The following is a 118,476-nucleotide window of genomic DNA, read 5'->3' on the forward strand; positions in this document are numbered from 1 at the left end:
AATAAATGAATGTTTTTTAAAAAACAAAATTACCAAATGGTTCACATGTTGTTGTGCCGATTAGAAGTGTGTGACATTTTTAGCAGAAAAAAAGTTTCTGGATAAAAAAAAGTAAAAAAAATAAATAAAAAAATCTCATCTCACACTTACACCCTTTTCCATTTTTTTTTCATCTTAAATGCTAAATAAATATTTAGGCAAATCACAAGGTAAACATTTTAGAATATAACCTTTTCCCATTTCTTTATATGCAAAATGATAACAAAATCTGCACATTACTGTTGAAGATAAATATTTATTAAAAAATGATATCAGCCTTTTTTAATTAATTAATGATATGTTATTCATGTTATTTTATCTTAAACACACACACACACACACACACACACACACACACACACACTTGACATGGAGAGGACTGATGATGTACAGGTCAAAGTTTATCATTCATGTTGTTAGCTTTTAATGCAGTATCATGTTAACAATGTTTTAATATGTTTGAAATAATTTGAATGCATTATCCACTTATTTTAGGCTGGAATCACACAAGGGACTTAGTTTAAGTTGTATAATAGAAGCAAACCAAGATAATAAATTATTAAATGGCTCTTTAATTAGGACAATGAACCTTATTAGTCTTTATTAGGGGAAAAACATGATGTTGATTCATTCATGCCAAATTGCAGGCTTTATTTAATCAGCTACAGGAAGGATTTTATTCTTAAATGAACCCTTTTTGCATTTATCAACATGTTTGTGCCACTGGAGCACAGCCGAAGAGACAGCCTGCAATCACACCCCCTCTCGCCACTGCTACACTGTGTTTGCACACACTGCGACCAAACTGTCCAGCTCTATCAGCGCCTGCTGCGTTTGCTCACTAGCGCTTTAGTCCTCTAGAGAACAACGGCACCTTTGGAGCTTCATTCATCCTTGGCTTACAGTATGTATTTATTTATATATGATGCATGCATAATGTGTCTCACATGCATATTAGTGTGTGCAATGAAATGCCTTGGATGGAACCATCCAACAGTGCACATGAATTAGAAGATCATTTCAACAGCTACTTGATCTCCATCATCAGAACATATGTGACCAGGAAACCATGGCAACCATCTCAGGTGCTCTGGCAAGCTGGAAACAAGGCCAGAGGAATGTGTTTCACAAGTCTGCATTAGTGTTAAATGTGGTTACACCTCGCATCAAAGGCAAACACGTGGAGAAGATAGGCTACTAAGGCCATTTACAGTATAAGTGTTGAAGTGCTATGTGCCATTTTCTCACCCATAAGTAATTTGAATAATACAAATTGTTTTAAAGTAGCTTTACAGATCTACTGTTATGTCTAAAATGCCTTAGTGCTTTATTTGAATTGAGTGATTATCCGGCTCTAGATCTAGCTAGCCTAGCACGTATATCAATGCCGCAGTGACTTGGACACAGATATGATCATTTAAAAGTACTTAAGAGATTTAAATATTGGTCTCTGCTGTTCTTTGGGATTTAAATCATTGTTTTTGTCCTAAGAGTAAGCAATTCTCAAAAATTATTAATGTCCCTGATGCTCGTGTACTCGCCATGGCATTTAGACTTTCATTCTGAGTGAGATTAAACGATTCTCAAAAAGCTTTGTTACGACTCGTGTCATTGTGGTAGTGTTGCTGTTTGATCTTGAATGTGTCTCTGTTGAGAATAGACCATTTTGCAAGATGTAAACAACACTGGTCCAGAAGCACTTCCTGTTTCAGTTTTTTAACGCTACATAAAAGCTGGGATAAAATACAACCAACAGAACATATATAAATCAAAAAGTTAAACAAACATCTTTAAGATGTTTTCTTTACATGTGAAATAAAGAAAACAGTTACAAACTGAAACAGGAAGTGTTTCTGGACCAGTGTTGTTTACATCTTGCAAAATGGTTTGAGTGGGTAGTCATCGGCGATTCCGATTGGTCCTGGCTACTGTTACACCCAAGCAACCTGCAAACTGCTACAGCAAACACTGATCAACTTTTAAATGTTGAGCAACAATCTCATTGGCTACAAATGCAACAGGAACCAATCAGCTTGTCCCATGTAGTTAACGATGTAATTGTCAGCAGGTTGTATTATGGACCCATCAGTCTACGCCATCGTTTAATGACAGATTTTCCCTAATTGTGTCGTATATGAGAGTGAAACGGCTTCGCAAACAAGAAAACATGTATGGATGAGGTTTGATTTTGTCCATCGGGAATTGATTGGATGGTTATGGTTGGCTATTGCAGTGATGTCATGCGAGTGACGACGCCCTCACGGCAGTAAACATGTCATCAGAGAAAATAAGAAACATTCAAGTGGGAGGGTAAGTCAGAATGAATGCACACATAAATCATTTATGACAAAATAGTCAACTGCAATATTCCATTAAAAAAAATTAAATGTCAAATTAGATTTCATTTTGACTTTAAATGAAACTATACATCAAGGTCTCTTTTGTCAATAAAGTTCATTTGTTAACTACCAAACTAACAATTAGCAATACAGTCATTCATTGTTTGTTCATGTTAGTTCACAATGCATTAACTAATGTTAACAAAAAAACTTTGGATTTTAATCATGTATTAGTAAATGTTGAAATGAACAGGAACTTAATAAATGCTAGAAGTATTGGTCATTCGTAGTTCATGCTAGTGTTACAATAAAAAAATCCTATAACAACAAGACTTCATTACTCTTTCACTCCAGCTTAAGTTTCCAAAATCATATGCCGGTTGCTTTAGAGTGGACCTTCTGAGCATGTCTGGACAGCACTACCGTAGCTGGCTTATTATGAGACACATCATTACAGGATAAAGTGGATTAGAGATTTAGTCGTGGGTATTTTTTCTTCTTTCTATCCCTATATGGAAAGATTTTTACAGTGGACAGAAGTACACAAATACCACACAAATGGGCATTGTGTCTAGCTTTTACATTTGTATCTAATGTATAAAAAATGTATATAAGCTTCATCTAATGTCATGTCATTAGGCCTCCTCCATCAAACTACAATTACATTAGGCCGTTCACACACCTTCCTGACAGCACGTTTCTTATGTTTTATGGTGTGTTTGGTTGCTTGGTAACAGTGGATTTTCGCCAAGGCTCAATTTATGGCGCTCTCTTTGATTGTAGGATACGCAGCAGTTTCCATTTGAGTGCAATCTCTGACATTATTAGTAAGAAGTACTCTGATAATTACGTAATAATCAGCAATCAGACAGCATAAAGTTTGCAACATAATGTTCAAAAGTACAAGATCAATATTTTCATCTGTTTTTGAGGAAAAAAAAACTATAATATAATTTGATAAATTCATGAGATATAGCATATCACTTTATTCTATAAAATCTATTTAGTTTGGATTATTTTTTTGTACATTTAAATAATACATATTATTTTATATTTTAATGTCAGGTGGTTAAAAATGGTTGTTGATAACAGAAACCAAATTTGCCCTGAAATGTGTATATTCTCAAATGTCAGGGTGGCACAAATGCAAACATGCATGCTTTTATGAATTGGCAAGGTAATAACAGTAAACTTAATGGATAATATAGCATCCAGAGTAGCCCAACTGATCCTTGTGGCAGAGAGAAAAGGTTTGTCTCTCTCAAATGGTATAATGGCACATTTATGTGATTGTATACAGTAAGTATATGCAGCACCCTGATAGTTCAACATGTCAAAGATACAGCTGAAGGAGGTTCGAGAGGTTGTCGGGAAAGCATGAGCAAGCTCTGCTCCAGGAGTAAGTGCCACTTCATACAAAGTGTACAAGAACTTCATACAAAGTGTCCTAAACTCCTGCTACGTCTGTGGAAGATCCTGTGTGTCATCTGGAGGAGGGGTAGGATTCCTGAACAGTGGAGAGTTGCTGGGTCTGGATTCCGAAAGTCCAAGAAAATAGACCAGTTCCGCATCATCTCCCTGTTGTGGATTGAAGCCAAGATCTTCTTCAGTGCTGTCTCCAACCGGCTGAGCACCTTCCTCTCAAAGAACAAGTTTATCGACACATCAGTCCAGACATATATCCTTATAAGGTATCACCAAGTCACTGTTTTTGGTTTCACTGTGATATCAGAAACAAATACACTGTTAAAAGCTTCAGTGATTTCCAGCACAGCATGTGGAATAAATCAAGATGAACTAGTTTGAGATGCAGCACTTTCAGGAGCTTAAAAATTCACAGCAAAGTTAATGTAAAACCTTTTAACAGCTACATGTCTGAAATCATGCATATTTGTCTGACAAAACAGCCATATCATTGCAATTTCATGCCTGAACTGGGAGCATGAAAACACGCTCTCTTGCCACATTAGTGGAAGTACACCATGCACAGTTCACGCTTACATACTTACACCCACTCTTTTAAATGGACAAATGAAGTTGAAGGAAAATAGCTGTTCTGCATAGAATCAGTAACAGGGGACATAACACAGCTGCAGTTGCCAAGAGTTAGTCTTTTCTTACTTGGATACCTCACATCCCTATAGAAACTGAGAATGTGTCAAGGGCACAAGCCTCAACAATAAATACACTAGGGTTAAAATACTAAGCCATTTTTGCAGACATTAAGGACAAAATGACATTCCCATTATGTATTTTCCAAAAATGGATTGATAATGAAACCATGTCATATGACAACATATTAAAGTAAAAAGTAATAAATATAACAAATATATTTATTATATATTTATATTTTTTCACCTTCATTTAGAACACTCTATAAATAAATAAAATTAATATGAATTATTCATATTTTTAACTTTATTTTTTTAATGGGGAAATTTTCTCAACAATCTGACCATTAAATATTCTGATACACTCTTTAAAAATGCAACAATGCCAAAGAAGAAAACATTTTTGGTTCCCCAAAGAACCTGAAATGAAAATTATATCATCTCACTCAAGTTGTTCCAAACCTGCATGAATTTCTTTCTTCTGCTGAACACAAAAGAAGATATTTTGAAGAATATGGTAACCAAACAATTCATGGACCCCATTGACAGTAGGTAAAAAAAAATTAAATAAAAATAAAAAACGGAATAAATGGGGCCCATCAACTGCTTGGCTATCGACATTCTTCAGAATATCTTGTTTTGTGCAAGATCCAAGGTTTGTGTAAGGTTAAATAAATTGCTATTTTTTCTTCTTTTCTGAGTGTAAAGAACCTTTTAAAAATCTGAAGAACCTTTTTCCACCGCAAATAACCTTTTGTGTACTGAAAACGTTCCATTGATGTCAAAGGTTCTTCATGGAACAAGAACCTTTTATAACGGTCACCAGGTGGAGTGCCGTTGAGAGTCACTAGAGGGCACTCCGCACCAGACGATCATGGTTCTCTCATAAACTACATTTCCCATAACTCACTGCCCGGACTCGTCAGCACTCATCTAATTCACCTTTTCTCATTATCTTGTTTAGTTCACATGTGTTCACATTCACTGTTTGCGAAGTCACGTTTTTCTGTTAGTAGCATTTCTGAGCGTTATTCTCCTTTGTTTGCTTCCTGTATTTTGACCTTTGATTGTTTATCGTTGCTGACCCTTTTGTGCCTGCCCTGACCCTGGACTGTTTCACTGGACTCTGATTCTCGCTGCAAGCCTCGACCCTCTGCTTGTATCTGGTTTGTCTCTGCATTGTCTCCATTGGCCTGTTTGCTGTTGTTTAATTCCTGCCTGTTTGACTTCTAATGAATGCTGCATTTATAGTTCTACAGCTGTCATAACACCTTTTCTGATTGAATGCCAATATTTTTTTCCAGATTGTACACTTGTTTGGAACATAAACCTACAACAGTCATCTAAATGGTAAGTGACTTTGAAAACAGACACATTTTCTATTTTAGGATTAAGAATTATCCTTATTTTTAAATTATGAGAATCAGGGATGATTGGTTTACAAAATTGACAATAATCTTTTTTAATCTATATAGATACATGTATGTTATGATGGATTTTCTACAAATGGTTACTTGTTTGTGGCAGATATAATCTTGGCATATAAATAAAGGAATAAACCTCAGCAATTAGGAGTTATTAATCTGATGGGTAGTTAAGGCTCACATGTATATGTGTGGTGCCTCCAAGCAGAACGATCGTCAAACACAAGCACAGAGAGGGCAGTTTATAGTCTGTATTTTCTGGTTCAAAGCATTCATTATCCTAGATAATTGCTTTCTCATGGGACAATTTTGTTTCCTTGTTAGACCACAAAGGACAACTGTCTCTGAAAATAAAAGTTTACATTCTGTCTGTAAATAAAGTTTAGGTTCAGCTTAAAAATGGTAAGTGGGTTGTTAACTCTCTCCCATGCAGTCGGTGTCCCCTGACAATAGAAAACTTGACATTGGCAAGGACACGACTGAGATCAAAACTAAAATCTGGGTCCTGATGATTAATGATACCATGATTTGATGACTGGCATGAATTAGAATTCTAGCATTGTTTAATAATGTAGTCATAAAGCATTAAAAGCATCTGTCTCTCTGTTTTTTTTTCTTTCTTTTGTGAGACCTAGTAGATTGATAAAATATTATCATAAAATGAACATTTAGTTTTTTATTTTTTAAAATAATGAACATTTGTTTCCCCAGCTTTAGCGTTTTTAAGCAGCATTTTTGACAGCCAAGAAATAACATTATTTAAACTTTTTCAATGGGTGCATGGTGGGAAAACAGATAAATAATATCAACACATTTTTGTGTTTGTCTTAGCATTGATTGCACAATATATGTAAAAAAATGGCACAATCACTCAAACATAGGGTTGCACAAGCATCATATCAAACGAATAGTAAACAAAAAAGGTCAGATTCAAATAATAAAAAGGTCTGACCTTCTTATGTGGCCAACAAACAGAAAAATTAAAAATAAACATATTTTTTAGAGACTTTTGAGGACTTTTATTTCCCTATTAGTGAAAGTATAGAGAGAATCTGTGAACAGAAAAAAATAATGATGTAATAATCCAACACATCTAAACTAAAGGCTGATGATATTGGTTGCCACACCCTTTGCTTTAGTGTGTGTAATGTTGATGCACCCATTCCATCACAATCAAAATGTCACGCCTGAGAGGAAATGTGCATGCACAAGTGAAGTTCGCAGGCGCATTTCAGGCTGAATATAAAACTACAAGGGTCAAAGCTCAAACACACACGCACTATAGGTTACAGTCTCATCCGTATCCGCATAGACCCAGAACAACATACTGTATATGCCATTCAAAAAGACACACAATAGAGAAGATCCAAAGAGGTGCGGACTTTGGTTTCTGTTAATGCGCATGATACTGCAGCAGTTGTACTATACACCAGCACACTCCAACTCACCTTGAATAAGAGCATCTGCCATGCCATTTTACTACCAGGGGGCGGATGATTAACCAATACACGCCCCAGAGCGCCTGGCGCTGGCCAATCAGAGTGCAGCGGGGGCGGACCCAATGGCTACATTCCCACACTTGGTTTCACTTTGCACTTCGGAACATCTCCGTCTTCCATAAAGGCGCTGGTGCGGGTGCTCTGTCTCTTCGGGGGAGGATGCCATAGGAAGGACGGGCAGGGGAAAAAATGAAGGAAAAAGCTGAGAGAGGAGAGCACAGGATATGTTAAGCAGGGTATCAGACTGGAAACGGAGGAAATTAAATATGAAAGATTTATTGAAAGGGGCACTTTGAGCTATTATTCCTGGTCGGCAATAGTACTATGATTTGGTATGTGGCCACTTTGATAGCAAGTGTTTTCAGCACCCGAGGAACGGCAGCTCAAGGTGAGTTGAAGTGCGGTATTTTTATTCTGCATCATTTAAGGAAATGCACATAGGCGTTGTATTTTAACAGATGCGTTAAATTGCACATTCATTTATGCTTTTATATATATCAAGCCATGCTTTATATTTTATCGGAATAGGCTATGTGCGTTTTCTGGGATCGAACCCGTATGGTGCCATGCTCTACCAGCTGAGCAACATATGACAATTAATGGGGGGGGGGGGGATCATCAAATATATCCATTCAATTGGGATAAAACTCTGCTATTCAACCGCTCATGATTTCTCATAGTAGGCTATCTGCATAATTTCATATTAGAGCAATGAGCGAGACAAATGAAGGCGTGTAGGTCGCTGTTTCAATCGATTGATTCTCCTTTGATTACAAATGCTTTTGTGTGTGTGAGTGTGTGCCATAAAGAGCGTTGTGTGCATTGATCATCCATGATTTATTGTGAGATTCGAGACGTTAATACACAATCTCACAGATGAAATGCGGTTCAGAATTGCAGTTAGTGTTGGTTGAAAAGGGGCGTGCAGCACTGAATGGAGACATGCTGCGATTGTCTGGGCTACTACAGTCTGTCGTGCCTGTTTACACAGGATTGGATGTATATGCTCAGTTTTGTGTGTTACGATAATAAAATCTCAATCGCAGACTCAAAACACATGCGTGTATATTTTGGGAAAAAAACTGAGTCCATGATATTTTCGTTAGCTTTACCGCCTTTTTCAATGATATTATAAAATGTATCGTATATTTTTCTTACTTGAAGCCCTTATTTGTTGACTAAATGGACTGACTTAATCTTGCATTTCCATCTTTGGTCAATGGGAGGGGCTATTTCCTCCTTTAATTGAAGGAAACTGGTGAGCTACAGTGATTGACTTATTAACATACAGTAGGCTAATTTAAATTATGAAGTTAAATTTGTAATTCACATTTGCATAAGCAGAATAAAAATACATTTCTTTAGGCTATCTTTTCTTTAGCTTTATGCTGCGAATGTAATCAGTTATTGGTTGTTGTGGGTTGCAACATAAAAAATAACTGGGAAAACCCACAGGCCTTGATGCATGTTTGAGAGCTTTCTGTCTACAATTTTATGTACTCTGAAATAGTAGTCATAGTCTGTTTCCTGTCTCGCAAATCCAACATTCAGCCATTTTGAAGCTGATCATCTGTCGAATTGCTTTGCTAGCTTCAAGACAAAAAAAAAAAAAAAAAAAAATCAGTTTCAGATTTGAGACTGAGTCACAAAAAGTAAAAGACAAAGGTTTATTTGAGAGAGCGAGAAACCCATTTGAGACTCATGAGATGTTGGAAGAGATTATGTGCTTCAACAAAAGCTTAGGCAGTCAAGGAAGAAATGATCTAATCAGACCAAAGAAGTTCTTGAGGTTCCTGTGAGGAAATGTAATGGCAAAAGTTACCATTTCATCAATTTTGTTTGTCTGAACAATATACAGTATGTAGTACTAAACTAGATACTATACTTCAAAAAGTATCTGAATTTACAATTTAGCCTAGTGATCCTAAATATTTTTGTGAGTAATTTAAACATCTTTAGAACATTTAGAAGAGTGTTAAACCATACAAAAAATAATTATACCATAATTATACATTTAAAGTGCCCCTAGTGTGCTATTTTGGAGGTCTCCTACAATAGGTTTATATGCATCCAAGGATATTTTTATTTTCCCCTCATAATATACATTGTACATCACTCAAAGAGTCTGAAAATCGTTTGTTCAGAGATTCAGTCTCTCTAAGGCCGTCCTTCCTTTAAGCCTACTCTGCTCTGATTGGTCATATGGCACAGTCTGTTGTGATTGGTCTACCGCTTACAGCGTGTGTCAGAAGCAAAACTGAAAAAGCACCAAAAAAAAAAAAAAGCACCTATTACCTGAATTTCAGCTCCGGAAGCTTCCACAGCACTTGATACACAGTGTGTGATACGAATAATGGCATTGGTCTTTCTGTATCAATTCCAGTGTGAATCCTTATCCTTTTGAATTGCCTGAAAAGTGTCATGCAAAGTGGATTCTTAGTGCTGAAAACAGACTCTTCTCATATTGACAACACGAACCAAACTCTTCCAGGCCTCAGCAAGTGTTTGAGGGCGGGTTAAAGTAGACATTGTTCGCGGGTAGCCAATGAAGATAATACTGGCATTAGGCAAATTTGTTAGATTGTGACGTAGATAACAGAAAGTGAGACTGGAATATCTGACTAGTCATTTCAGCAGTTCAGAATCGATTCCTTGTTTTAGAGACAATAACTTTATTTGTTGTACATTCACAAACAGCTATATTACACATGCATTTAAGGTAATATAAGAAATTAGCAATATCAGATATTATATCAGATAATGGTAAAAAAAAAAAGAAGCCAACTCATCCCATTCAGCTGGATTCTCAACTCAGTTTTAACAGTTTATCTGAAAAGGGGCGTATTGGTGGTGAGCAAAGAGAATGTTTTCCCCACCAAGCATCATCCTCTGCATTGAAGCCACATAGAATTACAATAAGCAAGGCCATGCAGCGACAGTCTCCGTCTTAATAAAGCTGTGAAGAGCAGCTCTTGGCACAGTTTGCAGATTGTCGGTAATGGACACCTCTGGCAAAGCTCCCTTCCCCCTTACCTTGCCAAGCAGTATTTGTCTGACCTGCACCGCAGCCTTCTGACCGTTGAGTGCAACCACTTGCCCCAGTTCAGAGAGAATGAAAACTGACGACTTACTGAGATCCTGGGTTGCGTCTTCACACGCCTAATGTGTTTTAGTGATTCTAGGGAGGATAACATGGCCTGGAATGACTCAAGAGGATGGATGGTGACATCTTTATTTTCATTTAGTATAATTTATATAATATACTCTTTTTTTCCCCCCCAAATGTTATGTCATTACTAACTCGCGTTTTGCGTGTGATGCGGCCATACTAAGTCCCGAGGACTTTTCTATCCCTTCAGAGGTGTGTGTGTGTCTAATATGTAACCCTGACCGTTTTACTTGCCTTAGCTTTGTTAAAGGAACACTCCGACTTTTTGGGACTTTAACTTATTCAACATATCCCCAGGGATAAGTCATACATACCTTTTTCATCTCCGTGCATACTGTGTAAATCTGTCTGACGCACCCACCGATAGCCTAGCTTAGCACAAAGACTGGATGTAAATGGCTACAGCTAGCATACTAATTCCATATACGTAAAAAAAATAATGCAAACATTTTCCTATTTACATGTTGTGATTTGTATAGTCATATAGTGTACAAATAACAAGGTCATATCATATGAGACGCAGCTCTCTTTTAACCGTATAAATAGGGACTTTAAGCAACAGCTGCTGATAGAACGGCGACGGCAGCCGGAAATAAACAGTTAACTGCCGTAGCTAAAGAGCGCAAAAATCACTAAGCAACAGTAAAGAGGACGGCATAGGGAATAATTTAATCATCAGACAAAATACAAAAAGAAAGTGATTTTAAAAAGAAAGAGAAGGGTTGATTTTAGCACTTAATGATATACAGAAACGATTTCAATGCCACATAACCTAAAACATAACATTAACTGTCTTAATCTGTCACGTAGTAACGACTACTGCAAATCAGCTGTTCTCCCGTAGTAGACGGTTACAGTAGAACGTCAAGAAGTAGCAGTTAATGTCGCAAATGCGCAATAGAACGCCAGAATGCCGTTGCCGTTCCACCAGAGGCTGTTGCTTAAAGTCCCTAACATTGGGCATATTGTCGCAATACATGGCATTTTACTAAACTTGCTTTATCACAAAAAATGTCAAATTATCTTAGCCTCTATTTTAAGAGACTTATTGACCTTGACAGCCATGAGAGGGTCCAGCAAGGGGTCCTTCTTGACATAATTTCCTCATATATATATATATATATACAGTGTTGTGCAAGTTACTTCCAAACTGTAATACATTAGGTATTACTTGTTACTGTTATTTAAAAGTAATTCATTACCTTACAATATTACTGTCGCAGAATTGTAATGCGTTACATTACTCATGTATTACTTTTGAGTTACTTTCACCGAAATAACTAAGTAGAACTTAACTTTGGGGCTGTAACAATATGCAATATGAAACCGAAATCGCCATTCGCCACACGACTCAGATCCACGAACCTACAGAATCGAGACACACCTCTTCCAACTCCAGCGTTATTCTCCTTACCGTCCAGATCCAATGCTGCCTTATCTTTAAATTAGGCTATTAGTATTATTTGAAGTTAACATTATAAAATACGTGGACCTACACCACAAAACTAGTTGAGGATAAATTATTTAAAATTGGGGAAGTCCAGCATTATGGACATGACATTTGCAGTCAAAACTTGAAATAAAAATTCTCAGAAAATACATGTATTGAAAATAGGCTACTTCCTTAAAGGACTCCAGACATTAGATAAATATCAGTCTATGTTTTATTTTTAATATTAGGGAAAAGACACACATTCATGCGTGACAAAAAAAAAATAGGAGGCAAAATATATTTGTAATTCTGTTAATTACACTGCGCAAATCGGATGAGGAAGGGTTGGCTCTCCAGTCTCCATAGAACTTAAAATATTCATTTTATTTTAGTTTTCGTGTTCGCATTTATGAGGGAAAAACAATGTTACAGACGCGACTGCTCTGAACTGGCACTAAAAGACTGCTTTAAAACTTTCACATAGTCTGTTGCCTTTAAGAAGTAAAAGCAGACAACACACTGTAATACAACTGTAATACAAGCCTCACTGAACATGTAACGAGTAAAATATTACTGAAAATTGATTAGTAATGCCTTACACTACTGCGTTACAGCAAAAAGTAATATGTTACTGTAATGTATTACTTTTGTAATGCGTTACTCCCAACACTGTATATATATATATATAAATGCAACCGATGACTAAACATTTACAATGTTGAAAAAGATACAGTGAGGCATCCACTCTCAACTGTACGGGTCAATCAGTAAAGGCACAGTGCTGCTGTCAGCCCTTGTGAGATGTAGTGTTGTTTTAGGCCGAGCTGAGACAGTAGCTCCTGCTAAAGTTGGGCACACTGCCACGGCACTGCCTACATCCTCTCCCAGTTTCACCTTACAGTCTGTACAGTCTGTCTCCTTCCAGTCCTCCATCAGCTGGGGCTCCGTCGGTACGACTCGTGCCCTTTCCCTCACCGCCATGAAATATTCAACAGTCCGCTCAGACACACTGGACTTCACAATGCACTACTTCAGAAGATCCCTTTGTACTGCACACTGCTATGGAGAATCTCCTCATTAAAACGAACTCTCATATACTGATGCATTAGCTAGCTATTTGTTGCACTCTGTAGCGAGATGCGTTGGGCTAATTTTCCACCACATCTCTTCGAATTGTTCCTGTGAAATATTACTCTCATGGCTTTGTGTTTGGGAGATAGCAAGCACAAAAATCTCCGCTCCTCCCTCAGGGACACTTAACTATCTTCTTCAGCTCTCCCTTTCCCTCAGGCGTAGCTACTTTATAGCGGAGAACTCCACTGTGGAGGTGCCGTATTGTGCGGCGAATCGGCCGGCTTCATTATTCATCGTATTTTAGATGACGTCTTATTAAGATACCTCTCGCATTGTACTGTGTGGTGGGTGTGTCGTCATGCTTTCTGATCTTATCATACCTCAGTGTAATGTGGGAAAAGATGCTGATGCTTTGCTTTTGTTTTCCTCAAGATTTCCTGCTGAGAATGTGCATTTCTTCCTCTGCTGTCATCAGTTTTAAGCGTAACTGTAATCAAATGCCATTTCAACATTCCAGGCATCTCCACGTCTGGTGCGGTAAACTGTACGTCCTTAAACTCTGTGTACCTGCGTTATTCCTGTATTTGAGCTCTTTATTGATTTACTGAGACTGTATGTCTAAATAAGGATGGCCTAGTGACTTCAGGTACAGTTTTAGAGAATTTAGGCCTGGTTAAAGGGACTGTTATTTGGGTAATTGTTGTGTTTCACATCTTGCGCATGCTTTTTAATAATTTCATTTAATTATATTCATTTTAAAAAATGTTACTGGGCCAGTAGGAAAAATTCCTACTCAAGCATTGTTATTCATGATCAAAGTATTTCTAAACCAGGACCTAGTTGGAGATCTTTACAATGCGTCGCCATCAACTCCATGTGAAGGCTAGGAACAGATTGGTAAGTTCAAAGACACCATCCTCCAGATGGGCCACAGCAATGAGTTTGCGATGCACTCCGTCAGATAGACACCTACGACCCTGTTACAGTTATGGCGGCTTGTGTTTCCATTGAGCAAAGCGGCCATCTGGTGTCCCAGAGGTCTCTTATTTCATCTGCTAACTTTTTCTTTTGTGCTAGAGTCATGGAGAGGGCACTATTACTTTTATCATGTAATACTAGTCTATATGATTCAATTCAACCATAACATCACCTCAAAATGCTCTTCTTGACTGTTCAATATTCCCTTAAAGGGATACTCCACTTTTTTTTGGAAATAGGCTCATTTTACAACTCCCCCAGAGTTAAACAGTTGGGTTTTACCGTTTTTGAATGTATTCAGCCGATTTGTTTATATATTTAGAAGAATATCAGTAACCAGACAGTTTCTGGTCTCATTGACTTCCATAGTATATTTTTTCCTACTATGGAAGTCAATGAAACCAGAAACTGTCTGGTTACTGATCTTCTTCTAATTATCAGAAAATCAACTGAATGGATTTGAAAACGGTAAAACTCAACTGTTTAACTCTGGGGGAGTTGTAAAATGAGCCTTTTCCAAAAAAAGTGGAGTATCCCTTTAATGTTTAGTTTGCCTGATTCACATATATGAGCCGCATTGCATTATAGGCTAGTGACAAATGGTCAAAAAGTGCTTTAGTTTTTGAGATACCCCTACCGGAGGTAGAACTAAACCCAACAATGTTTTTCCTCATCTCTAAGGTCTCCCATATATGAAATGGATTCTTGGCTCAAAATATTTTACTGTTAAGATTGTTAAATTAACAGATATTGTTATACACCCAAAACCCAAAAAAGGACTAAAATATAGCCTTTCCGTATAGGGGTTAAGGCATATAAACTAGTGCAGATCAATCACACAAGCTCTGAGAGCTTTGAAACTTGGCATGTTTGTTGTCAGGAAGTTGCTTTAACTACTAGAAAAGACTGGATGTGAATATCTTGATGTATGGAATAAATAGAGACATATAAACACATACCTAAAATAAGCGGACAAGCACAAATTGAACATCTGTGCAAAATGTTTTAATTTATTTGTGGTTGCTTTGCCAGAGATTGTCATAGAAACACATATGATGGCTTATTGGAAAGGTGGGGTTGTGCTGAATCCAGCAATACCAAATATGTAAATATAGCATGACAAATCAGGGTGTTTTGTCACTAAATTGATGAGGTGTCTAAAATTAAAGAAAATGGAACACTGAAATAGTTTAGTCCAAAGCCCATTATCAGTGGTGAAGAATGTTGAGAAATTCAAATATAAGATGGATTTAATAATTAAACATTTCAAATGGCACCTTGTTCTATGGAAACAAAGATTGAAATCGAAAGATAACACCTTACCATAGCACAAACAGGAGACTAGGAGTTAGGATTACAGTTTGACCTTAATGGGCCTTTTAATACAACTATAACTTAACTTCACACAATACAAATTAAATTACTGTCTTAAATCAAACAAATGGCAATCTAACATAACAAACACTCTGAGGGGGAATGAGCCCTCTCTTCTCAGGCTGTTTTTTTTCTAGCAGCAACCATTTGGAACATGAACTGCTTTTGGTAGCCATTCTGAGGTCAGCCCCCAATTATGTTACAACTGCAACACACCACTGTCACTCATTCACATTGCCATCAGTGACAAAGTGGGTCATATTTGGACAGTCTGGGAAAGGGCAAGAGCTAGAATTTGGTGGCATCATTGCACCGTTGTCTTCTGTCTTTAAAGTAGAGGTGGGTAATCTCTAACTTCTTTAGGTGCTGGTGCCGCTGGAACATCACAGGTTCAATGCACCCATCTTCTCTGAGCCTCCATTCTCTTACAACCATGTTCCAGAGAAGAGGTTTGGCCATGTGCCTGTGACGCCACACTGCTGTTTGATACAAGGCTCTCAGCACATTCTGTTGAGGGTAGATTTGCTGCTGACAAATCTGTGGTAGATGCTAGTGTGTACATCAGCTTATCCAAGTTGGTGCAAGGATGCCCATCCCCCTTTTTCTTTTGGCCATACAGGAGGAGAGCATACCTTCTTTCCACAGGCAATGCATCGTCCAGGCTTATCCAAATTTGGTAATTTCCTGTAATTCACAAAGATGGATCTTCAGTCTTGTGAGGGCAATGGCCTTCCCAATTCTCTACAAGCTTGTGGTGTCACAATCCATGAGTTCTGAGCTATCAAACAGATAGGGAATCTTTCCTTGTGCCATGTCCAGAGTGCATACAAACTGCTGAGGATCCAAACATCCCAGTACATCTGTACATCTAGTATATCTGCATCATCACATTTGACAATTAGGAGAGAATGTGACTGTGCAAGGCATATTGCATGTAACACCATCCTGGTCACACGGTCACAGGTCACTCCTGGTCACTGTAAAGATCTAAAATGAAAAAAAAAATGGACAAAATGCACCTGAAAAGTTTATCTTCATTCATATCCAACGTGTTTAATGTGGTGAGGGACCTCTGTGGAACCCGTGCTAGGCATTTATCTGCTGTGGAGACTTGTACTCTTTGTAACACAACAATACACTTCCCATCCAGGGGTGCGTTTCCCGTACAATGACGTAGTTCGCTGCTTCACAACCATAGTACGATGCATCGTTGGACATGCATCGTACTTCAAATCTTTTGACAAACTAAAAGACGTAAATTCCATTTGTTTGTATGTTGAATAAAAGGCACCGGTTGTACTGAATGTCAGCTTGCTTATTTTGCTCAAGATAAGGATTTATTACCTCCAAATGTCACGCAATATACAGAAACGATGCCTCTAATCACAGGTCGAGAGCTGTCGTTCAAACCACACAACTTTGCGATGCTGTTTGCGAATGTTCATTGGAACGATGGTTTCGGGAAACACCGACTCGTTGAACTATGCTGATGACGACGGAACTTGCGACCATAGTTGGCTAACGAAGCTTTCGGGAAACGCACCCCAGGGTGTCTTCATTTTGGTCAAAGTTGTCGATGGCTGCATCAACAATTCCATGTTAAGTGACTCCAATGAGGCCAGTTGGGATGTAGACACCCCTCTCTGTCCTTGATATCTGGCCTGCTGCAACAGATGTGAGGAAGTGTCTAAGCTCTGTATAGGAAACACAGTGCCCTATTGCACTGAGCCTATTGACGAGTGTCTTACTACCAAACTCATGATGTATCAAAATGGCAAGTCCCAGTGTGATTGCCGTATGGATGTGACAGCTCTGTCCAATGAATTCATGATAGATTGCAATACCACACAGATTGTACTTTGAAGCTGGGTCATCATCATGTTTGACAATCTCTGTGGGCATGTGAATCACCAGTTGACAAAGTCATAAAGGATGTTGGGTACATACTTGCTACATTGGATTGACATATGATTGACTGTCATGCTTTACCTGCTCCATGCTTTTCCTCAATATGTCTGCAGCCCTGTGTAATATTTGATCTGAGCAGATCAGATCTGACTGTCCTGGGCGTGGAACACAAGTCTGTCTTTGTAATGCTGTATCAGATTTTCCTTTAGTTTCCAGGATCTATATTTATTGTGTTGAACTATGGACACACCTTCCTCAGAAATGGTCTTCAGTAGTCATAGCTATCAGTCAAAGAGTTGAGAGTCCTCACTTTGGACAATACTGTTTTATCAATGTGTTCAGTGAGCTTTATAAAGGCTTTGCCGTAGACATTGGTCTGCTTTTATGATTCTTTTCTTCGTCTGGCAGCTGCTACATTTCGTTCAGAGATGTAGTGTGCAAGGCACATTTTATGGTATCTGGCATCATATGCAAAGTGATCTGGGCATGAAAGAATTTGAAGATGCACATCTTTATCAAGCCTTTCAGAAGCTGCCCGAAGGACCTTGTCTCTGGTATATGTGCCTATACCAATCGAAATGGCTGTCAGAGCTTCTGGTCTAGCGCTGGCCTTCCCACAAATTAAACAATCTGTCCATATTTTAAATTATGTTGTATCAGATTCAGCGCTACTCAGCCTTCTTGGTGCAGATGTAAGACTGGAAAACTGGAAACTGATGAAGAGATAGACGACAGGTCTATGAGACGAAGAACCTTGGCAAATTAACATTTTTAACTCTCACACACACTTCTTCCCCTCATCCTCCACTCTTGCAGAGGTCACCCGAACTCACATACGATTAAATATGGTCTTAAATTTGAACAATGATCATACAGTTTTATACATGTGTTTAGCATTGCTTGAAATGTCTACAAGTGCGACTGGTACAAGTGGTACAAGTACTTATTTCCAAATAAGTAAAACAAAAGGTAATAAGGTTTTTAAGAGTTTAGGAATTACTGGCACACAAATGAATGTGGTCTAGGCATGGTCCTACTTCCAAAAGGTGTAAATTCATGAATGGAAATTACCATTGTTAGCAAATGGTCAACTTATGCTCCCAGTAAGTCTGGGGGGTGAACACAGTAACTTTCCACTGTAAACACATGTTTACATATGAAATGAGGTCTGGCTATATAATGAAATGTAATGAGAGATCAGGGCCTTTTTCTGGATCTCAGATCAGCCCGTGAATGCAAAGTAAGTTGAGTCTCATACATCATACATTGAGCCTCATACATTGAGTGATAGGAAACTCTTGATTTGTCTTGCTATAAATATTTACTTATTTGGTATTGCTGGATTCAGCACAACCCCACCTTTCCAATAAGCCATCATATGTGTTTCTATGATAATCTCTGGCAAAGCAACCACAAAGTAAATGAAAACATTTTGCACAGATTTTCAATTTGTGCTTGTCCGCTTATTTTAGGTATGTGTTTATATGTCTCTATTTATTCCATACATCAAGATATTCACATCCAGTCTTTTCTAGTAGTTAAAGCAACTTCCTGACAACAAACATGTCAAGTTTCAAAGCTCTCAGAGCTTGTGTGATTGATCTGCACTAGTTTATATGCCTTAACCCCTATACGGAAAGGCTATATTTTAGTCCTTTTTTGGGTTTTGGGTGTATAACAATATCTGTTAATTTAACAATCTTAACAGTAAAATATTTTGAGCCAAGAATCCATTTCATATATGGGAGACCTTAGAGATGAGGAAAAACATTGTTGGGTTTAGTTCTACCTCCGGTAGGGGTATCTCAAAAATTCGGGGTCATTGTCACTAGCCTATTATTAGAGAGTTAGTCTTCATTTAGCTGCTTTAAGCATGTGAAAAGGCTTTCCAGTAGATCATGGTTTCAAGAATTTGCTCTGTTTCAAACATAAGAGCTCCAGTGAGGTCATCAAGAACGTATATGTCCACCACACTCACTCGCACTGACGTTTTTCACCCAGGTCACTCATCCTCACAACATGTGTTGCTTTCTTTGGCCAATTCTGACACATTGCTTTCTGAGAAGTGACCTTCATCATGTACAGGCTGGCATTCAATTACAGATTTGTCAGTGTGGCCTGTGCAGCCGAGTGGGTTAGTGTCCTTGAGATCCCACCTCTGCTCTGTTCTACATTCGATTGCCTATTCATGATGTGTCCCGATGTCCCTGTTGGCAGGGAGACTAACGCTGCCTCTTGGCGCACAGATTACGCTTGATCCCAGGGATGGATGGTTTTGCTGCTGATGTGCAGAGTAATTGCTATCATATAGTATTAGTTTATGCCATTAGTGAGCACGATGTAATCTGTATAACTGCATCTAATTATGATGCATATAAACAAATGTACTCATCTGCTTCCAGCATTTGGCATTAGTTTATTCATCCTGATAATGGATAATTCCATCTGCTGGTGAAAAGGGTTTTAAGTTCAGGATCGTCTGAGCTTTAGTTACCATTCAGCTTGCTGTTTGTGTCTTAGTAAGGGAGGGATTCACACTGCTGAGAGCTCCCCTTTGAGTCGACCCATTCATGGATTTTAGAGGTTTATAGACGGTTTGTAGTCTGTAATGTTTGATATCAATGTTTTGTGTGGAACCAGCATTGAGTGAATAATATCAGATGTTTTAATTAGCTGTGACCAATTCATAAAGAATGGCATTTCTTAAAGGGGTAGTTTACCTAAAAATGTTTGTCATTAATTACTCACCCTCTTGTCGTTCCTGATTTTGGCCACGATTTTGCCGCTTGAGACCAATTTTGAGGATCCTAAAAGATTCCTCAGATCCTAGGCAAAAATCCAAAGTCTTTGTTAGTTTGACATGGTCACCGACAGCCAATTAATGACTATTGCGATCAAATTTGACCTTCAACGAAATTCTGGTTTGTAGTGTGGCTTCTCCTACTGTATGACAATCATCTATTAAAAAACCAATAGGAGCTCAGAATTTGAAGACTCAATTAGTGAGACAACAACAAACTACCACTATTTTGGTAGTATTTTCGTATTTTACCGCCAATTTTCTTTTCAAAAGAAGCCATGATCAAAATAAACGTTAGAGATTGTTTTGTTTGCTAGCCACCATTTCTATCCCGATTGTACTGTAAATGCAGCTCACATCACTGAACATATCATGGATGGATGATGCGTGCATCGGTTTTTAATACGTCTTGACTGCTGTACTTGACATTAATGACAGCTGAGATCACACAGTGTGACATGGCTTACAGCGGGGATCATGTTCATACAGTCTGACAAGCAACAATCGTAAAGGACTATTATAAACCGTATAGGGTACACTGGGCTTAACGGGGTGGTTGATTATGATTTCACTTTTTTAACTTTAGTTAGTGTGTAACGTCGCTGTTTGAGCATAAACAACATATGTAAAGTTACAACACTCAAAGTTCAAAGCAAAGGAAGATATTTGCTTTTAAAGAAATAGTTTTTTAAGGACTACAACAAATGTCTGGTATAGGGACTACACAAGCTTCCTCCTGAGTTAGTGACATCACAAACCCTAAAATGTACATAAAACCTGCCTGAGGGGACACACAAGAAACAAAGGGGGTGAGTCCATGAGAAGAGGATGAGTTGTTGTAGTAGAGCACATTTGTGAGTCTTCTCAAGCTGTCGCATTCGTCTTTTCACGTGCAATACAGTTCGTAACACAAATGCAATAGCATGTCACTCTGTGGGCATATTACAACAGTTCCCACACTAATGATTTATAGATTATCATGAAAGAATATATTATATATATATATATATATATATATATTATTTCTGTCATCACTTAATCACCCTTAATCAGTTGGTCCATATCTGTTTGTCTTTGCTTTCTTTCTGTGAAACATATAGGATATTTTGAAGAATGTTTGTAATCAAACAGTTTTGATTACCAATGACTTCCTTGAATTGACAAAAAAATATAATAAAAATGATAAAGACAAAAAAGATTTTGTTTTTCTCAAAATGTTGTCTTTTATGAATATTTATTCAAAAACAAATCAGTGATGTTAGCATCACAATATAAGACAGTTTACATAGCCTATAGAAACAGGCATGGGATAATTCTAATTTTGAATCTTTGAAATCAGGAAAAAATGTATCCCTGTAAATATTTGATGTAATTACACTATCTTCTGTACAAATGTTGCGTTTTCGAACAATGAATAATTTACCAGGGACTAGTTATTCCCTCATTTGAATAGGGATCCTCAGAGGGATGCTGCTTTAGTTTCATCCTTTTTTCCTGGTAAGACAATTATAAGCATGGACTGCTAAAGCATTTTGTTTAGTTCCATGTTTAAAAATGTATATATATATATATATATATATATATATATATATATATATATACAGTATATATATATATATATATATATATATATATATATATATATACAGTATATATATATAGTTTTGTTGTAATTTATTTCATTCTCTGAAACATAACAGTTGAGTTTAGAGCTCAGCCACTGATACAACACATATATCCGCCCCATTCGGATCACCAAGGACCCATATAATGCAGTGTAAATGTGTGGTATGAGTGATGGGTGTGTTTATATGCGCTGAAAGGGTCATGTGTCTTTGTTGTGCCTTTGGGAGTGAAAGCAGACACAAGTGGATTAAGGGGAGAGTGGTCACATGAGTTGAGTTGAGCTGATACTAGGGTCCAGCACCTTTAATCCTCCTGTTTCCTACTTGCCATCCAGTCATTTTCAGGCTGTTTTAAGCCCTTCTTTGAGCTACATTACTGGAGATTTCTTAACAAACCATAGCCTATAATGTGCAATTCATAGGGTGTGAAAATTGCTACGTGACATTCGATATGACATTCATTCTCATTCGATTTATTGGGGTTAGGGATTTTTTTACGAAATGATGCCAACGTAATCATGAAACCTGAATCTTGAGTATGGTTTGATTCATTGTAATACGATTTTCAAAATCCTGCTAAATTCTGTAATAAGTCGCAACAGTGCAAATACACATAAAGCATTCATTCCATGTTTACACACACCGACATCACACCAAGATGACAAGTGACATTCTTTGTCCTTGCACTTGAAAATACTAATTTCGAAGACAACACTACACTAACACAGGTATAGACTGTAAAAAAGAGGTATCGGTAGATCAACAAATGAATCCGCAGTGGTGTGCGATCACGTCGGAGCTCTCGTAAAAAGTAGTTCTCAGAAAATTACAAGTTGCAATTACTTTTTTTACGAACACATAAACACTTTTTACACGTCAGAATCTCGTAATTACGGTATTCCCGACATGGCGTGAAGGCACCAACAAAACTCTCTTTGATTAACGCAGCCATTTCAGTTGTGTAGATTCGAAACATGAAACGACAAACACTCCAGTCCAAATACTGAACGAATTATGAGGACGGACCAATCAATCAAGTTCAAGCTGAGAGGTCAGTGCAACTGTGCGTTTACTCGCGGATGTGAATTATTTGTTATATACAATACATTACCATTGTTATTGGTTTCTGGCTTTACATTTTTCATCTCCCCAACTGGTTCTGTCAAATTATCTGTAGAATAGACCTTATGCACCAGAGAAACAAGGGCGCCGCCATCTTCATAATATTGTCTTTGAACTTTCGTTTTTGCATTGCTGTCCAGGAGTAATGGGCTATAGAGAGCCTAAGTCCCTCCCCTTCTGGTCGACAACCATGGGACCTTATTTTGGAAAAATATTGAATGGTAGTCAATGGCGAGAGACAAAAAATATTTTGATCTCGTTTGAATTGTGCCCTGAATTACACATATGCTGTTTGTCAATTTAAAAAAGTAAAGAAAGTCGCAGTTTGATGTAAAACCGTTGAGGCATAAGACTGTGAAAATACGTAATTACAAAGACTACAAACCCCAAAGGCGCACATTTTCTCTCAATGAATGAAGCTAACTTTACTGAGGCTATTGTCTGTCATTGTTTCTACAGTCTTACGTTATAATCGTAACGTTACGCCGTCATACCTGAGTGTTTTGTACCAGACTGCACACACACGAGCAGCGGATCTCGTTTCGCTTCCCGGGAGATATAGTTCATAGAGCATTTTCACATAAAACTAAATGTTACTCTTCTGAAGTATGACAAACTGCGACGTTTTTGACTTTTTTAGAATTATCTTTTAAATTGACAAACATTATTTGTGTAATTGAGGGCACAGTTCAGACGGAATAAAAAGATAAGTTGTCTCTCGCCATTGACTACCATTCATATTTTTTCCGATATAAGGTCCCATGAGCCGGAGGGGCGGGACTTAGGCTCTCTATATGCACACATAAGTTCCGCATTTGACGCAAGGATGCTCGTCCATTTCCGGTTGTGGAGATTAAAGCAGAGGAAAACATCAAAATTTACTGTCCTCCTGTCTTTGAAACGAAACGTACATATGTTTAGATGTAATTTTATATTATATAGTTATGTTTATTTTTATTTTTATATGTTTATTTAATATAATTTTAAAAAGAAGCATAAATACAACGAGGGGTGTCTGTTTTATCTGTTTTTGTAACTAACGTTTCTTTAGTATAACCATGGAATATAAAATTCAATAAAAATTCTCTGTATTGCATTGGACTCTACGATCGGCGGAAGTTATCGAGCATCTTTACACCTTCACCGGAGATACCGCCGTGCATAGAGCCCATTAGCTTTTGAAGTGTATTTACTTAATGTAAAGTTAACGAAAGTTGTCATGAGGATTGTAATGTTTAAAGCAGATGTCTTAAGACCGGGAAGATTTTAAAACGAGCCGTTCATTCATAAATAGGCAAGATGACTGTGAAAATACAGACCGGAAGACAAAAGACAAACGAGCGCAGCGCTGAAAACGGGTGGGGCCACAGAAGGTCTTTAGAGTGCAAATGTTAGTCTGGTGACCTGCAGTGATGCATATTTAGAATACTAAAAATAAAAAAAACAGAACAGTTGTCTAATTCTGATTCAAAGGATCCATTGTTAATTATGTGAGATTTGAATGTACAATATACAACTCTCGATCGTGCTACATATATATTACAGTATGTAGGCCTACAGTACAGTCTGACTGGGCAGAAGTGTTACAAGATGACAATTAGGCCATTCTAACAAGGCTAAACATGGGACTCCCTGACCCAAATTTATGGCTTGCTGAAATGCTCTTTGTGAACCTGCTCTGGGCTGGTCATGTGCAGATTGTAGAGTGTTTATGGGTATGCATGCACCCTGTTAGTCTCTCATTAAAGCTAAGCTGCTCTCTTTGTGGCGATTTGCAGTCTTCGGCACTCTCAATAGTAGAGCAAATTCCAGGGCCCAGGTCCGTGACTGGAGGGTCCAGCTCTACTTTAGGAGTAATTTGATTAAATCTGCACTGTTTCAGTCCGAAAGCTGTGTGAGCTAAATCAAACAAAGTGGATTAACTCTTCCACTGGATAAAGCTAATATAACTGGTAAATAAAATCACTGCTGCATATGAGTTTGGTTGAATTTTATTTTTTAAATATACTGCAAATTAGTGATTTAAACAACATTTAGTTGCATATACAGTTTTTTTTTTTTTGCATATGTAGACTGAACAACAAAAAATGTGTTTCCATCGCTGCTATTTTTTATTGAATACTGAATCTACAGAAGACTGGACAATTTGAAATAATACAGGGCAGCACATCTTTATTTGCCTTTGCTGTTCGTATAGTACACTATAAAAAATATTTTCAAGATTTGTTATCACAACATATTTTCTTTTGTCAAATCAACTTTATAATAATTTATTTAGTTGAGAACTTATTATTTTGAGTTTCTGATTATTAAATTAATCTCCTTCATTGTATTAACTCACTTTTTCCAGTTCAATCAACTTAAAATTTTTAGGCAACCCAGGTTACTTACTTTTTTAAGTTAAACCAACAATATTTTTTTACAGTGTAGTAATCACAACATTTTTTCTTTTGTCAAATCAACTTAAATAATTTATTTAGTTCAGATAACATATAATTTTGAGTTTCCGATGATTAAATCATTCTCCTTCATTGTATTAACTCACTTCTTCCAGTTCAATGAACTTAAAATTTTAAGGCAACCAGCTTACTTACTTTTTAAGTTAAACCATCAATATTTTTTTTTTACAGTGTATGCAATATCTAATAATGTATGCAAAAGTGTAGTCTGACACATGAATGAACGACTCACAAATCAGTGTTATGAGTTAATGGTTTGAATTGTTTTAACGTTTTGCTCAGTTCAATACAGTCAACAATCCAGTCACACTGGAGGTGTAGTTTATTGTAGGGGGAAAGCAGTTGGTTTTGTTACTCTAATTTTCAAGGGTGAAATGAAGAGTTTGAAAGATGTCTCTTACGCTCAGCAAGGTTATATTTATTTGATCAAAATACATTAGAAAAGCTATAGGCTATCTTGTGTAATATTAAAAATAACGTCATCATCATTTCTCGAGTCTTCAGAGTCACTCGATCCTTCATAAATCATTCTAATTTGCTAATTTGCTGCTTAAGAAACATTTCTACTTAAAATCAATGTTGAAAACTTGAGTTGTGCTGCTTAATATTTTTGCGGAAACTGTAATAAATTTACTTCAGGGCTCTTTAATATAAAATTCAAAAGCATTCATTTGAAATATAAATATTTTGTAATTTTATACACATCTTTAGTCACTTGAGAGATCAATGTAATGGATCCTTGCTGAATAAAATAATTATTATCTTTAAAACCAAAACTTTTGAATGGTAGTGTAAGTGTGATCAGTTCTTCACTTACTCACTGAACTGCAAGACATTAAGTCAGGTTAATGCTATGTCAGGTAATGCAACTTTAAATGAGAGAACGGTCACTATGTTAGAGAACTACTAAGTGTGAGAGCAAAAATGGTTGCTGACTGGTTATTCAGAATCAGTATGTAGTTAAAGCATGTCCTGAAAGTCAGAGAGCTGTGTTTTTGTAACCTATTTTTTACATTTTACTGTTAGTGAATCACTTAGTTTTCTATACAGTGTCTCCATGGTGGAGAATGCACCGTCAGCAGGTCCTTTGATCCCGGAGGTGATTTTCTCCTTCATTGAGGCGCTGAAGCCATGCTAACTCTGATAGAGGAGAGAGTGCTCAATGGGTGTGGTGGAGCTAGCAAAAGAAAATCCATTCCCCCGATATATTTTCTGCTGAGGCAGGTACAATGACCTTTACCGTTCCGATAGGTCACCCATGGGCATGTGACGTGCTTGTGCATTGATTGCTAAAACTCTGGCCCCTCTATTGTAAAACCCTTCCAAGTGTGAATTAGCTGAGATCAATGAGGTACGTGGATAAGGCTCTTGTCATCTCATTATGTGCTTGGCCGTTCCTTTTAACTAATAATTACCTGAGAACTTTCACCAGCGTTTGGGAAACTATCCAAGTCTTCACAAAAAGATGTTTGTTTAATAGGACAATGAGCTGTTTGACACCTCACTTTGGGTATAGCTTTTGGGGACAAATATACTTACTGTGCTGAATGAATGTGTGTGTTTTTTGTGTCCAGGTGCCTACGGAGTGAGAGAAGAGCCCCAGTTTGTGACGGCCCGTGCAGGAGAGAGCGTTGTTTTGGGATGTGACGTGAGCCACCCCCTAAACGGCCAGCAGACTCCCTATGTGGTGGAGTGGTTCAAATTCGGTGTGCCTATTCCCTTCTTCATCAACTTCCGTTTCTATCCTCCTCATGTGGACCCTGAATACGCCGGTAAGCATCTGCATTTTTGTAAAGTCCAGTGTTTAATCCTGGTTAAAGGAGAACTGCGGTCAATTTTAACATTGAGCTCATTGTTTTGTACATTTGGAGTGCTGTCAGTACAGACAAAAATGACAAAAATCGGTGTTGCCTACGCCGTGTTACCCTCTTTTAAAAATTTAAACCCTGTTGACTTCAATGGGGCATGTTCTAAACCTGCTTTTAGCCTCTTAACATCCTTGATTTGTCATTACAAGTACACATCCACGGTCAATCTGACTGCAAAGATGTGAAAGATATGAATAAAAATGATGTTAATTCAGCCAGCTCACATACCTGTGTTTACTTCCTGTTTTCGGTCGAAGTCCAAAGTAGTCGATTGTCGAGTTCGCACGCGCGATCATACATGTATATTACCTTGTATTATCATATTTAGCTTTTTGCGCTTTTTACAGCCACCTGTGACAAATCTTATATCAATAAAGTTAAAATAACACTGGTCTTAGACAACTTTTTGAAAATAGTTCTGTTGTGCATAATAAAAAATAAAATAAAAAACAGTACAAATGATCTTATCAGCATCACGATTTGAATGAAAAGATGAATTTCAGGTTATTTTCAGGTTGAATTAGATTTTCCTTGTGGTTTCAGACTTTTGGACCACCTATGCAGCCAGAAATTTCAATTTAAAAGTACATTAAATGTGCACCAGCATCAAAGACACCATGAACCAGTATAAACCAGCCTGAACCAGGATGAAAATTCAAGGTGGCCTTTGAAGAAGGGATAGTATGTGAATTGGCACTCAGCTTGGTTTGATTAAATATACCTGCTCGTGATGACTTTAAAATAAGGTGTTAACTGAAAACAAACCATTAAAAGTTCCAGTCACACCATAAGTGAAGCCAAAATAGTTGAACCTGATCGAATGTTCTGATTTTGTGTGAGGTTGAGTAAAAGCACCGTTTTTACTACTTAACGTGAAAACGAGCCTCTTGTCCGACCCAGAGAAAAAGAGAGTGTGAGCAGACCTTGACATGGATTGCGAAAAGCTTTAGTAATGGCTGCCTGCTAATATGGCACTCATTCTCTTTCAAGGTGCATTACAGAACCTTAATTACCGCAGATCTGCTGCTGGCCTTCTGGGTGAAAAATCACCTATTGTCAGCACTTCTCAAAGCACACACTCTCCATGACACTGGACACAGAGCTGCGTGAGACATTTCTGTGATTGTTTGAGATTATTTGATGATCACTTAACTACTATGTCACACCCTTTTAAATTGGAAACTTCTGTTGCTTTCTACATTAAAAAAAGCTCGGTTTTTAAAACATATTTAGTTGCCACCCTGTCTACGGCCTACACACCTTCTGAGGGAGCATCCTAACTGCACTGAAATAACATTAGTTTAATGATTTGGAATGCTGTTTATGGACAGCTACACAAAACGCTCCTCACATTAGCGCACAGGAGACTCAACTTGCTATGATGTGATGATACTCTGTAATTAGCATTAAAACAAATAGTAAAGTAAAACTTTACTTGATATAAAATACAAATATTAAGGAAAGTAGTCATTATGTTAAAATGCAAATTTAAAGCAAAAGTTCACAAAATAGTTTCTCCGAAAAAATAAAGAACAACGCTATGGACAGCTGTTCTACTTTGAAATATGCTTTCCGTGTGGGAATGTCTGTTTTTGTTTTGGTCTGTGTAATCACACCTAGTATTGCCGCCATAGAAGCTAGCCAACGAACTGGTTCAAAGATCGCAGTATTGTAACCCACCTAAAAAGCCTCGACATCCATCTAAAAAGCTCTCCAGAGGCGTATTAAAATGTGGTTAAATGAACTGATCAACTTGAAGGTTTGTCGCATTCCATTGTTATTTGCACTTGTCCACTTTGCGTGTCCTCAATCTGGCAACCCGCGTGAGTGTCGAGCCTGTGGGGGAGGGGGCGGGGGAAACAACCCTCTCCAGTATTTTAAATTTAGACTGCAGTGCCCATTTCAACCTCTAACTATCAATAAGTACTTACAGCATCTTTAAAAAAAATATAGATTTGATGTCTTTTATTCACTGATCTGTATAATGACTGGATTGCTCATTGAGTCAAACTGCCGTTGTCATGACATATCGGGTCTCCCCAAACTGTCAGTTTGATTATCCTATCCAATTTGAACGAATGGGATTGTTGTTACAGGTTGTAATTGCGGTGTATTGTGGGATTGAATGAGTGCAGTAGTTTCGGACACCACTACAAATGGCTGCATAGATGGCAACAAACTTTCTCATTCTTTTAACAGGTATTTGTATGTGCTTCATTAAATATAGAGACGATTTACTCAAGTGTCTCTTGACACTTTAAATTGAGTGACTCAACCGATGTCCATCGCATATGCAAATTGATATCTAAAAGTGTTTTTTATTTTTCTTCTTCTCAATAACATATATATTTTAATCGAAATAAAACGTAAACAATAAAAATAACTAGCTAAGTTACCTGATTACCTGAAGTCCATAAGTCCATAGATATCACCAGTTGGTACAGCCATTAACACTTTTCCTGACAAGTGGATGAAATTAGTCCCTTTTTCCTGTTTGTTCATGTGACGTTCGGCCTATTAGCTGGTTGAAGAGTGTGTTTGATCAGGGTTGGAGCTGAACTTTGCAGGACGGTAGATCTCCAGGATTGGGCAACCCTGTTTTGAACCCTCTCTATATCCCTCTCTTTGAATGAAAAGTCAACACTCAAAAGGATGCCCAGAAACTAACTTGTATTTTACATCATTATATTACAGTGTCTCATAAATCCTTCCCACCCATAAAATAAATAATTGATTTTTTGTAAGGGAGAGGAAGGGGGAAGTGAATTGACTATCCTTCCACTATTTGGTTGTGGCCTCATTCCATTTTAAATTAGATATGAGATCTAATGTTCAGTTCCACTGTATATCATTGTCTCCTGTGGGTACTATAGAGTCGCCATGGCAGCTCATTCTGTATTGTTCCTCTACGCCACAAGGCTTTAGTCTCACAGTTTGGCTGGACCCGCACACAATTACCACTGAACTCCAAAAGGCTATTACTGTAACTCACAATGCAATTTTCTGCAGCAGAAATTCCCAAACTCTCTCCCTGTTGGCTACTGCCAGAGCTCCAGGTCTGATTCCTCAACCAATTTACCGTATTAAAGTCCTCATTGTCTTGCAGACGGACAATCTATGCAGCAATCATTGCAGCCGTTTAGATGTGATTTACACAGGCTCTCCTAGAGTGATTCTTAGCTAGAGGCAGATTGAATTCATTCAGGACGGGCCTGTTTACGGGCCCCTAAAATGCAGTGCACTCATTGCTGGCAAGAGACCTGCAGGAAGATTTTGGGTAATTAAGCGCCTAACAAGTTTGCTTAATGAACACCCCTGTGCGCTCTGAGCATAGAGTGCAATTTATAAAATGGGATCTCCTGAGGTGAGCTCGTATATGTATCTCATATTATAGAGGATATGCATTGACATCACTTTCCCACCGGAACTCCCCCTCAGCCTAACAAAACATCCTGCAACATGACTGGCTTTATAGTGGAATTTGCATAAATGGGAGTAAAACAAACAACTATGTTCTTACATTAAAGTCAGTTGGACTTGACAGTGTTACTTACAACTCGCCAAAGACCCAGTGGTCCATGTACATTGACATGTGGCCAGAAATTGGACTTTTTGACGTTTATCAAAGCCTCTGAATGCTTTATCTGCTTGACAAAACTATTAATACAATATAGGTAGATCTAAAATGTGTATGATTTATATATTGTCATATCGCACAGCCTTAAACTTTTTAGGCATTATAGACATAGCATTATGACTTTCTGTGAAGCAGCTTGTAAACTATCCATCCATCCATCCATCCATCCAAAACTTGTAAGGAAAATTGGTTTGTCTAACACTATCTAACCATCCATCCTTTGTTGATTACAAGGCTCCTCCTCATAATGTTTTTTTTAATAAATGCTGCCAAAAAAACTTGGTTACATAATGGTAAATATTTAATTGATGAGTTGTCAATACAATATATAAACCATGGTATGATTTTACCCCAAAATTCAACTTATCTCCGACACAAAACAGTAACTATAAAAACACGTTTCTCTGCCTGGATTCCAGGCGATCCATTTGCTTCTCTTTCCTGTAGCTTTCAGCAGTCTGTAAAACGATTGTTTTACTAAATTAAACAATTATTTTTACAGTCAAATGCACTGGTCGTTCCCATTTTAGATGTTTTTGTGTGTTTTCGCTGCATTCAAGCCTATAAGACCAACGCTGCAACTAAGATTTTTTTTCCAGCATCATTAATCCAGTCTTCAGTGTCACATGATCCTTCAGAAATTATTCTAATATGCTGTTTTCCTGCTCAAAAAAACATTTCGTATTATTTTAAATGTTGAAAACTAAAATATAGATAAAAACTAGAGATGAAATGGCTAACATTGCTAGCGGCAGCAGGAGTTATGTGCTCTATTGTTTATTGGGGTTCCCACATTTCCATATGCAAACACAGATCCATTTGTGAGGATTACAGTTCACATATGTGGCCTGAACAACCATCAGATGAGTCTAGAATAACTATCGAAGAGTTATCTGATCAGTAGAGAGCACATGAAGTTTAAGTTGACTTGCACAGAACACTCCATTTACGGCTATAGTGGGAAAGATAATGCACCCCTTCTAGCAAAGGAAGGCCTTTTATTTGATGTTACATTCAGTGTGAAGATGCTCCCTAACTTCCGATCCCATCAGTGCTTTATCACTCTACACGAAAATAGCTGTGATTTTGAAGGCCATTTTTTTTTTACGGCAAGACCGCAGCCTCCTCTGCCCGGTGCCGTATTGATTTTCTGCTCTGGAAACCTGCTGTCTCCTCTCTCAGGTGCAGCTGGGATCCCAGGGCTATGATATCTGCTGCTCAGTACACAGCAGTATGAAGTATGAAGGCCAGCCGGAACGTAAATATGTGAGTCTGAGACACTCAGGCAATTTCGGCCCAGTGAACAGTGCCCTGAACTTTCAAAAACATTAAATCCCAGCTAAAGTCCTCAAATAGGCAATTGCGAGATTATATCTTCCTGTTGGCTAGCTCTGGAATGGCTTAGTTCTGTCAGAGAGATGCTTGACTGCCTATATTTCTCTCATTTTCCATGGCTATTTGTATTGTCAGTGTTGCTAAGCCTCTTGGTACAGAGTGTAACACTCAGATGTGAGCTGTGATACTTTGTTCTTTTCTATTTAAGGTACAGTACACTTTTCTTTTGATTGTGTAGGAGTGGCTGAAATCAAGTGAATATCACTTTGCTAGTAATGTTATGCATTGCTCCACATGTTGGCTTACTACGTATGTGAATAGCAAAACGCCATTGGTGAAACCTTGAAAAAGTTGCTATATGATGTGACTTTAAGCTAGCTTTATAACTTTCAGAGTTACTATTTTTTTTAATTCATCTCAACGTTTTTTTTTTTTTTACATGCTGGCGTGATTAACTGTAATCACAATGGCAGTACTGGGCTTTATTTCATGGAGATAACAAATAATAATCTCCGCCAAACATTATTACACAGACAGCTAATTAAAACGTAAATTTCCTGTTTCAGCAGTGTGCGCAGAATGCATGGACAGGAGAATAAGAATCGTTTAAAAAAAGGCAGACTATAGACCTTGAAATTCATTTAGCTTGTTTGTTAACGTCAGTGCATTTGTTAAATTGTCATTAACTGGTGCCGCTGTCTGTTTTTGCAGGTTTTTTTTTTTTCAGATCCAACATGCTTCATGTTATTACAAAGTGTGACACATTACAAAGGGCTTTTTCTTGCAACTCAAGAATGAATGTCGGTGTGAAATGTTCATAAAACCATTTAACTTTGAATTGAATACTGTAGTTTGTTCAATTTATTCAGTCCTCGTGCTTTAATAAATGAGGCTTTTTGTTGATGCTGCTTTGTATTTTTTTTTAATTGAAAGTCTTTAGGACTTATTCACAACATGTTATTTTAGTTAAATTAAATTAGAACTAATACCAATATTAATTTTAATAATTAATTAAACAATTCACATAAAAATGTTGTAAAAACTGCATTCATGACAAAGAACTGCACAGATGCAGTTATCATAACAATCTATCAGTAAATGCGGTTTCTGACGTTGGCGCCGTGCTGCTGCGGATTGAAGAACACGCTAAATCACGCAGACAAAAAGACGAGGAGGAGCCGAAACCTGCTGTCGGTTTTACGATTTTCAATGGAGATTTAGGCGATCATGAATTTTTGTACAGTTTATTCAGGGCTGAGGCCCAACTAAAAAGGGCCTAATGACGCCCTTGATCCGTTATCAAAAAAAAAAGAAAGAAAAAAAAGAAAAGAAAAGATGTGAAAAAATTTGTTGCACCAGTCTCAGTCTTCTCTCCTCTGTTCCTGTGCTCTTTCAGGTAGAACCAGCCTGCATGGCAAAGCGTCTCTGCAGATCGACCAGGTGCGCTCAGAAGACCAGGGCTGGTATGAGTGCAGGGTCCTCATGCTGGAACAACAATATGACACCTTCCACAACGGCAGCTGGGTTCACCTCACAGTCAACGGTGAGACATCTATCTATCTATCTATCTATCTATCTATCTATCTATCTATCTATCTATCTATCTATCTATCTATCTATCTATCTATCTATCTATCTATCTATCTATCTATCTATCTATCTATCTATCTATCTATCTATCTATCTATCTATCTATCTATCTATCTATCTATCTATCTATCTATCTATCTATCTATCTATTTGTCTGTCTGTCTGTCAATTAATAGATAGATAGATAGATAGATAGATAGATAGATAGATAGATAGATAGATAGATAGATAGATAGATAGATAGATAGATAGATAGATAGATGGACAGATAGACAGACAGATGAATCAGTGTGCTCTCTTCCCCTCCTCCTCGCTTTTAATGGATGTCTGCTTTTGGGGGTGGAGTAGGACTAATCGTGGCTTGATTTCATATTCATTTCTAATATCAGCAGTAAATCAGATCTGTGAGGAGTGGAGGAGGATGTGACTGTCTTTTGCCACTCATGACTGCCTGCTGCTGTGAGTAATACGTGTGGTAGACCCAACAAATACAGACTTTATGCTCAAGCTGCAGAAATGAGCAATGTAATTCTGTTGCCCTTGTTTCCATTAGAACATGTTATTGCCATCCTCCTTGTTAGAGACAACATGTTGTTCTTGTCGTACATTGGACAATAATGGGTCATGATTTGGTTTTTGGTTAGTATGTTACTGTCTGTCAAAGTATTGCAGACCTCATGAAATCAAAATGAGAGTGTTGTGCCATTTAATCGATGTCTGTAATCTTTAAGGTCATCCATAGGCAAGTTGACAACATGGTCCTTCTACGAAAATGGCGACATTTTCGCCCAATGAAATTCTCTCCAGAATACATACAGTATGTCCTGCATCCAATCCCACCTGCAACAGTCAAGTAGCATATTGTAGTTCATGACTGTGACATATCAAAAGCCTTCGGCTATTTACAAATAAAAGGGACTATCAATCGATATGTCCCTCCAAAACTTCCTGTTTTATTAGGAACACAGGACAACACTGCTCGTCGAGCGATTTCATAAGAGTGTTTAAAATAATAAAGAGAAGCTTACACTCAATATTATTAGCCTTTGGGTATTGACCAGCATTCAAAAGAAACCCGTCGGCCTGCTCTGAAATCTGCATGCCCTGCTGTGTCTAATAAACAGAGTAATATTTCACCTGGCACCACCATCATTTCCATTACACTAATGGAGATGTCTTCCATGGTGCCAAACTATAGAGGCACATTTGGGGTAGCTCAAGGCTTTAGTCATGTCATGTTCCTCTCTCTCATTCTGTTTGAACATCACATTTTGCCTGATTTATTATTTATGGGCATGGTTCAGCATCGCTGGAAATATATTATCTCCTCCACGATGAGTGTTTGCATTTTATTAGATGATGAATTTAATACGATCCATTAAAACAATATGTAAACTATCATGATTCACAGCTCAGTAATCATTGCCTGGGGGTCAATATCCAAAAGGCTCTCGGTCGCATATTAATAGTAGCACAACGCCGCTGTACGCTTAAATCAAGTGCTGACATGGCAGATTAATTCCAATACTGGAGCCTTTTGTATTTGGCTGCACTGCATACTGATTCTTACTGTGCATCATTTTACATGTATGAGCTACAGTGGCAGAAGATGTCATTAAAGAACCACTGTCTCTTCACATGTTTGTGAGGAATCGTAGGGTTTGCCGTGTTGATATGTTGGTGATAAGCAACTTTGTTGGCCCTTTATACTGTAGTTTATTTATTGCATTTCATCTTCTAGTGAGATGTGTGCATTCAGTGGACAGCAGCAGAGAGGAAGTGATGAGTCAATGATGTTGTCATCTGATTGAAGTTGCACATTGAGTTAAGTCAGTGCATTTGAACTTGCATTAATGTTGACATTTTAGTTTTGATTTGTTTTGTTCACTAAACATATCCATAGACTTTGCATCCCTAACATGTTTTTACTTTATACCTAACCATGGTAATTTTCTTTAGTACTGTTTTAAGTAAAGCAAACATTTGTTAAAATAATAGAAGTTACAAGTATAGTAGTGTGAGCTGTTTTCACTATTGGACAGTATGAGTACTATGGCCATGAGTACTTCTCTAGTGAAAAATAAATATACTAAAATGTATTTGAAATACATGTATTTTATGCTAAGTAGAATACATTTATTTACTAAAAATAAATACCCTACAATTGTACTTTTGGTATACTAAACTGATATACTTAAAATCTGCTAAATTGGAACAACTAATTTTGTACTTAATGCACTATAGTTATCCGAAAGTAGTGCTGCATGAGATCCCTTCGCTAAGCCACACCCGAAAATCGCCACTGGCCAATCCTGTTTTAGCAACCGTAACTAGGCGTGGGAGGTCTGGCAAGCTTTCGAGCGAGGGAAACATGCTGAAGCAATGTGCGTATGGATTGTGCAAATCTGATTCCCGGTGGTATCCTAAAAGTTTGGACTGGGGAGCGGAGGTGTTTTCAAATCTGAAAGCTGAGGGGAGAAATGAGGGGTGTGATCGAGATTTATGTTGACAAAAACACCGTTTGTTTGGAGATATTGTCGGTTCTTTGGTCATAATGCATATATTTTAATGTAAAATAAGACGATTAAAGACAAGACGGAGGCTCACTGACATACTTTAAAATATTTTTCAGCATTTTGTTAATCGACGGCCTGTAGGCTACTACCCCTGACTAAGTAACTTTAACCCAATCCGATCACGGCTCTCCCGGTGTTAGTGTTATTCCACAAGATTTATGGATAAGCGGTTTGATTTATAATTATTAGGATTATTTTCACATACTCTGCTGTGCACGAGCGTAGCTGTTCCTCAATTTATGTTTCCCATTTGAATGGTCAGCAAGCATATGAGGTGGCTGCTGCTTGATCCGGGACTATAACGTTAGGCTTTAGCTTAAATTTTTAAGAAATTATTCTCTAATCGGTTGCATATAATGTTGTGAATATATCCCTCGCATGGAATTCTGCAATCCTTTTTGTCTTGCTCTCTCAGATATTTCACATGTTCGCCAAAAATTACTAATTATCTCGTTGGGAATGTCTGACACCGGTGCATCTACACTATAATAGATGTGCCAGCCGCGAAAGCTTGACAGGCGTAGCAACAGTAACTAGGGAGGGCGGGGCTTAGCGAAGGGTCAATTAAATTTGATTGTGCTACCTTAAATATCTTACATTTAAAGACTGATATTATACAGTGATCATAATGTCCTTATTATAGCCTATATTCAGAGATGTGAATTGTGCAAAGTAGGCCCACTCAAAATAAAGTTTAATTATGATGTGTAAGTCGCAAGTGATATGCCAGTAAATAGGTGAATTTGTACTTAATATGAAATAAATTCCAGTTTTTTTTCACTTGGGATGTTTGCTGCAGTGATACAGTTTGCTAATTTGTATCTCAGTTGATCATTCATTGTGAAATGAAGCAGCGCCTGATATTTATTTGTCTGCTGTCAGACTTTGAGGTGTCATCCACAGGAACAGTATGATTAGTGCTGTCAGCTCTCTGTAAATGCAGGCTATTTGTATATTTAACATGTGACTCATGCATATTCCAAACCTCAAACAATGACACCAGCAAGGTTAACTGTCTGCTGCACCTCGCATCCATGTTAAAATTCCACAGCCGTTCGCTTGCAGAAATCACTGTGACTTATTTGGAAAGTGCACACAGTGGCCGTTTCAGAGCTGTGGTGGGAGAGCGAGCGAGCGAGAGGCGCAAGCGAAGGGTGTATTATTGCATGCGGGGTGCTTGTTTGTGTATGTGTGTGTTTTTGGCCCAGGGTGAATGAGTTCAGTGTCTGCCTCATCTTTTTTCAGCCGGAGAAATGTCACCTGTGCAGCTGTGGCAGGCGGCGCTAGTGTGAACATCTGTGAGGGTTTATTTCATGGCTTCCTATTTCCTCTCTACTGCCGCATTGGCCATTCATGCCCTCCCTCGTTTGCATTCATGGTCAGTTCGCCAGTTCACTCAGTCACGTCCCCTCACACACACACACACACACTCTCCTGGCTCTGCTTTCCGAAATGTCGATATCAGTGATTGCGGCGTGTAGAGGGTGCGTGGTTTTTATATGTCGTCAGGGCATTCTACAATAAGGCGCGTATAATAACCTTTTGGCTAAATGGCTCATGGTTGGATTTGCAAGCAATGCAGCTTTGAATCTAAACGACATAATGCCTGCTTGAAATTCACTACATTTGCTTTGATTGCGGATGTGTGATTGACCTGTAGCCATGGCAGAGTCTTGGACTGAAATGAAAAAGATAGAGGCAGATATTGCTCCTCCCAGTAGATTTTGGCGTGAGGTTCTAATGAGATGTAACCATTTGAATTTTATGACTTATAAGTATGCATTGTCATGCATTTAAACATGATCCTCTCAGGAGTAGTCCATTAGCTGACTTTGTTAGTTTGATATGAAATGCTTCATGTGCATTTATTATGTGGACGCACAATTTTCAGTCGGACGTAATAAGTAAATGACTCTAAAATAAGTTTAATAATCACAAACCTTTAGCTTGCTCTTGTGGTCTGGTATGCCTTTTCCACCAAAATGGTGCTTACCTGATTTGTTGTTGACTGAACGATAACAATAGCTTGTTATAATTTGTTTTATGTATCTATTTATCTATTTTTAAACTTTTAATAAATCTCATAGTTTCACCTTGTAATGTCAGTGAATCATATACAAGTACGAGAGAATAATAGTTCAGAACTTAAAGGGATACTCCAATTTTTTTGGAAATAGGCTCATTTTACAACTCCCTCAGAGTTAAACAGTTGAGTTTTACCGTTTTCTAATCCATTCAGTTGATTTTCTGATATTTAGAAGAATATCAGTAACCAGACAGTTTTTGGTCCCATTGACTTCCATAGTAGGAAAAAAATATACTATGGAAGTCAATGAGACCAGAAACTGTCTGGTTACCGATATTCTTCTAAATATGGAAGTCAATGAGACCAGAAACTGTCTGGTTACGATTTTCTTCTAAATATCAGAAAATCGGCTGAATGGATTCGAAAACAGTAAAACCCAACTGTTCAACTCTGGGGGAGTTGTAAAATGAGCCTATTTCCAAAAAAGTGGAGTTTCCCTTTAAAGGTACAATATGCAAGATTGTTTCACCACCAGGGGTCGCTAACCTCTTACAATCACAAAGGTGTATATTAATGTATATTTCCGCATTAAGCGGAATTATGGATCTTGTCGTCAAGCTGATGAATCTTTTATGGATGAGTGAATACAGTGATGTTTTTAACATGACTAGAATGAAGCAGGGCATGATTGCTAGACTTAAGTTATACGAGTGCCACACGCAACGCGAGTCCGCGGAAAAAAAAGGACATTGAATTCTACCGAACTACACACTGAATTACTCACACAGGTCAGTTTATTAGAGGAATTAAACTTGAGGTAACGCAGCGCTGCTTCACTTGCTATGCTCTAACAGTTTCACTATCACACTAAACGGCATTTGTCCGTGTTGAGTGTTGTTAGTTAGGTTGTTTGTTGCCTGTATGAGACTCCTAGATTAACATTAGAGAATAACATACAGATCATATTGTAACTTTTCATCATGTTGAACTATATAACATTGATTTGTTTTATATGCATTGATTTGCTCACCTGTTTGCTCAAGTAACATGCAACACTCGCGTCTCGGTCAAGTCGAAGTTAGCCACGGACGTGGAGCGCTCGGCACCTTGAAAGATGTTGATCTTCGTTTTAGTCCTCTTTTTGTCTCAAAGTCTGCTTGCCATGGTCCATAATGTTTGAACAAAACCCTGCTAGGGATGCTCACGCTGTTGAACACGCATAACGGGCACAACCGACCCAGTTGTCAACCATGTCGCCATGGTTACTATTGCAGTACGAGGTCAAACCTGGCGGAAACCAGGGGTAACGCGGATATCGTCATTGACTGGTGACTCCTCACCCCTGTTGACACGCCCCGTTTCCTTGGTTAAAAATCGCAATTTTCTCGATTACAAATAGTTTAATACAAATTTTGGGATATTTAAAGTAATCAACTAAACTAAAAAATATATAACATTGGCCGAAGTGGGGTTTTTTTGGGATATTTTACTGCAAAAATTCTGCATATTGTACCTTTAACTTTTAATTTTAATAAACAAAAACATTCAAATATTTCAGTGATGCTTTGGAAGAACAATATATAAAAGCGCCAATATATAACATATAACTTTTGACAGTGACTCACAATCTCAGCTTCTTGTTTGTTTTCTCACTGAAACACTCATAGCAGCAGAGAGGCGTGTTCACAGTTATAGTAGTGTGGAATTTGGTCCGCTCCATGGCGAACAACTTCTATGTTGGGCTTTTTCCAACGGTGACAACTGAACGGTCTGAAGAAGAACGATTCAGTGTAATTGCCCTCCGATGCCGCTTTATAAAGGCAGAGCGCTAACCGCTATTCACAAACTTGAACGCCGTTGCAACGGCTGTTTTTAAAAAAAAAAAATTCTGCTGATCTCCCGCCACCTGCTCTGGAGTGGGAGGCGTGTGCGCTAACAAGGAAGCTAAAGACCGCAGCCGTTAGCGTTAATCTCTAGTGTGCCTCTTGACGCCAGGGGAGTGAAGTTTACACGCACAGCACTTATTGGCCTATGTCCATTACACAGTATAGTTATGTTCTGAAAATATAGCTTTGTTTTGCACATAGCTTTGTTTGTTAATACTCATCCTCTGCATAAGCTTATCTTAAAAGTTTTGTAAGAAACACTGGTGTTCATTGGTATTCCGACTGCCCATCTTGTCCAGAAGCGTCTTTGTTGGAGCAGGTGCTGTCTGGCCAACCAAGGGCAGAAAAGCCTGACTGGTTTCCTGTAGCCGGCGACATTGGCATCCACTTGTGTATGGATCCTGTGTGGACAGTGGCGGTTCTTCCTGCCAGGACGGGTGAAAGGGTGGCCGGCTGCCCGCGTGTACCCAGCAGGTGTCAGCCAGGCAGATGTACCCGCTTAGAGAACAGTAGTGGTTCTGTGGAGACGCTCAGGTCATCACACAGCTGCCCTTCATCAGTGTGGCCGTCACAATTGTCTCTCTCAGAACATCCTGACCAACCCCATAGCAGGCACAGATCATTAGCTTCTGATACTAAGTGGCAATCTAAACCACTATGGTGACGCCTAGTGATTAAAGATCTGAGCTGGTAACCTAAAGGTTGCAGGTTTGAATCCACAATTGATTAGAAATCATCACTGTTCCCTTAAGCAAGGAATAATTCACCCAAAAGATGAAAGTTCGGTCACACTTTACAGTAGATTAGGGTCCAATTCTACTTAATTAGCAATTTGTAAATATCATCCGTTTTCTTCTACTCTGTAAAATATGATTTTGATTTTACGGACTGTAAAAATGCAATGGTAAAAACCAGTACATTTTTTAACAGTAATTTTCCTTATTATATACAGTGAATACCCGTAATAGATCTAAATTTACGTTTAATGTACTGTTAAATTTGACAGTTTTTTGAAGTTAAAAAGAACAATTTGTATAATTTACAGTGAAAACAAAACATATTGTTGTTAAGTTAATGTTTATTGCATTACTCTAGTGTCAGATTTGTTACAATCATGGTATGTATGTATTAGAGGATGACACGGGAGTGGATTTTCACTCCTGTCCCGTCCCACTCCCATAGAAAGAAATCTTGTCCCGTCCCACTCCCAGACCCAAGTTTAAAAAACAATCCCATCCCATCCCGCTCCTGGTAAATTGACTCCCACTCCCATCCCACTCCTGTTTAAACTGACTCCCACTCCTGTACCGCTCCCATATATATTTTTTCTTCAATTAATGTTTAGTTACATAGAATTTGATTTAATCTGCAATTCTGCATCCTCTCCAATCCATCCTGTTTTAGACCAGCTGCTGAGACCCAGTTTCTAGATTTTCTCCAGAAAATGGAAGACAGTAAATAAAAGAAAAACAGTACATCACACCATGTCTACAATTTAATAAACCCAAACAGCACATAAAGCTGCATTTTACTCATTTATTGTTGAGTAAACAATACATTTACAGTTTACATTTATAGTTTTTTTAATTACATTTTAAACGATTTTCATCAATTATGCTCTTGCATAATGAGACAAATTTTAGTTATATGTTGCTGTGTAGGCTGCAACATGGCTTATTCTTTCCTGAATTTGCGTGCCTCTTCAGACCGCTCATCCTTGAATCACTTGCTACTTGACTAAAGGGGGGTCGCACACCGGACGAGAAGCTCAGCGCCGCGCAGAATCTTTAAAATTCGAACACATTCTGTGTCTGTCCGCGGCGCCCAGCGACGGCTCAGGACCGTGTTCAAAACCCTGCTGTGCCACAGAGCGCCATTTACATAGTTTTATATAAAATGTAAAGTATTTTTGTCTCAAATCGTTGCTAATGTATCCTGACTTCACCCTATGCAGTAATATACATTTAGTTTTGCATTCATTTACAGAAATCAGCTGCTTGAATGACAATTGCTGATGTTATTGGATTTTTCAGTTGAGATTCTCAATTCATTCAGTTAACGGATGCTCTGAGGTAAAGTTTTCAGACTGCAGACTCAGTAACGATTGTATTTAATTGTACAGTACAACCTAACATAGAACAGCGATACGTTACCTGGAGTTGTCCTACTAGACACAGCGCGGCGCGGCTCGTCCGGTGTGCGACCCCCTTTTATGCATGTCTTACAAGCAGCGTACATCGTGCTATCACCGTCACATTCTACTCTCACATACTTAATTTTTCAGACTTTCCGACCAGTTCTGTGAACTTAATAGACATGTCATTACTTCTGATTTTGCGCTGTAAATCATTTTTTTTGCCACATCGACTTCTCCGCGGCTATTAGCTCCCTCCATCACTGCTCTTTCAATTCCGGCGGTAAGCCGTGACAAAAAGCACTGATGGCTTCTGGAACGGCTGGGTCGTGTAGTTATTTTTTAATTTCGCTACATTTTAGGCGTATTAAAAGGAAACTACAAAATGGTGCATTTACTTTTTTCTTTTTTTTGTCGTCTTTGCTATTGGTTGATTCCCGCTCCCGTCTGCTCCCGTTAACCATTTATCCTGTACCGTCCAAATCCCGTGATTAATAGCAAAGATGACTCCCATCCTGCGGGAATCCCACGGGAATCCCGGGACCCGTGGGATTCCCGAAAAAATGTCAGCCTCTAGTATGTATGTGAATGACACTGCACTTTTTAAAAGCTGCTTGTAATGAGCTTCAGTATGGAAGTAAAATAATACCAAATGTTTTTGAAACAAAAAAGCTTGTTGAATTGTACTAATTGAAAAAAAAATGCAAATTGCATTTTAATGCATTGCATTTTTATGGGCTGAAATTCAACATGGTTGAACATTTAAGCTGTGAACATTTCAATTCAAAACATTTCACACACATTTTCATTATTGAAAATGCAATAATCCATATTCACCTTTCAGATGTATATGGACGGTTAATGCAATTCATATTATTTTCCATTAGAGCAATTCAACAAGCTTTTTTATGTTTTTGGCATCATTTTACTTCCATATATCAGTACTTCAGACTTGGATAGCTATTGGTAATAGCTTGGTATATTAACGTTTATATCAGTTAATGAAATATTTGTTTTACAGTATAGGTCAGCATCAATGTGAAACACATATAGTGAAACATTTAACATCACTGCTATCATCTATATCAGTGTCCTCAAATAAGTTGCATTACAGGTTCATTGAAAAAATTTGGAAAGGTTTTACATTTACATTTACAAAAGCAAATTAGTTTAGCTTAATTTATCTCAGTATATGAAATCGTTTTTCTTGAATAATTTTATTTAAGTTATTAATTATTAATAAGCTATTATTATTAATTAGACCTTAATCAGCATTTGAAAGCTAAGCTTGTTTGTTTCACCAGAAGTTAAAGTCTGGAGTAAGAGGTGTTGGGTGTCTAGTCAGTGAGCTCTGTCCAGACCATCTGTTCGTGCGGAAAGACCTTCAGACAAGTGCCTTATGAAATATGTCTTCTGTTTGTCATTCGCTGTGGCGTGTGAGCCCAAGATTTCGCGAAAACACATAGTGAGACAAGTCCAGAAAGTAGGGCAGGTGTGTGATGGAGTTTGCTTGTCCCTTAAAGAACCTTCAAATGTGTATCAAAGAGATATCCTAAGAGAGAAATCGAGATGGAAATGGTAACAAGCTAGAAAGAATCTTTTGGTCAAAATCAGGGATATGCAAAATGAAGTGTCCGAATTGACGTGGTGGGTTGCCTAGCGACTAGTTTAAGAGACATTTATTTATAGGATGCATTCACATCAGACAAGTTCAAAAACGTATGGTGTAATGGAACAGAATGTTATGTACAACTCTAAAACACTTCCACTGAACAGTAGTCTGACTGTACCGCAAAGTGTTTTTAATTCTAACGCAACATTTCTGAAAAGCTTTACTGTGACAACTGCTTGCTATGCTGTCAGCATATTAATTAGCACTGCTGCTAAAAATATCAAAACTAAAAGGAGATGCATGGAAAAATCCAGATAAACTAGTCAATGTCTATAATGGACTACCGGTAGCTTTGTGCTGAAATAGTCAACCATTGTGATACATGCCTAGGGAATATATATATATAGATTGGATGAGCAAGATGTTTTGGGCTATGAATTCTTCTCCCTTGTGTTTAGCATGCAACAGATTGTAGCGTGGATGAAAAAGCTCTCGGTAGGCACAGATGGACAGATGTTCAGAGGCATTAATTGCTTGCTTTGTTTGTTTTTTACCAGGTGTTTGCGCTGTTGAAAGCAAAACTGCTATAGGCTAACAGTGACCCACATGCAGAGGAAGTTCGGATTTCATTGCTGAAAGTGCGCAATACTTAGTCCTAGAGATTGTTACCACTTGATAGATAGGTGTGAGGCACAATTATGCTGAAATGTTTTACACATTCACTGTGATCAGATTGGCAGCAAAACAATGATACAACCCCATAGACTCTCACTGAAAAAGGGGCCTGAACCACATAATAGAGACTTGGGGTTGGGCGAGTAAACAAACACCTAGCAATCACTTAAGGTCCTTTTACACAAAATGTTCACTTCCACTTGTAGCGGGAGTATTTTGTGTAGGCGAGGCGGTGCTCTTGTCGTGGTCTACTTTCATAACTCTTTTAGCTAGACTGCAGATTGCATTGAGATGTTGCTTTGGATGATACTGTTAGTCTCAGCCTCAGACGCCATGCCCACGGACCATTGGCTGAATGTCTGATGCATATGGCACACACACTGAACACGTGAGAGTATTAAATATATAAGAATCTTTACTGAACCTGTCCTCTGTTTCTCTCCCAGCGCCCCCTACGTTCGCGGACACGCCACCGCAGTACGTGGAGGCGAGGGAGGGTGGCAGCATTACTCTGACCTGCACTGCCTTTGGAAACCCCAAGCCGGTGGTCACCTGGCTGAGAGAGGGGGATCAGCTGACCAGCAACAAGAAATACATGGTAACTGTGTTTTTGGCTTGTTTTCCTAAAACTAGATTAATTTATTTAAGAAAAGCAAGAAAGGAATTAATACTTTTATTCAACAAGAAATTCGTTAAATTCAATCAAAAGTGATTGTCAAGACATTTATGATGTTACAAAAGATTTGTATTCGAAATAAATGCTATGCTTTTGAACCTTTTATTCATTAGAGAACCCTGAAGAAAAGTATCACGTTTTCCCACACAAATATTAAGCAGCACAACTTTTTTCAATATTTGATAATAAGAAATGTTTCTTGAGAACCAGGGGCCAGTTGCATAAACTGCTAAGACAAGTCTTACAAGTTAGTCATGACATTTTTTTTTTCTTTAAAATTGTTCATGATTTTTTCAAGTTACATTTAAGACGTAGGTTGGTCTAATTTGATACCTGAAAGTAAGACTGATAACACCATTGGTCACGTAATGGCTATGTTAATGCAACTGGCCCCAGATCAGCATTTTCGAATGATTTCTGAAGGATCATGTGACTGAAGACTGGAGTAATGATGCTGAAAATTTTGGAATAAATTACATTTTAAAATATATTAAAATAGAAAAGATTTTTTTAAATTGTAATAATAGTACTGTTTTTATTGTAGTTTGATCAAATAAATGGTGGTGAGCATAAGACAAATCTTACACAAATAATATAACCGCACATTTTAGAATGGAATCTTGAAAATATGGTGAAGTTAATGCAGAAACCAATAAAAATAAAAATAAAATGAGATGTATGATATTAGGTTAGATTGTTTTATAGATTAAGTAGATTTATCTTGTTTTAAATTTGTTTAGATGGTCAAAACTCACTGAGTGTGAACAGTTTCAGATAGCATTTCATTTTGGTTAGCTGCTGCCTTGATTAAGTAGAACGTTGACAATGTACTTTTGTCTCCAAATATAGCCAGTATGCATTTAGTCTAGCCATTAATTTGATCTGCAGTGAATCGTACTGTCTCGTTTTTCTTTTGGAAATGGAAGCGTGAATCATCACAATCTATTTGTAAGAAAAGGCTCTGTCAGTCAGGGCCCGCGTCTAGGGTCTGACAGTTGAAGAGCACACGCCTGCAGTGGGAATGGAGAAAAACTGACAAGCGTGTTTCCAACTTACACCGCATGCAGGCTGCAGGGGAGGAGGCGGCGCAGGATTTGACAGAACAGGCAGTCAGTCTGGCTCCAGTAGGCATTGCCTCTCAGCTCATCTGAGGAGATATCCCTGAGGAAACAGACAAATAAAAGACAAGTGAGACAGTGTGGCTGCTTCTGTCTTACATCTGAATGTTCCCTTTCATCTGTTCTAGACTACAGCCACCTGCACCGCGTTCGTCTCCTTCCGCATTTTCCAGCGCTTTTTTGGTCACAGCTAGCATTTACACGAGGCGTGTTTGAATGCCATTTGCCGTATTCTGCCTGCCACTCCTACTCACCGGCGACTGATGAACAGGAAGTGATGGCTGGCTGCTGTTTTTCTTTCGTGAATGCTCTTAGCAAGGTTACTCTCCTACCCAGTGGCATCGCTTCACAGCACTGGAGCGTATTCCCAAAAGGTCACGTTTGTGATGTCTTATAAGCTGTTTGGCGGGTGAGGCGTGAACTCCCACATTTCAACACAGTCTCATGAAGATGCGTATCTATACCACGAATGTGGCATTTATACGCCAAAAATGGTTTTTGCGTGCTTATGCTACGCACATTTGGACACTTTAGCGTCTTAGCATTATATAACAAAATATCAAACATGGTGTTTTTATTATAGATGCAAGCTTTAAGTTAAACATTACAAATATTTTTACTTATTTATTAATTATTGAATTTAACTATTAACTAAATCATTTTTTTTATTAAATTACTTTTAAAGACTATAATTTCTTTTAATAGCAGAATTAATTATTCAATTGAAATATTATTGTGTTAGTATATATAAGCTAACTTTTCAAACAAGTTTTGAATTTAAGGAACATTTTGTTACATATAATGCTTTATTATTTGTAATTTTTTTCATTAAAATATTAATGAAAAAAATTTGCATGAAATAATAAAATATCAAATCGAGTGGCATTTATTATAGCCGCGAACCTTTCACACAAAACATATATATTATATTTTTTATATATTTTTTTAATATATATTTTTTATATATATATTATTGTTTATTAATATTAAACTAATGATATATATATATATATAAAATTATAAAAAAAATATAAAATATATATTGTATATATTTAAGAAATATTTTATATAGTATATACTGTATATAGATTTCTATATAATTTATATTATATAAATTTAAATATTTTATATATAAATAAATTTTTTTTCTTAAATATACATGTATGTGTGTGTATTTATATATATTAAAAATAATTATACACCCACATATATTTTGTAAACCCACATGATTTTGACAGCCCTATTATATTTATATATATATATATATATATATATATATATATATATATATATAAATGTAAATAGCATAATAGAATTTCATGTATTTAATATTTATTAATATTACAATTATTGTTTTAACATAAATCAATCACAATTATTATTAGATTGCCTTTGCATTATAAAACAAAATTTCGAACAAAGTGGCATTTATTTTAATATAGCAAATTAATTTTTATTTGAATAAAAAAAGAATTATTACAATTGATTAAAAAAGTAGCTCTGAGAAAAGAGCCATATATGCTTAATCCCGAAACGCATGTAAACAATCCCACATGACTTTTATATCAGTGAATGTAAATGCTTGCAGCAGCCTAAGCGATTCTGTCACATTTAGTACATTGCCCCATACGCTGTGATTAATCTCGATTCGGCTGCAATTAGATTGTATCAAATCTATATTTAATTATTTCTTCTGTGAGGAGAAAGCACTCTGCTTCAGCTTCTTGGCTCTTACTTTTAAAAGCTATTCCTACTGCTAACCAGCCACAGTCCCAGACATTTACTCAAAAGAAGTGCATCGTGACCTCACCTTTAAGAACAGTGGTGAGGAGGCCGGTGGTCCTCCAGTCTTCTCCCGGCTTCCATGGCTAGAAGTTAGAGAAATGGAGGAATGTGATGACGGAACACACACACTAAAGAGCAAGAGGCACAGATGTCTCGTCTCGATGCACAGAGCTTGTTTCTCACCCTGCCCTCCTCCACAGCAGTGTGTGTTTAAATTAGATCTCTCTGCACACATACACACAGTGTTTGAGAGAGTTTATTACCTCCTCTCGTCTGGGTCATCAGTGTGTGATGTGTCTGTCAGCGACAGGATTGTGATGGAACAGGCCGGGAGGATTGTGTCAACCGTCCAGCAGGACTTGACACACCTTGGGATATTGTGTGGGAGGAACAATAAGGCCAGTCTCCTCTGGCTAAAGCAATTGACGTGCAGGGAATAAGACGCGACCCACTCCTCTTCTAAAACGTCCTGTCAGGAACCTACGCAATAATTCATGTCACCCGTGTGCTGCTCGGGAAGACGCAACGGTACTTTCAGGCTCAGATGTGGAAACTGATATATTTTAATTGGTTTGTTACAAAAAGCGCACAAGCAATAATCTCTTTATGATTATTAAGATGCAACATCTAAGGCCTTAAATTTAGTTTACATAGTCTGATTTTAACATTAATTTAAAATTAAATTAAAATATCAATTGAAGCTATTTTATACATTTTTATAAATTTACAAGTTTTAACAATTTTATTGCTGTCCTTTTTAGTATAATTAAATAAATAAATACAGAAGTAAAAGTATAATAAATATCAGTTATTTATTTATTTATTTATTATTGTTAAACAATTGCTGTCAATTTCTAATCTGCCTTTAGAAAGCATTTTAATTGTTAAAATGTAAAAAAATTTGGAAAAATGATTATATTATAATATTATTATAGTAATATTATATTATAATATTATTTTTCAACTATTTTATAAATGTGATTTTGACAGTTTGGTAACACTTTACAATAAGGTTCATTAGTAAATATTAGTTAATGCATAGTTAACAAGAACCAACCATGAACAACACCTCTGTTCAGAATTAGTTCATATTTGTTAACGTTAACTCGCACATACTAATGCATCAATTCACAATTAACAGCACGGTTAGTTAACATTATAGTTAATGCATTAGTTAACATGAACTAACCATGAACAGTGTCTGTAAATAGCTTTACTGTTTTGTAGGGTTAACTTACTGTACATATTTACATTAGTTTACGTAGCACAGTTCACAGTGAAATAACTAAGGTTAACAAATACAACTTTTGATTTTAATAATGTAGTTGTAAAAGTATTATAAACAATTTTTATAGCCATAATTTATTAGTATTAAAGAATTTTTTTATATGATGTCTATATATATATATATATATATATATAATGTTATATTTGTGTTTTGAACCCATTTTTTTGCTTGTAATCTTTCTGTAGGTGACTGACGGAAGTTTGACAGTGCAGGCCATCACGCGGGAGGACCGGGGGGCCTACAGCTGCCGTGCCCACAGTGACCAGGGGGAGGCGCTACACACAACCCGCTTGCTGGTGCAAGGTGAGGTCTGCAATATCTGTGGTGCAACACATATCCATTGACTTTCCTTCTCCAGAAATTAGATACATATAAAATAAACAGGCACATCTAATACGCAAAAAGGAAATTTTCCGCATCCGGGAGAAGCCAAAAATCATCCTTCACGATCAATGTTTGTCCTTTTATTTGTTACTGTGGTCATCCTGTCCCATCAATACTAGCTGCAAAGATGCAAATCCCTCTGTGCTCCCTGGTTAATTAGTCTCTTTTAGTGAATCTGCGTATGGACACATCAGTGTTGTCAAAGTCTGGCCTTTACGTCTCGTCACTCTAAGCACATCTGCCGCAGTCAATACGTTCAGTCTGCTCCATCTGCATAGATCACTTCCTGTCACTCGGGTCCTAATGAAGCCTTCCAGTAGAAGCTGTTTACAGCCCTGCTCAGAGCGATGGAGTTGATAGACTGTAGGTTTTCGGTTACCACTTGTGCCTTGCATACGCACCTCAGAGTGGCTTATTTATTTATTTGTCTGTAGTTCACATGAGGACATCATAACTGCTGATATCCCTTACTAATTTCGAAGATGGTGGTCAGACTAGTTTGTACTGGTTTAGTTGGTGGTCCATAAGAAAGGAAAATGGAGTGGTGATCTCTTTAATATCTCAATATTTAAGACCCTCTGTCTTATATCAAGACCCCCAGATCAAGCGCACATGAATGGGTCATCTTTACTATACAACACGAAATAAACATTAATGAACATCAGAAGGTATGTTGAAGGATACAGTACAGTTTGATTGAAATCCTTATGTCTCATGTAATTGCAGTGTTTCAACCACAGAAAGACTGTGTCATGTAATGTTACATTTTACTCAGAAAAGCCATTCAGTGACAACAAGCTTGTTAGTCAGCTAAATTAACTCTAGATAGGAGCATTTCGCTAAATATACTATGCACTATATTACAAATTCATTATATATTTTACTGTTCTTCAATAATGTATGTTATAATAAATTCATCACGTTTTATGACAGCCACCATTTAAATGTTTATATTTCAAACTACAAATCAGAGTAGAAACAGAAACATGGAATTATAAAGTTAATATTATAACTTTATTATTATAAAAACTTCCTTGTGGGTAATTTAACTTTTTGTATACAAATCAGTTAATTGAAACCTTAATTTTACAGTAATATAGTACCAACTGACTCCCTGTAAAGTCTACAACATTATTTGAGAGATTTTCTTTCCTTGAGAATTTGCCATATGCTTGATATATGAACAAATCAATATCAAATCAAATTGAATTTGAATCGAAATCGAATCGTCAAATTTGTGTCAGTTTACAATCCCTAGTAAACTATCGTTATGACATAAACTAGTCATAAATTCACAAAAAGTGGAAATAGAAATACTAAGTAATAAATATGAGAGAAATTATGAAATATGGGCCAGATTTACTAACAGCTTGCACTAGAGCAAACCTTCTTTTGGCTTTAAAAAATCACCAATTTCAGTAGTGGAAAGAGTACAGAGTATGGCTTCGCTTCAGAAGGCCTTTATTAACCCCCCGGAGCCGTGTGGAGCACTTTTATGATGATAGATGCACTTTTATGGACTTCAAAACAGAAACAGCCTTTCACTCCCATTATAAAGCTTGGAAGAGCCAGGACATTTTTTAAATATAACTCTGATTATATTCGTCTGAAAGCAGAGTGTCATATATACACCTAGGATGACTTCATGGGCTAATTTTAATTTTTCAAGTCTTAATAAAAGAAATAATAATGACAAAAGTCACAATTATGGCAAAAATGTTGACATTTTTGGTCATATTATGACTTTTTAATTCTTATGACTTTAAGAATAATCATCATTCGCTTTGAGTCAGCACCTGGTACTGGTACCACAGTCCCCCCCCCCATATGGCCTTAGCATTAGTACAGAATGATAAAGTGGTTCAGTATATTATCCGTCGACCGTGTACAGTATGACAGCAAACATGAGCAAGCTGCCTGTCATTGGCTTTGTGGCTTTCACTGCAGTCTGATTTATGGCAGTGGAGCATGGCTGTGAATACAGAGCAGCACGCTAACACATCCTTCGCTGGGAAACAGAGAATTTAGAGGACATGTATGATCATAGTGCACCAGGACATATACAAGACATCTGGAGCCTCTTATCCATACTCCCTACATTTCCTTACTAATGGCTGGCTGATGTATAATAAATATTATATTATATATCATATATTTAAGTCATTTTATTGCATGGTTTTCAAACTTTTAGTTGCCAAGGAGCCCAAAAATAATTCCCCAAAAATTAGTGACGTCTATGTAATTTCATGTATAAAGACCCATTTATGCTGTGTTTGAAAAATATTAAGCTTGAAATGATAAAGACAATAATAATGGGCTTTGGTCACAGTATTAATGGCGAAGCTAATTATTCTAATGACATTGAGTTTCTTAAAAGGCATTATACATTAGATTTATTTTGTGTATTTCTTTTGCTGTGAGATGTTGTAATAAGAATAATCTGAAAATGATCATTTCAGTTATTTCCGTGAAAGTTGTAACTGTCACCGTGAGTCATTTTATTATATGTTAAATTATACAAGGGAACTTTGGAGTATTATGTATGAGGGAACCCACGATGAATGAATTAAACAAAATTTAAAGCTAAATTGCATGAAACACAAAGAGTGAAGAAGTCATTAGATGCCATGTTCACTCTGGGAATAGATTCATTAGCAGAAGTTAATATTCCTTCTCCACATGCGTTTGATGACGTTAGCGACAGATATTGTTCCGAGGTGCAACCGTGTTTCGGGAAAAACTAGTGACTTGTTTGCTAGTTTCTCCAACGTGGCATCGTACTATGATTGTTAATCGGCGAGTTACATTGTTGTGCGGGAAACACACCCCTGAGAAAGTACATAAACGTCGAAACAAAATGTAATATTTGCTCATCTGACATATTTGAGAGCTAGCGCTCGTCTGCCCTACCTGGAATTTAGAGCTTTAGTCGGAGTGATTTAGAAGGGAATCATCGTCTGCTCTTGTCTAAGCACCAGTGAGTCAGATGGAGACACATATGAACTGTGCTGAGCCAAAATTGCCTTGGCCATGGGCTGTTTTGTTTAGTAAACTAGCAATATTGTTTTTACAAAAAGCAATATTCTCATGAAGCCTCCGGAGAGGCACTCTAGTCAAATCCTGCTTCAAGAACACGAGTATGAGCAACGCCGGGGATATTTTTAGACGCTTTCAAGTGATGCCTTTGCGCGATTTCATTAATAAGCAAAGCTACGCTACTGTCAATAATCCCCTTAGATGCAGTGTCATTTACTGCACATTAAGGACACATCCAGGAAGCTGAGCGTAGTCTACACATTAAAATTAGAAGATATTTCACAGCTTTATTTGTGCTAAAGCAATGTTCACGCTGTACCTCTCTGCAGAGCACTCGCAAATCTCACAGCGGTCCGAGTGTCACGACAGTATTCCTGCCTACCCACACGTCTAATTAAGAGTCTATTGGCAATTTCAGTGACAGCCTCGTGTGGGAAGGATAATATTCTCTGTGGGGAAGGTCTGACAGTAGTATCTTTGCTGTCTTTAGGTTTATATACACAGATAAACGCGGAGGAGAATTAGGATAATTGGAAGGAATACCACATCAGTGGCATGCAGTCGATTAACACAGAGAATAATTTCGGTCTCTTGGTTTATATAAACACAAAATGTGTTTGCAGTAAATACGCTAAGAAAAAGAAAGTTAGCGGGTAGAAAGCTAGCACCTCTAATTTTGTTTTGAATGTGCACTCAAATATCATGTTAGCAGTGAGTTTAGCCTACTCTTATTTAGACAACTTGTTTCCTCGGTTTGTGAATAAGAATTTTAATTCTAAAGAAAAGAAAATAAGATACTAGTGTAGCAGTTTTGGGTTTTGTTTCACAGCTTTTACTTGGTTATGCCTATTCATAGTCAGTCCTATTCTTCAGTTTGGTTCATTGGTGTGTTAATTAGTCTTGTGTTGCATTTGGTTATATATTTGCTCATAATTGCAACTATATTTTGTAATTGCAACTTTTTGAATCTCACAAATGTGTCTACAGTATTTCACACACTGCAATTGAGACTTTACACTTGTGACTTTCTCATCTCACAAGTGCAACTTTATAGCGCACATTTTCAACTTTACTTACAGCACATGCTAGTCTACATAATAACCTTAATTTCTGTTTGTCTGTCTATAACTATGCCACTGTTTCCCTCCACCAGGTCCTCCTTACATCGTGTCACCACCTGAGAACATCACTGTTAACATTTCCCAGAATGCCCAATTTACGTGCCAAGCAGAGGCGTATCCTGGCAACCTGACTTACACTTGGTTCTGGGAGGAAGACAACGTCTACTTCAAGAAGTAAAGTTATGGTCGAGTTCACATCTGTGCCAAGTCTCAGAAACCGTTGTGTGTGTCTTGTCTTCCACATTCATATGGTTTTAGATTAGAGCCACATATATTTTTAGACCCAGAATCCCTGAATCTCAAGCCCTCTACAGCTGCATTAAGGCAAATTCTAGCGCAGTGACGTGGAGGCGCACACAGCAGGTTTTTATGCCGGGATGGGAACATCTTGTGACACTGTGCTTGTGTCATCACATGCCTAAAAAAACATGCTGATCATCTGAAGCCGAGCCAGGAGCTGTTCTGACTCCCCCAAGCGTGGCCGTATTGACCCTCTCTATGCAGGGCTGTAGTCTGTTCCTCTTTGTGGAAACAGGCCAGAATAGTGAGAGGGGTGGACGGATGTTCACGGGAACATTCAACATACTGTACTGGACATTGATATTTGTAAAATTAACCTCAAAAAGAAACATTTTATTTGCTCAGAAGCATTTTAGGAAGGCATACACATCTATAAGGAAAGAGAACAAGAGACAAGAGTCTTCAGTGGCCTCATTAAAAAATGTTGTGCGTGGAAAAAAAGTTTGTGAAAGATAAAATGTAATGTAAAATCAACTAAAGCTAGTTAGGTTAAGAAGCTAAAATTCAGCTGAATGCCAGTTAGTTCGAATTGTATAATGTATGAAATTCTGTTTCTGCTTTATTTATTTTTTTTAGTAAAATCTCTAAAATGTCTTTATTAGGGCTGTTGGTTAAACTCGTTATTAACGGCGTTAACGCAAAACCATTTTAACGGCGTCCATTTTTTTATCGTACGATTAACGATCTTTTTGGCCTAGCAAACGTTGTAGTTTTTTTAACAGGATGCGACCATAGGATGCGACATGCGTGGCGCTGCGCTACGAAACACATTGATTTCAATGGCTTGCGCCGCGCGAGGACGTTTTGTTGCTTCGTCGACCAAAGCGCAAGCGAATCTAGCTAGACCGGAAACAAAACAACAGGCACGACGCCGGTCGCACACGTTTGTTTAGATCTGTGAGCCGGCCAAATAGTTGATTAGCGTTACGTTTTAAGTGGATGACAAGCGCGAGATGCCAAAATGGATGCCAATAAGATTATGAATGGAAAGTTTACTTTTAAAAAGTTGCTAAATGGTCCCATTGACAAGACCAAAGTGATCTGTGTTTTGTCGTTGTGTACTGAGCTATCATCGCAGCACGTCCAGTCTGAAACACCACTTGATGATGGCCAAGCACACACACACACACACACACACAGCTGATGTGAATTCTCCGCCCCCTCGTCAATATCAGGACCTCGTCAGTATTTCATTCACACTTTTATTGATAGACAGTACATTGTGTGAGAGATTTTTTTGAGTTAGTGTGAAATTGGACACAGTATATGTAAATAAAATAAATCAAGAGACATTTAGAATAGATAAAAATGTGCAATTAATTGTGATTAATCGCAAGTTATCACATTTGACATTAATGCGATTAATCGCGATTAAATATTTAAATCGTTTGACAGCACTAGTCTTTATATTTTGTAATTGTGACATTATATTTCACAAATGTATGTAGTTTGTTTGCTTTCCATAATAATGAGACACCACATCAGCTTCAATTCTTCTCTGTGTACAAATGCTTTTAATAATATTTTTTTCAAACAGATCATTTCTCTTCTCTTCCCTTCAGTGATCTGAAGCTCCGTGTGCGCATCTTTATTGACGGAACCCTCATTATCTACAGAGTGAAGCCAGAGGATGCTGGGAAATACACATGCAGCCCTAGTAACAGCCTGGGTATATCCCCCTCTGCTTCAGCTTACCTGACCGTGCAATGTGAGTTTCACCTTCAACCTCTTAAACAGCCTGCAGCACCAGGCCTGCGTTTGAAATCTCACTCAATGTCTTGTGTGCCTTTGAGGTGTTATATGTAATTGGTGTCTGTCACGTAGAGGGACAGAGCTATTTACACCCTTTGAGATGCTGTGGGGGCTGCCAGGCATCTGAGATGTTCTAGTTGCTGCCTCTCTCTGGAGGGTTTGAGAGTTTGTTTCCATCTGCACCAGGACTCGTGAGCAAGTGGCGGATAAGCCCGGAGTCTGAGCTGCTGCTTTGTGTCTGTCTGTCTCTATATCATTCTCTCTCTTGGTTGGAGAAGACAGATTGGAAGAGCCTTACTTCCTGTGGTCATCTTGAAAAATTGGAATCATGACAGTTATAAATGAATGCAACTTTACTTCATTATTTTAAACCAATAGTTCCATGAGGCACATGATGATGGATGAGGCATGCCCAAACGGTTGTATTTACGATTTGAATGCACATGAGAGCCACCACCAATTCAAACATACCACTCGGAAGTGTTGGATTTTCTTTAAGCCCCAATCTTTATGAGTTGGGGGCGTGTCAGTGAGAAAATGGCAGAAATGATCTGCGCACACACATTGGATTTGGCACAGGTTTTACACCGGATGCCCTTCCTGACGCAACCCAGATATGAGAGTACTGGGACACACTCACACACTCCTACTGCCAATTTGGCTTGTCTAATACACCCAACCTGCATGTCTTTGGACTGTGTGTGGGGGAAACCAGAGCACTCGGAGGAAACCAACCCTGACATGAGGAGAACATGCAAACTCCACACAGAAAGGACTCTTATTGTGCCAGAACACTCCCCACACACCAGCTTACTGGGGGAGAGGAGACCGAGATGAAGCTAATCAGTATCAGAAGCCAATTACCTTATTCCTTAATGTATATATGTATAACTTAACATTATTCTATTCTATTCTATTCTATTCTATTCTATTCTATTCTATTCTATTCTATTCTATTCTATTCTATTCTATTCTATTCTATTCTATTCTATTCTATTATTAATCAGCAACCCTGTTATGAGTCAATATATAAGTCAATATTGATTGTTACAATGGGAAGAAAATGCTATGTTTAGAGAAAGTGTGTATTGTCTTGAATGTGAACTGGGAGGAAAGGGTGTATAAATATGAAAGATTGCTTTCTCTCTCTCAATTTACCACCCTGTAGATCACCATGACCCACTATATCATCACAGCAGAAAAGAGGTCAGGGCTGGGGTGACAAGGGGGCCTTAAAGAATTAACCGAGGGGAAATAAAGCACGGCAGTTTGAAGAGAGAGGAGATTAGTGGTGGAAAAGTACATTATATTGTGTCATATGCAGAGCAGTGGCTGACTGTCTCATTAGCAGCCCGCTTCTCTGTGCCGCTGGGGTTGTGCTACATCAGTCAGCGACACCCCGGGGCTGCCGCAGGTGAGAGAACTTCTCAGGAAGGGCTTTAAATAACACTTACATGTTCTGTTACGACACATCACTTACACTGTGAACACTGGTTTTGCAGTTGAGATTTTATATCTATAACTTATTCATCTATAATGAATCATATTGTGAGGGCTGTTTTTAACTGGATCCGTTGTAAATTTTTAAAGAAATCTTGCAATCAACATTGGATTCGTTTAAAAAAACAACAACACAGGACCACATTTAGCCACATTTAGCATTCAGCGAATGTTCTTCGTCCAGTCATTTCAATAAGAATCCACACTATCAAGTCGCCCAGCTGGCTATGCCGGGTTGACCAACAGAAAGGAGCTTGGTTTGAAAATGACTTCTGTGTGAGTCGTGCTTCATTCATCGCCACACTATTGACAATAAACAGTGGCTCTTTTTTTGGCTGCAAAAAAAATTGCAGAAATTTCGCTTATGTGACTGCAGCTTTATTTAGAGATAAGACCCACTTTTCACAATCCAGGGAAATCTCAGTGGATAAAAAGTCCTTCCCTACAATTTTTTTTTTCTCATTATGAAAGTAGATTGATTTGCGATTGCCATTTCATGTTCACTTTCAATTGTTCACTTTCAAAAATTTCAAATGTTTTCTAATCTGCTGTACTATAACTAACATTTTCACTGTATCCTCTCCGCAGACCCTGCCCGTGTTGTGAACATGCCACCTGTCATATACGCCCCGAGGAAGTTGCCGGGAATCATTCGGTGCCCAGTGGATGCCAACCCTCCAGTTATTTCAGTCCGATGGGAGAAAGATGGCTACCCACTCAGAATCGAGAAGGTCTGTAATGGGTAGACTTCTGACGTCTGAAATGTCGAGACTGTTTGACAACACTTCAGATCACCGATTGTCCTCCTCTGCTCCTCTCACAGTATCCTGGATGGAGCCAAATGGCAGATGGAAGCATTCGGGTGGCAGAGGTCACTGAAGACTCCCTTGGCACCTACACCTGTGTGCCTTACAATGTCCTAGGTACCATGGGACAGTCCCCTCCAGCCACTCTGGTGCTAAAGGTGAGTCAGTGCATCTTAATTAAAGGGGTTATAATGGGAGGAATCAGTTTTTCCTTGAAGGTTTGTGTGTTGAACATCATCATGTGACCCCAGGACCCCCCTTACTTCAACGTGAGGCCCGGGGGGGAGTACCGTCAGGAGGCGGGGAGAGAGCTGGTCATCCCCTGCGCTGCTTCTGGAGACCCTGAGATTCCTACCATCGTATGGAGAAAGGTACCATGACCCACCAGGACACTGAGCAACCTATAATACAGTATATATATCATGGATAGACAATCACAAACACGTTATTCTTTTGTGCTCTGTCAAGGTCGGTAAGCCCAGCAGAAGTAAACATAACATCTTATCAAGTGGTAGCTTGCAATTCATGTCTCTGAGCAAAGAGGATCATGGAGAGTGGGAATGTGTCGCCACCAACGTAGTAACAAGCATCACTGCCAGCACACGCCTTTTTGTAATAGGTAAATGACTCATCTATCTATCTATCTATCTATCTATCTATCTATCTATCTATCTATCTATCTATCTATCTATCTATGTCTGCTGCATGTAAATAAATCACTAGATCTAAATAATTCCATAAATACAATATTTTTATAAAAAATAATTTAATTACAGTTTTCTACTGCACATTTTTGATTTTTTTTTTTAACATGTGAACATTAAATATGTCACATATGTGATTTCTCATCATGTGCCAGACAGGAAGCGTAGGCTAGGACATTGAGATTCCCAGCCAAGCAGCACAAGTGAGTCATTACAGTAGGGGGTCTGTGTAGCTCGTGCAGGCTCTAACTCAGCTGCGTCTGTGAGTTCGCCCTCGGATGACAAGTGATGTGTCAGCAGGCCCACAGCCCCACACACACTTTATTTGTTTGGTGATGGACTGGTGTCATGACAGTCTAAAGATTATCCTTAATGAGGGAGCAATTAACAGATTCTCTGCAGCTGCTAGGTGGCGATAAGAAATGTGTTGGAACTCCTGAATCCATTCTCCTCTTCAGAGTCTTCATCGTCTTCAGTGCCTGGTGCTCTGCTGCTATTATCAAGTCAAGTCAAGTCAAGTCAGGTCAAAATGTATTTATACAGCATCATTTATACAGACAGGCTGACAAATGAGCTTTACTAAACTATATAATATCACACAACAGACCGAGCTTGAAAAATTAAAATGCTGATTACGCGTTATTAAAAGCAATGGAATAAAAGTGTGTTTTCAAGTGTGACTTTAAAACTGACAGGTCAGATGCAGAACGAACATGAATAGGCAAGCTATTCCATAACGTCGGGCCCGCAATAGCAAAGGCACGATGACCTCTGTGTTTTAACCTGTACCGTGGTATAGATACAATTTTCTGTGTACCTGACCTAAGATCTCTGGAAGGATTGTATTGCTCTAAGAGCTCAGATAGATAGAGGTGAGCAAGGTTATTTAGGCACTTATAAACAAAACAAAAAAAGAATTTTAAAATCAACCCTAAAACCAACCATCAACCAATGATGGGATGCTAAAATAGGGGTAATATGTTCCCATTTGTATACTTTTTATAAGTCTCGCTGCTGCGTTTTGAACTATTTGAAGACGTGTTAGAGTAGTTGAATTTATTCCATAATATAAAGAGTTTTAATAGTCCAGTCAAGATGACAGGAAAGCATGCATCACCCATTCAAAAGCTTGGTGAAATAGAAAAGGATTAACTTTAGTCAGCTTACGTAAATGGACAAAACACAATCTGACAACAGGATTTACTTGCTTATCCAGTTTCGGAAAACTATCTAATGATTTTTCATTAGAGTTTATATGCTTCAGGGAGGTAGTTAAAACTATATACTGTATAAGTTCGGTTTTATTTTCATTTAATTGTAGGAAGTTTGCAGACATCCACTTTCTTTATTTCGTCTAGGCACGCCATAAGTTACTCGAGTGATTTATTTCCTGCCCGTTTAATAGGAACATAAATCTTAATGTCGTCTGCATAGCAGCGAAACAACACATCGTATTTTTAAAATATGGATCCCAAAGGGACCATATAGATGGAAAAGAGCATAGGGGCCAGGATTGAACCCTGAGGGACCCCCAATCGAAGGTGAGCAACAGAGGACATAGAGGAGCCAAAACGAACAGAGAATCTTCGATCTGTCGAATATATTATGAGCCAAACCAATTTAATACAGACACTACGGCAATAATATGCACACCAGTAATGTTTGTAAAAGCTACTTAAATGTACTAATTGAACTAAGGCCTAATCCTGGCTTAATCTAAGCCCTGTTTGTGAAACCAGGGTTAAGACTTTTACTCAAGTTGTATTGGAATTGGTGACATAGTCATTTTTGCTGTAAGGTACTTTTCACCCAAGTATGGTTTTCAGGTACTCTTTACACCTCTGAATATGACAGATGAAATAACTGCTAATTAAAAATGACCCTATTTCAGGCACTAGTCCACATGCACCAACTAATGTCCACGTGTCAGCATCCACAAGCTCCGCTAACGTTTCCTGGGAACCTGGATATGACGGAGGCTTTGAACAGACGTTCTCGGTCTGGTATGGCCCGGTGTAAGTCATGCCAGAACTAAATGCCAACTAATTATAGTTCCTTCCTCACTTTTTTTCTACATATACTTGTGACTTAGTCTAGTCAATTTTTTTTTCCCATTGTGGTAGCACTAATTATGAATTGCAAATGCAATGAATCAGTGGGACAGTTTAAGCTCAATTCATTTACATACTGTATGTTATATGCAAGTCATCTTTAAGGTAAAATGCATTTTTAATGCAACCCTTTGTTATAATCCAATAGGAAGGTGAAGAATGATTTAGGGCCACATGATTGGCTCTCCATACCTGTGCCTGGCTCTCAGACGTGGTTGATGGTCCAGGGGTTGGAGTTAAAGACTGCCTATCAATTCAGTGTGCTGGCCCAGAACAAGCTGGGCACTGGCCCCTTCAGTGAGGTAGTCACTGTGACTACAGGAGGTGGGCGACACTTCATTACAAACTGCGTTGTGTAATAGACCACTGAACAACCCTCCACATGAGATGCACTTACAACCTCCTTTTATCGTTCCTAGGGTATCCCATAAGTACCCCTGAACCACTGGTGCTTCTAACTCCACCACGGTGCCTCACAGCCAACCGGACACAGCAGGGTGTATTGTTGACATGGCTTCCTCCGGCCAATCACTCTTCACCGATCGACCGTTACATCATTGAGTTTCGTCTGGGAGAAAGGTGGGAGGTTCTGGATGACTTGATTCCTGCCACTGAGACTGAGATCATAGCAAGAGACCTCATTCAGGTAACACTTATTGTGTTAACTAATATCCACGGAAATCCTTTTGTGCAAGATTTTTTATGGCAATTAGATTCAAAAATAGACACTATATTCTATATGAAAATAGAATCAATAGAATAGAAATATAAATAGAATCAAAACAAAAATTGAAGCAACACAACTGTTTCCAACATTGGAAACAGTCATATGCAGTGGATGAAAATGTTGCTTTGTCATCTCATGAAAACATATATATATAATTATTATTTTTTTATATAGGATCTCTGTGTGTGTATACTCTTTAAGTAAGCCATCAATAATAGAGGTGGAGCTAAATTTACGGTTATTTGCAATTTGAAACCCTACTTCTGTAATGTGAAAATTGTATTTAAATCTAATTTCAAAAATCTAATTAAAATGTGTGATTTCCATACGTTTGAGAGAGCTGCAGTGAGGGAATGCATTTCAGCTGAAAGGCTCAAAGGATGTAATTTTATTCAGTCTGACATACAGTGGAGTCTGCTACAAATGTTCTTGTTACAAATCTGTTGGTAGATCTGACACTTCAACCTGTTGGCCTCACAGGATTTGTGACCCACTGACCTGTTTCTCTGTCTCCCAGGACTCTTGGTATGAATTCCGAGCGCTAGCTGTAATGGATGATCTTGTCAGTGAGAGCAGTAATGTGGTGGGAGTGTCAAGTACAGGTGAGAATAAGGGGTATAGCTAAAATGCACCAATTCATTGCTTTAGCCACCTAGAGCTTCACTGCCCCCTGCTGCTCATTGTAGTTTGTGCCCTACTGTATGCCGTTTTTTTTTTTTTTGCTGTGTAGATGTGATACAGACAGGGGTGGCGCTAGATAATTTTTTATGCAGATGCTGAGGGGGTGCATTATGCAACATTATTTTAAAGGTGCATTACGCAACATTTCATGTTAAAAATAGCCGTTTTTCTAACCCATACATGCTTAAACAATTGCCTGATGGGCTGAATGAGCCCTTCTCTGATCACTGCGATTGCCTCTATAATCCTGTACAGTAAAATAAATAAGAGGAATTCGGGTTCGAATTTGAGACTGGGCGCGACGTCATGCGCGTTCACGCTCGCCTGGCTATGTCTGGCAGGTTTGTGTATTCGCCGCCATTCTCTGTATAAGCGAAGACCAAGAGTCAACTTTTGACAAAAGTAGAAGATGGATTCAAAGAGACCAAACCCCAACACAAACTCAACGTAAGAAAATAAAACTTCTGTCTAGTGCCAGGCGTCGGGAAGAACATCGGGAAGCTTTCAACAAATGAAGAGATGTCCAGTCTGCTCTAGGGCTCAAACGATCCTATACAAAGTAATAACTTATATTGTTCATGAACGTGTTTCCATTATGATACGTGGATACAGTAAGCACATAAAACAGTTGAACATGAATTTTTTATTGTTTAAGCAATATAATTGCTTCCGGAAATTATTTTTGGGGGTGCTATCGGGGTGCTTTGGCCTTTCTTGGGGGTTCTGAAGCACCTGCTAGCCCCTCCCTAGCGCCGCCCATATATACAGAGTAATCATGCATCTATTTTTTTGGAGGGGGCAACAATGGTAGTCCTGGCTCATTTAAGATAAGAACAAAAACACTTTTTAACAAAGCTAATGTTAAAGTTAATGTAAAGCTAAAGTTACTTACTGATTGAGCTTATACATTTTAATAGATCACCAAACATTTTCATTGAAATTAAAAGCTGAAATGGAATTGACTCAATTTTTGGACTCTGACTGTTTTTGGAAGCTGCATGCAAAATCCACTTGGGTTAAAATTTTTTAAAGCCACATGCCCCCTCGATCTAAATAGGCAATCTGATAGGCTGCAGTTATGTTAACACTATGCTGTAGTTTGCTTTGTAATGCACACTAACTGAATCACAGTCAGCAATCACGTTAACCTGCTTTGAGAATACATGCTTGCTGCATTCTTCCATCCTAATTTCATATTCCGGAGTCTTTCTCCTCTCTCAGACCCCTTCCCTCCCACAGAGATATCCGACGAGGGGCTGGCCAGGCCAGTGGTGGCCGGCATCGTGGCCACCATTTGTTTCTTGGCGGCTGCCATCCTCTTCAGCACTCTAGCTGCGTGTTTCGTCAACAAACAGCATCGTCGCAAGCTCAAACGCAAGCGAGGTGAGTCCTTCAAAACCAAGACACTGTCTTTTCTGTAGCATTCCTGGTTTAAAGCTGAAATCTATAATTTCTGCACTACTGTTGTTGCGTAAAACACATTTATTGGATTGCAATTTTTTACATTTACCAGCTTCAGCATTGCAGTGGTTGAGATAAAGAAATGAAACCTATTGTCATGCTGATGTGGTATTGTGTGATTTGTCCTTAGACCCTCCACTATCGATTACGCACACACGGAAAAGCATTGAATCTCCGTAAGTATCAGTGCATGGTAACATCCATTACACTTTGCACTTCTGAAAATCTGTTGACTACCAGGCACATGGCTTGAGAGAGAGAAAGAGAGAGAGAGCATGTATAGTTTGGGAAATCAAACAGCTGACCCTAGCAGCTGCTGTGTTAACGTGAGGGATGCATGGAGGAGGATTTGAGTGGTCACTAAAGTGGCTGCTATAAATGCATCTGTGCTTACCCCTGCTTTTCAGCAGTGAGATGCATTGATTTACCATTACAAACAATCTTCTCAAGCTTTTTCTTTTTCTTTTTTTTTTGCCGTCCAGTCAGGTTGTGACCCTTTCAATAGTGCAAGATCAAATGTATAAACATGATGCTTACCCCCCAGCTTCCCTGAATCGATCAGTGCAGGCATGGCAGCATGTCACTCTTACATTTAACCAGAGATAAAGGAAGGGGAACATTTAAGGTTAGCACCTCCAACCCATTTGAAACTGGGATTCACGCTCTTATTTGAATCCATTGTGGTCTTAATAGAGCTGCAGTCTCATGCTCCCATCCCACCCATTTCCACATAGCAGTGTGGAACCAAAGTCTGGTTGACGGCCGACTCTGCCCCGTCTCTATTGTGTTTTTGTCACCGCAGGCCTCCTCTTACCCCCTTGCCTGGCATTGAGCCCTACTGGGAAGAGCCAGACAGGAGCAGCTACAGGCCCCCATCTACCAGCCCTCAGTGAGTGCTTGCACCTGTATCTCTCTCCGCAGCAGGCGCTAACATCATGCGCCTGTCTGCTGTAGCTGCATGTTTTCAGTTAGTGGTGCAGAGCTAAAATGCTTCTGTGGGGGAATAGACAACTTCAGCCCACAGCTGCTCCTAATTGTGACGCTTGTTTGACCATTTAAAGTCAGGAAGATGGATAATTATTGAAGAGTTGGGTGAAGATGTAGTTTAGCTGATATTTTGTTGGCCCACTGGTGCCTGTATAAATGTACGTGTTTCTGTGTCCTGTCCCCATTCTGTTGTTCTCCATTATGTCTCATCCTGACATCGTGTTTCAGTTTTATTAGACAAGATGGCCAATAAATAAAGGTCAATGTGTAATGTAATCACTATTATGAAAACAGCTCCTTGGATAAAGGCTTTTTTTTTTTAAGTAAATACAAAAGAAAGTGTAATATCATGTCATCTCCTTTTGATTATATTCCTAAATAAGTCTAAATATGGAGTGATTCTTGTTTTGATAGTGCTGATTTTGAGTTGCGGTATTCCACAGGGCTCAGTCTTAAGCCCCATGTCTTTTTTGATTGATAGGCTGTCCTCTGGGAAGATCAGTCCTGAGAGCATTGCTTCCTCCCGGCCCCCGTCTCTGGCCAGCGTGGGTGGCCACAGTCTATACGTTAAGAAGTTGCCAAGCCCCAGGAAAGAGAAAGAGCTTTCCCTCTATAAGAAAACCAAGAGAGCAATAACCAGTAAGAAGTACAGTGTGTCCAAGCACGAGTCTGAGGTCACCACGCCCATCGAGCTGATCAGCCGTGGACCCGATGGAAGATTCATCATGGACCCAAGTGGCATCGACACGTCCCTCAAGCCCAGACGCATTGAGGGTTTCCCCTTTGTGGAGGAATCAGACTTGTATCCTGAGTTCCGCCAATCAGATGAGGAGAACGATGACCCAGGGCCCCTACCCCCAGTCATGGCCACCCTCAGGCCCCAGATATCCCCTGTGTCCTCCAGCCAGGAGTCCTACATGCAGCCCCCAGCCTACAGCCCCCGGTTCCAGAGACCCATGGAAGGTATGAGCATCTCGGAGGGTAGTCGGCTTCAGGCCACAGGGCAGAGCCGGGTCTCCCATTTTCACAGGGTCTTCCCTCCAGGCCCCTTCTATGGCTATCTAGGTAGTGGTGCTGAGGTGGAGCTTCACCCTCCGTTTTACATGCCTGATGTTAGTCCACGTAGCTCTGCCATGTCCTCCTCACCTTCATACCCCCCCGAGGGGCCGTTTCGCCATCCCACCATCCCAGAGGAGAGGGAGGAGCTGAGGATCCATCAGTACGGTGCCTCCGGCCACGCCCTCCCACTGGTGCATAGCCCTCCCTCCTCTCGCTCAACCGAGATCTGGCAGCCTCCTGACTTCCCCTTTCTGGGTCAGGAGGGTCCCCGTCTCACTCTTCCACCACGTCATTCCTCATATCTCCACCGGGACCTCCCCGAGCCCCCGCCATACCCCTCCCATAGTCGCACTCTTAGCACCACCTCTCAGCTCCCTTCAAGCTCTGCTTTCCTCCAGCTGGAGGCCCCTAGAGCCCAACTGAGCAGATCTCCCGGCAGGTTCCCGCCTCAGGGCCCTTCAGCCAAGCATTTAACTATGCAACAGGCCCAGACTCTGGGGCAGTTGAGACACACTGCCCACGGTATGGGCGTACCAGTGTTGCCTTACCTAGGCGCCACGGCTCGCATGGGGAGCCCAAGCACACTGCACAGTGAGAGCTCGGACGGCTGGAGGTCCGAGGCCCAGCCTTGGCTGAGCCCCAGGGCATCACGAAGGATGGATCTCGGCCTGCAGCAGGTGGTCCTGCAGCCGTCACGACTCTCCCCACTGACCCAGACCCCTCCCAGCTCACATGCCGGCTCTCCAGACATTCTCGTCCGCCCTCCTCCCCGTCCCAGCATCCTGCGGTCTTCCCGCTCTCAAGAGATGCCCGAGAGTGCCCGTCACCCTGCCAGTGTCTCCTTTTCCCGAAGGTCTCTCTCCTCTTCCCCTGCCACTTCACCTACCCAAAGCCAGAGTGGCCAGCGGGCCAGCCTCAGCTATCGTGCCCACATGGCCTTTGCCACAGCCGCGGCCAGCTACCCCTCCCAGTCCCCTTCACCCCCCACGGAGAGCAGTGATGCTTTCGGCCAGATGCCATCTCAGAGAAGGACAGATGAGGAGATGCTCCCCTCAGAACCCTCTCCAGGGTAGGTGAACCGTACCATTGGAGGCTCCAAAATGACAAAGGAGTTTGTTATTCATCATCTGTGCCGCAAAAGCAAAGCTACCATGCTTTTGCGTTTTTTGATAAAAGTATTTTTACATGTACATCTTACTGTAAACTATTTACATATGCACAAATGTCCATGTCCTCCAGTATAACTCCTTATTGGGTTCACAGGATAAATTTCCATTCATTTTTTATTTTCTTCAAATACTCTTTTCCTTTAACCTTTAAACAGTGTAATCTTGAAATAAGAAATGATTGTAGTGTTTAACATTTCTCATGGTTACGGATTTTCTAGTGCATCCATGATGATCCCATGGCTCTTCCTTCTTTGTCCTCTTTTGTGGGCTGATCACATCACTCACCCTCTCCAACTCATTTCCTTCCATTTCTCTCACTTCCTCTAACTCAGGGCTTTGACCATCACGGTGGCCTTCTTAGGCGGCCTTTGTTGCCAGGGATGAGTGTGCTCTCATCTCTTGCAACACCCATCCTCATAATAGAGTAGAGACGGCGCATTTCTCTGGAGACACTGGTAGTCTTACCCTCTCTGTTTTTGATTGATCTCAGCTATCTGGGCAGCATTGTTGTGACCAGGTCCTCTACACCACAATAGGTAAGGGTCGAATCCATGTCTGAAAGGGGAGGGGTTTGCAGGCGGGGATCTTAAATCATTCTCATTTAAAGGGGAATGACTTTTTTTGTTACATGATAACAATCATACACTATCTTTTTTGGTAAATATATTCTGAAAATGGTTATTGCTGGTATATAAATGATGCCATTTTTGGTCTTTTTTTTCTGGTCATGATCTCTGTGGTCATGTTGCACTTGCGCCCTTTGAGAGGCACTCTTGGATATTCCCCTTTAAAAATTTGTTTCCATGTACAAAAATATCATGCATGCCTTTTCTAAATACTCTTTCTCGATGCCGAATCAGTAACAGCAGTTCTCAAACTAAAATTTCTTATCACATTTTGTCGTCCTAGTGGTTTGGTTCCTTTCTTTTATGTGACTGTTCTTTACTGGCCATTCTCCCCTCCCTGCCATCTCTTCTCCTGTCAGCATGGTGAAGCCACTGTACAGTGTATTCATGGTAACCAGAGTGTGTTTGATGTGGCGAACTTTAGTGCTCAGTCATGTCTACCTCCCCCTCTATTAATCACTTTCACTTTCTCTTTCCACAGCCTCAGCAGCAGGGGAGACTGTCTGTAAACGCTATGTGTTTCTGTGCCTTGTGAACCCATGAGTTGTTTCCTGACTCTTCAGTATGGACGTTTGAGTGTCATGATCTCTGCCATGATAGAGGGATGGCATGTGCGATAAAAGACAACACTTTACAGGAAATGTGACCCCTGTGGTCAGTTTAATAGGAAACAGGAGATTTTGGCTAATTGTAATTTGATTGGACAGTGCTGGCAGCATGGCAGCAGTGTACAACATGAGGTAAAGGTTCATTCATGTTAATTTAGGTGTATTCTGTAGTAAATGAGTGGGGGTGGGGAAATGCTAAATTCAACTCACCAGACTAACTAAACTAATACAATGTGCTTTTAATTTGCAGATACCCATCTAATGAAGAAGAGTTTTTGTTTTTCGAAAAATAAATGTGATTTGATATTTAATATTTATGCTGATGACAAAAAAAGTCCAATGATAAACAGTATTTTTCGAAATAATATCTAACAAAGCTTTTCTTGCAATTCGCCAAAAGTCGATCAATTGCTAAATTGCACAGTACATGATGTTGATGAATGGTACTTTTGTCATGAAGGCTTTAACAGCGCATTTGGCATTGGGCAGCCAACGGCTAAATCTCAAGTTTGGTCAGGCGTAGTTCGTCAAAGCACAGTGCACCCTGGTGGCGGTGTGAAGTAATGCATAATTGTGTTTGTCTCTCGCAGGGAGCATCTAGGTGCAGTGAGAGTCCCTGCAGGGTCTGAGAGCTTTGAAGCACTGATATATTATTGTATTAATAAAGCCAAGAAATCATCAGCCAACAAGAACAACAACTCCAGATTCAAGAAAAGGACAGGTCAGTTTCACCCGTATTTTACACACTGGGAGAAATGGACATGTTATCAGCCCTAACATCGTGGCAGCGAGGTTTGCATGCGCAGGCAACTCTCGCATTTTCTTCTGAAAATGTACAAATCTTTTCTGTTGCTGTGTCTCATGTGCTCTGCTGTCTTCAGATGTGTCCACCTCTCAGACCCAGCAGCCGCATGCATCTCAGGCCTCTGAGCAAAGAGAACATCTCAGCTCTCCCTCAAAGAAAAAGTGGAAAAGTACACTTAGAAAGTCCCCCTGTCTCCATCTGTCCTCTCTGCTGCGCTGGCTTCACCCCAAAGAAGACAGAAAATCCCTGCTGGCCAGTACGGACCCTGCCCCTTCAAGCTATGGTTCTCTGCTCTGAGAGCCCCCCTCCCGCCAAAACTCACTAAAACTTATCCTGTGGGGCGGATCGTCTTCTTGTCCGTTAGCAAAAAAAACGTATAATGGACAAGCTCTCAGTACTGTTTTGTAATCAGTCTAAACTAGATACAATTTATTATGTTCTTCGGTTGGCACAATATACTACACATATCTGTATTTTCTGTAAATTTACACTAAGGAAAAACATACAGGGGTGCTCTTTTAGAAGAAACAGAAAACTGGACAGGACAAAAGCTTTTCTTTTGATAATAAAAAGAAAAATTAGCATTCCATTACATGCTAGGAAAAATATCGCTGGCCATAACGTCGTCAGAACTGTGTATATTGTGAAGGATAGAGAGTTAAATGCTCTGTACAAATATGACGTGATAGTTACTACAGGGTTTCTTTTCATCCTTCTACAAAATATACCTCAAAAGAGAGAAAAATGAATAATCTGGAACATATTTCAGCACTTCTACCATATTTTGTGCAAGCTAGCATATTTCGTTTTGGATGACAAATGTTGTCTGTTTGTGGCAAAGCTTGACAGAACATGAGGGATTAATGTAAACTCTTTTAAATTGGTTTATAACATTTAACATAAAATATAAAGCACAGAATATCATTGAAATTGTAAGCTTGAAAAGAATGGCTGCAGTACTAGACTTGTCCTGCTTCAATATTTAAACAGATATTCACACTTTTTTATTCCATGCAAAGGCAAGTGAAACTGAAAACATGCTTTGTTATTTATTTTTTGAATAATTTACATTATTTTTTGGGGGACAAAAAATTGGACAGCTTTAAGGCACTTTTTATCTGTGGTTGGAGGTAGATTAATAATAGCCCCCTGCTAAAAAAAATATATATTCAGGTACATGTTCAATTTTAGAATGCTTTTTGACATGTTCAGATGACATAAGTGGAAATGTAATATTTAAACTGAAGTACAATACTTGGTCCTTGTCTTGCACAAATGTAGTTAGAAGTGGTGAAATGCATTATTAATCTTCACGTCACTTCCTTGAAGTAAATAATTTGTTATATGTTGCTTTGGACACAGTACAAAAAAAAAAAGGAAGTGCAGTAGATATTGTGCAGATTAATGAAGACATCAATATAAAATAGAGAAGTGAAATAGTCCTTACTCTGATCAGTGGAAAAAAAGAAAAAGATGTTCTTGGGTTACTTTCTACCTACAAAAGTGAACCTCCAAAAGTAGCTTGACTCTTTTTGAAATCAATTTCAGTAATTGTATTGTAATCTTTACTATCTGTCATCCATCACGACTCACCTGATGACATGGCAAAGTTTGTGTTATTTGAATTAATGATGAATTTAGAAGGATGTTTATTGTCTCTAGAGTTCACTAACAGCTGCTGATTTGCTACCTACAGTACAGTGAAAGCTAATTGAGCATATGCTAGTTTAGTTTAACCGATGGTGAATGTATGATTTGCTCTTAGAAGATCAGATTTATCTGAATATTTTCAATGTGATGTTTTCTCTCTTTTAGCTCGTTTACGCACCGATGCGATTACTCCAAAATGAATCTTCTTCTGTGAATGGAATTGAATAATGAGGAAATTGAATGAAATTTCATGCAGTACTTGAATAAGGCTGAATATACAAGCAGGAAACGCTGGGATGAATTTCTTTGTATAGAGATTCGTAGTAGCCTCTTTGAGTTTAGAAGATTTGACTTAAGTGCCCAAAGGGTTTACTTTGTCTTTTCTTTATCTTTCTTTTTATACAACTATTTTACTCGACATGACAACGAATGCTCAAACATCTGCAGTGATGTATGTTTGAGCTATTCAGTATTATATTCTGTTGCTTATTTCTATGTATGTCTTCATCTTTACTACACTGTAAAAAATGATGTGATCAATAAGTTATGGCAACATATGGGGTAAAGTTCAGGGTGATTGGGACACTTTTGCCATTGAGATGCCTCTGAAAAATTGTCCCAATCAACCTGAATTCATCCTGTTTTTACATTGCTTTAACTCCTCAAAATAAGTTAAGAAATTTTCAACTTTTCACGAGATTCAACTCACTTTTTTTATGTAAATTAAGTTGAAGTGACTTAAACATCTAAGTTGATTGTACTTAAAATATTTAAGGCAGCAACTTTTTTCTTTTTTACAGTGATAGCTTTTCCATGTGGTGCAATTCATAAGGCTGCTTTAATCGTGTAGTCTCTGAGAGGAGAGGGCAGTGTTCATTTTTTAGTTATTCTTGAATACCTGCCTTTTAGCTGTCGGGAGAAAAGTGTTAAAGTTAGCTTAACTGTTTTTCGCTACGTGTTTTGTCAAGTTCCGTCAATAACTCATTGCTAATAAGTCCTACAACAACCACATAATGTTTACATGATCCAGAAATTTAACGTGCAAGGATGTAGGCACATTGTACACATTATGACTTGGTGCTATGTCTTTTTGAACTCGTGGTGCTGTGGTTCAGAGGTTAACACACAAACTCACGCACAGTCCTCTGTCTTTAACTAAACTAGCTCCGTCGTGATTTCCGTCGTGGTGAGTAGGGCCGCAAGCAATAAAACCTCTCTCTCACAGGGCAGGTCCTGTGCGCTCACTATCTTTTAGTATGGAAACCGTTAAAGGTGTTCAATAAAGATCGGTTTTGACATTCACTATGTGCTTACGTCATCGCGTGAACGTTCGCCGTCGCCGTGAATAAAAACCTTCGTATTTAGAAGGGTTTATAAAGATGAATTTGCCAGTCTTGTGGAGGCAACTTATCAAATGTATAATCCATGAAATGTACCCACGGTATGATAGTAAATTTTTCATTTAGCATGGAAATACCTGGTCACTCGAGCAGGTGGAGGTCAGATGCGTCAAGCGGCGGCATTTCTGTTTTATAGTGTTTTTCATGGACACGGTGGAGCGATGCATCCTCAAATAAAGCTGCCACGCTGATTTAAGATGTGGGTGCAGTGTCGCTGTATATCTGTGGATGGTGATTGACGGCATTTTATTCAGCTCCTCTGTGGTCTTTGTTGGGAGGACCCGACTGAAACGTTTCTCTTGTTGAATATGACCTACTGTACAGGTAGACACACGCCTCCTTTTGCTTCTGGAAGAGGGCTCATTTGCAGAAAGTGTCATATCAACTCTTTGATTGCCTGTATTCAGTTTTGTGCTTACTTCTTATGGTGCTTTGTGAAACTTTATTTCCCTTTTTTTATTGAACAGAACTAACCTTACATAGGCCTAATCAAGATATTTCACTCGTTCGGACCTGTCTGTCTCGTTTCAGATAATGTACATCTTTTTGTTCTTGATTCTTTTGCTGTTCATATTAACCAGCACTGAAAAAAACTTAGAATGTAATACTGCATTATGCACTAATTTATGACTGTTTTAACATTAAACCTCATACTTAGAGCTTATTGGAAGCATTTCAAATTGCATTTTTGTGCTTTTTAACTGCTTTTGAATTTGTGTTGTACATTGTTTAGAGATTATATTATCTGAAGATGTGTTCTGGGCAAACATGTTTTTCATCCCAATTATACCCTACATGCAAATGTATAAGAGACTGTTCTTATGTTAAGAAAAAAAATGATAAATTGACAGATTTATTTGATTGACTGATTGAATGACTGGGTCGAGGCTTCTTTTGTTAAGTAATCTCATTTATTTCAGGTATTATTCTTAAAACAGTATGGTGCTGTACCAAAGCCTTATGTACAATATTATTATGATGTATTGTTTGATTCTTCTGCCACTGCTAAGGAATTCTCCAACAAATTGCTACAACTCTGATTATAAAACAAGGTGCAGTGTGCCTCTATCTTCTCGTCTTTTGATTAGTAGGCCTACTTCATAGTATGTTTCGTGGGCATTCGGTGTGTCTCCACATGCTCAGATGTTAAGATATGGTGCCTGGTGTGTCTTCATGCTGCTAGGAGTAAATGTTAAAGATGTTTCGGATCTGTACTACCAACTTCTGAAGTATGACATTGACCTCCACAATAACTCAGCGGGACACTTTGATTCAGCATCTTGATATTAAAAGGGAACCTGCAGTAAGAAGTTACATTTTTAGAGAATAAAGAAAATCCCACTGTTATTTTAATTCAATTGCTTTAATAAAACTTTTTTTTTACATGTAGGCTATTATTGCTCTAGAATAAGACCCAAAATCAAAAAGAATATGCTATCCTGACAAATGAATTGTTCTTCGAGAGTTACGTCAATGAAACATATGGAGTGTTAAATATGTGTGTGTGTGAGTGTGTGCTGTCTTTAACAGCCCAACTGAAGTTATGTATTGGAGCCGTTCAATTTGCATTGTTTACATCACCAGATGCCCAGATATGCACATTTTGGCAAGCTCTATTAGGTTGACATTTTTCAACGCTTTGGTCCATGTAATAACCCCGTAAAACTTTTTTGTATTTTGATATAATAAAAAAAATATATGAGAGTGTTTTTATTCCTGTAAGTGATCTTTTGACTGTTAGTACCTGAAGTGACCACTAGAGGCCACTAATGCATAAGGTTAAATCTGAATGGCTGATTTTAAGTTACGTTTCCACATTTAAGCAAAATCCCTTAGAGGGAAGGTGTTTTTCTAAAGTCTACCACAATGACTGATACTGCCGTCATATACAACAGTATAAAATCATCCAGGTGTAAAGTCCTAAACCAAATCAACTCCCTGTCACACACCTATTTACCTGAAGTGAGTGACTAACACACTGTGCCACTGGCATAGGTCTAGTGGCCAACGCCTTGCCATTGGCCAGATGACTTAACAATTATCATGATGATGATGATTTCTCAAGAAGTTGTGACAGACTCTGCTCAGTTGTATTGTCTTTTGGCCATTTTTTTGTCTTAATGAACCAGTTATGACATTTTTTAAAAAAAATCTAAGAATCAAATTTGACCTGACATATGCAGTATAGCCTATTTCACAAACTGTTCTCAATGATAGTTTGGTTTCATTTAAAGGTAGGCCTATAGTTCACCCAAAAATTAAAATTTGTATCATTAGGCTATTCACCTTCATATCGTTCCAAACCGTAGGCTATCTGTGGAACACAAAACAAAGATATTTTCAAGAATGTTGATAATCAAAACTATTTTGGTTACCATTGACTTTTTTTGTCAAAACATCAAATGTCATATGTTTATATGAAATTCCACGAAAGAAAGAAAATATTAAAGTGATAGTTCACTCAAAATTGAAAATTCAGTTATCATTTACTAGTTGTTCCAATTTACAATGGAACAATGGAGTTTTTTTTGAGTTTCTTTCTTCTGCTAAACACAAATAGATTTTGAAGATTGTTTGTAACCAAACATATATATATACTATTTATTTGAACTCAAATCATTATTTCATCAATATTCAATGGGGGAGAAAACGATCATATTACACTTTAGGGCCAGAAAACAAAACATTTTCCCTAAGGGAAGTATTTAGACTTATTGTATTCATGAATTGAAGGTTTTACATGTTGTTCAAATCTCAGGTGGATGTTCTCAATCACGTGACAAACAGTGAGCCCTCCTGACCTAACTGATATCCACCTTGCTCATGGCCACGCCCCCACGTGATATCCACCTTGCTCATGGCCACGCCCCATACACGCGCACTCACTCAGTTTATCAGGTGGTGCGTGAGACACAACTTTTCATCTGTCCTTCCGAGACCAAGCTCATTCACTCACACTCCCACAGACCCCACACTGATTCACACACGATGAAGGATGCTTTTGTTTGACCCCTTTTCACACGCGTTCACACTAAAGGATAGAGGGATTCAACTCTTGAATCTCATTTGGGGGAGTAACGCTGAAACAATCACAGACAGGTGAGTGGCTCGTGTTGATCTTTCCTCTTTTTGCTGGCGATTTTTAGGAAGCATTTGCACTTGTAAATGTTCTAAGACTGAGTATATAGGCTACTTAAACATTTCTTTGTGATATTGTATCAGTGCGTTGTGTCTAATATGCGCCGTGTTAAATTCCTCAATTTTATTCACTTCCCCTGGTTGAGAACAAGCACCTTAAAACTGTTTAGTCCTGTGTTACGAAACATAGACACACACACAACGAGTCATGTCACATGATGCCCATGACAACAGTGCGCAATTTATTACCAGACATTATTACCAAATTATTTTCCTCCATAGTCACGTTACAATAACACACAGGCTACCGTTCGTGTGAATGGATATTATTTCCTGTCTGTAAACATTCCCATTTAGGCTATATATTCATCAGATATTCAGGATCCAAGACTGACCGATGGATTTCAAGACAATCTGTCGCTTAGCAACCACATCAATGTGCATCAGCTTTCACACAATCCCATACTCAAGTTGTATTAAATCATGTTCAACTGCTCACTGAATTCAGTATTCAGTGAGCAGTTGAACATGATTTGGTTCAGTTATATATTATATCATATTATATAAACACAAACTGTTATATTTATATTTCTAGTAATTGATTTGACAGCACTTATACTGTAGCCTACATATCAGTGCTGTCAAACATAAAAGTTTGTGTTTATATATATATATATATATATATATATATACACTGTATATATGTGTGTGTGAAAAATAATATATATATATATATATATATATATATATATATATATATATATATATATATATATATGCGCACTTGAGGTTACACAAACTTATACATATATATATAAATAAATCTAAAAACATTTTAGTATTTGGAATGTCACTCCTTTGCTTTTCAATATCCTGATATATTTACATAACTTAAAAATCTAATCTAGGATATGTTTTGAATCCCAGATTTTTTTAATGTTGTCTCGAACATTTGGATTCCTTTGTATTCGGTTGCATTTCAAAGTAAACATATAAAAAATTGCTCATTTTGACATGAATGCCAACACATACTCTAATAACCTAAGCTTACTGTTCAAAATAATGAAATAATGATTATTTAAGTGTCCATACACTCAGTGTGAATGGGTTTGGATTAATCACCGTAGAAACTGTGTCCTTATGAAGGTGAAGTTAACCCTCTCAGGTGCCTGCATACACATTATGGAGTTGGCTTTCTTGTCAGGGAAGGTTCATTCTGCTGAGTCAACATAAAGGTTCTCCCTGTCAGCACTTTTGACAGTAGGGCCAGAGTGTGAGAGGAATATTTTGTCGTTTTCTTACCTTATACTCGATCAGATCGTAAATGATGTGCATGTCAGTCTTCACAAGGTTTCTCTCTTTGAGGTGGTTCAACTGTCACTGTGGGTGTGGCTCAATATTCCAGCATTCCTTTTGTTTATACTTCACACTTGAATTATTGATGGAGTAGCGTATTGCAACCTTGCTTATATAAGTCTTGAATCCTATTCATCACGTTCATGCATCACTAAACATGGCACATACAGTCTTTGTTATTGATTTTCTTTAGGTTCATTTAGATTCAAAGTCCACAGTCACCAACTGATTTTTAGCTTGAACTCAAATTAAATGTAGTGCATTGCATTCATTATCTGTTTGACTCTATAGTTATATTTATAAATTGGGAACATTTTTAGAATGTCTATCAAACATTAAAAAGCAAAATGCTATTGTTGTTATTGTAATGTTGAAAGAAGCCATCCATCCAATAAATCTATCCCATCCCGTCCATCCATCTATCCATCCATCCAAATATAAAAAGTAAATAATTTCACAATATGCATACATTTCATTTGTTTACTGCAATGAATATAGCCTTTGATGCTGGTATGGTACTCGTAATAAAAAACATCAATATATCCACAATGTACTTGCATGCATAACACATGTGCATGCCACAGGCCTTCATCCGTTGCCAAGGTTGGAGGTTTGTCTTAAAGCGAAGTCCGGTCTGGTCCCTCCCCTCACAGACGGGCAGCTGTTGCAGTGACTCAGTATCATGGAGGCGTGCAGCGGGACTGCAGCAGTGACACACGGCAGGGCTCCGACACCTCTGAGAGACGTATGCAGTCATGATCCCTGTGAAGGGTGAGTAACAGCCTGCATACTTCTCCTCTCAGTCTACTTTGGCAGCTACGGTGCCCGATTATGGTTAGTTATACCTTATAGCGTGTGTGTCTGTGTGTCTCTCTTGCAAGGTTATATGAGGCATTTTCTTCACATCTGGCTGATTCTCTGCATAATCAGGTGCAGTGCATGTACTGTTTTTTGCACACACAGGCATTTTATGTGTCATGTGCACGGTCACCTTACTCTATTTCTGAGACGGCAGATTTCAGCAGGACTGCATGCGGTAGATGTGCATTTGTCCCCTGAGGAGTAAATTATAGTGGTGATTTGTGTGCAACTGGTGCCCTACAGAGATGATAACAAGGACAATCATCAATGAACATTTGTACTGTACCTCCCCAAGCAAGCAGGCTTGGTTTAAGGTAATAGTCAATGACATAATGCTGTGTTTACAGTATACTAACTATTCATTTATTCAAAATTAATTTAGTCATCAGGATGTTAACTGTTCTAATATCATGTAATAAAGTAAAAGTCTGATAAAATATTAAATTATTAAAAAGGAATGATGCATTAAGTACTGTAGTTAATCTTTTATTTTTTTAAATAACAAACCTTATTAATATTTTATTTCTCCAGATTCAAACAATATGTAAAAAAACATAAAACAGGAAATTATATAATAAACACTCCTGCAGACCCTCATCAAAGTTAAAAAGTCTCAAATAAAAACATACAAATAAGATGTGTACGCTTACTTGCTTTTTTCCCTTCAACACCGTATTAAAGGAGCATTACGTAAGTTCAAAAAATTTCTAACTGTTACTGACACCAGTGGCTGTTAGAGAAACTGCAGCTAGTGTCATGCTCGTTCTCGGTGTGCACGCTAGTTTTTTTAAAACTTTTCTTTGGCGAAAAATGATCAACATTCAGTATTGTTGATGAAATGGATGTGACAAATATGTAGTTTAAAAAATAAAAATGTTACCAAAATCTCTCTTAAAAATAAAAAATAGGAGACTAAATATTTTATTTTTTATTTTATTTTATTTGTTTATTTATTTCGAGCAATATACAGTTACACATGACAAGGCAATGCGCAGCATTTTGGTTAATCTGTACAAGCCTTTAAATTCATAATATTTACATCGACTTTAACCAAACCTAAATCTATTGCTCGAAACGGAGTGGATAGAAGTCAAACTTATTTGAACCCACCCCGGTTACCAAAAACAGGAAAAACAAAACAATAATAATTACTTCCTTACACAATATCATAATACTCGATAGCAATTCTGAATATAAGTACATAAATGAAAACATGAGAAGGGAAGGAAGGGAAACCCTTTCTCCCTCATCAAGGCAAAACAATACCAAAACAAAACAAAACATATCCTAAATACGCACCATGATCATGAACTCAGGTAACAATTATAATAATACCAACAATGGTAATCAATTACCTACGAGGTAAAATAAAACAGAGTATAGACACATGGATACATCTAAGAAAATACCAACAATGGTAATCACAATACCTACAGGGTAATATTAACAAAATACAGTGAATACAACTCACAAAATTAAACCATTTCCGACATATATTGCGATAAAACCTTCTGTTTATAATGTACTTTAAATTGATGAATATTTTTGCTTTGTTTCAGTTCCAGCCCCAAACTATTCCAAAGTTTAACTCCACATACATACATACATCCATATAATATTATGAATTGTTTTTTTTTTTACATTCCAAATGACCTGTTAATTTGATGGCACAAGCAGCATTTTCTCAAATGACAACAATCATGATTAATTATAGCAATTTATAATTTTGAGCAAAATATCCATGATTACATTCCATTACAACCATTATTGTGCTCAAAGTGATCAAAAACTAACGAAGACATTTGACACAGGAACTAAAAAAAATAGTTAGCATACAAAATTATCATTATCGTGGACACTCATAATTCATATAATACATTCACTTAAGTCTTTTTTGGTTTAGGACTTTTTCTTGATTTCCATTAAAAAATATATTTTTAAAAATCTTTAAATCAAGTTGCGTTCACTTAAAGCAAAATTACATAAGATATTAATTCTTGTTTTCTGAATAAAAAAAAAATAAAAATAAACATCTAAATTGAGTTTTGTGCTTAAACCAAGAAAAAAAATATATCTGCCTGTATGGTAAGAAAAATAATCAATAAAAAATAATCTTAATTCAAAGGGAAAACAAGACTACTTTTCTTACTCCACTAACAGATATTTTTCTTTTTCAAGCATAAATTCACCAATTCATTTAATATTTTTTTTCTTTAAACAAGACAATATCATAAGTCCTTTTGCTTCTCAATCAAATGTATCTTGATTTAAGAATTATATATTTGTAGTGGAAGACACAAGTACTGAGTAAGAAAATCATTTCCTGCAGTTTTGACCCATAATTTGTTATTTGAAACTCACTATACTGTCATAATGTTGCACCTGTGACTTTAAAATGGCAGTAAACTTTTGCCATTTTCTTCCATGAACGGGATCAGGCTTTTATCGTTCAATCTCACGATGGTCTAATCTGCAGGAGGAATGGGGAGTGTTGGATATTCTGGAACAAAAATCACTGACTCTGTCTTTTGTCTACTGAATGAATCTAAACTCCAGCCTTTTATTCCCATTATAAAGGCTTCCCAATCCATGTTCCAGCTCACCTTTCTTTACCCCTGGAGTGCATCATATTTCAAGCCCTGTTCTTTGTTACTTGAGGTGGATGCATTTGTGACTGACTGATTGAAGCGATATCCTTGTGTGTAGCAAAACATACAATAGTGTGCTTTTTTACCACCACTGATCTGATCTTCTATGTCTCCTTGTTTCGACCCTCTTGGCCATGTTCTTAGCTGCAGGGTGAACTGGGTAATGCTCTGGAGATTATCTGAAATGGGTGGATCATTTCATGAAGATTAGATGTGAAATGAAGTGTGAGCTTTTATTTTTAGAAACAAGAAAGTAATGAAACTTTTGAGTATAATCCATCATACTTGGTTTATAAACTCACAATAGGTTTGTACTGTACATAATCTGATTGATCATGAGTGGTTTAACTGCTACACATCCCAAACAGCTTTTCTAACTATCTAAAGACATTATATAAGCTCCACACACAGTAACAAATCTGATTTTGTAATTTTCCTATATATAAAATCTAAGAAAGGACACATTGAAAACGCATTAGGACTGGCATGATGTTTGTTTAGCAGCTTTGCTCTTGTGTTATTGACAGCTTGGCCTTGGTCAAATTGTAGCTGGCTGTTTGGTTATTTCCTCACTCGGAGGTCATGAGTTCAGTGTAATGAGTGGTGCCTCTCAACTTTGTTAGTTTATTGCCTGCTTGCCCTGCTTGATTAGGCAGCCAAAACTGTGAGGAAAGGAACTGGGTCAGAGGGAATATATCCAACGGCTCTGCACATGTCCAGCACATATAGGAGCTGCTGGCTTGTGGGGTTTAAGTCTAAAAAAAGTGAATGCTTACCTTTCTTGCAGCGTGTAATATAGCTATTTGTAAACATAACAGGTCTGCAAAGTGCATGATACATGGGGTTTTCATCTCCCGAAAGAAAGAAGCGATTCTGAACTGCCTGAATTGACCTATGGCTAAGCCACGCCCTCAAACGCGATGAGCCAATCACAGTGCACCGCTAACCCAATACATTCGGACATTCTCTGCTTCCACGTCCATTGAAATGCATTTGTAATTGAAATGCATCTTGTAATTTTAAGTTTAAAATGGTCAAACGGTGTACATGGAGTACATGCAACTCTGACGCTAGGTTCCCGAGAGACTGGGCTGTGTTTTTTTTTTTTTTTTTGAAACCCTTTCCCAAGCCACATCTCAACTGAGATAAGTGTCTGCTCTGGATTAAGTTATGCGGTAGACCACAACAACAAATAAACATGGATAAATTAAACAAGGATGTCTACATCTGTTCCTAGTTAAGTCAACAACGTATTTGAATGTTATCTTTAAAATCTCTAATGTAACGTTAGGCTAACGTTAGCCTAACATTAGAAAAATTTAACGTTAGCTTTTAGCTGCGTTGTACATCATGTCACTTGGCTTCATTAACTGTAAATAACCGAGATAACATTATTTGGAAGAATGTTTTAATCAAACAGATCTCATTCCCCATTGACTACCATAGTAGGAAAAAATACATACTATGGTAGTCAATGGGGAATGAGATCTGTTTGATTAAAACATTCTTCCAAATATCTTCCTTTGTGTTCAGCCGAACAAATAAACACATAGAGGTTTGGAACAACATGAGGGTGAGTAAATACTGACAGAATTTTCATTTTTGGGTGAACTAACCCTTTAAGACAATTGTTGGAGTTGACAACCTCTGATCACTGAATGAGTTCATGGATTGGAAAAGAGCAGCATGAACATTTTACAAAACATCTTATTTTGTTTTCTACAGAAGAGTAATAGAAATTTGAGTCGTTTTTGGGTGAACTAATCGTTTGAGACCATCCTAGTTCAGGAATTTCATTGGTGTTATTGCTTTTTGCTGAGTGATGCTATGCAGTGGTATGTATGTATGTCGTAGCATAAGCTTATTTCAACATAGCCCTCTCTGATTCTCTTTAAGGCCCCACCCTGAGGAGGATGAGGGGGAGGAAGATAGGAGCTTGCAGCCAGCAGAGACAGCAGGCTGGGAGGACGCCATTGCTGTTATGGTGCGTCTCCGTACTGGATATCTGTATGTCATGCTTCCAGCAGAGTGCTGTGTAATCGTCTGTTTGTGTGTTCGTATATGCAGGCACGAGGAGCGCCGATGGTCCATGAACTGCCTGCAGAGTCTTCTCTGCGCTCATGTACTAGTACGGCCAGCATGAAGGTCAAGAACGTCAAAAAGTAGGTGTTTGTATTATCGGTTTTGTCCCCTTCAGACCTACGGAGAAGAATACTGACGAGCTCTTTTTGTATTACAGACTGTCCCTCACCAAAGGCCATTTTCCAAGGCTGGCTGAATGTGCCCACTTCCACTATGAGATTGTAGACATTGGCTCTGTGCAGGTGAGGGTTTCCATGGTAAATGCAGTCCTGCTGAAGGCCATGATCGCTCGTGGTTGACGTGTTAATTAGGCTCTTGGCTGTGGTCTTGTGCTGCGTTCACGTGCTATGGAAAGTAGGATATTTTCCACTTGTGAACTGGTATTTACTAGTGTGTTGCGTTCAAGTGCTTTTGTTGTCGTAATGTGGTAATAAGATGGAGATCCAGACCTGTTATTTAGCTAAAACTATTTTAGATTGCTTAAGTCATCTGCAAGCAACAGCAAGAAAATGATTTATCAAAACTCAAAAGGTAAATAATATGCTGTATATATTCTAGATCATAAATAGTATATATTTTTACCATTCACGACTCTTTCGGTGCTCTCCGCCATTTTGAAAAGTTCAAAGGTTATCTCATCTCGGCAACTCGTCCATCAAAATATTCTATGAGTTGCCCAGTGGAAAATACCACATGAGGGGGTGTTCATGTGCATTTTCCACGTCGGCTTTTGGTATTTACCATAATTACCATAGCACATGAACGCAGCATTGGTTTCAATGGTAGCAGATTTTCCATCATGTTGAAATCAGTGCTGAGGTTTAAGTTACAAGCTGTCCACATTGGTCTCTAGCCAAATTTCCATCCTCTTGTCAATCGAATGATCTGAAGTTTGGTTAAAAAATACCTCATGGGAATAAAGCTGGTGAAAGTGTGTTTCCATCCAACAGCTTTAAAGCGATAAATACCTGGGCGTAATGATGTTACATGCTGTTTTACGATCGAATTGATTGAAATTTAGACATTTTAAGCTGTTTCCATTCATTTTCGCATTGAATCGCACAACATTCAAGCAAACATTTGTGAAAAAAGTTTTCCCAGACAAAATGGATCGCGCCATCTACCAACAAATTATCAATATTGCACAAGTTGTAGCCTAATAGCATGTGCAAGCTGATAGATGTATGTAAGAGATAATGTATAGCGAAGTGGTTGAAGGGGTTGTATTTGCCATAACAGCTGAATAAAATAAATAATCAATAATTTGACACAAAATATTGATTTAAATACAATTGTATTGCTTCCGCTAAAGAAAATAGTCCGTTCCGTTTCTGAACTATGTCCATGGCAACGCTCTGTTTTTCATGGCAAGAAATAACAGACCGCATTCTACATTAGAATTCAACCAAGCCATGCAATAATGAGCTTTAATGAGAAAACAACAACACCATCAACACATTGCAATGATGATACTGATGCACAGATGCACGTAAATGCCCAGCAACAATGGAGACGGCCTGTAGTGTGGGAATGACAGTGCTCCAAGCAGTTCTGGGAGATTGTGGTTCAGAGACACTTCACAGAAACACTTTGGTTAAAGCATATTTTTGGGCTTCTCCATTTTTATTTCAACATATCAGGCCCAAAACATGTTTTTGTCCAGACAGATTTTGCTATGCTGATGGGTTCCAGCAGAGAGCAGCAGATATCGTTTCTAGTAAATACCAGCGAGTCCCTTCTCAGTCTTTTTACTGTATGTACAGTATACTGTTCTGAGAGCTGAGGGTGTTGGTTTCGATGCATCATGAACAGGTTGCGGTGCCATAGCTGATAGACAGGAAGTTTGCCTTCATGTCTCACAGCTCTTTGCTCTTCGCCTACATCATCTTGTGTTTCAGCTCTCAAGGTCACAGACTCCTGTGCTACTAGATCGCATTCAATCTTTTGACTGCGTCACACTGACACACAGTGGCCGGGGGCTGGAGGAGTCCAGACTCATGCATGGACCAGAAAACAGATACTCTACTCCAAACTTGCCAGTTAAATGAGACATTTGATGTTTTTTTCAGAAGGAATGTTGTGCTTCTCTTTTGTTGCTTTCAAAGCTCATGAGCACATTTCAGCAGTTTATTAATGCTATATCAGTGAACACGTATCAGATAGCAATCATTTTAATGCCATGGTGCATTTTGTATGGACTCTATTTTTTGTGCTGAGGACAACTGAACAACTTTTTTTCCAATATTTTTTGCCTTTTCTTTTCAGGGCAAAATAAATATTTTTAAATATCCTCCTAAGATATTCACATGATTTTGTATTTATTTCTGTAGGTTTATGGTTAAAACCATTTTATATATATATATATATATATATATATATATTTATTTTTTTTTTTTAATGGTTTTAATTGTATTCATTTATTTTAAGCTGGCTTATTTTATTTAAACAGAAACACTGACCGAAAGCATTTTGTTCATGTAAGTGAGAGATGAAATATGAGAGAGATGCATTTTTTGCCTTCAGGTCATTTGATCAGATATCACTACACAGAAACTCATATTTTAGGTTTCACTGTATTTCTGTAAAAGCTTTTTTTTTTTCTATGTTATGTAGTGAAACCTAAATCACTATCCTAAACAAAATACAGTGGCTCCAAAAGTATATTTCCACACTTTGTCAACATTTTGTCTGCAGCTGACTCTGGTTTCATATTATGTCGTCTAATACATTGACATTCATGCATTTTTAAAAGTACTTTAAGCTTTGTGTGTGTGTGTTTAGCCCTGGAATAGGGTATTGAGTTTACATCCGTTTGGTGACGTCTTCATGTAGACCTTTGATGCATTCCCAGTGGTGTTGTGAATGTTCCACGTTCTTCACCTCAGGTTTACTGAGGAGCTTTCAGGATCCCACTAGTGCAGAGAGAGATGGAGAAAGAACTGGGCCAAATTCAGTGATGCTGTAATGAGCTTTTACTGATCTCAGAACAGTCATCTTCATCTCCATATGAGCAGCTAGTTGGGACATTGATTAAGCATCTGTGTTTTCGGCTATAAATCACCTCAGATGGAGGGAAGGGCCTCATGTGATGCAGCATCCCTCTCTCACCACCATTTCATTAGAATAGACCCAAACCTGCAGGATCCACTAACGGTGCTGCTGACCTGTGGGAGAGGGTTTCCAGTAAGTGGATCTATCTTGAAATATTGATACTTCTGCTGTCAGAGCTTAATCTGCTTGGCTGATAATACTACTGGGTGGGACACATCAATATTTTGTAATGAAACAGAAGATCAAGAAGTCTTGTAGAATATGATATAGATGGATTCAGATCCAGGATGTACATTATAAAGTGGGTCATTGCTGGATTATATGATTTATCATTTTTGGAGTCTGATTAATTTCTGATCTTTAGGACTCCTGGCACTCCTCTTTAAGGGAAATGTCATGTGATTGTATTGCCAAATGTAGATGGGCTGTGCCTCCAGATGGAGAAAGGTCAACTCATGATCACAGGGTTATGTTTTCTAGCTTTTATATAACTTGAGGAATTTCCTTTTGGATTATTGCTACCTCTGTTCGAAAAAGCTGCAATTTATTACTTGAGTGGAATTTTAATCCACGGATTGTGTGTCATAAACAATCAGTTCAGTCCCGGTGTCTCTGTTGGCCTTTGGCGTCTGCTTTTTACCATTTTTCTTCACAGTTTCTGCAAACTTAAATGCGTTAATGTCTTTTATTGAATATTACAAGAAGTTTTGAGTTGATGGACATGATCTCAGGTTTTCATAGATTCAGCCTAAGATTTTAAAATGAAATTGGCATGTTTTTACGAGAGGAATTTTCCAAACCAGTGGTTTAACAAGGGCCTGTCATGGAAAGATTGCAAAGACTCAAGTGGAGATTTAGCATTCAGATTTTTTTAAATAATTTTTTAGGCCATCTATATGTGAATTTGACAACTCCTTAAAGGGTTAGTTCACCCAAAAATGAGAATTCTGTCAGTATTTACTCACCCTCATGTTGTTCCAAACCTCTATGTGTTTATTTGTTCTGCTGAACACAAAGGAAGATATTTGGAAGAATGTTTTAATCAAACAGATCTCATTCCCCATTGACTACCATAGTATGTATTTTTCCTAGTTTTTTTTTTTCGTGCGATTTTTCGTGACAAAACGTGGTTTGTAGACTAGATAGAATCGTTGGGTGACAGAGTTGTTGTCAACTCGTGTAGTGCGTTACCTCCTGTTGCGGATCAATCACGTTGTGTCGTGAACAGCTCAACAACTTGAACACTCCTGATTTCACAGAGAGCAAGTTATAGCTTTAAAGTTTTAAAACATTAAACGAGGAACTTGTTTTTGGAAGGAAACAATATTGGATTTTTTTTTTTTCAACTTTTTTTTGAACAACTTTTCAGCTCCACCTTTTCCTTTCTTCCCCATTTTATCCATGGACAATTATTTGTAATTATCTGTAAATCAGGCCGGTGACACACTGGCTGCGTCGCGTGAGCGTGGCGTTTCTATTGCGTGTCAGCTGCGTCGCGTTTTCTGTGTCTTTGCACACCAGAAATGTGTCTGACACGGCGTTGCTGCTGCTAGGTGACGTACAGGGAGGACGTATTGTGAAAGCCCTACTTCATTAAACATAAATATAAAGACACTGTCAGCAGTATTGACAGCAAAATAGATTACAGAATAGTTTGTTCTGTACTGAAAATGCATCCTTATTTATTTTTAAATTATATTTACATCTGAATTTATCAAAACCTAGACTTTCAACCATCAAAATATAATTTATTAATATGTATTCGTGCACAAAATAACATGTATACATCTTTTCCTATTCTATTTTGCCTGGAAGTTGGCAGTCTGCAGACATGAGAGAGGGGGCGTGTTTCAAGATGGAGTAGACCAAACTAATTAACAGGGAGGGAGGGCAACGCACTCACATCGACTATCTCATCCATTAGCGTAGAAAAGAAATGTAATATTGTGATTTTCAATTTATATATATATATATATATATATATATATTTTTTTTTTATTTTTTTTTATTTTTTTTATTTATTTATATATTTGTGTACCAGGTGGGCTGGCCCACATTGGCCAGCAGCCCACTGGGAAAAGTCCCGGTGCTCCAGATGGCCAGTCCGCCCCTGGAAACATGTTAAAAGAGAAAAGTGAAAATGGTGTCAATTAAACCATTTCATGGAGTCTTTACATGTCATTGAAATATGTTTTTGTTCTTGAGAGGATCATCTTGCAGAAATTGGCAAAGACATTTGTCCTAAACAACAAAATCATCAAAAAGGGAGCCTATATAAAATTCTATGATCATTCTATGACACCTTTTAATATTTTTTTTGTATTATTTATATTACATTATTTTATATTTTTATATATATATATATATTTTTTTTAATAGGATATTTTTGTTAAATAGTCACCATGTCTGATAGTCGGATGTCTGGTGTAAAATATTAATCGCAAAACATTGATGCATCTATCTTTTTCTGAGCTCTGTATCTTAAAGCACAGCTCCTTTCTGCATGGATCCAGTAGGAGGACCAACATTCACCGCAGGGAGGGGCGAAGAAGGTGGTGGTGGTGGGGGGTGGTGCTCCATTTCTATATTTGTCCTTTTCTATATTTGTCCTTTACCTCAGTTGTAGTTAGACACAGCATGATGCACATCTGTCTACCGCAGGAGAGGAAGATGGGAAAGGGTCTGTGTTTTCAGACAGGACGTGTTTTCACTGCAGTGCACTGCTGATTTTCATTCCGCTCTGAATCTGGCCGTTTTGTTTTTGATGAGCTGGGCTGACTGAGCACAGGGGTCTGTGGGGGTGTGTGTGACGGGTTACTGCGTCTGCGTGCAGCAGCCATGCAGAACATCAGAAGAGAGGCTGAATAAGGAAAGGCTCAGGTATGAGACGGTGGGGAAATCTTGGGTTGGATCTGTCAGAATGGGCCTGAGCGTGCTCAATAAGGCAAGGCAGACGGCGTATCAGTGAGTATCCATCCGTTTTATACAGCATAATTAGAACCACGTTGAGGAATTTTTTTTTATTTTTTACTATTGTTTATATATACAGTGTGTGTGTGTGTGTGTGTGTGTGTGTGTGTATATATATATATATATATATATATATATATATAAATAAATATAAATATATACACTATATCTTTTTGTGATGTTGCAGTATTTTTGTCTCTTCCCCTCATAGTACCACAGAAATTGTGAAAGAAAATATTGATATTTTCAAGGCTCCATCTTGAATTAAGTTATTATTTTTTTTTAATTATTTTTCCATAGACCATTGCTATATATTGATTTACTAAAGTATGTAAGATTTATTTTTTAAAACAATTATACATTTAATTCATTCTTTAAAATAAGTAGGGCTGTCAAACGATTAATCGCGATTAATCGCATCCAAAAAGTTTTTGTTTACATAAATATGTGGGAGCACAGTGTATAATTATTTTATATATATAAATACACACACATGCTTGTATATATTTAAGAAATATTGTCATGTTTATACTGTGTATAGATTTATATATAATTTATATTATACAAATAAAAATATTTTATATTTAAATAATATTTTTTTTCTTAAATATACATGCATGTGTGTGTGTGTGTGTGTGTGTATATATATATATATATATATATATATATATATATATATATATACACACACAAAATAATTATACCCAGCACACCCACATATATTATGTAAACACAAACTTTTATTTTGGATGCGATTAATTTTTTTTTTGATAGTTTTTTTTTAACCAGTTTTGTTGATCTTCTAATTCAATTGGATGCATTAGGATGCAAACATTCTACATTAATGTGCATTATTTAAATTTTCAACTTATTTGTGCTTAGAGGAAAGATGGTGACGGATCTGCTGTAAATCAAGTGCTTATCCTGCAGTTTGTATAACTTTACTGAACTGCAATTGCTAAGTAGGTAATTAAAGCTTGTGTACGTTTCTGTTAGTTTTATATATAACTAATCAATGTTTAATTTGTTTAATGCATCTTTGAAGTGGCTCAGTGTTGGATCGGCATTTTCTATCAATTAAAGGGACACAGTTCTTGTCTTTGATGTGGAGGCGTGTGTGTGTGTGTGTTGAATGATGCATGGGGAGTCTGCATTACTGAGATGATGCAGAAAAGTAAATTACAGTTGACACTACAAAGACAGCACTGCCTCTGTGTGGAGTTTACCAGACTAGATGCTTCATTTGCAAGGACAAGAGATGATGTTGTGATGTTTTATAGAGGACAAAAATAAACATTGTACACATCTATAAAACATCACAACATATTTCTGGGCTTAGCCAGCATCTGTGAAAACTTCTGAGGAAAAGCCTTGATGGAGTTCAACTGGAACTGCTATTGTTTTGGGAATATTCCTTGATGTGTTGGCTTTCTGAAACCAGAAAGAATCAGGCACTATTAAGGTGTGGTATACCTGCAGTCCCCTTTCTTCTTTTTTCCCCCTTTTATGTATTTGAAGATTGTCTCTGTCACCAACTCAATTTTTGTTAGTATATTTTAATAAGTGTATTAATTATCACATTCAGAAAATCTCTCTGTGTGTGTGTCTCCACAGCTGTCTTTACCTGAGGATCGGAACGACCTCACAAACAATGGCCTGGACTCAAAGGAGTTAGTGTATCTGGTCCAGATATGTTGCCAGGTAAGCTTGTTTCACAGGGGGACAAAATCTGAAAAACTAGAACCTCTGTATCCATTAGTGAAAAAAATATCATCCCAGGATCACTGATTTGTTATGGCAATAGAGCAAAAGTTAAGCCCAATGCCATGGAAAAATAAAGTTATAAAAAGACCTTTTAAGAGCTTCAGATTAAACAGGCAGGCCAACCGCATGCAAACTGCAATTTATCCGTTTCATGGAATGCGTCCGGATTTAGGAAAAGACAGGATTTTCGAAGAGGATTTTTTTTTTTTTTTGGCCAAGCTGTAAATGTAAATACTCTCGGTCCTGCATTTTTTTTCCATTCCGAAACAATGGGGGTGTTTTTTGTTCTGGGAGGATTTCATACTCGTCCACAGAACTTCTAGAAATTTGAATTCAAAGCCTACTTTTTTGTGCTGGTGAGTGCGAGAGCTGAAAGGATTTAGAAGAGTCTCGCTCTGCTGTTTCTAAACCACTGGAGCAAATCTCATTGTTTTACAGCTGTATGAAGTCCACAAACCACAGACACGGATCCTTCAGAAATCATTATTATGCCGATTTAGTGCTGCTGAAATGTTTTGTAACATAAATGTCCCCTCTGACCATTTTGACCAATTTTATGCATCCTTGCTGAAAAATTGGAATGATTCCCAAATGTTGAAAACAATATGCTGTATGCCATAATTATGACTTTATTATTATTATTTTGGGAAATATTTTGATCATCATCCATTTTTAATGGTTTCTCAAGGAGATTTGAAGACCAGTCTAATTCTTTCTTTGTTCATAATTATTCTTTCTTTATCCTCTCTCATTTCTGTTTATATGTCTTAGGGTCGTAAGTGGACAGTGCGGCGTACATATGAAGAGTTTCGTGTTCTTGACAAGCACCTCCACCTATGTATCTATGATAGAAGATTCTCTCAGCTTCCTGAACTGCCCCGAATAGACAGCCTGAAGGACAAAGTCGAGGTAGGTTCACCTCACATTTATAGTTGCAGCTTATAAATTGAGTAAACTGTCTCTATGTATATCCTTGGTGAAGACAATGCATTGCATTTAAGAGTAGTGAAAATTCTAAATGTTGGACGAAAAATGGCAATGTTAATGTGTAATCCATTTAACATTGAAGTATTGATTAAATATTGTTCAGTCTAATTTAAAATGACCATTTACTCAATAGAATGGTTAGAATAATCTTTAATCAAATTAACTTCCCAGACAGCAAACTGACATTGAGTCAACGTGGAAACGACGTCTCTCATGACATTGAAACAACGTTGATTTTGCTCATCGAATTAACGTTGAACCAACGTCAGACGCGGCATTCTTCAAAGCTAAATGAAAATCGAAAATTGGTTTGCTTTCATAACGTTGAAACAACGCATTGATTTCAAGTTGATTTTCCGTTAGTTTTGAAAGAATGACGCGTCTGACGTTGGTTCAACGTTAATTCGATGAGCAAAACAATGTCAGATCAACATTGTTTCGATGTCATATTTCCACGTTGATTCAATGTCAGTTTGCTATCTGGGTTCCCCTACCTCAATTCATCAATTCTCTTCTCTAATGATGATGATTTACTGGTGTGCGGCCAGGACAACTATTCAACGATCCAATAAATTTCCAGTGGGAAAAATGTCCCGCCCTGTAAAGCTGTTTCACTCGGATATATACGTCACAATAGGGAAAAAATTCCCAAATCCTGTTTCATGCCAACTTTACAGAAAAAAGTATTTGTTTTCGTTTTGCATATGGGGGAGAGCGGGGCACAATCTAATACATTTTGGTTCTGTCTCAATTATTAAAAAAATTAGGACATAGTTAGAACATACACAAGCAACATACACATCTCTGCTACAAATGAACATTTAAAGTTTTATTCTAGGGCCTACCATTTTCATACTTTTGCACTGAAAGTGACAAAAGTACCAATGTTACAACCCAAAAAATGGGATTTTTACTTCCAGAGCTTGCCTGCTGCACTTTATTGTGTAGTTAGCTTAGCAACATGCTAATATCAAACTCACTATGCTTCTTGTGCAGTGCTCTATTTATGTCACATAGTGTTGCTGCCTTTGTAGTACGTGTCAAATAATTATTGTGAGGTTCATTTTAGTTAGAATGCTCAATTAGAAGGTACAATGTTTGCCTATATAGATAGCAGTCAACAAGGCCATTCACTCGGCTTTAGAACAGAGTTATTGTGTTGGATCAGTGGATTATATCTCATAGGGAACACAATGAGAGTGTTGAAACGCGTCTCTTTGTTTATGATCCCTTCTCTGTGTCTGCTTTTTTTCTTCTTCTTCTCTGTAGACACTTTCCCAAATGATTACTGCGTACATTTCCCGTCTCTCAGCCATCGCTGATAACAAGATCAACTGCGGGCCAGCACTCACATGGATGGAGGTATAAATGTCACTCCTGTTTGTTTAGCTACACTACACCTGAAGGCTTTCTGTGGCTCTCTGCCCGAATCCAGTCTCTTACTGTAAATACAGATGCAATTGCCAGCAAATTGACTAGAGTGTATTTAACAAAAGAGGTATCACACCTTTATTTTAACAACAGTAAATTCCTCACAATGTCTCATAAAACACAAACCCATTTTAAGACAGACTTCAAACCTTTTATATGTATAATACAACAGTTCACACCCACTTTCTTATATCTAGTTAGTCATTAACAAGGATAGTAGACACCTGACTCAACTTGTCTCAATGTTCTCTTTCCCAACGTCTTGTGTATTTTCCACACTGACGTTGCATCTTTCAGGTCTTAGTAAAAGGGAATATGAAATCACTACATAAGGTGACGTTTTATACATGTTCATGTTTTGATGCATCTTCTCTATTAGATTGATAACAAAGGGAACCATCTGCTGGTTCACGATGAATCATCTATTAATGTTCCCGCTGTAGCTGCTGCCCATGTCATAAAGCGTTACACCGCCCAAGCAGCAGATGAGCTCTCTTTTGAGGTATGGTTATACGTACAGTATATAGATTTGGTTTTTGGAGTAAAGTAACTGAAGTGTATTTTCTCTTCAAAAGGTTGGAGACATAGTATCAGTAATTGATATGCCTCCTAAAGAAGACACTGGCTGGTGGAGGGGCAAACATGGTTTTCAAGTGGGTATTTTATTTTATTAGTCTTTCATACAGTGTGTAATATCACAGTTTATTCCACTGCATGTGTAATTTTATTAAAAAGCCCATAGGCCTATGTGTTGGGAAACTGTCATCACTTTAGAATTAAGTTTACTAGACATTTGAGATGTATTTGCAGCTTTTTTTTGTCACATCTGAGTCAAAACATCGACTAATTGCTGTCAGTGTTTCTCTTAGTGGTGATAAAGTAATTGCTACTGATACACAGGGCTATGAATAATGAATTGTTGTTTTGAAGCTAGATTGTAAATGTATTAAAGAGGGATTCACAGACTCATTCACATCTGTGTCTTTAAGAGATTCAGACCGTTTAAAGAGTAATTATGACAATTTTGCCTTTGTTGAAATGAAGTGAGAAATGAAGCATTTAGAATTATTTTGGATTCATATAATTTTATCTTTCCATTCACAGGTGGGATTCTTTCCGTCTGAATGTGTGGAACTGATTAGTGAGAAAATCCCTTCAAACGTGACCAGCTCATTGGCCACACCAGGTACTAACCTTTTGCCCATAATATTGCAAAATAGAGAAAGTTTCTTCTATTAGAGAGATGACGCTCATCAGTATAATTAAATAAAAAGAATGTAACGCATTACAAAAGAATTATTGCTTTTATAATAAGGACCTTAATAAATGACATTTTATATCAGCCTTAGGATATGTAGAGGTGTTACAAGCTGGCAACATGGATTTTAAAGCTTTTTAAAATGGTTAATTTTCTGTAGTGTCTAAGAAGCATGGCAAGCTGATCACATTTCTGCGCACCTTCATGAAGTCGCGTCCCACCAAGCAGAAGCTGAAACAGCGAGGTATCCTGAAAGAGAGAGTGTTCGGCTGTGACCTTGGAGAACATTTGCTTAACTCGGGCCATGATGGTGAGAGGAGAGAGACATTTGAGGAAGTTTATTGCATCTATATCTTTCATTGAAAGGTCATTTGGTGTAAATCATATTAAAGCTGCAGATTTAATGTGTGTTCAACAGTTCCACAGGTCATCAGAAGCTGCACTGAGTTCATTGAGAGAAATGGAGTCGTGGACGGAATTTACCGCTTGTCTGGAATTTCCTCTAACATTCAGAAACTGAGGTGAGGTTTAAAAAATTCAGTATACATTCTGTAGTCATTTTTTCTGAAGTATATGAAAATGTGTACAAAATATACTAAAAGTTTGTTGTTGGTAAGGTTTTAAAGGGATAGTTCACCCAAAAATGAAAATTTACTCACCCTCATGTTGTTCAAACCCTGTAAGACCTTCGTTCATCTTCGCGATGAATGCGAATTAAGATATTTCTGATGAAATCTGAGAGCTGGATCACTCCTCCATACTAGTCCATAGGCTTCTTGAGGAATTGAAACTTGACGGCCTCGAAAATCGTTAAAATAGTTCAAGTGACTACAGTGGCTCAATCTTAACTTTATCAAGCGACGAGAATACTTTTTGTGTGCAAAAACAAACATAAATAACGACTTTATTTCAACTATTAATTTTCTTCTCTTTGGGCCTCTAGTCAGTTAAACGTCACACGTAGGCTCACTATTGGCCGACGCTGGTCATGCGTGTGACGTACAACAGATCGCCCAGAGAGAAGGAAATGAATAGTTTAAATAAAGTCGGTATTTTTGTTTGTTTGTTTTTTTCACACAAAAAGTGTTCTCGTCGTTTGATAAACTTAAGATTGAGCCACTGTGGTCACTTGGACTATTTTAACGATGTCTTTAACAATTTTTCGAGGCCGTTGAGTTTCAATCACTAAACAAGCCTATATGGACTAGTATGGAGGAGTGATTTTTGATTTCATCAAAAATATCTGAATTTGTGTTTCGAAGAATTTTACTAATTTTGATTTTTGGATCAACTATCCCTTTGTATTTTAGGCTCACCAAGCCTTTTATTTGTTATATTTGATCAAAAATACAGTGAAAACGGTAATATTATAAACATTTATTTTATTTATTCCCATGATGGCAAAGCTGAATTTTCAGCATCATTACTCCAGTCTTCAGTGTACCATGATCCTTCAGAAATCATTCTAATATGCTGATTTGGTACTCATTGTTATTATCATCAATGTTGAAAACTGTAGTGCTTCTTAATATTTTTGTGGAGACCTTGATGTTTTTTTAAACATTAAGATCATCCAAGAATCCTAAAAAAACGTTAAATTATATAAGACCAAAAGCATTAAATTCCTGTGTCTGCAGGCACGAGTTTGACTCGGAGCATGTTCCAGATCTCACAAGGGAAACCTACGTCCAGGACATTCATTCGGTGGGATCGCTGTGCAAACTTTACTTCCGGGAGCTACCCAACCCACTACTGACCTACCAGCTATATGAGAAATTTTCAGTAAGCTTCAAACTACTGCAACACAGATACATTGATGTTTTGTGTGTAGTACCAATATTGGAACATATTTTTCCCAGGATGCTGTATCAGCAGCCACCGATGAGGAGAGGCTGGTCAAAGTCCATGACGTCATACAGCAGCTGCCTCCCCCACACTACAGGTTAGATGAGTGCACAGCATCCTCTGCTGATGAGAAGAAGAAGTGCAGTTTTCTCTTTATCAGATGATTACCTCTTTTTTTTTATATTTATATATAATAATAAAGATATACATGCATCTGTGTTTAAATATGAAGCAGTATTTCACCCTAACTGGAAATTCTGTCAATATTTACTAATCCTTATGTCATTCCACACCTGTGAGGCTTTCTTTTTTCTGTGTAACACAAAACAAGATATTTTGAAGAACATCTTGTGCTTCTTTTCAGGACTCTCGAGTTTCTCATGAGACATTTATCCCGTATGGGAACATACAGTGCCGTCACCAATATGCACTGCAAAAACCTTGCAATTGTCTGGGCTCCAAATCTTCTCAGGTGATTTCAACAGTGCTTTTGGGTGAAATTTCCTGTAGGAGTAAACAAACAAAACAAGTTGAATTCATTTACTGTCCCTCAAATGTTGCAGGTCTAAACAGATTGAGTCAGCGTGTTTCAGCGGTACCTCTGCTTTCATGGAGGTGCGTGTTCAGTCGGTTGTTGTGGAGTTCATCCTTAATCACGTCGATGTTCTGTTCAGTTCCAAACTCAGCACTCTGATCCGCCACAGCACTGGTGAGAAATGAGCCTCGGCAATTCTCCTCCCGCCAGAATTGATTTTTAGATTAAACTCTACTAATGAGGATCTTAAATGAGCTCATAACTCTAACCTGAATCCACAGGCCACAGTACTTTAGCTCGACCCAAGTCACTAATGGTGAGCTCTCCATCCACCAAGCTGCTTTCTCTGGAGGAAGCCCAGGCCCGGACTCAAGCCCAGCTCAACTCTCCCGTTTCTCCTGACAGCAAGTATATCGATGTGGGAGAGGGGCCTGCCGCCCTGCAGGGCAAGTTCCACACCGTCATAGACTTCCCTTCTGAGAGGTTTGTCGATTTGTTCTGGTTTTAGTTTTATTTCATTATCTAGCAAAAATGCAGATGTGGAAATTGTTGTTGGTAAATGTACTGTAGGAAGAAGGGCTCAACCAAGGCAAAGAAGTCTCCTGTGGGAAACTGGCTTTCCTTCTTTAATATGGGAAAGTCGTCTGCTACTGCCAAGCCCAAACTGCACCGCCATCCCAGTGAGCCCAATGAGATGAAAACCACACCCCTTCCAGGTGCAGCTTTGACTCTTTTTAATACAAACCTTTATCCGTTCCCAAGCCTAGTGAGCTGCCTAACCTAGAGGGCATTTTTAGTCATCACTGTCACGCTATATTCAGTACTCGAAAAAGCATTACATGAAAATTGAAACATATGTACTGTTTACACATTAACTGTTTTCTATTTTATATGTTTAAAATTGTAATTTATTCCTGTGATGGCAAAACATTATAAGAAATATTTGCTGCTCAAGAAACATTTCTTATAATTATCTGTTGAAAATGGTTGTGATGCTTAATATTTTGTCTGGAAACCACTGTTTTTTCCACTTTTGATTCTCTTCAAAGAATGATGAAGAGAAAAATGTAAAAATGTAAACGGCATTTATTTGAAACTGATCTTTTTTTTTTTTTACTTTGTAATGTCTTTACTGTCAATTTTATCAATTTAATGCACCCTGAATACATTTTTTAACCGACCCCATACTTTTGAACAGTAGTGTAGCAGGATAAAAAACAAATGTAGTCATTGAACTCTGGTTCATTTTTACAGGTGGAAGAGGAGACACTGGGACACTAAGATCTGCTAAAAGTGAAGAATCTCTGTCCTCTTCACATAACTTTGAGGGTAAAAATCACATATCACTTTTTCCATTTACATACTTCAGGGTGTTTTAAGATTTTTTTTTTATACCACTTCTAAAATACTGACACACATAAAACGGAAATATTCTTCCTGAGATCACATCCATCTCTTTGTCTTCTGTGTTTGCTGACATATCTTTGGTGGTGTGGTTTATGAGAAAGGGCCCCTTTACAGAACCTTTTAAAACAGTTTTTTTTTACCTGTTTTACTGTTGTTACTGTATATTTATCCATGGGCTGATCTCTGTTGTTCTGTCTCAGGTGGATCAAAAATATATCGCCCACGTAGACCGCTCTCCACAAGTGATGCTTTGTCAATCTCAATTAATGAGGAACTGCTGGACAGCAGATTGACAGGAGACTCCCGGTCCAGTCTCAAAGACAACATAAAGGACACTGTTTCCTCTTCTTCTTGTGTGCCTGCTCTTATATCTCCACCCCACCCTGCTGCAGAAGCGGAGTTTATAAGCATGGCCTCCTTAGACATAGACCCGTTGGCGTTTCAGTCCACACAGCTGGTTGATCCCACAGCGTCTGAAAGGAAGAAAAGAGGCAGTCGCAAAAAGGCGGGAGGCAGCCTCATTGAGTCAGAGCCTTTAGACAAAGTCACAAGTCCCTCTCAGCCGCCTGATCTCATCCCACTGCACTCAGAAGGTGCCAATCACAAACTCAATGAAGTGCCGGCCACCTCCACTAACCTGGGGGTGGGCAACTCTAAGACTGGCCAGGAGGGCACAGCGAAGAGCTCAGTAGCAAATAGTAGTACTGTGTCCTGTCCTTCTGACATCATGTCTCTTGTGAAAAAGCCCAGTGTGTCCACGAGAGGTGGAGAAGGCCATCAGCGTTCTGCGAGTTTTTGCAAAACAGAAAATAAGTCTGTAGATGTCAAGCAGCACAGAAGAGCAGACTCGGGTCAGTGGCAGCCTTACATTCCATATATACGTACAGTATTTATAAAAAAAAGAACATATGTTCTGCTACAAGTGTCTTCTCAGAAATTGCCTCAACACTTACACTCATTATTTTGATTCCCTTAAACAGTAACTGAATATGTTAAGCTGTTAATTATGAAAAAAAAGTGTTTTTTTTAATTAAAAATATTTCCAAGTTCTCCAGTTTGGGAATGTTAGCAAGAAAATATAACAATATTAGCAAAACTAGCATTCAACTTGAAGGAATAGATAATAATAATGATGAGCGAAAGCTACTGCAACAATGTTGGCTAGCCTTTGACCTCATGGAATATGTGGAATTGGATTTTTAGGACAGGATATTTGCAAGAGAAAGCCAAAAAGTTAGCAAATCTGACATTTAACCTTTCTTTCAAATTGTATTTTGGTGTTCCTCCATTTAAAAGTATTGTTTTTTTTCCTCCTAGGTGCGGTGACATTTGAATGTACGCCTGGTTTGGTGAGGTCTGTGTCTCTCATAACTCCCCAGCCAGCAGTAAAAAGTGCCGCCCGTATGCTAGCTCTAGAGCTGGCAGAATCCGCCCAGCAGGCCACTCGACTCAGCAAACGTGGAAGCTCTGAACCTCCCACACCTATTTCTCCAGTTCATCATCAGAACCCACTCTTCACACTCCAGTTTCCTCCTCCTCTACAGACATCCTCTGATAGAGAGGAACGGTATGTGTCTAGCAGGACTTTCCCAGATCCATCAAGCACTATGTCTACTGAAAGCCACACCGATGCAGGCAGCCTACGCAGCACCTGCGCCTGCCATGGAAGTGAGAGCGGACTCAGCTTCTCTGATGGTTGTGATGCACCAGCTGGTGGACAGTGCACCCATGTGCCCGCTCAGGGTTACTCTCCTCGTGGAGATCCAGAGATTCAGCTGGCTTCAGAGAGCCAGAAAACCATGAGAGATAACATCCGCCATGTTGGAGTTGGTACAGATAGAGGTGGATCAAGCCTTGCTGAGATGGAGGTAGGTGGAAGTTTACAGCCAATTCCTTCAGAGAGGTTTTCTTCCTTGGATAGTCATTCAGCCATTGATGCACTGCACAACAAGCAGGCTGCTAATGCCGCCAACTTTCGAGCCATATTGGCGGAAACAGCCATGCCTGCTTCAGTGCATGAAGTTCTTCCACAAGCTTCAAGCATTCCACCTAGTGAAGTGTTTCACTGCAATCCCAGAGACCAGAGGTCTGCTTTCTCCCAACACTGGTCAAGTCCAGTAGGGCAAAGCACCCCTTATTATCAGCCTGACGATGGGCATCCCCATCCCAGAGTTCTCTCAAGAAACTACTGCAATACCTTTGCACCACGATCCCTACACCAGTCCATTAAATATAAAGGTCAACGGGAAGACTACTCTTCGGACGGTCTCTACAGACACCGAGGACCAAGGTATCCGCCATTGGATGGAGCATCCGTCTACCCCACAATCCGCAGGGTACGTTCAGTGCATACTCCTCCAGAGGACAAGTTTTTTTTCCTCCAGCATCAAGGGAGCCAGAGGAAACCTTCCCAAAAACCACCGGCATCGGACATCCAGCAAGTGCGGCCTTACTTTGAAGATGGGAAGGTTCGGTATAGGTACAGCCCCTATTCAGAGGCTCGATACAATCAATGCCGAGAGAACAGTCATGGATACACTCTCTCTTACACACTCGGCAGACTGCCTTCTCGTTCATCAAAGGTTATGGGCGGTACAGAGTACCAGAAGCCTCTACGCAACCTCCCGGTGAACAACAAGTCCGATTTCATGACCAGAGATGTCGGTCTCCAGCCAAGAATGAAGAACCCTTCTCTCTACGGGGCTTTTAATTCAGGTTTATCTGATCGACATTTTAGTCAGTCCATTAGGCATGAAAACGCAGCCAAGGAGAGGTTGTCGGGTCCAGTTTTGTCCCAGACCCGTCCTGTAAGAGGCGACCGTCAGTGTCAAGAAACAATGCATACTAGAAGCAGGTCAAACTCTGGGAAGGAGATGCTGATTTCAACTGAAGGGGCTGATGGGAAGTACAGGGTGACCATGGTGTCCCATTACTCCCCAGAGCATCCACTTTCTGAGCCTGATATGCCTGTTACCTCGAAGTCAGACAGGCATGGCAGTGGGCAGAGATCTAAATCAGCACATGTAATGAAGCAGAGTCGATCAATGCACAACTATCCACAACACGGGCTCGAGTCCACGGCACTGCCACGTAACCTGACCCTACATAAGGAGTACAGCTGCCCTGACTTCAAACACACTGGGTCCAGCAATAGCTACAGTGTAACACACCACAACCAAGACAGGCTGATGTTTAAGACTCTCAGCAACTCCAAAGAGGACTACCAGTACATTCGAGGAATGAATAGGGACCCTCCGAGGTCTAAGAGATCGCATAGTGTAAAAACTCGCCATCCACCTAGTCAAGTGAAAATGACTCTGGAGCGGGACCACAGACTTTCATTCTCATCCCAAAGTAAGACAAGAACTCGTAGCATGTTTGTGCCATCTGACTATTCTGCAAGTTATGTATCCGTACATTCGAAAGTCCCTAAGAACAGCCGGGCAAGTTCTGGTGTTTTCCCGAACTACGGCTGCATGCCGCTTCATAATAACAGACTATATTCCACAGCTGTGGGCCATCCAGGTTTTCACCAGACTGAGCTCAGGCCTGAGATGCAGATTTATGCTGAATGATTGATGATGATAATAATAGTAAAAAACTATAATAAATTATCCAGAAATATACAACCTCTGCAGGGCAGTGGTTTTCTATTGTTAATAAGATTAAAATAATATTTAAAAAATAATCACTGAAGGGTGTCTTTCACTGTATATTCTATATATTACAGTTCAAATGGCTTAAGCAAACACTGCGCAAATTTGGGATATCACTCGTACATTATGGTAATGGGTTATAGTGGCTTTATTGCTACTTTAATTTTTTGAAGTGTGTTTTTAATTTTGTCCTTTTGTTACTAGAGGTCAGAAGTTGCAAAAATAATCCAAATGTGGTCTTTAATAAAGAGAACAATTAACAAAGTTTGCCACAGGAGTAATATATAGAAGCCACTGCCTTGTGTTTTTGGGTGAAGAGTAGTTTTTTTTTTTTATGTACCACTCTGGAATCAAACACAGCTATACTGTATGTCAATGACATCAACATGTTCTGACTTTTAGAGATAATACTTATGAAAGATCATAGTCTCCCCCACCCCCCAAGATGTTTTTCCTTATGAATTTTATAACCATGCACTTTATAGTTGGTCTGTGTGTTATGTAACAACAGGCACTTTAGACATGAACCTTTTTCACTTTTTTGATTGTCTTCATTGAGTAAAAGATGTGAGAGAGTTAGATCGAAACCGGTAGTTCAGTTGAACAGTAGTAATCATTACATGGTTACATATGGAAATATATATGCTGTTCTGATCAACTGCTGTTTTAGTTTTTAACAAGCGTACTGTTCTCTTTTTTGTGTTGATTTTATGATTTCTATTTTTATGTGTTCACTTTGCTTTACTCTCATTAAAGTTATTTATTCAAAACCATGACATGTACCCTTATTGCACCTATAATTGATTCAGTCCTTAGATCATCATGTTTTGTTTCTTTTGACAATATCCTGTCAAATAATTGTTGAATTATTACAGTTTGCTTTCTTAAAGGGATACTCCACCCAAAAATGAAAATTCTGTCATCATTTACTCACCCTCAAGAGTTTTTTTCTACTTCAGAACACAAAGGAAACTTCATGGCACAATTGTTTCTACTATGTAAGTCAATGGTGCCAAACAACTGTTTGGTTCCAATAGTTCTTCAAAATATCTTCCTTTGTGTTCAGAAGGAAAAAGAAACTCACACAGGTTTGCAACAACTCGAGGGTGAGTAAATGACGACAGAATTTTCATTTTTGGGTGGAGTATCCCTTTAAATTGGAGTGACTTCTGTTGCTCTAAGCAGGTTTATTGGGCCGAGTTTTAATACCAAGCAAGCACTGTCACCCTAAAGCATTTTAATCTGACTCTTCCAAGTTGGGAAGTTAAATTACTTGCATACAGTCCTGTTATTGTTCCGTTTTAATTAATTTTTCATTATTCATCAATATTAATGACACTGTTTACTATATTTGATAGTCCCTGCAGGTGTTGAGCAGTGAACAGCAGAGGGCACTGCAGCACTGGAGGACATGTCTAATGATGAAGTTTCCTCCATCTGCGCTAAAGTGAGGGCACATCAGAGGTTCAGAGGCACTATGGTTTCTGATGCAATACAATTATTATTTCTGCAAGACAACGTTTATTGTACATAATCCCAGGCGTTTTGGTTTTGAAATGTCAGGATATTGCCATAAATGAAACAAAAGGTGGTGTACCTGCAGAGTTGTGCTACAGATATTAGATGCTAATTGTTTTTACTTTTCAGTCAGATAGAGTGAATCGAACAGGAACTGAGTGGTCTTGCATTTTTGAGCTGTAGAATGCTCGAAAATAGCCATTTGCATTTAATTCATATTTTGCTTCTACATAACTACTAGTTTCTAAAGTAATAGCTTTATATCGAACAAAAGCAATGGTCACTACAGTGGAGTAAAGCATTATGTCCTGAGTGAAATGCTGCATGAGAAGCTCAAGAGCTAATTCTAAATTCAACATAGACTTCCATCCAAAAACTACCTAGCTGCAATTTTTGATGCTTCTGAAGGCTGAAGCCAAATAATTTATAGGTGTTCGGAATTGAAGAAAGCAGAAAGAGCAGTATGGTGTGGAACACATATTGGACCGTGTTGTGTTATGCATAAGTTGGCAGAGTAACAGTGTATATCATCTTGTTTTCATTGTGTCTGAAGAGTTTGAATTGGAACTTGAAGGACACTCCATCCATTTGTATTAAGCTTTCCATTGTTAGAAACATAGTTAGGCTATTATACTATTGAATGGTCATGCCACACTCTCTCATTTTCCCCTGAGAGGAGAGAAATCTGCTATTTACCTTTTTCACTTTCTACAATGACGCAAAATTAGTCATTTTTCACGTTGTGGGCGGCCACATTACCACCTCAGGTGCGTATTATTTTTCTAATAATTCAGGGGGATTTTTCAAATCCGCCCATAGGGGCCGTTGGGCGTTAACAAACCAATCACAGATCAGTGCCAGTGCATTTGATTTCACCGGCAGAAACGAAATGTTTTGAAAATATGGACGAAGGCAAGGCAGTGAATACGCAGACGGATATGGAGGATTGGGATTACACATCTTTTTTGGAAGTTAATCTAGCAGGCTCTTGTTCTGTGGAGAAAGCGGAGTAGTGACTTTAGGGGTTACCGTCCTCTATTTCTCGGGCATGTCCGGCCGTCGATGTCCGGGATTCAGCTTTTGCTTTCTGCTGTCGTCATGCATTGTTTACATGTAAGTTACAGCTTTTGTTTCAATCTAACATTAACTGAATTCCTTATGATTGGTGAATCTGAATGTAGAGTTTACATGAACACTAAACAAGTAATCGGTTGATGTACGTTTTAACACTGCTAAGAAAATTCTCGCTCCTTCGTGAGAGATAGGAGAGCGGTAACTTACGTCTTAGGTGTCGCTCATCGGTAATCACTCCACCGGCCTCGCGACGTTCTCCTGCGGAGCTCATTCCTCCAGCTCGCCACAGTAAACATGATGAATGATGACCGTAGAACGCAAAAGCCGAATCCCGGACATTTTGGGCGATCTCGAAATACACTTTCAGACTCATCACGGGGGAGAATCACTAGTAGACTGTTGTTGTTTACCTACTGCGTGGTTAATGGTAGGCGTGGCCTCCTAGTGCAGCGAAGCAAGTGCATTCTGGGAGTTGTTGTTTTTCATCCACATAAGACAAAAATACATTTTCTGTCTTTTCTCAGTCTAGAAAGCTTCTAATTCAAAAATAATTTCACATTTTTTCTACATAAATTACCCATTTTAAATACACATTCATCTTTCCAGAGGTGGAGTGACCCTTTAAGTAAACCAGAAAAAACTCTTACACTGTGATTTTCTGCCCCTGTCATTTTCAGCCTAAAGTAATAGTGTGGGATGGGCCAAAACATCATCAGCGACAGCGTACTCCTTAAAATCATATTACGTTGTGCATCAAAGTGGTTATTGTGTTAAAAAAAGACACTATTTAGGAGCACTGGAATGTACAGGCTAAAGCATCACTATACTATAATACGAGTGCCACTATCAGCTGCAGAAATATGCTATTTGGGGATATTTAGAGCCAACAGCAGATGCCTAGATTAGAGAACCTGCTGACATACTCTCATACTTGGTGTGTAAGAGCGCTGTGTGCAGTCATATGCCTGGACATACTGAGGCTACAACTACACAAACGCAGTCTGGAAAGAAAATTATGCTAAGCCGCAGATTAAAGGATGTGCAGGTTGAATAAAGAGTATTGTTGTTAAGTGGCATGCTTATGTTGGCTTAAAGTAAAACGTTACAGTAGTCTATACATAATAGTATAGAACCATGGAAGAGTCCACATGAAAATGCAACACAATTTTCTCCCAATTACATTTTACTATTAAAACCTAGGGCACTATTAGAACATCTTCCTTAATAGAATGAAATATTTTTCAGGTTTATGTTGTTTCCAAAAATTTATTTAATAGCTACTTTTCAATGACTGTCATTGATGACAATGTTCTTTGCCAGCATAATCTGTTTCCACTGCAGGATCTTTCACCAGCAACTATGGGCTGTGGGGTGGTATTCGGTGTGATTCAACCTCAGGGACAGAGGCTGCATGCGAAAACCTAGACAGCTGACTTGTTGCCTCGCTGCCCCGTCAGGCAATGACTTAGATGCTGCGTTTATGCATGAAGTTACCTCACCTAACTAATTAGGCAGCGTAACAATTTAATGATCGATAACCAAACTTCTCGCTAGAAATGAGAAAGTGGGAAAAGTTGTTGGTCAAAATGTACACTTTACACACAAACTGACCACCAACCTCAAATTTAAGACACCATCTTTATTTTTTAGCTCAATAGTCAGGGAATGGAAGATGGAACGCACCAGATTGTGGGATATCAAAGGCAGCGAAGGATCCATCTGTCTCCAAAAATCGATCTGATGAAGGTATCTCAGGAGACATGTTTCACGTTGTGGCCACATTACCACCTCAGGTGTGTATTATTTTTCTAATAATTCAAAAACAGTAAATTGTTCTGCATACAGTATAATATAGGCCTATGCAGTTGACCATTAGATGGTCATGTGATCAGGCTACATGATTTTTCTTATGATCATTGTTACCTTTCATTCTCTTGTTGACTTGGAATGACAAATTGTCCACCCTTACCAAAAGTCCTTTGAATAATAATAGTGATAGGATGTAAATTGGTCTTGGGAAAAGATGGCTAAAAAGTGCTCTGGTGTAGTTTATGTTGTAAGATGACAGCTGATGACTATAACTTGTCATAATTGAGCTGCAGAATACCTGTAATGTTTTTATATCAACTTAGCGTGTACAAAAAACAACAACTCATCAGTCTATCCCGTAGATATTGTCTCTTTTTCAGGTTTTGGATGAAGCAAAATCATTAAATTCATTACATAATTATAATCCAAATAGCGAATAATTCACATTTGATGCGCTGGTGCATGACAGAATTTAGCTGCTTGGCAGACATTAAAAAAAATAAAATAAATAAAACTATTTTAAAACCAGGCTATGCATACTAGGTTTTTCTTTAATTTAATGTGTGGGCAAATTTAACCTCATTACTTGAAAAACCTGCATAGATACCACCAGAAACTGAATTTTAATTGTCCTTATCGATGATGAATGTCTTGACTCACCAAATTTACATGAATCTGGCCGGAACCTTGTTTACTTTATGTCAACTCGCCCTTCATTTTATATCATAAATTATCTCATTATGTATTCCTAATGATCAAAACATAAGAAAACTTGATGATTTAAAAGTTGTTTTCCCTCTGCCAGCATCAGTTAAGAGTAAATTGAGCACTGAGAAGTTTATATAGGGGAAAATTGTCATATCAAGCACATGGGGGAGAATGTATGGCTTCGGTTTCCCACTTGTTGATGATTCTGTAATGCTTTAGGTCATGGTTAACACAAACCTGCTCTACTGGCAGATGAAAGTTGAGATGGCAGCAGGATTTGTGTATTCTATGCTGGTTTCACATTGCAGTTCACTTAGTAAATCTCCAAAACTTGTATTTCATCTTTTTATCTGGCTAATTCTGTAGGCAAACAAATGATTTTGACAAGACCAAATCAACCACATTTTTTTTTGCACATACAGTATGAGAGAATCCAACAATAAATGAGAAAAGATAGGGAATCTCATAAAACCTGTCCTTTTCAACTCATGCTTTATCCCAAAATCAAAGGAAAAAGAAATAAATGAAACTACTGCCCCTCAGAGTCACATGATCCTTCAGAAATAATTATATACATTATAAATAATTATATTTTTGTGGAAATCTTAATGCACATTTCTTTTTTTCCTGTTTTTTTAAGAAATTTACATTTCATTCAGCAACAATGCCTTAAATTGATTAAAAGTGTCAGTAACTACATTTATAGTCACAACAAATTTTCTCTTTCAAATCTGTTCTTCTGATCTGAAACTTTTTCAGAGGCTAATGGGGCATATGGCATCTGCAGCCGCGGCAGAGCCGCTGGGATTGCTTTTTATGAGACCGCTTCAGCTTTGGCTTTGCGACCGAGTCATGGGGTGGGCATGGCAACTCGGCACTCTCCGAGTTCCAGTTACTCCGACCTGCCGTCAGACCTTCAACCCGTGGTCGAACCTCAGTTTTCTACGGGCCAGAGTGCCCCTAGAACGAGCTTCTCGGCATGTTGTTGTAACGAGAGAGCAAGTGCAAGTGCATGTCGCGGGCTCCTGGACAGGACCTGAGCACCTATGGCACATCAATTGCCTCGAGTTGCTGGCTGTATGTCTTGCTCTGCGCCGCTTCCGAGCCGTGCTCAAGAACTAGCTTGTACTATTCCGATCAGGCAATACCTCCACTGTAGCATACATCAACTGTCAAGGCGGTCTACGCTCCCGCCGTATGTCGCAACTTGCCCGCCACCTCCTCATATGGAGTCAGAAGCACCCTTTATGCCAATTATTTCCCCAGAGCTGTGCAGCCGACGAGCTTTCACGGCGACTCCATCACCCGTCGGTTCAGCTGATTTGGGACCAGTTCAGGGATGCACAGATAGTTCTGTTTGCCTCTAGCAACTCGACCCATTGCGCCCTGTATTATTCCCTGACCGAGGGCACGCTCGGCACGGATGCACTGATGCACTGCTGTCCGCGGGGCCGCAAATATGCGTTTCCCCCATTGAGCTTTCTTGCGCAAGGTCAGGGAAGACAAGGAGCAGGTCATTCTGGTCGCGCCGTACTGGCCCACCCGGACCTGGTTCTCCGAACTTGTACTCCTCACAACAGCACCTCCTTGACCGATTCCTCTGAGGAAGGACCTCCTTTCCTCGATCTTTGGAACATCCACGTGTGGCTCCTGGATGGGACGAGGCAGGTTTCAGTACCTTACCACCAGCGGTGGTGGCTACCATCACTTCCGCTAGAGCGTCCTGAGACCCCGGCCTGGATATGTGCCCAAGGTTCCTACCCCTCCCTTCCGGGACCAAGTGGTGAACCTACAAGCGCTGCCCCCAGAGGAGGCAGACCCAGCCTTGGCACTGCTCTGTCCAGTACGTTTTCTCCGTGCCTATATAGACAGAACGTGGTGTTTCAGGTCCTCAGAACAGCTCTTTGTCTAGTATGGTGGGAAGCTGAAGGGAAAGGCTCTCTCCAAGCAAAGGCTGTCCCACTGCATAGTGGACGCCATTGCTTTGGGAGACCAACAGCAAGGTCTTGCAAGGACTGTGCCCCCTTGGTGTGACTGCCCACTCCAACCAGAGTGTGGCATCCTCTTGGGCTCTCGCATGATGCCTCGCTAACAGACATCTGCCGAGCTGCAGGCTGGGCGACACCTAACACATTCTAGATTGTCCGAGTGGAGCCAGTGTCTGCTCATGTACTCGCTTCAACCAGCTAGTACCTGACCCACTCAGGTGACTTTACTTGCTCGACATTCCACTCAATGGACTGGATACATGCGATATTCTCCTCAGGTGAGCCTCATAAGCCCTGAGTTTCTCCAGTACTCCTGTCAAGTGAGTGTGTGTTTTGAACTTTTAGAAGAAATCATGTAAATCATTTCAGTTTTATTCCTCACACTGATAAAAGAGCACTCGGAATGATTATCCATTTACCTGAAATAACAGTTATCAAAAAAACTCGCACCAAAAGTTCAAATAGTCATTTTATTAATGTGCCCTCAAGCGATCAAAGCAACGTGGACAGACAGTTAAAAAGACAGTCCCACCTTTGCCCTTTGCTGCTGTGTTCTGTCATTAGTGTAAAACGCTGCTATTAGAGAATACAGTCTATCTGAAGTGAGCTGGGCTATTTGATCTGATGCTCAAGAAAGGCAAAAAGCAAGTTCTAGCAGGGAAGTTCAGATATGCAGTATGGAAGTCTGCAGTGATCGGTTGCTGCTTGAACACGCACACACACACACACACGTTTCATCCTGATTATACATTTGAGATTGTACCTCTGGCTTTGGCATCTGCATGCTGATGGCTTGATTATCTATGACGAGCTGAGCTCTGATTCGCATTTTACCCTTGGTGGAATAACTCAGCTGCAAATGCAGGGCTCTGATTTGCCTTGACACAGGAGTGAAAATCTATCAAGATCTATCTAAATCGATTTAAGTTGACAAACCTCTGAAAACCATCCATCTGCATTGTTTATGTAGTTTGTGATGATACAAGGAAAGAGTAGACCTGCATATTTATAGGTCTGTGCTGCAGTGCAGTCCATTTCGGCCATTTTGCCAGATGTCCACTGGTGTCTCTGTTTGCCAGGGTTGAGCGCTGTCTGCCAAAAGGTTGAGGGATAACTGACAAATTATGTCCGTTTTTACCAGAAATGTAATCTACGACTAACATTTAGCCAGCACTTGGTGTTCCATTATTATTATTTCTCTTGATAAATGTTAGATAAACTATTTATTTATTATGTTACTTGTAAAAAATTAACAAAATGTAAATGAGTCTATACATTATCAGTTCTTCCAAAACGTGTTTTTGTCATTTGTCACAACGAGCAAGAAAGGTTGATATGGAGCAGCTAAATCTCAAACCCCTGGCCATATAGCCTACCAGCCCGTTCTCATCATATACTGGCGTCATATACTGACGCTTTTGCCAGAGCGTAAATATCCAACGCACATTGCACCCTTTAGCGTTAATATGAGACGCAGATATATATGGGCCAGAAGGCACCTCCTAGTGGTCTAACCCTAACCCTAACCCAGATCTAAACCCACCCATACTCTGTGCGTCTCATATTGACACTAAAGGGTGTCGTGCATTGGATGTATACGTTTTGGCAAAAGCGTCAGTATACGACACCTTGGGATGAGAATAATGGAGTGTCAACCACCAGCATCAAGTTTAAAAAAAAAAAGACTCGATACATGTCGTAGATTTTAAGTGCTCTGGTGGTATATGATAAAGTTTGGTGAAAAACAACCAAAATTTTATGTTATTTAACGAAATTCTTGACCTTAGCCATTGGTCTTCTGTGCACGGCTGCAGTTCACTCCGTCTCAAGCTGTGACAAATCAAGATTAACAAAAACGCAACATAAAAGTCAACCTACAGTTGTACCGCCTTCTTTTAGGAGAATATATCCATTGTATTCGGCACAAAGTTTTCGTTTACATTTGTCATTCTGATTGGTTTCAGTTTGTTTAAATATTGTAAGCATTAATTGCAATAATTAATTGCAACTTTGTAACCTATTCTGGCATAGTTTTATGTAAATAAACTGTACATGTATTTCAACAAACTTTAAATGTTTAGTTATTTTTAAATAATATTAGATATTTATTATTAGTAATATTTCGTATTTCTAGAAAAAGGGTGGCAAAAAAAAAAAATGGTCAAGTGCTTCCTCTCTCCCTTTTCAAGGTTTCCATTGTTGCTGTTCTAAATGACTCTCAGACTCTTAGAGGTCACAGTTCAATGAGTCCAGTGATATTCTATGAGCACTATAAACCTCATGTGGTTGACATTTCAAAAAACAATCATCATACTGAAGTGGACACTCAATTTATGAGTCCCCAATCAGATATAAAAATAAGTTGTCTGTTTGTCCAGACCCACTGTGGCTAACAGATCAAAAAAGATGTCGGATGGCATCTATCTAAGCAGACCTCTTGGGGATAAAGTGTTCTATATTTCTGTGCCATGATCGTCCGCAGGAAGAGGTGATGTGCAGTGAGAAATAAGATGGCCAAAGCGGTAATCACTGTACACTCAGCTATATAGAAGCAATCGATGTTGCAGTAACATCTGCTGGAGGAAGTGTTCACTCACTGTGTGGAGCTCAGTCTTTGGTGTCACATCAAGGACAGTCACGATCTTCACAGAGAGCCGCTCTGTCAAGATGGGTTGAGATAAACCAAAAGCTCTTGGGGGTAAGACACCAGTGCACTTGCAAATGGGTTACAATGTACAAGACCTAAATCCCGATTCCCTCGTGATCATTGAATTTCCTAAAGCACTTATTGTTAATTGGCAAAATGTCAGACCCGTCTATTAAATGTCAATTACTTCAAGTATTTTTAAATCATTGTTTGACTGGTAGCAGATTCTCACATCACTGTTGATGCTGAAGAGGACTAGATTCCTTTGTTATGTTTCTTCTAAGTAGCTAATAAGACTAGATCAGACGCATGCACTGAAATAGCTCCATTAGACAGATTCAAAAAATGAACAAAATAGCTGCATTGAATCCCTGCTGCAGTTTTGGTCTCCTTGTATATGGTTTAATACTTAAAGGGGTAGTTGACCTAAAATGTTGAATTCTGTCATTATTTACTAAATTTGATGTCATTCCAAACCTGTATGGAGTGTGAGCAAATGATTGTCCTGTAAATGAGTAGAAGATGACAGAATTTATATTTTTGGGAAACTATTTCTTGTGGAAAAAAGTGATAATTGTACTGAATGTGCACTTGCAGCATATTTAAACCTTAAAAGTATCTAAAAAACTCGAGGCCCAGAGAGAAGTACATGAATAGTTGAAATAAAGTCGTTATTTTTGTTATTTTTTGTGCACAAAAAGTATTCTCGTCGCTTGATTCACTTGGACTATTTTAACGATGTCGAGGCCGGCAAGTTTCAATTCCTCAAGAAGCCTATGGAGCCACCACCGCGCTGGGCTGTAGGAGGCTGTTATGTAATGTTACAGCTTTTTTCGTGCTCTTGTCTGCGTCGGTTTCAATATACGTTTCAGAAACAATATTTTTCTGCTCGTCCGGCACTTTGCAACAACACAGCATTGTGTCGACAGCGACTGGCAGCACGTCTCCTCTAACAACCACTGACGTTTACATTTTATGTGGCGTGAGAGTTGCATACCACCTGGAATCCGATCGATCAGACTGAGGCATAGTTTTTGGGCTGACAATCTTGAACGTAGCCTATGTCGGGATAAGAAATAGAAGGAAGAATTGCAGTATGGGCTAGAGAAGCTAACTCGTTCAGACCTTTGCCACATTTTAACTTTAGTTTGTCAAAATATTGCGCTCTCTCCTGCTTGATAAGTCCTTCTCTATATGATTTCGCACCTACCATGGGCTTTTTCTGTGTTCTTTTATTGTAACAATGTGTTCAGACTCCCATGCTAGTTTTCTGTTAATGATATGCTAAAGCCCGCTGACACTTAGACCTGATTGGTTAACTTACAAGGTAGGTCGTGATGTCAGAAACACCAGTGATTTGTTCTTTGGTTCACTGCAGTTTTAAAGAGAAAATACTCAGCAATGGTGTTGACTTATGAATGTGCACATGGTTTGTCTTAAACATAGACAACTAAACAACTTTAAAAACTTTCTTTTCACCACAGGGCCAGGGGGACTTTAACACAGTTTTTGCAAGAAGATTTCTGGTTCGAACCCCGGCTGAGCCGGGAGTTAGCAGGTTCTCCTTCTGTGTGGGTTTCCTCCAGGTAGGCCTACTCCATTTTCCACCACAGTTCAAAGACATGCAGCATAGGTAAATAAGCGATACTCAAGAGTCTGCGTGTGTGTGTGTGAGCCCGCTGATGGACTGGCCATCCGTTCAGGGTGTTTTGATTGAACGTTCAGAAACATTTACAAAATGATAGAATGGAATGTTCCTCTAACGGTCACATAAACAAACAAACAAAACAATTTAAAAAAAAAAAAAACTGATGTTTTGAACGCTCTGAAACTTTCAGAAATAACGTTTTCATAACTTTCAATATGATAGAAATGGAATGTTCCTCCAACGCTCACCTTAACCAAGAAAAAACGTTATTAATAGGTAAAAAAGAAGAACATAAGAAGATATTTGTGTTTGCTGGTTTGCTTTTCTGTTCAATGATTTGCAAAGAGTCTCATATGCTACGCACTGAAAACCCCCTGGGTAGGTTAAGGGGGAAGGGGGGTGGGGAGTTCGTACTTATTATACGGCAAAAAGTGCGTATCATATGCACGCGAAAAACGTGTACCATATACACACGCAAAAACTAGTTTTGGCGTATAGATGGCCCGAGAAATGACATTCGTGCTATTGATACGAACTTTCATGAGATTGGGCTCGATTGGCAAGGGATAATGCACAGCTAGTCTGTTCATTAAACGATTAATTACACATTTCCCACTTTGTGTTTCATGTGGTCGTAACTCATAATTAGAATATTTCCGACTCCATTTGAAGGTCACATTACTCAGTTCCAATAGTTTCCACAACAGAAGGCATTTGATTTGAGTTATACCAAATCATATTGAATTTAACCATGTTCCTATCTTTTGGAAAAGCCTTTCAAGTGATCTTATATGTATTTTACATTTATTCATTTCGCATATGCTATTATCCAAAAGAACTTGTAAGTGTATATTTTTTCTTCTTCAGCTTTCATATTCCCTGGGATGCGAACCCATGACCTTGGTGGTGCAACTTTTCTGAAAAACCTGTTTATATGCACTGCAGAATCACATTTAATCAGGCTTGCCGACAGAGTATCTGAACAGAGAGGTCCCCAGATGGATTGAACTGTTCTTTCTACATAGCGATATTTTTGATAGAGAGAACTCTGTAAGCAAGGATGATCTGAAGCAGTGATTTGAAACGGTCCAGAATGCTTTGTGATTATTATTTTTTTTTTATGCATGCCTCCACATCTATCGTGGAGGCCTGATAAATTGGTTAATGCCTTTTAAATCTGCCACTGCCATTGCACTGATACCATTGGGCTAGAGGAAATGTGTGGCTCCCCAGTATGAGGAATTTATGAGTTTTGTCAGCATTCATTACGGCCATAGCCTCAAGGCAAAACAAAGGGAATTCAACTGTCTTCTTGGCTCTCTGTTCTTCCTGGTGTTCCCCGGAGAGTTCAATGGCACACAGCGGTCAACCTGCGCACACAAACACACGCGCATAAACAGTCTCACCAGTGGATAGGATTTGCGGTTCAGTGCTCTTATGTGCTACAGGGATCAGGCTGAGCTGTGACCAGCCTGCTCTACAGGGAAGCTTCAATCATCCAATATACCATCTCTCACATTTTCGTGTTTTGTATGATTTATGTTGGACCTAGAACGATGGAAAAATCCTTAGAAAACCAACTGTCTGAATGGACTCTTTTCTTAAAGAAATCTCTGGACGTCAGAGAACCTGAAGAGTTAGGGATGCACAATATAGTGGTACCATAACATTTATCAACCAGTATTAGAATTTGTATTTTTTTTGTAATTGATCAGTATCAAATTTACCGTAAGTTTACTGTGGGCATGTCCACTTTAATAAAAAAAGAAAATGTATTAAACAAACCAGATCAAGAGCAGAAACAAAATAAAGTGCATAACTGATATCCCAATTCTGATATGTTTATATAGTATAATGTTACTCAAAACAGACAGGGCAACCTAACGCAGACAAGTTAGATGTCGTTTTTTGTCGTCGAGATGTGGAAGGCAAAACTGTTGCTTGCAAACTTTGCATTTAACCTTTTTCCCGTTAGCTATTTTTAACAAAATGCTGCCACACTGTCAATGTCTTTGTTAACTATTATACGCTCTCACAATTACATTGTGTAATGTTCATTCAACATCAAACCTTCTATGTTGTTTAACCTTTTGATTCAGTTTTACATGGTTGTATTTTATCCCAGCTTTTATGTTGTGTTAAAAAACTGAAACAGGAAGTGCTTCTGGACCAGTGTTGTTTACATCTTGCAAAATGGTCTATACATGCAGTTTTTATGTCCCGGTGACCAGTGAAAGTGCAGTTCTGACTCTCTGCCCATTCATTTAGATAGAGCCTGGTCTTGGTAAGTACGAAATAGCTGCCCGGAGGCGTTGCCAAGATGGTGGCCGAGTGACATGACTTGCCTGAAAGGACTTTGTTATTACGCTGGAAAGAGAGTATAGTTCCTGGCCATATTAGCCTAGAAAAAAACGTTATATTTTCCACCGGTCTTAGCACGATTTAACTATAGAAGAGTCAAGTTTTAAATAGGATAATCACTTTGGTCATTTTTTTTTTTTTTTTGAGAAATGCTAATGGCCTTGCCCACTTCAATGATGTATGCTAAGCTATGCTAAAAGTGGTACCGCCAGAACTGGAGATCAGCTGAATGGATTCAATAACGGTAAAACTCAACAGTTTAACTCTGGGGGAGTTGTAAAATAAGCCTATTTCCAAAAAAAGTGGAGTATCCCTTTAATGTGCTTTTATAAGTGCTACCCCATATCACAGAACAATAATATTAATAGGGCAAGATCAAAGAACAATATGAAGTATGCAGAGCTTTAATATTTAAATTAGGCTTGACTTTTGCAATTACAAAAATGCTTCTTGATATTTTAGTGATCGTATATTTAATATGTGAGTTCCAAGTAATTCTATTATCTATAACAATCATGCACCCGCTCTATAACAACACCCTCTACGATCTGGATTGCTTCCTGAGCATTGGAGTTACTGTTGCCGAATATCATCATTTTACTTTTACTCAGATTTAGTGAATTTTATTTTAATAAAATTTCTTTTGTTTGAATCACTTTTTAACACGTTAGGGTTAGGGTTAAAAGATGCAAAAATATTTGCATCGTCTGCAAGATAAATCTCAGTATTTGTGATGTGATGTATACATATTAAACAATTTTGGACCCAGAATGGAACCTTTAGGTTAGCCACACACAATTTCTTGACAAATCGAGTTAAAGCAATGTAAAAACATAATGTTATAACTTGTTGATAACATAATTTTTTTTACAGTGTATAGAATTATAGAAGTATTCAGTTCATAAACTAGACAGTCAGATCCTCAGCAAGCCTTTTACATTGTTGGAAACGGATTTTTATTGATTAAAAATGAGCCCTGGGGATGCAGAAACACTGTGTCACATACAATAGCACGGACCGATATTACCCAAAGCTTGTTATCATGCTGTTATACAATATCTCATTGCAGAATTTGCTACAGTACCTGTCAGAACAGTAAAGTTGGCAGCCTGCCATGGATAATGATATCAAAAGTGATTTTGATGCGTGGAAATCAATCGTTGCAAAGAAAACTGGCTGGGAGATTAAAATTAGGTTCTAAATGCTATCTGTGGCTGCCTTAGAATGAGGATTGACACGAAACACTCAGAAAAAAAGATGCAAATAGATTGAGCAATTAGATGGCATTCTGTCTGCTCAGTTACTGGTACTGCCATGGCAATACAGACAGGGCAGATAATGCACTGTTCCAATCCCTGCACTTTTCTGCTGTAATTTTATGTTTATTTTCCCCTAGTTTCCTTTTTTTTTTTTTTACACTGCTACAAGCACACGGGTATATGCTGCTATTCTTTAGTTAAGAATTCAATTACACTCAACATTTAAACAGTGAAGTCTAGGCTTTGGTCTCTCAGGTCCGCTATATGAATAGGGCTATTGATATGGATAGCTTCGCCTCTCTTTGGTGTTCCAGAGAAAAATGTCTAATTGTCAATGTAATTGATGAGTCCGCCTTTTCATAATTTTTGATAGTGACTGCTGAGTAAAAAAAAAAAAAAAAAAAGAAACTTAAAAAAAAAAAAATGAGAATGTTTTTTGTTGAGTTACACTTGATTTAATTGCTTGTTTAGAACTGGGTGTGGAACAAAAACATTTTTGACTGGAATAGAGCGAGAAATCTTGCAAAGTTTTAGCTAAAGTGTTTCCCTATCCTCTTCAAAACTGCACCATGCTATTGTCACAAACTGGTTGAGGATCCAAGTGCAGTTTAATTAGGGTAATCCAAAATCGTAATTCAAATGACAGGCAAGAGATCATTCAAAACACAGGGCAAACAATCCAAACCATGAGTCCAAATCACAGGCAAATCAAAAAACAAAACAGTTAGATGTTTAAAACCATAAAATGGGAAAAAAATGCAAGAATGCTCCGAATTATTGTGACACAAACAAGACTTGGCAATGAATGAGTGAATACACTGGTTGAAATGAGTTTTCCAAAGAGACCCGGATGGTCGTCTATATCCGGTTTGAATTCGAAGTGCAGATCGCACTCTGATGGCTAATATTGCCCACAACCCATTGCGCATTTGACGAGGATTCGATTAGAACTACAAAAACAAGTGAAAAGTGTTAAAAAAAACTACAGACATGGAGCATGTGTGAGTCTGGCGGTTGTGTAGAGAGCTTTAGATGAAGGGGTATCTAACCTTATGAAAATGTATTTATTTAATGTCATCTTATATTGCATCTATAGCAGCATTGTGAACTTTTGTAAAGATACGTTTAGGCCATTAACTTTTAAATGCATCATTACATTCAAATTGCAAATTACTATCCAACCATGCCCATGTTACAAGTTAGAGGCTAAAAAAGCTGGTTTGGGTTTTGATTACAGTTTGCTTCTAGTTAAAAATACTGAAAGCCTGTGGTTCAGTAGGTTTTCTTTTACAATAATATTTTAATTATTTTGTGAGCACTGTAGGGCAATGATATAATTTTATAAACTTTTTAAAAAATTGTAAAAAAAAAAAAAGAAAAGAAAGAAAAAGAAGACCTTTTAAGTAGACCAAAGGTCAGCTCTTGCAAAGGATGTGAAAAGCAGCATGCTCAGAAGTTTATTTGCATTTTGCTACCTTAAGATGACTGACGGGTTAATGCAGTAGAATGCAACAAAATGATTGCACTCATAAATCACTACAAATACTCATGCACGGATGGATGAGTATTCGGTGTGATTTATGGGTGGGCAGCTGGACAACTTCAATGATGCTGCTATATTTGCTGTGTCACTTAAGCCTCTAAATGGGGGTTTTTATTCTTCTTTTAAAAAGGTTTCTGTTTCTGGATCTTCAAATACGTTTTTGTCTGAACATGCCGTAAGACATATTGGTGAGGACTGAGGAGCTAATGAAAAATAGTTTAAATCCTTGTCTTATCTGATTTTGACTTTGGTTGAGGCTGCTCTCCTTTTATTTTGAACACAGGGGGCGCTGTTTGTGTGTAAAACACTGTGAAATTAAGCTTGCGCAAGAGACAGCTTAAACATTTGACTAATTTATTCATTTTGTTAAAAAAATAATAAATGATTAATTATTTGAAAACTGATTTAATTATTATTTTTTTTATTGTGCTTTACTCGCCTTATATGGGCACCAAGAGGATTATTTTTTTTAAAGCAGAAGAAAGA

The 118,476-nt window shown here is 38.4% G+C and overlaps 2 protein-coding genes and 1 long non-coding RNA gene across 9 annotated transcripts; all 3 read left to right on the forward strand.

Annotated features, from left to right (window-relative positions):
- Positions 1 to 7,496: 7,496 nt before the first annotated feature.
- Positions 7,497 to 74,150, forward strand: igsf9ba (immunoglobulin superfamily, member 9Ba). Of its 6 annotated transcripts, XR_016146890.1 has the most exons (22): positions 7,497 to 7,800; positions 26,928 to 27,125; positions 33,590 to 33,736; positions 45,139 to 45,290; positions 49,745 to 49,862; positions 54,133 to 54,274; positions 55,963 to 56,108; positions 58,241 to 58,383; positions 58,476 to 58,616; positions 58,710 to 58,829; positions 58,927 to 59,077; positions 61,054 to 61,177; positions 61,422 to 61,597; positions 61,693 to 61,919; positions 62,518 to 62,602; positions 63,903 to 64,064; positions 64,273 to 64,318; positions 64,945 to 65,031; positions 65,611 to 67,257; positions 67,848 to 67,893; positions 69,182 to 69,312; positions 69,473 to 74,150. XR_016146890.1 is itself a non-coding variant. In XM_089121298.1 (21 exons), the coding sequence occupies exons 1-21, from the start codon at positions 7,737 to 7,739 to the stop codon at positions 69,691 to 69,693; spliced, it is 4,428 nt and encodes a 1,475-aa protein (XP_088977424.1). In that variant the 5' UTR covers positions 7,497 to 7,736; the 3' UTR covers positions 69,694 to 74,150. The 6 variants fall into 6 exon arrangements, 5 of the variants coding, with proteins under 5 accessions (XP_088977424.1, XP_088977425.1, XP_088977427.1 ...); XM_089121298.1 differs by lacking the exon at positions 67,848 to 67,893; XM_089121299.1 differs by lacking the exon at positions 67,848 to 67,893 and having other exon boundaries at positions 63,921 to 64,064.
- A 1,171-nt stretch (positions 74,151 to 75,321) lies between these two features.
- Positions 75,322 to 102,208, forward strand: arhgap32a (Rho GTPase activating protein 32a). 2 transcript variants are annotated; one of them, XM_039687028.2, is made up of 22 exons: positions 75,322 to 75,545; positions 77,525 to 77,711; positions 82,346 to 82,433; positions 82,517 to 82,611; positions 82,689 to 82,773; positions 90,167 to 90,253; positions 91,088 to 91,225; positions 92,573 to 92,665; positions 93,114 to 93,236; positions 93,310 to 93,387; positions 93,839 to 93,920; positions 94,153 to 94,302; positions 94,411 to 94,513; positions 95,630 to 95,774; positions 95,852 to 95,934; positions 96,202 to 96,309; positions 96,401 to 96,546; positions 96,654 to 96,855; positions 96,943 to 97,088; positions 97,627 to 97,701; positions 97,980 to 98,630; positions 99,097 to 102,208. In XM_039687028.2, exons 2-22 carry the CDS (start codon positions 77,623 to 77,625, stop codon positions 101,352 to 101,354), a joined length of 5,025 nt encoding a protein of 1,674 aa, XP_039542962.2. In that variant the 5' UTR covers positions 75,322 to 75,545; positions 77,525 to 77,622; the 3' UTR covers positions 101,355 to 102,208. The 2 variants fall into 2 exon arrangements, with proteins under 2 accessions (XP_039542962.2, XP_039542963.2); XM_039687029.2 differs by having other exon boundaries at positions 77,594 to 77,711.
- Positions 102,209 to 103,741: 1,533 nt separating this feature from the next.
- LOC148973362 (uncharacterized) lies at positions 103,742 to 112,748 on the forward strand. The gene is made up of 3 exons (XR_016146763.1): positions 103,742 to 104,066; positions 105,678 to 105,820; positions 112,664 to 112,748. It is a non-coding gene; the product is annotated as an uncharacterized LOC148973362 (long non-coding RNA).
- Positions 112,749 to 118,476: the final 5,728 nt, after the last annotated feature.

The sequence above is a fragment of the Pimephales promelas genome, chromosome 16 (assembly GCF_988280905.1).
Source record: "Pimephales promelas chromosome 16, fPimPro1.hap1.1, whole genome shotgun sequence".
Taxonomy (NCBI): domain Eukaryota; kingdom Metazoa; phylum Chordata; class Actinopteri; order Cypriniformes; family Leuciscidae; genus Pimephales; species Pimephales promelas.

Bases quoted from the DNA above. Each gene is read 5' to 3' on its own strand.
- igsf9ba (XM_089121298.1), top strand. From the start codon at position 7,737: ATGATTTGGTATGTGGCCACTTTGATAGCAAGTGTTTTCAGCACCCGA. The intron at 45,291-49,744 runs GTAACTGTGTTT...ATCTTTCTGTAG, and splicing joins CCAGCAACAAGAAATACATG to GTGACTGACGGAAGTTTGAC. The intron at 54,275-55,962 runs GTAAAGTTATGG...TCTTCCCTTCAG, and splicing joins GACAACGTCTACTTCAAGAA to TGATCTGAAGCTCCGTGTGC.
- arhgap32a (XM_039687028.2), top strand. From the start codon at position 77,623: ATGGAGGCGTGCAGCGGGACTGCAGCAGTGACACACGGCAGGGCTCCG. The intron at 82,434-82,516 runs GTGCGTCTCCGT...TCGTATATGCAG, and splicing joins AGGACGCCATTGCTGTTATG to GCACGAGGAGCGCCGATGGT. The intron at 95,775-95,851 runs GTAAGCTTCAAA...TATTTTTCCCAG, and splicing joins AGCTATATGAGAAATTTTCA to GATGCTGTATCAGCAGCCAC.